The sequence below is a fragment of the Malania oleifera genome, chromosome 11, assembly GCF_029873635.1.
Source record: "Malania oleifera isolate guangnan ecotype guangnan chromosome 11, ASM2987363v1, whole genome shotgun sequence".
Lineage (NCBI taxonomy): Eukaryota > Viridiplantae > Streptophyta > Magnoliopsida > Santalales > Ximeniaceae > Malania > Malania oleifera.
The window spans coordinates 41471767-41615945 of record NC_080427.1 but is presented as its reverse complement, the minus strand read 5'-3'; the positions used below and the strand labels follow the sequence as shown (position 1 = coordinate 41615945).

The 144179-nt window shown below is 36.6% G+C and overlaps 4 protein-coding genes across 6 annotated transcripts; 1 reads left to right on the top strand and 3 right to left on the bottom strand.

The window, feature by feature from the left end:
- Positions 1–8941: 8941 nt before the first annotated feature.
- Positions 8942–16566, bottom strand: LOC131167974 (putative DNA (cytosine-5)-methyltransferase CMT1). Its single transcript, XM_058127085.1, has 21 exons — positions 15931–16566; positions 15774–15817; positions 15540–15642; positions 14807–14914; positions 14593–14715; positions 14399–14498; positions 14031–14248; positions 13848–13913; positions 13530–13757; positions 13105–13163; positions 12949–13015; positions 12459–12788; positions 11559–11627; positions 11401–11487; positions 11216–11303; positions 10959–11062; positions 10764–10868; positions 10598–10641; positions 10447–10516; positions 10256–10359; positions 8942–9319 (listed from the first exon to the last, which is right to left on the bottom strand). The coding sequence occupies exons 1-21, from the start codon at positions 16444–16446 to the stop codon at positions 9163–9165; spliced, it is 2790 nt and encodes a 929-aa protein (XP_057983068.1). The 5' UTR covers positions 16447–16566; the 3' UTR covers positions 8942–9162.
- A 13752-nt stretch (positions 16567–30318) lies between these two features.
- Positions 30319–31165, bottom strand: LOC131167973 (uncharacterized). Its single transcript, XM_058127083.1, has one exon. It carries the CDS (start codon positions 31039–31041, stop codon positions 30460–30462), a length of 582 nt encoding a protein of 193 aa, XP_057983066.1. The 5' UTR covers positions 31042–31165; the 3' UTR covers positions 30319–30459.
- Positions 31166–80716: 49551 nt separating this feature from the next.
- LOC131168017 (uncharacterized) lies at positions 80717–96752 on the top strand. Of its 2 annotated transcripts, none has more exons than XM_058127160.1 (8): positions 80717–81434; positions 82439–82807; positions 82890–83149; positions 90827–90968; positions 91184–91555; positions 92260–92391; positions 93859–93987; positions 94107–96752. In XM_058127160.1, exons 1-8 carry the CDS (start codon positions 81264–81266, stop codon positions 96432–96434), a joined length of 3903 nt encoding a protein of 1300 aa, XP_057983143.1. In that variant the 5' UTR covers positions 80717–81263; the 3' UTR covers positions 96435–96752. The 2 variants fall into 2 exon arrangements, with proteins under 2 accessions (XP_057983143.1, XP_057983144.1); XM_058127161.1 differs by having other exon boundaries at positions 80854–81434; positions 82346–82807.
- A 1847-nt stretch (positions 96753–98599) lies between these two features.
- On the bottom strand, positions 98600–119817 carry LOC131168576 (uncharacterized). Of its 2 annotated transcripts, XM_058128110.1 has the most exons (4): positions 119661–119788; positions 100483–100516; positions 99340–100098; positions 98600–98966 (listed from the first exon to the last, which is right to left on the bottom strand). In XM_058128110.1, exons 3-4 carry the CDS (start codon positions 99977–99979, stop codon positions 98749–98751), a joined length of 858 nt encoding a protein of 285 aa, XP_057984093.1. In that variant the 5' UTR covers positions 99980–100098; positions 100483–100516; positions 119661–119788; the 3' UTR covers positions 98600–98748. The 2 variants fall into 2 exon arrangements, with proteins under 2 accessions (XP_057984093.1, XP_057984092.1); XM_058128109.1 differs by lacking the exon at positions 100483–100516 and having other exon boundaries at positions 119661–119817.
- Positions 119818–144179: the final 24362 nt, after the last annotated feature.

The window sequence follows — 144179 nt, the reverse complement described above, 5'->3', positions numbered from 1 at the left end:
TAAGAAAGTGAAGGTTTTGGGTGAAGTAAAGAGATCTAGATAGGTTTGAAACCCCACACAAAAGAGTCAAAAGAAGAGCTTTGTCATTGGGGGTTCGGTTTAACGTGGGATAAATTGAATGCAACAGTCAACTTAAAAGGAATCACGTGCACTAGATAGATACGAGTGAGCATAGGTTCAAAGACTAGTTTTCTCGGTTTCACAAAAGATGAAACGGTTTAAGCCTTATTTAATATTTCTTTTTAAAAAATTAGTTTTTTAGAAAAGTATAAAATAAATGTTTTTATTTTGTGACATTCAAAGTGCACATAGAAAACGATGAAAAACATGGAAAAATATGTTTTTCAAGTTTTCTACATAAATGTTGCAAAATCAAAAATAACATGTATATATATATATATATATATATATATATATATATATATAGAAACACACATTTTGTCTTCATCTTTTTAAAGTATCACGAGAGAGAGAGAGAGAGAGAGAGAGAGAGAGAGAGAGAGAGAGAGAGAGAGAGAGAGAGAGAGAGAGAGAGAGATGAACAATTTCTTAAAAATGTACAAAACTAGTAAAAAAAAAATGTATAGTTTGGGAGTTATTGGTCATAGTAGTGAAGAATGAGTGCTGTTTGGTTAAGACAGATTAGAAGTCATTCAAATTAAAGCCCCATGACTTATTTGTGACATGTGTCAAGATTTCAAGTTGGTCGGTGCAATCTTTTTTTATTTGCTAACGTTATGCATAGTGATGTCACTTCTACCTTACAAAAAGTAAACATTTAAAAGATGCAAATGTTCATGTCATTAATTCTCCCATCAATTTCCATAATAAATTTTTTTTTACCATATATTTGAATAGCTTTTTTTTTCCATTTTTTAAGTTTAAAATAAATTATTAAAAAAAATACCACTCACCTAAATTTTATCAAAAATTTGCAAACCTCTTATAACATTCCCAAAATAGCACCGACTTTTCTTGATATTTAGATATTACTTAACATTATTCCTATTAATTGATCATTTTTTCTACCTACAAACATCAATTGATGTGTTGAAATTCATTATAACATAGTCTAAATATTCAAAAAAAAATCAAATAAATACATTATCAAGTGCTTGGTATATCTTTTCACAAATATGCAATATTTTCTTTCCTATGATTTTCCGTCAAGATCATATTTGTATTGACCAAGCTCAATTTTCTCATTGGAACTCATAAAAAGTATAGTAGATGAGTTTTTTTATAATTATTTTTTGACAATATAGTTTTTTAAATAATTGGTTATTATGACGTGTATATGATGACGTTTAAAGGCCAATTAAAACATACATATTTAGAAGTCAGAAGTCGTCTCTAGATTTTATCCTCATAATCATTATCGAAAATTGACAAACATCGTTAAAATAACTCTTTCGATTTATGTACACACTCACAAACAAGACGTATGTTCTATAACGACTTCAATAATCATTGCTTCACCAGGAATATGTTGTAAAAATAAACTTTATATATTCTGATTTATATTAGACGACATCTTACAATTTGCTTTTTTTTAAATGATATCATTAATTCTTGTTCTATTGTGGATTTTTCAGATAACATATTATCGGTATGAGTTTAAAATTTTTTGACTGTAAAATTACTTTTTGCATTAAATTTTAAGATGAATGACAACAAAACAAAATACTCTTAAAAAAGTTTGATCACTTTGATTTTACACAAGCTAATTCTCATTAGCATTTAAAGAGAAATGCAACCGTGTTGAGTCTATTCCACTTGGCCTAGAGTGCGAACAAATTATAAGATCTTTAATGTATTTGTAGGATAATAGCACATACCCATGTATTGTATATGTTGAGTAGAAATAATTTTAAGTCTAAGCATGAATGTTGTTCAAATCCATTTAAAAATGTTTGGTAGCCTAGATTTTAGGATTAAGATTTCGATTTGTGTGAATTTAAAAGAAATTTAATGTAATTATTTATTATATTTCTTTCAAATCTATACAAATTCAAATTCAATTCACGAAATTCATGATCTCAAATGCAAACTTTGATTATTTGATAGTAGGTAGGGCTACAAATGAACCAAGTCAAGCCGAGCCGAGCCGAGCTGAGCCAAGCTTTAGCATGCTTAGGCTCGGCTTGGTAGAGTCAGAGCTTAGCTTGGGCTCGACTCGGGCCAAGCTCAAAAAGTTGGGCTCGAGCTCGGTTCAAGATTTAAAATATTGGCTCAGGCTTAGGCTTGGGCTGAAAATTTTATAAATGACATAATAATAATAGTTTTGTCCACCTATTTTGTTTGGGTCAAAATTTGTGTATTTCTTCTTTGGTGATTAGGCTATTGAATTTTTGAGATTGAGTCAACTTAACGAGCCTATTAACAAGCTTATTATCGAGCTACTCAATGAGCCCATTCGAGCCATTTATCGAGCTATTTATGAGTCAAAACAAGCCGAGCTATGCTCATGCTTAACTTGTTTACAAATCGATCCTAAAAATTGGACATTGGACTCGCTCATTTAGATAATAAATGAGTATGAACGAGCCCTTACTGAGTTGAGCAGCTTGGTTCATTTGCAACCCTAATGCTAGGTATGTGTCCGACGACAATTAAACCTTTTTGTAAATAGATATTACATACAAATAACATAAATAAATTGGGGGTGTATATTTATTTCGGATGGTGTTGTTTTCTCTAAAAAAGTTCAAAAAGTAGACCTTTGTATTGACATCAACTAAGGATGAATTTATCACCCTTTAAAAAATAGGATAACAAGGTGGACTGGTTGGGGAATATATTTTCAAACATCTCATTGTGGTTAAAATTTGATATCACCTATTTTTACATGTGGTAATTGCTTAGCTAGTGTAACTCAAGCAAATGTAAAACAAATTATTTCGCATAGAATAATAACTCAAAATTGTGATAGTTCTATTAAGTTATGACTTATATTTAGAGGAATTATTTATTTGAAATCTATTACAAGTACAGGTCCTCTCGCCCTCCATGTGCAAAACCTTCCGTTCTACTAAATCTAAGTCTAATGGGGGTGCGTTGGGAGGATGCAGGGGCAAACACCCCCCATCTCTAGGCTATATGGTACAGTATGTTTGAGTCAAGTGTAATATAATTATAATATCATATGAAGGTATTTTTAGATTTTCAAATGGGGTCATAAATACATATTGTAACCAAGGGTTAAAATCTTAAGGTAGTTTTCACTTGATAATATAATAAAAATTGCATTAGGATTTCATAATCATAGACACACTATCAAATCATATAAATTCATTATTCTTCATCTCTTTTTTAATTTTCTTTATTTTTATGTATTTCTTATGTATGTCTGTTGGAGATGTGGTTCATATTCTAAGCGGATCACAAGTACCGAAGAAAGTTACGTGAAGCAAGGGACAAATTGCATGAGAAGAGTATGCAACACTGGTGCAAACCGTCGACTGATTGGGCCAAGTTGTCGACAGTTTCAAGCAATACACAGGATTATTTTCTCAATACCAATCAGTCGGCACAGATTATGAATTTTGAATTCGGGGGCATGTAAATTGGGGTTATCTGGAGGATTTTCCTCTGGAAGATCACTATAGATGTAGTTTAGTTTTACTAGAACTCTTCTATAGGCATTGGGTTCATACTTGAACACTATTGTAACCCAAAGATGTAAGCTTTGACATTGTTCATAATGAAAATTGAAGTGCTACTCCCATGGACGTAGGCTATTGCCAAACCACATATATCTTGTGCAATCTAATTGTGTTTTGCTTGTTCTTACTATTGTTTGATTGCTTCTTTAGTATATTTCATCATTGAGTGTTTGCATTAGTGATTGTTTAGTGATTTGTGATTAGTTGTGTGCTTCCGCTACACGTGTTTTGATCAGACAAAACACCTACAAGTGGTATCAAAGCTATTGGTTCTACAATGGTTGGGGTCTCTTCGATGAAGTTCGATGTGAACAAGTTTGATGGAACAAAGTAATTTCAGGCTATGGCAACGAAGAGTGAAAGATCTTCTAGTGCAACAAGGGATGGTGAAGGCTTTGTACGGAAAGAATTCGGACGACATGAATGAGGCAAGTTGGAAGGAGCTTGAAGTAAAGGCGGTTTCCATAATTTGACATTGTCAGACCAATGACGTTATGTACAACGTCATGGATGAGGAATCGTCGGCGGCGATATGGTTGAAGCTTGAAAGTCGGTACATGTCCAAGTCACTAACGAACAAGTTGTTTCTTAAGCAAAAGCTTTATGGACTTAATATGGCGGAGGGTTCGAATCTTTCTCAGTACATCAACACTTTCAATCAGATTATTAGCGATCTAAAGTGCATCGATGTGAGGTTCGAGGAAGAAGATAAGTCATTGATGTTACTAAATTCCCTATCAACGTCTCTGACGTACGAAAACCTAGTTACGACTCTAACTTAGGGAAAAGAAACTCTGGAGTTGGAGGATATCATGAGTGCGTTACTGCGGTTCCACCAAAGGAAGAAGGCCAGCAACAAGGGTTCACATGCTGAAAGGCTCATAGTAAAGGAGAATTAGGATCGTGGGAGAAGCGGTTCCCGAAGTGGATCGAGCGGCCATAGGGCTTGTCCAAGTCTAGGAAGAAGAAGTACATGCGGTGTTTTAAGTGCGGCAAAAGAGGGCATATAAAACTCAAGTTTCCGAAAAGAAGAAAGGGAGGTGCTAAAAATAAAGAAGGTTCATCAACAACGACAAATGTAGTTGAAGAAGGAGATTTTGGGTGCAGTGACAGTGATATGCTCTCGATTTCATCGCGGTTGGATGAGTTTATGGATTCTTGGATTTTGGACTATGCATGTTCGTATCATATGGTGCCAAATAAGGACTGGTTCACTACGTGCAAACTGTTCAATTCTGATCCCGTTCTGATGGGGAACGATGCTGCGTGCAAATTGATTAGGATGGGGAATATCAGAATCTGGATGTATGACGGTGTAGTGCAGATGTTGTGTGATGTGATGCACATAGGAGGAAGAATCTGGTTTCATTAGGCAACTTGGATTGTAACAGGTTCAGTTACAAGTTTGAAGGTGGGGTAATGAAGGTGAGCAAGGGAGTTCTGACCGTGATGAAGGGGAAGAGAGTGCGGGTAATATTTTCACACTACTGGGTACCACAATTGTAGGTAGAGTTGTAGTTGTAGAGTATGTGTCTAATAGTACTCATCTGTGGCATATGTGTCTAGGGCATATGGGAGAGCGTGGGATGCAAAAACCTTACAAGAGAGATCTTAAGGGGGTAAAATCATGCAAGCTGGAGTTCTGCAAGTACTGTGTACTTGGGAAGTAGAACCAAGTTCAGTTCATGACAGCCACGCACAAGACGGAGAGAGTGCTGAACTACATTCATTCTGATGTTTGGGGACCGGTGAGAGTGGCATCACAAGGGGGACTCCCATATGTCAAGGATCCTCTATGCTAGTGCAGTGAAGTGTCTAATGTATGTCATGGTGTGTACGAGGTCGGATCTGGCATATGTTGTCAACGTGGTGAGCAAATTCTTCTCGAATCTAGGTCGAAGGCACTGGGATGCTTTGAAGTGGATTCTCAGGTACTTGAGGGGTACAACCAAGAATGGCTTAGAGTTCAAAACACAATAGAGTGATCTGGCAGTGGTGGGTTACGTGGATGCTGACTACGCAGGAGACTTGAATGATAAGAGGTCTACCACGTGGTACGTATTAACCCTTGTGAAGGGACCTATTTTTTGGAGGTCTATGGTACATTCGCTCGTGGCATTGTCTACTATCGAGTTGGAGTATATGGCAGTGGCTAAGGCTACCAAGGAAGTGTTGTGGCTTACGGGGCTGGTCAGAGAGATGGGTGTTCAACAAGTTGGAGTTTGACTGCATTGTGATAGTAAGAGTATCATTTACTTGGCGAAGAATCAGGTGTACCATGCGAGGACAAAGCACATTGATGTATGGTATCACAACGTCAGGGAACTGATTGCTTCAGGATAACTTCTTCTTAAGAAAGTCCCTACATCTAATAATGCGGCTGATATGCTGACGAAGTCGGTCACGACAGACAAGTTGAAGCATTACTTGAACTTGATCAACATCTTCAAGTGCTAGAAGGGAGATGAACCCAATTTATAGGCCTAGGAAGAGCAACAGTTGTGCTTTTAAATTTCCAAGGTGGAGATTGTTGGAGATGTGGCTCATATTCTGAGTGGATCGCATGTACCGGAGAAAGCTACGTGAAACGAGGGACAAATTGTATAAGAAAAGTATGCAGCACTGGAGCAAACCGTAGACTAATTAGGCCAAATCGTTGACGGTTTCAAGCAGTATGCAAGATTATTTTCTCAACACCAATCAATAGAGTGTTTGGCCTAAACAGTCAAATGATTCAGTCAGCATAGATTACAAAATTTGAATTCAGGAGCGTGTAGATGGGATTTATTTGGAGGATTTTCCTCTGAGGGATCACTATAGATGTAGTTTAGTTTTACTAGAACTCTTCTATAGGCATTGGGTTCATACTTAAACACTATTGTAACCCAAAGATGTAAGCTTTGACATTGTTCATAGTGAAAATTGAAGTGCTGCTCCCGCGAACGTAGGCTATTATCGAACCACATATATCTTGTGTGTTCTAGTTGTGTTTTTCTTGTTCTTATTATTATTTGATTGCCTCTTTAGTATATATTTCATCATTGAGTGTTTGCATTAGTGATTATTGAGTAATTCGTGATTGGTTGTGTGCTTCTGCTGCGTATGTTCTGATCGGACGAAATACCAACAATGTTTGTGCATAACCTTATATGATTTTTTTTATAACAAGGTCAAATAGAAGTATAGAAATACTTTAACAAAGAGACGATAATAGAAAAGGCTAGTTGGAGAAATATTAACTCAAGTTTTTTCCATTGGCTAGTAATAAGATAATCCAACTTATGTGATAACAAGTTAGTGATAATTGAACACTATTAGCTTGCTCATCCATATCTTATATAAAACAGTATAATTGCTACTTTTGTAAAGTTGGATTTATCTTTTAATAACTTTATGGTGCGTTTTAAGTAGTGTGTTTAGTTAAAGTTAGGTTCACACAACATTGTGCCACTTGCTAATGTAGTATGTTGTCTTTTCGTCTCCCCCAAATCAATGGTTTCCATTCTTAGTGGAGGTTCTCTCCATCTAATCCCTTAAAGTACTTCACTCACCTTCGAAGAGTGAAATGATCGTGCAAAGCATACTAAAGGCATAGGGCAAAGGAGCTTTATATTTTGTTGCATTTGGGAGCATAGACTTCAAATCTTAAATTTGGATTTGGATGAATTTGTACAAAATTTAATATAATTTTGTACTACATATTTTTATAATTCATACAAATACAAATCCAAAACCTCTCTTAACATAGGATTAATGGATTTTCTCTATACAAGTGAGAAAGTGACTCCCTCTTCTCATGAAAATTTTTCATAACTCAAACAAATTTAAATATTGTGAATGACCTATTTGTACTAACTCATAGGAACTTATTATTCAAAAATTATTTTATAAATAGTTTGTTTAAAGATTTCTTTTAAAAATGTGTAGCCAAAATTTTAATACTCACCAAGTTTCTTATAAATCATAACATGTGTTCTAAGTGCAATTCAAACCGAAAGATATTATCACCAACTAAAGAACATCGATCTCATGGTTAATGATATATTATTTATTTATCTTACTATACTCAATTTGAATCATGTTGGGGTTGTTCGACTTGGATTTCATAGTCCCATTTTAATTCAATATCAAATCTTTCCTTGCCCACACCGGAAGATAGGAAAATATTTGTCAAACTTATTTGGATTTTCAAACTAGACATTTAAGAGATCGTTTGGTACTGTCAAAAATTAGAAAAATCGAATCAAAAATCAAGTACAAAAACTGAAAAATTAGAAATTAGCAATCTATTTCATTAACAATTATAAAACTAATGCAAAAAAAAAAACTTAATAAAAAGATGTTCATTTTCATTTTTAAATCAAATAGTGTTATAAAAATACAATTGAAATAATAAAATTAAAAATAAGACACATTAAAAAAATATCACAATAAAAATAAAAATAAAACTTATTATAATTATTTTACTTAATTGTTATACTTTTAAATTTTACTTAAAAATAAAAATTTTATTCAACATGATGATTGGAAAATAGTGAAAATATATAGTAATTGGCTTTAATATTATTTTTTGAAATTAATATTTTTCTTTTCAATTATATTTAAATTCACGACTATTTTATTTTTTATTTAAAAAAAATTATTTTTGGATATTAAAATTTCTAAAAAATTGCCAAGACAACTACAAATCATGAAATTTGATTTTCAATTTTTTTTCAAATTGTTGAAAAGTTGCCGCAAAAATAGAAGATTGACAACATACATATATTTTTATAATCTATTTCTTTATTATGCAAAAACAAAAAACAAAAAGCATCGTCAATAGCAAACAAACCCTAAGTTACACAAAAAGTTTATTCTTAGTAATAGTGTACAATAAGTTAGACATGTAATAAGAATCATAAGTACAAAAAATTAGAAAACCACTTCAGCATAAGTTTGAATTATTCCATTCAAAATGAAAGTGGATAGCAATAAAATTCTCACTATGAACTTAGAAAATGTGCAGCTACACATTGAATGATATCATATACTCATTAGGATAATATTTGTCAAGATTATCATGAACATAAACAAATGCATTTTCATAATCTATTTCTTCACTGTATAAAAACAAATTTTCCAATATGAGACATTCATAAATAGAATTCTCAACAATGAGATGAAAGTCAGCCATATGATGCTAATTATGGAATCAGCAAAAATGAAATAAAATTTATTACTCAATTTAAGTCGCTCCTTTTAAATTTTCATTCTATTGTTTTCTACACATATCATTCCAAATGCTAAATATGTCATTAAAAGAATCAAATATCTCAATCCAAGTTATCAAAGGTAGACCCAAAATTTGAGGAAAGGGAATTTGAGCACTAGGTGATAAATAACATTGTAGTTAAGATGAACAGCAATTAAAAGTGGGGGGAAAAGGCTTCTAAGCCAAAGCAAGAAGCAAACAATGGAAATTCAAGATTTTCTCCGTTCAGAGTCATAAAATCAACTACTCGGTCTCTACTTGATCATCAAGGCAATTGGGGAACTTGAAGGGAAGCATTGTCAAGGGCTCATCATCACACATTCCTTGAAATGCCATTCCAAAAGAGTATCCCAACGCAAGAGCCACAGGAATCGCAACTGCATTTCCTACCTGTATGTACCTGAGGACAATATTGATAAAAGTCAATAGGGAATGCAAGAAGCTAGCATTATCTATATTACTAACAAACCAAAGCACAATTGAGATCAGAACAAAAACAAAATTATGAAACGTACAAGAAATGGTAATTCTCTTGTGCTAGCATTACCATGAAGAATGACATAAGAATGCTAATATTTATTTTAATTTTATGCTAAAGCCTGCAATTGAAGAGCACAATCATCCACAAGCTTTTGTGTTTGGGAAGACCTGCACCTGGATCCTACAGTTTAAACTACTAGAAGGTTGCCAATATTTAAGAATCAAGACAAATAATAAACTTCAGTAGGAGTATAAATGAGTCAAGCTGGCTCTCTAGCCTCTCAGGCTCAGCTCATTACATATAGGTCAAATCATCTCCATCCTAATTGCATTTCGAGTTGAGATGGAGCAGCTCAAGCAGCTTCACAAGCCAAGTTCAAGCTCCCCTATGCTTTATGAAAGACAAATGCAGCTCAATCAAGTTTCTGTGATTTTATTATTTTCATCTCAAAAATTTCAAGGCTGTTCAAGAGTTTTTTTTTAATAATAAAAATGCATTAAGAAAGAAAAATATGAGAATATAACCTAGGCAAGAAACTATCCTCAAAAAAGGGAGAATCAACACAGGAAAGATGAAAAAAGAAACAAAACCTACAATTACAGAACCCATTGATTGATCCAGGAAGATATTAATTACTCCATCTTTAATATTTTGTCCCTCTTTGCATCTCTAGAGAGTTTTGTCTCAATGTTCCCAAAAGAGATGTGCAGCCTAAAGCTCCTTCTAGCACAAAAAGGACTATAAACATGCATATCAAACCCAGCCTAGTGCAAGAGGGGCAAGTACTGCTCAGACCAAAAAAAAAAAAACACCTATAACTTCAAATAGAAGAGGGCAAATTCAAATCTTGTATACCTCTCCTTCACAGGCCCATCAAGCTTGTAGTAGTCTGGAAAACCCTGTAGTCTTGCATTCTCACGAACAGAGAGTACCCGATCCTGCTCTGGATGAAGAATAGCCTACCAAAATAATGCAAATTTGAACTTGATCAGTACAATCAATGATGAATCACATTATGATAAAAAAACATAAAGCAACCATGATACCTGATTGTGGGGCTCTGCCCTTGTCACAACAGTTGCAACAATTTCATCCCACCACAAACGAGCAAAAGGCCTGCATTTTCAATTGTATTCAAGATCATGAGATGAAATAATAACATGGAAGCTAGACCTTACATGAACAAATTGCACTTACTTCGTTGACCTTCCATCCACAAATGTCATTGCATAATCAGGGACCTACAATAGTGGTAAGAACAATAGAACATTTATACTAGGCTTGCACAAAAGAAAGAAACCAAAGGAGCACTAAATATATTTAAGAATGATCTTCAGCATGACATAATAATTAATACAAGTACCAGAGGTTTCCCTGAGGGAAGCAAGACTCTTTCGATGGATTCATCCCATTCTACTCTATTATTTTGATTGACTTTAACACCAGGTAGGTTTCTAAAATTAGCTCCCTAAATAAAAAACAAATAGCCGTCAAAAACAACAAAATAAGAAAGACATACAGTAAACACAGATTTTATAATTTTAAATAACAAAGAAACCTTCTCCTTTGGAATATGACAAACTCTTCCATAATCATCATCATTTAGCTGTAGGGGCCGATGGTCATATAGCTTTATGCACTTATTTTGTCCACCAAGAGAATCTGCAAAGAAAGAAAAGTTCCTTGAACCTATCATGCCATTCTATGCTCTATATTGATATTCACGCAAGTACATGCTAAAATTAAATACTATAATCAACAAGGACAATTTAATGTCAAGTCATTTTTAATATAAAAAAAATTCTAAGTTCACACCTTGCTTTCTCAGGCGAATATATTTCTGAAATTCTGTTCGTGCAGTCTTCCCATAGGGCATTTCATCTTGATTTTCATGATTTGTTATCTAGAATAGTACATTCAAAAACACAATGCACATGTTATAGGCTAAGTTTCCATGCCAACATGTACAATCAAAAATGAGTTGTGAGAAATGAACATACAGGTGGCAAATCAAAAAAAGCATCAGCAAGAGTGAGAGCCTTTTCGAGCTTACAAGGCTTACTTTTATCATGTGCGACAACAATTTCCTGCATTATTAACACTTGATCAAAATTTTAATTCAACTAAAGAAAATTATAAATATGAACACAAGTTATACCTCAAATTCAGTTGGAACTACACCTCTTCCAATAGTCTCATGGGTTGGCAACGGATATTGAGGCAATTTCTGCATCACGTAACAACCTTTTTAAACATAAAAAATGCATAGATTTCAGAGTTGAACTACCATTTCTTAAAATTCTAGGAACTTACAAATTAAAAATATCACAATTTTTTGATAGATTTGATGCATTGCTATCAAGAATTATGAAAATGAAAAGTAAAAATAAAACCAAAAACAAAGCAACTTCTTTGATTAACATTTTTAAAACTAAGCCAAATTACTTATTTTCTTCTTCCCTACAGCATCATTTGGTATTTATGCCAATGCTATGTTCCTGGTCAACTTAATCCTCTTCCAATGGCAAAAAGAGACAGGTCAACATGACAATCAAATGATGGCTGATGCAAGAGATAGCACATGACAAAATCCAAATGCTTTGAAGATAAATATAACTTATCATAATATCATGCATCTTGAATGGCAACAATTCAAAGTGAGCATCATTTGAGCCATAATTGATGCTTCAGATAAGAAAATGTAAGAGATGTATTTTTGTTTGGCAGATATCATTTGAATTGAATTATATCTCCCTAATTTTCATGGTCATACAAAAATAGTCTTCTGAATGACTTCTTGAAATTGAAAACTAATGACTTCTTGAAATTGAAAACTAAGTCATGCAAAAGCAAAGGAGTCATTCAAATGCCCTTGAAAACACAACTAGTCCTACAACAACCCACATAAAATATTAATTATAACAAATTCTTGCATGTAACTATAACAAATTATTTGCACTGCTATTTGGGTTCTAATGTTTCTATTTTCCATTAAATTTGGTTTGAGGGCATCCTTCCATAGAAACTGTAATGTTATGATAATAATCAACAAACTTACCCCCATGGGATGAGCACCCCACAAAAAAACACGCATTCGATATTGTGGGAGACCATAAGATCCTGCTGCCATCATTCCCATTCGCACTTGATAATTCATTGAAACAAGACGCCCCATAGCATAACGGCCCAAAAAGCCTTCAGCAAACTTCAAAATATCAACTACATTTTCCATCAAAACATACTTTGGGTTTAAAAAGTTCACAATGTCCATGAAGACCACCAACTGGTGGTTCTTTTGGTCCTCTAAAGGATTTTCTCTATTTCTAAAACGATTAAATCCACTAATCCCTTGGCAAGGTGGCCCTCCACATATGAAGTCAACATCACCCTGTGCAAACAAGGAACAAAATACAAACAATAACTAAAAAGGAATTCATTCAAGAAAATAAACAAAATAAAATAAGAAAAACACATGGAAAAAATAACCATAAAAATAAACATACAAAATGGCAAAAAGAACACCAAATTATTTTAGGAGGGGAACCTACTGGAAGAGGCAATATCCTTGAGTTGTACCCTCTTGTAACAAAATCCTTCAAACTTTCCATGCATTTACTGATTGGAAATGAAACACAGCAAAATATGCTTCAATTATGAGTACCAAACACAGAAGCATCAAAAAAATTGCAACTCCGATAGAATACCTTAAACCTTCAATGGGTTCCCAAGTGTCCTCACTGGGACCATAACCCTTCCAACGAACCTATCCAACAAACATTTTTTTAAAATTTGTTGACAAAGTTACACAAACATAAATTGTGAGACATTCAATTCACATTCACAAACAAGAGACCTTGAAATAGGAGACAACTCATCCATATTATTTGGAAATAACATGTAAAAGCATAGTTACTGTTGCATTGAGTCATTGACAAAACAGCACAGATTGCATTTCAAAAAGCAGTGTGTTTACACACACAACCCACTCTAATTTTTTTACAAAAAACTTGCATGTCACCAAAATGCAAGAAAACTTTCAATGCATCTGATATATGAAAATATTCAAGAAAATAAGGAATCAAAAAACAGGAAGAACATCAGCACAACTCACTTATCAAATCTTAAGTACCTTAAAATGTAAACCACGTTTCTGGACATTGTTGGGGTCACCAAAACAAACATCTAGGAGCCTCCCAACTTCAAATTCTCCAGGAGGAACAGTAGAGACTTCATCAGAATCTTCATCATTATCCATCTCTATACTGCTGGGCTCTGAACCCAACAAAGAGAATTTCTGGCAGAGTTTCAACCATTCCTTTAACAATGACAAAAAATCTTCAGCCGCTTCATTTCTCACCTGAAAACCCACTTGTTAGCAACAAATATTTCTCCATCAAAGTGAAGAGCCATGCAGGTAAAGACAAGAGATGAAAGCCAGCCATATTACCTGGGTTTCAGGATGGTTAAACCTAAGACTTTGACAGGCATAAGAATTGATGTCCACAGCCCACCTCTGTATTATCAAATATAAACAGCATAAACTTCTTCAGTAGAAAAAAAAAATGAATCACTGAATACATTTTTATGAATAATTTTATGAAAATGGCATCAAAATCACCTAGTTCCTTACAGTGGTAAGCTTTAAACCAGCCTTGCATGCTCCAAGGCAGAGGCCTGTGGACATGGCACCACAACCAGCATATAAATCCAATAAAGTCATTTCAGATTTTTTAGATCTGCAAACTTGAGAGGATATCCCTTTCTCAACACTAACACCATCTACTCCACTGCACGAGCTATCATCACTAGAAATTGTTGAGGATGTATCACCACTGATTCCAGAGTTATCTGAAAGAAATGAAACCAACAGAATTAATCACAAAGCCAACTCAAGTCTTAAAGCTAACTCATTAAAATAGTAATTATAAAATCATTTTGCAATTTCTTTTTTTTGGGGGGGGGGGGGGGGGGAATATTTAAAAAAGAAAAGGAGACTACCTGAGAATATGCTTGAAAAAGTCAAAAATGGCAATGAGAATTTCTTATTATAATACAAATCACATGAGGAAATGATTCTCTCCTTTGCAGAGAAGCCCACCTATTCACAAAATGAACTGGTTATTAACTACTCATAATTACAATGTGTATGAAAATATGTGCGCATATCTCAGTGGCATAAAGAAAAATGGTACATTTGGGTCTACTTGAACAATTTTCACTCTTGAAACAATTGAATCCAATGGATTATCATCAGTTTTATCCGAATAGAAGACTTGTCTTTTATCAATTAAATTCGCATGGACTTCCTTGATGGCCTAAAAACATTTGAAAAAACTTTCAGAGTCAGTGAGAAAAATAAATAAGAGATATACTAAGCATGATCAAGCAAATGGGCAGCTCTCTTACAGTATCTTCAGCTCTAAAAAACCACTGGGCTGTAAAATATGCTTCTCCATCAGTGGTTTCAAACAACTCCACAATCTTGCCAATGTAATCGGGCATTCCATCCTCAGCCTAAGAATATAAAATGGGATAAGCATAATAGATAAAATAAGGCAAGTAGAGAGAGAGAGAAGGGGGGGGGGAGAGACTTGGCTCGTTGTTCAGAGAGTATTCTACTTGAATTCTCTACACTTCAGAGAGGAGTGGAAACGAGGGATTATCCATACTTCCCTTCGGCAGTTTATTTCTTTAAGAGAGAAGGGGAAAGAGTGGCTCATTCCTTCCCCTTCCAAAACCCCTAAAACATAAACCCTATAATTGGAGGGTTTTAGGGGGAATGTGAAAGTGAAATTAACAATTACTCCCCTGCTTCCTCACTTAAATTAATAAAACATCCCAAATGAGAGGAAGGTAACCATTTCACCCCTCTACTTTTCCCTTTAAAAACCATTTCATTCTCTCCCCTTCAAACTCCCAACCAATTCATTTCCAACAGACATTGTGGATGTCAGCACACTAAAGTACCCCATAAATTGCTCTTCTTCTCTATTCCTTTCCCTTCTGTTTTTTCTTCTTTTGTTTTCTATTTGCTGTGTGTGGGCATGTACTAACAGGTTGGGTTTCCCGACACAATCAGTGGAAACGATTTAACACATTTACCGTCAAAGCTCAGAGAGAGAGGGAGAGAAAGACATACTTTGATGTAAGCATCATCATTGAGGTTATAACAGCAACCGTCCACCACAGCTTTAGTGTAATGGCACTTTGCTTGCAAAACCTCCTCCTCCTCGTCAGATCCACTAAACCAATAACAGCATCACTCGCAGTAAAGTACAAAAAATAAACGGAAGTAGTTCTCCCCTAATACAATAAAAGCAAAAGCAAAAAAGAAATAATAATAATAATAATATGAAGCGCGTTCAGTACTTACTCTTTTATGCTCTCCAACGTTGCGACGCCCTTCTTCACCATGTTCTGAAAGAGAAAAAGGCGAAAAAAAAAGGTCAAAACAAACACCAGAATCTAATCAAAAACGGATTTTGTTTCATAAAAGGCGGAAAACGAGCTACGTTTGTTCCGTTTCCAACCTTGGATCGGTATCTTTTGGGCCACTTTGCTCTAGCTTCCTCCATTGACATTGGCTCTCCCTCGAATCTCACGTCTTCCTCGTCTGCAGACTCCTTCTTGGCGTTAGTCTTCGTGCTGATCTCAGTCGAACACGGAGACATTGGCACTGGCTCCTCAGCGAATCTACCTTCTCCCACCAAAGAAGAAGACTTCTTCGTCCTCTTACTCGAGCGCAGTGGCATAGAAGGAGTAGAGCCTTCCCCCTTGTTGCCGCGTTTGGCGGATTTCGGCATTTTCTTCGGCTCTCCTTCGCATCTCACAACCTCATCGTCCGAAGACTCCTTCTGAGCTTTAGTCCTCGTGTTCTCGGTCGATCGCGGAGGCGTTGACACTGGTTCCTCTGCGAATCTGTCTTCGCCATTGGAAAAAGAAGAAGAAGAAGAAGAAGAAGACTTCCTCGTCCTCCTGCTCGAACGCAAAGGCACGGAAGGAGCAGAGTCCTCCTCCTTGCTGCCGCGTTTGGCGGATTTCGACATTTTCCGGCGGAAAATGAAATCTAGAGGGAAAAGTTTCAGAGAGAGAGAGAGAGGGGAAAGAGTGAGAGGCGGCGAGATAGAGTGGGAAGTGACGAACAGATAAAGGCCGCGTCGGTCTACAAGGGATGGGCGCTAAAAGGGAAAGTGAAATTTTTTTGAAAGTTCGGAGCGGGGTAACGGGGTTCAATGGGCGGGAAACCGGCGCTTCTCGGTTTCCGGTTTCCATATTTTGAGGAGTGATTTGGGATTGGCGGCGGTGATCTAGGAGGATGAACGTCCAATGGATTCCACCTGTTAATATATAGTCGTCTTGTCGGGGACCTCGGGGACTGCGGGAGTGCGGGTGAGGAGTGGAAACCGGCAAGTACGGGAGAGGGCAGGGTGGGGCCTACGTCATGTGAACGGTTCAAACTCCATCTCAGGCAACGAGGTGTGGCGCAAATTCGTCCTCCGCGTTTTCTGTTTGTTTCCCAAGAAAAATCCAAGAAAAAACAAATTTCAGCATACATTGAAGGTTGGACAACCATTAATGGAGACACTCACGAGTTGCTTAGACTCATTTATTTCAATTTTTGAATTTAACATAATTATAAGGGTATTTGGGATGAGTAGTTGAAAAGTATTTTGAAAATAATCATTAGAAATAAATTTGATATTTTTCAAAAGATAATGTCAAAGGTATAATTTCCGTAGCATTAGAGATTTTACTCCAAGTCTAAAATGAACATTTGTTAATCCAATTTTTTTTTTTTAAATATTAATTAAACAGATTATTGGTTTCTATTTTTTATTTATGTTTCTAATTTGTAGTTCTTACTTTTTTTTCATAATATTTGATAATAATATCAAACAGCTCATTGATAAACGATTTAACCTTAAACATGAATAAACTTAACTCATTTTAACTTATGAAAGTTTGATTATAGATTATGGATTCTATAGAGTGACCTTATTTAGCTCAATTAATAACTTGAATTTAGTGTAGAGTCAACAGGTCCACTTTGTCGAGACCCAAAAAAAAATATGTAGTAATAAGCGCTCATTTTCACCTTTTGTCTATCTCTCCGTCGAGTACCTTGAAAATTAATTTTGATAAGGATTTGTGAGCCCATTTATTTGCATTAATAAGCAAGCATGAGTTGTATATACAAGTTTCATTTGAGTTCAATTTGAAAATTAGAGACAATGTATATGAATCAAGAAGAAGTTGATTCATCTATATGTAAAATCTCTAATCTCTAATACTAGAATTCTCTTTATAGTATTAGAGATTAGAGATTATATGTGCAAGGGTCTAAGGATCTTTGTGGCTTATAAAACCCTAATTCTAATTTATCATGATTTTGAATTAAAAATAAAATAAATTTATAAGAATTGAACAAGATTTTTTTTAACAATCAAATATACAAACAATAACTAAAATTTATAACCCCCACAGGAATGGTTCGGTGGAAAGACAGCAACAAATAAGAAGGAGCATCAGGGGTTCAATTCCAGGTAAATATACTCACGGAACCAGCGATACCTGTAGATTGTGAGATTTTGCTCTATAAGTCAGTAGGGACCGTGAATTGTGAAAGTTCGCTCTATGAGCCAATAGGGACCGTCGATGGTGAGAGTTTTCTGTGAACCAGCAGAGATCGTAGATGGTAATGGAGATATGTCCCGGGGGTCGAGTTGGCCGAACATCCAACTGATGCACGAAAGTCGTGTTCGCATTTCGGATTTTACCTGATCAGCGAGACATAGGGAGAGGACGTTGATTCATAGGTTTGGTATCGCACTAGGGGGTTTAAAGGGTTTGTTGGTGGTTGAAATTCCTATGTAATAAAAAAAAAAACCAAAAATTTATTATAATGTCCTCAAAATACTTATTACACTTATTTCTTGTACATCATAAATATATTTATTGATCTTTTAAAAAAGGAATATATTCATCAAAATCACTTAAAATCATAAATAAAATATTAATTAATTCATTAATTCAATAGCACATGCATTGGATATACTAATTAACAAAACGATGATAATAATGGCACTACAGCATCAAGACAATTTTATAATCGTCTGAAATTTGTCATAATTTTGGGTTTCACATTACGATTGCATAGAACCCAAAAGGGCATCGTGTCAGATATCTGACACAATGCTTACAAAGTTTCAAAAAAACTAGCATTTTTTTTGTCATTTATTTAAATATTAATTTGATTAAATTGAATAAATAAATTAAATAAAGAACAACAAAAACAAATTACATCTTCAATTTTTTTTATTATGTTTCAATTATTATATGTGCATGCATTGCACAATACTCGACAAAACAAAAAAATATGAATAGAAACTAAAAATCAGAAACCAATTTGGTTAATATTTATAAAATTAAAATAAATTAAAAAATGCTCATTATCATCTTTAAATAAAATAATATTATGAAAATATTATTAAAATAATAAATTTGCAAAATAATGCATAATAAAAAATATTATAATAAATATAAAATTTACTATAAATTTATAATTATTTTATATATAACTGAAATAAAATTTATCATAATTATTTACTTAATTACGACATTTTAAAACTCACTTTTTAGTTTATTGTAGGTGACAATTGAAAAATATTTAAAATATTCTTGAATTACTTTTTTTTAAAATTAGAAATTTTATAAATATTTTATTTTAAATATAATTTTCACATTGGCATTTTTATTTTAATTATAATTAAAAATTATACAAAAAATAAATTTTACAAGCAAAAATTTAATTATAGGAACTAAAATATTATAACAATTATCAAAACAATTGAGTAATTATTAAATTGACAAACTCAAATTTCATACTCATTCAACCACAGTTTAACTTGCATCTCAAATTTTTTACCAAGAAGAATTAACAATCATCTAGTCTTTCTCAAAAAAATCACACCCACTTTAGGACAAAAGTCCGCCCAAAAGTCAAAAAGAATACTCTCGAACCTAAAAGAGGGAGAAAAAAAACAAAAAAAAAATCCTCAATTTGACCATTAGGATTGAATTGAATTGGGCCATCTTTTTTTTAAATAAATTTCTCATTTTAAAAGTATAATTCGCATAAAAAAGCGTTTGGTAAATGATTTTTTTTTAATATTTCAAAAACATTTAATAACATTCATTTGCAAAAATAATTTTCCTTTTCATTTATAGATATGAAAAATTATAGGGGTGAAAAGATGAAAAAGGAAACATTTTTGTAATTATTTTAAAATTTATATATATATTTTTTGCAGCTGAACAGGGTCTAAACTCTAAAGGCCTATTTAATTGTGAAAAAATATATATATTTTTAATTTTTTATATCTAAATAATTACAAAAATATCACATTAATTTTTATTTTTTTAGTATTTATATAAGAAAACTACAAAATAATAAAAATATTTTTTAAAATTGTGCAACAATTTAAGAAACTAAAAATTAAAGTAACATTTGTTAATAATTTAAAAATAAAAAATAAAATTATTTTCGACAAGTAAACAAAGCCTAAATAATTTTTACAACAACCTAAATTAACTGTCTTTTAAAGTTTACTTTCTTCGATTATAAGGGTTCGGTTAATCCTGAAGTGATAAATATTTGAAGTAATTGTTCTAATAACAGTATACGATACGTCCGCCCGCTCTTCCAGTTCGAAAAAGATTTCATTTAACAATAATCAATCAGTCTTGGACAAGAATATCCTATAAGGAAAAGTAAAACATTTCCAGTGCATAACTAAATGATTATCATCTAAAGTTAGAAAATAAAATGCTGACCTCATACATAGAAAAGATCTATTAAATATTCTTCTTTTGAAAAACTTTCCATGAGGTTTGAAAAGAGAAGTCATTATAAATATTCATTGTATTTAACTCAAAAGATATTTTTGGAATATGAGAATTTAAATTCAAAAAAAAAATTCATTTAAAGAGGTCAAAAAATTACCTATTAAATAAAGATATTATTAGGTTAAATGGTCACACCATATTTTAAACAACAAATCATATCTTTAAATTTTGAATAATGTTAAGAGATTTTAGGAAAGTTTAAATTAGACAATTAACCTTTTTTTTTTAAATCATTCAAAATTTAAGAATCTAATTGATTGTTTAAAATATAATATTGTTAGTCCATCTAAACTACTAATTTTCTCAAAGTCTAAGACAATCAATTTTTTTTTTTATTACATAGGAACTCCATTCAACCCAATTCTAAGACCAATTCCAAAGAATAGGGTCAAGAGTTTTGTGGATCCTAAGTTTGTTTAGTTAATTGATAATTATCATGCATATTTAGTTTAATTTGTATTAACTTTATTGTGTTTGATGTTTGATGTTTCTTGGGGTTTTATTTGTCATATCATTTATTTTAATTTTTTCCCTAATTTAGCACGTGGATGTATAATAATCTTGTGACCAACTTCGATGAGTTATTGTTCGTTTTAACACACTAGTCTTATGGATTTATCCTATAAAAGACATTTCACAGTTGGAACCCAAACCATCCTCACAAGTCCAAAATCTCTCTGACACACTTTTGATATAGGACTATGATATACTATCATGTCTAATCTCTAATACCCTCGGTAGAGTGACTTACACCTCTGTATGAATTTATTCACATAATAGTACCCTCAAAGATGACTTTGATACCGAATATAACGATCTTGAATCCAACTCTGGTGAGATATCGTTTACTTCTGCCCAAAGACCTTACGAATTTGTTTTATAAAAAGCGTCTCACATCGACGCATTATATTTGTTTATTTGATACGAGGGTTAAACATGAAAGCTTATAAAAACTCGTGAACTCCCTATGAACAAGAAGAGGTGTGAGTTTATAGCAGGTCAAGCTCTTCTATAACAAAATTAAAGTGCACTATTGATTCCTTTAAGAGACGTACAAAATTTCTCGAAAAACCAAATATTGAACCGAACTAAGTTTCAATTAATGGGTGTTATTTATCATGTGTAATCTCTCCAATACCGACATCTTGTACGTGTAAGGGAGTGTTAAAGCTTGATATACATTATTGACTCACAACTTTACACCTTAAGCTTTTAGGTAAAGTGGTAATCTAGACAAACTAATGGAGAATTCAAAAGGCAACTAAAGCATGTGATGATTTCTATGAGTTTTTGAGTGCGCTATCATTATCATTCACAAAATAAGCTTTAGCACAAGGCACTTGATTCATCTATCACCAGAGTATCTAAAAGAACCCAAAACCACATTGATAGAGTGTACAAATGTGGATAAAGGATGGGGCTGGAAGAAATTGCAGGTAAAGTGCATTTTACTTGATACTCGATGGATGAAAAAAGTAGGATAAAGAAAAAGACCGGGGAAAAGAAGTACCAAAAGCAAAGGAGACCATCATTTTCTGCCTAGGTCAGAAAAACTAATCATCCTATTTTGGATGGACTGTGAAAGAGAAAATGAGATATAAATAGGTGATGCAATTTTACCTAATGCCCACAGCAAATTATATGCCTCACTATTTTCCATTATTTTTGTACCAAACAAAAGAAAGAAGCATTTGCATTCTTTCCAATAGTTTTTTCTCTCCCCTACCAAACTTAAAAAGAAATTTTTTTATGACAATCTTACTCCACTTTCCTTTCCTGCTATGAAGCAAATCCAGTAGCAAACTAGCATCATGCTGCACATAAATCTTCCTCCTCACAAAACTTACAGGGATCAGAGGGCGACCTTTGATATTCAAGACTAATATTTGAAGGCTTTTTTCTCTATACCAGTAGGCCTAACCATGAACTTGATATCATTGAGCACGTGCTTGATTTTGGTTCCTAAGTAGAGGCCAGAACTCGGGAAGATTTCTGTAAAATTCAAAACAAAACAGAGCAACATCAGACATTCAGAAACAAGTTCTGCCAATTCTAGCATACCACTCAGCATTTTTTTCAAGAAGGTTATCAGACAACAGCAGCTGCAAGGAATTAACAGGGAAACACATGGAGTGAGAGAATGAGAGAGGATCCTGTTGTTTCCAACTTCCTAGTCCAATGGGATGAAAAATCATTTTTTCTCTTGTAATAGCATTATCCAATGAGATGATTTAAATCCAAAAGATTTAGTTGCAGCAAGTTCCAAGCAAAGTCTGTACAGAAAATGTAGAAGGGATAAATGTATGAATTAGTCAAAGCAATAAAATGCAGAATGCACTCCCTAAATGTTATAAGTTCCCAATAAGGTCTGCAAAGAAAATGTATGAAGGAAAAATGGAAGAGTCCTCAATTCTCAAGTTAAATGTGTCAAACCATTGCATAAACTGGCAATACAAACTGAGAACTCACTTTACATGCTCTTCATAGGAAGAACAAAAACAAGCCATGGGCAAAATAAACAATAAAATCAAAAACAAAATACATAAAGAATATAACATGAAGCTAAGGGCTAGCTCACTCATAAGAGCAATCCTTGCTATGGCTAAGGTCACAGGTCCAAGCTTCATCCTTCTTCTGGTCCAATGTACCAATATATATATACATATCACATAAATAACTGCATCTGTGTGCAAAGTAACACAAAATGATCTAACAGAGTGATCTGGCTCATGAAGATAATGAAATTATCGGCAAGGTTGTCAAATGGAATCCTGAACTAGCTGCTCTTTGATTTCGAGGCGATATATACTATGGCAAAGGTTGAAGATAACAAGAACAAACACCTGCTTTGCCAGCAAACAACAAAACTCAAGCGAAAGTACTGTAACACACTATTATTCCTGAAGAAATAATCAGTTCATTGATCCACATCAAGAAGCATTTATTTTGGGCGACTTCATAAACAGAAAATGTCTAGTCTTCTTGCCTTTTCACTTCTGAGAACCAAGTCTAGACACTGGGTTGGACATTTAGACCCATTAAAATCACATGCACCTTCAAAATGAAGATTTGAATGAAATATATGCTGTTCATGCATGCAAATAAAAGATGAATAACTAGAGAAAAATCTTGTAGTTGTTATTGACACATCCGCCACAGTTTCATGGCTGCGGCTGTTGTAAGAGTGAATGTGTCAAACATGAATTACAGAATTTTTTATGAGCTAAAATATTAGAACTCGTCCATCTGTGTATTTATTTTCAACAACATTTATCATTTCAATAAGGCAATATAAAACAAAGAGTATGCCACAGTATCAAAATAGTTTCGCCTGATGAGGCATAGAAAGACCAAATCAACCTTGGAAACCTAGATGAAAATCTCCAAATAAAGACAGAAATCAATATTTTCAAAGGTCACATTAACAGCAGAACTCAACTCAGCAATTAAAGTTTGCACCAAATGTACTGTTAGTGCAATTGATAGAAAATGGTTTTAAGATGATGAACTTTGAGGGTAAGGTAAAAGGTGCTTCAGCCACAGAAATTTGGGCAACATAAAGAGTTATAGCATTAAATTACAATATGGCATTCGTACAATATAAACAGACACACATATACATATGATTATAAAAGTCCTCATGGTATGACTAACAGCATCTCATCTATTATGATATGATCTCATATAATTACTGGTGGCGACTTTCTGGTAATGAAATTTGGAGCGAAAGGAGATAAGGGAATGGAGATTGCAATGGTGGTGGTGGGGTGATGAGAGAAGTGCAAAAAGTTAGGGATTTTGAAGGACTGTCATCTGGGAGATGTTTCACCGGTGCATGGGGCTTCACCAGTGACCAGCTGATGATGCAAGAGGAAAGGATTTCAGGGTGTTCTGTTTTCAACCGTATGGGTGGTGCTGCAAAAATCTTACAGGAAAGGGGTGTTCAAAAACTGAGGGCATGACTATTAATTTCTTAAAATTACATATGACCAGTGCTTTGGGTTTCTGGGATTTTCCTGCAATTTCTGAACTTAATTGTTGGAATTAACTAGTTCAAAGCAAGATTGGCAATAACTGGAAGTGATTTGGATTGGTTTACGTAGGGCAGCAACTGGAATTCAAGAATCAGAGAGAAATTTGAAAGAATTATGGGAGAGTATTAGAAGAAGAGGGGAAAAAAGAGAATAGGAGAAGAAGAAGAAGAAGATAAAGAAGAGGGCAGATGCTGCTGGGCAGCAGAGGATTAGGAACAGAACAGAGAGAAAAAAGAGTTAGATATAGGACAGAAAAAAACAGAGAGAGAAGAAAGAAAGAAGAGAAGAGGAGACGAGCGAGCGGGGAATATGGGGGATTGGGAATGGAAGAATGGCGTGATCATAGTTAGGTTCTAATACCAAATGCTGAGGGACAGCATCAAGGATCTGCAGCCACGAGAGATTGTGGGAGAGGAGAACGGAAGAAGAAAGAACAAAGAAGGAAGAAGAGAGGAGATACAAGGGAGAAATCACACGTTCATTTCTTGATCCAAATTCGTCAACAATGATCTTCAACATGGCTTTCACACAGTATTTATAAGAAAGCATCTACACATGAAATTACACATGTACCCCTAAAACTATATGAAATTAAAAATATGCCCCCTAAAATACACAAATGTTACAAACAAGCCTCCAACTATTAGCCAAATCAAACAATCCCTTGACCAAATTCTTCTAAATTATTCTCCAACTACGATCTTCCCATGGTCTTGCTTCTTGTCCTACATAAACATGTCCTAAGAACAGCAGCAATGACCCCATAAAAAAGAGTCAGGTACCAAGGAACCTCTTCCCCTTGTATTAAGAATATAAAAGTTTCACATAGAACTCATAAAATAGAAAAGTAATACAATAACTGTCTAGAACTTGCAAAACAGAATCAATATATAAATAACAGAACCATTAACATATCTTCCAACTTATGAACATCAGCAGTTCAACAATTATGAAGGCCAAAAGGGGCAACAAATCTGTAAATGACATCAGAATAATTAAAATAAAAAATTCAAACACATATACATCTAACCATCTAATAATTAATAATCACTGCATATATATATATATATATATATATATATATATATATACTAAAATTGATTTGTTTTCAGTAACTCATCTCTCAGGATTGGGTCGTGCATGTGTAACACACAGTGGCAAAGCAACACCTGTGCTGATTGGCTTGCAAATCATGCGTTCAATTGCCAGCTTGGAGTGAATTATCTTCCAGAACTGCCACCGGGCACTTTCAATCTTCAATGCAATTACCCAGTGCTACCTAGATCTTGTGTTGAGTAATTTGGACCCCATTTTACCGCCCAAAAAAAATATGCTTTCATCATGACATTCATCAATACACCCCACATATATTACATACATATGGTGTGTGGGTTGCCACATCAATTAATTGCATAGATTCATAATATAATATATGTGTGAACTAAATAGTACAATAAGGGGAGAACAAGATGCCCTCCAAAGAACAAAATGAAAAACAACCAGAAAAATTATACTACAGCTGCTGCCAGTCCAAGCCCAGAGAGGCAGAGTGAGGTTAAGAAGACTGCTCCATCCCACAACAAACAAGGGAGGTTATACAATCAAAGGTTCTCACATTCCTTTCGATCCTTAAGGTCTGCAAAATAGAAAACACTAGGCTACACCACAGCACTTCTACCTTCATCAACACACACACACACACTCCTTAATGTCTCCCTGCAAATGATTCTTAAATGGAAGAAATTAACGACATAGTTTGAAGTACTTATTAATCATTTCACATTAAAATGCATACTTTGTCCACCTCAACGTATATAAAATTACCTCTATTATTTTAATGGAGTGAATAAGCCATATCATATCTTAGTTGGGGAAAAAAATCACTGTTCAACTCTTTTATAAATGCATAAGATTATAGTGTCATTTTAATCACCTCTTTACAAATCTAGTTTCATTCGTCACTTGAGACATTAATTTTTTTTGTCACTAATAATTTTCAATATATGTGCATATTTTTGTTCTAACATTTAAATATGCAGGAGAATTTTTCTAAAAATAAATAATTATTAATCATTTACAGTCAAATAAAGTACCTAAAAAATATTTCTATGCTACAGTTGCTACTAGAATGGGGATTTCTCGTTTTGCAATTACTTTTTGGCCTAGTTTTTGTAACTTCAACAGCAAGGTGGCAACCACTAATTTGTAATGTTCTTCTTTCAGTAGATAATCATACTCTAGCTGTGTAGCACTAAATACTCTAAATAGCTCTACACATAGCCGGCCCCAAGCCCGAATAAAAAGGAGGATTGCGTAAGGTAACTAACCGCCAATGCAAAATTTGTTAGATCTATATGATATGAATCCTCATCAAACATTTACTAGTGTGTCCTCTATGAGCAATGCATTGCACTTATACCACCTAAGTGTAGCAAAAAATGAACAAGGGTGGCTAGGCCGAGCCATTCTAGATGAGAACAGGTCAAGAAGGTAGTCAAAGAAACTAGGGTTAGATTAGCAACTTGGAACATAGGGACACTTATAAGAAAAAGTTGGAGTTAATTGATACAATGATTATAAGAAAAATTAATGTAATATGTCTCCAAAAGACTAAGGGCAGAGGGGAGAAAGCTAGGGAAATAAAAAATTAGGACTTAAACTTTGGTACACTGAAAAAAGAAAACATAAAAATGGGATCAAAATCATATAGACAAAGACCTAAAAGATAATCCAATAGATATTAAAAAATAAGAGATAGGATCATAAAAATCAAGATAGTTGTAGGCCAAGAGATGAAAAATGCCATTAGTGCATAGAACTAATAGAAAACCTTAAAAGGCAATTTGATTTTAGGAAACTATGGATAGTATTATACAAGGGATACACAAGGGTCTGAATAAACATTCATAGGAGTTGATTTGAATGGACACATTAGAAAGGATAATAGAGGTTATGAGAAGGTACACGGAGGTCATGGATATGAAGATAAAAATGAACCCGAGGATATGATTTAAGATTTCATCATTTCATACGATCTTGTAATAGTGAACACTTATTTTAAGAAATGAGAAGAAAACTTAATAACCTTCAAGAGTAGACAAAATAAAAGTCAAATAGATTTTTTCTTAACTAGGAGGGAAGATCATTTATCTGTTAAGAATTGTAAAGTTATCCCAAGGGAAAGTCTGACTTCACAAAATAGAATTTTAGTATTAGATATTTTTACAAAGAAAGGGAAGAAAAATAGCAACATAAATTAATGCAAAAGGATTCGTTGGTGGAGTCTGAAGGGAGAAAATAGTAAAATTTGAAGATAAAATTATTAAAGGGGGTGATTGGACAATTGGGGATAAAATAGATTCAAACACTTTGTAAAATAAAATGGCTAACTCTATTAAGAAGATAGCAAAAGAAATTTCAGGTGAATCCAAAGGAAGAGTCTCTGAGAACAAAAAAGGCTAGTGGTGGGATCAAGATGTCCAAAGAGGTAAATACAAAAAGAATTTAGTACAAAACATGGCAAATATGTAGAAATATAGAAAACTTTGAAAAGTATAAATAGGAAAAAAAGAATATATGTGAAGCTAAGCATAAGGCCTATGATAATTTTATATGCTAAACTAGACACAAAAGAAGGGGAAAGAGACATATATAAACTAGTTAGAGCTAGAGAAAGAAAGTACAAAGATTTAGGGAATGTAAAATGTATAAAAGATGAGCATGATAATATCTTGGTAGAAGAAGAAGAAGACATAAAAAAGAGGTGGTGAAGATACTTTAATAAGTTGTTTAATGAAAACCAAATTGACAGCTTAAACCTATAAGTATCAAACGAGAAAAGACAAAAAATTCAAGATTTATTGTAACATTAGAGTCGCTAAAGTTAAGATGGCTTTAAAAAGGATGAAAAGTGGGAAATCTAAAGGACCAGATAACATCTCAATTGAAGTTTGGGAATGTCTAGGGGATAAATGAAGTATATGGTCAACTACTCTACTCAATATTGTTATAAAAACCAAGAAAATGTTGCAGGAACAGTGGAAAAGTACGTCAGTACCTATTTACAAAAACAAAGGTGATACTCAAAATTACAATAACTATTGCAGAATTAAACTTCATACAATGAAGTTGTTGGAAAGGATAGTTGAACAAAGAATAAGAATAGAAACGGAAGTCTCCGAGAATCAATTTGACTTTATGCTTGGGAGATCGACAACAGAAGCAATTTACCTACTAAGAAGATTAACGTAAAAGTTCAGGAAAAAGAAGGGAGACTTGCATATGATTTTTATTGACTTGCAGAAAGCATATGATAGAATACCTATATAAGTTCTATGGTGGGTTTTAGAAAAGAAGAGAGTACGCAACATATATACTGATGTCATTAAGGATATGTATGATAAGAGTAATGACTAGCATTAGGGTCGTAGGCGTAGAGTCTAAATTCCTAATTGCAATGGGTGTGCATCAAGGTTACAAAAAATCCCCATTTGTTTGCTTTAGTGATTGATGAACTTATTAGGAATATCCACAGCAAGATCTCATGTTGTATGTTGTTTGCAAACGATATTATTTCGATTGATGAAACTGAAAGTAAGAGTGAGAAAAAATCTGCTACAACTTTGAAGAGCAGCATTGGTGTCTACTGCTTAGAGATTTTAGGATAAGTAAAAATAAGGCAAAATATATGACTTGTAATTTCAGTTATGTAAGGAAGAATATTGAAGACAAGATGATGTAGAATAGGTATTAAAGTTGATATATATAGATAGAATTGAGAGAATTAGAAGGAGAAGAAGAAGAAGAAGCAGCAAGAGCAGTAGGGGAACAGAAAAAAGAGAAGAACAAAGAAGAGGAAGAACAAAACAAATGTGAGAGGCAAAAGAAGAGAAGAAGAAGCAGAAAAAGGAAGAATATTAAACTTGATCATCAAAAAATCAACAGTACTGATAGATTTCAATACCTTGGTTATATTATGCAAGTGGAAGGATAAATTGAACATGATGTAATACGCAGAGTCAAAGCAGGTTTGGTAAAATGAAGGAATGCGTCGAGTATGTTATGCGATCGTAGAATACCATTAATAAAAGAAAAGTTCTATAGGATGGATCTAAAAAACAACATATTCAAAAAGTAAAAATGGTCGAAATATGCAAGCTAAGGTGAATGAGTGGTGAAACATTAAAGGATAAAAAAAGAATGAAAATATTCGCAATAAGTTAGGCACAACACCGATAGAAGATATGATAGGGGCGACTTAGATAGTTTAGGCATTTGAAACGTAGGTCAATTAGTGTACCAGTTGGGAGGAACGACCTAGTCATTTAAATGGTACTAGAAGAGGAAGGGGTAGGGTTCAAATAACTTGGAATGAGGTAGTAAGGAAAGATTTAGTAGCTCTTTAGTTAATCGAAGAAAATGTCCCTAATCGAGTGTATTGGCACAAGAGGATTCATTAGCCAACCCCACAATGGGATGTTATTGTTGTATGATCAAACATTACATTCCAATTCTCATTAGGGAATAAAAAAGTTAAAAAAAAATTAAAAAAACATATTCGAACAAATTCATTCCCTGGGATATTAAAATTTTAAACCAAATAAACAATTATAAATTAACCAATCAAATCAACCAATCCCTGAAACAGCACAACACAATTACAGCAATAATTATAGAAATCAATGATGATCAGAGGAATCCATAAATCAAGCTTTGCCAAGTCAAACAAATCAAAGTTCTAATTAAGAAACCATACAATTATGCCAAAAGAAATAGAGGTTAATTCAGTCTTTCTGGGATGGCATTCAAGATAAAAAATAAAATAAAAAAACTAAAAAAACCAACAATTATAACGTTAAAACTAAAACAAAAAGCCAACTAAACAATCAACCAACTGGGCTCACTGAAACTGAAAAAGGAAAAAAGAGAAAATAACTGCAATGAGTATAGAAACCAGCGATGATGAGATGAACCCATGAATTAAATAAATCACAGTTCTCATTAAGAAACTAGACAATTATGCCTAGGTCAATTCAGTCTTTATGGGAATGCATCAATCGATCCATTCAAAAACCTAACAATAATAACACGCTCGTAAATAATAACAAAATTACGAATCAATCAGTTCGTTTTTGGATCCGGCATGGGGAAGAGCCCGGCTCCAGCGGTCCCTCTCGGCGGCGCGAACCCCAGGAACTTCTGCAGATTCGTGCGTATACTGATGGAGCAGAGGAAATACAAGAACGCCATTGAGCAGTCGGTGTAATCACCCCCCTGCAGCCCCCGGTGGCTCATTTTGCGGACGATCGCCGCCGGAACGAAGGGCAATTTAGCAACGGCCTTCCCCTCGAAAAGCGAATTGAGGAGGCCGAAGACGGCGAATAGGACGAGGGCGACGACGGCGCCGGACTTGAACTTGAAGAGGGAGAGATCTCGAGTGGACTCCTTGAGACTGCTCTCCACACGGTCGATCTTTTTGGTCTTCGAGGACTTCTTCGCGGCCTTGGAGGTCTCGGAAGTCTTCATGGTCTCGAGTTTTTTCGAAGCTTTGTCGATGGAAGATCGCAGGGATTTGTAGGAAGTGGTGCGATAGATGAGAAGCCACGAGATAGCCTCGCATATCACCGCCGTGACCATTGAAATGCCGACCACGGCAAGGCTGTCGGAGTACTTGAGGCCGGAAAACGGCGTCGGCGTCGACATCGGCGGTGGCGTCGCGACCTGGGAGTCTTGGGACCGTACCACCGGGGGGGGGGGGGAAGAGAGAGAGAGAGAGTTGTTCCTGTTTGGTTTTGGATCCTTTTTGAATGTTTGGTTATCCTTCGAATGTGAGAGGGGGTGTTTGGATTAGTGACTAAGTAAACCTTTTCCCTTCTTGTTTCCTATTCCAACTAGATTTCATTTTTAAATCTAAATCTAATATATGGTTATTGATTAAGGAATTTAAGTTGAATCTATAGATTATCATTGTTGGAATAATGTTTAGTATATCTTTTGTTGATTAAGAAGAAATTCTAGTATTTATTTTTTAGAATTAAATTAATTTAAATATCAATATATCCTATAAATTCGAATAGACCTAAATAACTCAATTATTAACTCTTGAATTTTGTTTAATTCGCTAAAAATCCTCCACTAAAATTTGTCTTTACCTAAATTACTCAGTATTGAAGTGATGAACTAATATATAGTTCACCGAAGGAAAGTGTGCCCCATAAAACTTTATTATTTATACATTTCTTGTTGCCACCGAAAATTTTATTGAGTTTGTCACTATGGATCAAGATTTCTGTAAAATAGCATTTCAATTTTATTTTTTAAGATGACAATATAATTTTATCGAGTTGTTGAATGATCTCCAACTAGGCCTGGCAAAACGGGTCATAACTCGTTGGTTCACTCGGACCCGTCCGTTTAAAACGGGTCCGGATTTAAGAAAGCTAACCCATTTAATAATTGGGCGGGTCACGGGTCAATCCGTTTATAAACAGGTTAAGTGGGTTTGGGCGGATCACCCGCTAATTCGCTATGCTTGTGCTTCTCTTCATGGCTTCAGCTTCACTGCTTCAGCCCCCCTTCGCTTCAGCTTCACTGCTTCAGCCCCCCTTCACTTCAACTTCAAGCCTTCACGCGCTCACACCTCACAGAGTCACGGTTCACTCTTCACAAACACAATCACACACTTAAAAAAAAAAAACCTGAACCCTAACCCGCGCCACGCCTCTGCACTCCAGTCTCCTCGTCTAGCCGTCTGGGTCATCTCTAACCTCTTGCCTCTCAGCTCTCGGCTCTCGGCTCTCAGTCTCAGCTCTCAGCTCTCACTCTCTGTCTCTCAGATCCTCTCCAGCTCTCCTCTCCAGTCCGGCAGTCTCTCCTCTCCTCTCTAGTCCGGCAGTCTTTCCTCTCCTTTGGCGTGCCGGATCTGCTAGGCTTCCAGTCGTCTCCTGCCACCAGTCGTCTCCTGCAAAGGTCATTTTTTATGACCACAAAACCAGATAATGAAACATAAACCCAAAACCAGATCTCACTTTACCTGTTTAAAAATATTTTATTTTTGGGTGGAAGACTTTTGGGTGATGGGACTTGGGAGTGAGGAGTGTGAATTTTTTCCTATTTAATCTCTCCTCAAATTCAAACTCGTAAAATGTATTGTTTTTTACATTTTATGTTCTTTTTATTTATAAATTAATAAATAAAATGCATTTTTTTTTTAAAAAAAATATCATTTTATATGAGATTATAAAAATTTTTAAAATAAAAAATTATATATTTTTAAACGGGTGACCCATTACCCGCCCGTTTATTAAACAGGTGGGTTAGGATTGGCATGTGTGTGATCCATTTAACATCGACCCGTTAATGACCCGGCTCGTTAGTGACCCGCCTAAACCTGACCCGCCCGCCCGTTTTGCCAGGCCTATCTCCAACCATCTCTCTCACCCTCAAAAGTGGCATTGTAGGTAAATCAACTTTCACCCCCAAGATGTCTAACATTATTTTGTTTACTTGAGTTTTTGTACTCATAGTGACAAATAGTTATTTGACCCTGTGTGGCTGCATCGCCTCCACGACAAACCAATGAGGGTAGTGTTTATGAATCCAAATCTTTTTGTCACTTGTATTTATTTTTTGAAAGCATGGCAAACTAACATGTTGATGAAGTTGTCATTATCTATTATGATACTTATAACCATTTTGACCATCATTGAAGTGAGTACCAATGCATCATTATGTGGAACGAAAATGCGTTTGGGGATAGAATCCAAAAAGGTTATTAATACATCATTTAGACTTAGTGTTTGACGATGTCACGCTTTCACCATTTGTAGAGTCATTCACAATTATGTATGGAATCTCGACTATAATTAAATTTCTATTATTTTGGCAAGCCTTCAACTTAACACATTGGTTGTATATGGTAGGAAACACATCTTTTGTACCATGCATCCTATATGAGGTGTTTGATCTCATTCTCAAGGTCTCACCAAAAGTCAATAGCATGATTGTGATCTTGATGGAATTGGCAATATTTGATCATATATTTTCTAGTAGCCCTAGCCTTTAACTTCCCACACGAAGGAATTCAATTGTAATTTTAATTATGCAACATCATCTCCCACGCAGATGTAGCCAAATGTACACATCAGTTTAACATGATTTGAAATTCCATTTTCTTCTTCTAAGTTAGTAATTTTACGTTGAAAATGAAACACATTTATTTAAGTTATGTTTTTTCTTTTTGGTCTCACTTTGTTTAATCGCCTTATAGATCTTTCTGTCTTTTTAGAATTTAAGGTTGTGTTTTGGAGCATTGATGTCCTACCCTATACCTAAGGTAAGCATATTTGGCTATCTCAAGCAAGTAGGTTGGCACAATCCTTAAGGTCAATTTTTGAGAGGGACAACAAAACTTTGTGTTCCCTATTCAACCATGAATACAATGGTCTATGCATCTTAACTAAGACTGGGATATGTAACGATTCTATATCGAACCTTCGCATATAACTATGCAAAGTCTCATACTATCTCAATGTTCCAATATTAAATTGAAATTTGTTTTTCTCAGCATATTGTTGTTGATAAAGTCAGTCTTCAAAAAACTCAAAGAGTTGGTCAAAAAACTTAATTAAATTTGGTTGCAAAGCCTAAACATTGCTCTTACTATTTTGGGACATTTGAGTATGGCAACTGTAATAACCCGGAAAAAAAAAATAAAAATAATAATTAAAATTATTAATTAATTAATTGGTTAAACAATATTAAATTAATGTATTAAATAAACAAATAAAAATAAATAGTATGAAAAAAAATTATTAATTAATTAATGAACTAATTAAATGTTATTAAATTAAATAAATAAAGGAATAGTAAAAAAAAAATGGAATAAAGATATATATATATATATATATAAAACTTAAGTTAAAGTAAGTAAGTATAAAAAAAAAAAGGTAAAAGAAGAAAAAGAAGTCTACAAAAAGAAAAATTCTGCGCCAGCCTCTCTCTGCATCTCTCTGTACTCTCTCTTGCGCCTCTCCACTCCTCCGTCTCCGCCTCTCTCTCTCCCCTCATTTCTTGATAAATATTCGACCAATCGAAAAATGGAAGGTGTCGTTGGGTTCCTGGCTCCGCCACCGACAATTCCACTGGAGCAGATTTGTCGTGGGAACGGCTTAAGTACTGCTCCTAGGGAAAGGTAATTTTTTCCTAATTTCTCAATTTCTAGTTAAATCTACTGTTGAATCGACGATCAGGAACCACCACGGGGTCCTAATCGTCGTTGTCGTCATTTTGACGTAGGTAATTTTTTAATTGGGGTTTTCTAGGCCCTACTCCAAAGCAAGAGTGAGATTTGAAAATTTTGACAATTTGGCTAAATTTAAGGGTATTATTATTTATTTAGGAATTATGACCTTAGAAAATATTTAAATAATATTTTATTCAAGAATAATTTATTGGAACTAGGAATTTAATTTCAGGGTCCGGGTGAGCGCAGCAGGTATTTTTCGGAGTCCCTGTTGGCGTAGTTCAAGAAATCAGGTAAGGGGAAAAATATATATTAAATCAGAATTTTTATGAATTTAATGGAAAAATAAATTGTGTTATATGTACGTGTATATGTTTCAGTATGGGTAAAATGCCAACTATTTAAATTATATTTTTTTCGAGTTTAGGGCTGTTTATTAGATACGTATATGCAAAAATGAACTGATGAAAGTGAAAAATATTTTCAGGATAATTAAGTAAGAAATGAAAGGTATTTTTAGTATATAAACATTAAATGTTGGTTGGCTTATTTTACAAGCAGTGTATGAATTTTATTACTAAATTGTGTGGCATGAGAATCTGTGCAAATTATATGTTAAATGTATGAGATGCATGCTAAGTAAGTAAAATAATGAGAATAAAATATGATATGGACAATGTTGCCTGTGTATGTTAAATGCAACCATGTAAATGTAAGATAGTTGAAAGAGAACCATGTTAGTAGATCTAGCACACTTCTGTGTAAACTAACTGATGACAGCTAAAAGGAGCTGTGTTAGCAGATTTCGCACATTTCTATATAGACTAACTGATGATGGCTAAAGACCAACTGTAGTACGAAGTAATGAAATGAAATGTTATTCAATGAAATTATGATAAAATGGCAATGAAATAAAATGACAAATGTAAATGATGTAAATGGAAAAGAGCCACTTAAAGTGAAACGAAACGTAAAGTTAAGTTATGAACAGGAATGAATGTGCATGAATGTATAATGACAGAAAAGAATGATGTATTATGATAATAGAAGTATGTATGTACGTAGAACATGTTACGATTGGGCGAGGCATACCTTTCGCCTGAGGGCTTGCTGAGTAAGGCGAGTGCACTAGTAGCTTCAGATGTGGCATTAGCTGCATAATGCACTAGGGCAGAGGAAATCTACTTGTATAGGTGGGTAGAATTCCCTATCCTTGGGGCCTTTGCCGATAAACTATTGTTGAATACGTGAGTACGAGATTAATTTAACACTTGAGGGCTTACTGAGTAAGGTGAGTGCCCTGGTATGCTTTAGCTGCACCCTTCGGGTTGCTTAGGTATCAGAGCAGAGGGGTACTACTTGTATAGGTGGGTAATCACCACTATCATCAAGTAATCTCATGGGTTAAACATTTGCATGTGTTTGATTAGGTTCAGGGAATGATTTCAGAATTTATGTTAACGATTTTCAAATGTTAAATAATATGTCATATATAAACTCATGTTGGCCACACACTGTTTTAATATATTATTTCTTCCCTTACTGAGATGTGTCTCTCCCGAATATGAATTCATTTTTTCAAGATTTCTTAGGATCGAGCTTTGAGAGCTCGAGATTTTATAACATTTTTGGAAGATATAAGAAAAAAAAGGGTATATTTTTATGTTAACTTTGATAAGTATATTTTATGTTTTAAGTTTTATAAGATATGGATGGTTGTGAAACATACTGGTATTAGTGGATAATGTTTTGGAGACATGTATATATTTGAATACTGGTGGATGATTAATTTATTATGGTTGGTAGTTAGAATTAGTAAACTCTAGTATTATGTTATATATGGAATATGATTTATGAGGATATGATCAGGTATAACGCATCGAATCCGGGTTTAAGGGTTCGGGGCGCTACAGCAACAATAGCTTACCATGTTATAATGTTTGTGCACTCTTGCAATATTGTATGATGATTACAAAGTTTTCTACATTATTAGTCGAATACTTGCTCCATTATGGCTTTCAATCAAGGTTACCTAACATTTATAGGCAAAATGTCTTGAGTGAAGTAGAGTTAGCATCGACAATTGACTCCTCTAATTTGATTGGGCTTTCAATTGCTTATTTTTTTAGATAGCTTTTTATCTTCCAATTGCCAACCATCCTCAATGTATAATCCAAGGATCTAATTTGGCTAAGGAAATTTTCTTCATGGGAATATCTTCATATTCGATGGTTAGTCTCATCGTAATGGGAATATTGGACATGACATCACAATTCAAAATGGCTCATTCAGTATGGTTTGTCTTACTTCATTAAGACTATTTTCCACCATGTCATTGCTTTTCTTAGGGAGTTGATATAAATGAAGAGAGACTAAACAACTATAAAACACTTCGTGTGCTATTTGCTCCTACTTATCTCAAGAGTATTCACAAAGACTGTCACTACTAACTCTAAATGAGGCCCTACTGTTGGATGATTAAAATTCCATCAAAAAGTATTCACAAAGACTGTCACTCTTAACTCTAAAAAAGAGGCCTTGGATTATTGAAATTCCATAAAAAAAAAAAAAACTATCACTAATCTAAAGCAAATTAAAGTTGTTTTTGATTGTTTAATTTTGAAATTGCTCAAACATTTTGTGTGACTTTAACCATATACCAAGTAAAATTGCTTCTTAGAATCCATAACATATATTAGAATTGATTGGTGGGTGTTGATATTAATTGGTGCCTTTTGTAATTCTTTGTTTTTCCTAGCCATAGTGGTTTCTGGTTAACATGATCAATTGACAGTTAGGTATTTGTGCGGATCCTAGTTTGAAGGATATAGGTTTGATATCTCAAACTTGGGTCAATGGACGGGTTTTGAATTGATGAGGGATTGATTTGACCCTTTGATAGCCTAATGCAAAGTGCAAATCTTTACTAATTTAGATTTGAGATCACTCGACTTTTTTAGGTATCGTAAGCATTCACTCATCTATATAGACTCTAAAAAAGTTTTGATACTTGTATATCCAATACAAACACTTTTGAATATGGAATGAACTATAAAATGAGTTATACTAAGATAATTTGTTTCTCTTTGATAAATTTCAAAATTATTTGACCTTTTTATGTGTGTTTTACACATCCACTTGGACATTATTGAAGTGCTAGAACTCATACTACACCTTTCGAATGTAATCTACCCAAACTGGGCACTCTTGCTCTAAAACAAGTAATCATTGAAGAATACAAAGTCAATTTGCTTTTTATAACTAGTTTTGAAAATGCTTGACCTTGTTCGATGTTGTAAGCCCCCATATGCATGTCGTAAGAACCCGACCTGAAATAGGTGTATTAAATAAATAAGAAAAGAGAATGGAAATTTAAAAGGTAAAAATTAGTAGGGCTCGTCGACGAGGCTTCCTTTCTCGTCGACAAGGCCTTCTGTTTAGCTCGGTGACGAGATTCAATAACTCGTCGACGAGGAGATGCCAAGAGATTTTGGGAAATCTTGAAATCTCAGGCTTGTTGATGAGGCCATTAACGAACTTCCTTCTGTGGCTCGTTGACGAGGCTAATTGGGCCAAAGGGTTATAAATATCTTTTTCACTTGCTTAATGGTTAAGAAACCAAAAACCTATCTCTCTCTCTTTAGAACTCGAATCCTCTCTCTCTCTCTCTCTCTCTCTCTCTCTCTCTCTCTCTCTCTCTCTCTCTCTCTCTCTCTAGGATTCCAGGCCGTCAGTTTCCAAAATCAACGACCCAACGTTACCACATGGATCAAGAGGAGAATCTCTACGTTTATAGCGGATCAAAAATTCATTTTGAGGATTTTCGAGTTTTGACCCAAAACCAACGTAATGGTCCGATTTCAATTTCGTTTCGGTATATATATATATATATAGTAGTAAGAATTATAGTGAAGTATAGTTCTTGAATGTTTAGGTTTTGAGAACTCGGTTCGTAGTTTTAGAGACACAGAGTTCGTGTTTTGGTATTCGAGAAAAGGTAAGAGGATTCTGTTTATATCAATTATTTTTGAAATCGGAATCTGTAAACATATAGTTTATGATTGTATGTATGTTTTGGTTACTTATTTGGGAAAATCTATCAAGTAAAAAATGCCGAATTTTCGGGTTACAGTTTTTAGGAAAATTAGGGGTTTCGGGTATCATCTCTATTTCGATTGGAAAATCATATTGTTGACCTTATTGGTCATGCCCGGTTTTGATTATGACAAATACTCGTTGTATCTAATGAATGTTTGAGACTTTATGTATGAACTAAACTTATCAAGATCGAGATGGGCACAAAGCAAGTAAAGATTGAAGACCATTGTGTTGTAATTTATATAGTTCATTCATGTAAATGGTCCGTAATAGTAAATAGGTATTTGATTGTAATAAGCTTACACACATCACATGCATGATATAATATGTAAGCTCAAACCAAAAATACAACCCAAAGTGACCTTAAAAAGACCTTAAGGGTTTCGGCCGACCGACACCGAATTTTTTCGATGTCTTCGAAATGACCCATAAATGACCCTAGGACACTCACCATTGCACCTATGAATGTTAGGCACTTGATTAGGGTTTGAGTGGATCATAACAGGACCAAAATGCACACATTGTGCACTTTCTGTAAACGACATACTTAATTAACATGATTTTTTTTTTCCACTGTAGTAATTAACATACTCTGATACCATAGTATTAAACTAAGTAGCAGGAAGCAGAATCATACAAACATAACCATTATATATAATACAAAACCAATATCACTCAATACTAGAGTACTACAAGTTTTTCCCATATACACATTTATATGAATTTCCCAAAATACCCTCTACTAGCTAGGGTAATACAAAACTGCTCCCAAAAATGATACTCACTCTCTGACAGGGCACTACAGACGCCCCTCTATTTGCGAGCCTGATCTGCTCGCCTACCTGGATCACCTGAAAAATATTTCAATACTGGGATGAGCCAACGCTCAGTAAGAAGAAATATGCTATTACTAGTATGTGGCAAATGAGCTACTATATATATATATATATATATATATATATATATATATCATGAAATCTGTTTCATATAAACATGAATAACTAAGTACAAAAGTACAACACAAATAATAAAGTACACCACCCCTTTTCCCTATTGCTTGACATATCAATATTATGGTTATAATTCAAAATACTTCTAGTGTACATAGTAAGATCCCCGTTTTTGTAAATCAATACGTAAGTAATAGTAAATGAAACGGTTCCCTGTGGCTATCTGTATCATGACATGCCCCTCATTACGAGGTTGTGCGGCCTATAGGCTGAATTTACCCTGGCTGGCCAACCAGGAATAAATCACTGAGCTCCATCAGTCGACCTGCCCACCTCAACCCATATCTGGATGGGGAGCCTAACCTCTTCAAGGGCCTAGGTGGTCGACCGTACCACGTATTATCTAAATAGGTGGTTGCACTCATAAAGTAACATAGTATCTGTAGCAACGATACCATGCTCTATAGCTGCAAGTCCAACAGGCTCTGATATCGTATAGTATATTTCTATATACATGTCTATCTGATTTACCATCATTCTGAAGTACTGAAATAACCATGATGCTGCATAACGTACTGAAATCTGAATAATCATAACATGGAACTGCATCTTCATAATACTGGAATTCGTTAAATCACGGTACTGAGATTCGTATAATCATGGTACTAAAATCCGTAAAATCATGGTATTGAAGTTCACATAATCATAGTACGTAAATCTGTGAAATCATGGTACTAAAGTTCATAAAAATCATGAAACTAGCATTCATAAAACATATCCCCGTACTACATACATATTCAAAAGCCACACCATACTTTAATACATAATTTTCGTAAATAAATAAACTATATAATATTAAGAAATATCCTAGCATAGCATATTTCCACTCCACCAGAAAGAATCCCGTAAATCCCTACACATTTTCGTATTGCCATGATGAACAGTGTATAGGGACCTGTGTGCCTCCTCTAAAATCGTCCTCATAATGCTATCATCTACAGGCACACATAATCTGGTGCAAAATCTCAGAGCCCCATCATTAGAAATATTGAACTCCTCCCCCTGACCATCCTGAACTCTGGCTATAACCTCCACTAACTCTGGATCATCCCTCTGAGCAGCTTTAATCTTCTCATACAACGTGGGCTGTATAACCAAACTAACCATAAGTGCTTGAGGATCATCTTCCACTAGCTCCAAACTGAGTCTCTCTAAGTCCATCTAATTCTGATGCTAAACTATCACTGCTAACTGTGCTGTGTCTCCTGATTTAGGGCTCAGTGCATCAGCTACCACATTTGTTTTACCCGGGTGGTAACTAATGGTGCAGTCGTAATCTTTGATGAACTCCAACCACCTCATCTACCGCATATTCAATTCTTTTTGTGTAAAAATGTATTTCAGGCTTTTATGACTAGAAAATATTTCACACCTCTCACCATATAAATAATGCCTCCAGATCTTCAATGTATGTACCACCGCAGTCAATTCTAGATCGTGAGTAGGGTAGTTCTTCTCATATTCTTTCAACTGTCGGGACGCATATGCTACCACCCTACCATGCTGCATCAGCATACAATCGAGCCCTTTCAAGGACGCGTCACTGTAGATAACATAACCATCGCCACCTGATGGAATCGTAAGAACTGGTGCAGTGACGAGCCGCTGCTTTAATTCCTGGAAGCTCTGCTTGCACTCTTCATCCCACATAAATTTGGCATTTTTCCTAGTCAACCGCGTAAGAGGGTCTGACAAGGCTGAAAAACCCTCAACAAAACGACGGTAATAATCTGCCAATCCTAAGAAACTCCTGACTTCCTGCACGTTCCTCGGCCTAGCCCAATTTACCAGTGCGTCAAACTTGCTAGGATCCACTGCAATACCGTCCCCTGAGATCACGTGGCCTAAAAATGCCACCTTCTCCAGCTAGAACTCACACTTGCTAAATTTTGCATAAAGCTTCTCCTCCCTGAGAGTCTGCAATACCTGTCTCAAATGCACCTCGTGCTCCTCAAAACTCCGTGAGTAAACCAGTATATCATCAATAAAAACTATTACAAACTGATCTAGATACTGGTGAAAAACTCTGTTTATCAAGTCCATGAACACAGCTGGGGCATTCGTCAAACTAAAAGGCATAACGAGAAATTCATAGTACCCGTACCTGGTCCTGAAAGCTGTCTTAGCGACATCCTCCTTTTACTCTCACTTGATGATACCCGGATTTGAGGTCTATCTTGGAATATACCCGCGTACCCTGGAGCTGATCAAACAAATCGTCTATACGGGGTAGAGGATATTTATTCTTGATAGTAACTTTGTTTATCTCCCTGTAATCCATGCACATCCTCATAGACCCGTTTTTCTTCTTTACGAACAACACTAGAGCTCCCCATGGCGATACACTGGGTCGTATAAACCCCTTGTTCAACAAATTCTGCAACTGCTCCTTCAATTCTCCCAATTCGGCTAGAGCCATACGATACGGGACCTTAGAGATCGGCGCCGTAATTGGAGGTAAATCTATAGAAAAATCTACCTCGCGCACAGGAGGTAACCCTGGTAGCTCTTCCAAAAAAACATCCAGAAATTCTTGTACCACTAGAGTGCTATCAATCTTCAGTTCATTTTCAGATGCTTCTTTCACAAAGGCTATAAACCCCTGACCTCCGTCCCAGAGTAATCTGCTCGCCTGCACGGCGGACACCAACTACATTGGGGAATGTACCCTTGAACCAACAAATCTGAATTCCTGCTCTCTAGGAGGTCTGAAAATGACTTCTCTCTGAAAACAATCAATGCTGGAGTGATTGACAGGCAACCATTCCATACCCAGTATTATGTCGAACCCACACATATCAAACACAATCAGATCTGCCGGTAGCACTTTCCCCTGAATTTCTATCGGATAACCCCTAAGTATCTTCTGACATCTGATCACTGACCCTGATGGCGTAGCTACCGACAGTGCTATATCTAATGACTGGGTCTCACTCTCACATAATTTAACATAAGATGCAGAAATAAAAGAGTATGTAGCACCCGAGTCAAAAAGAACAATAACTGGATGTGATAAAACAGTAAATGTACTTGTCACCACATCCGTAGTAGCCTCTGCATCACCTGGCGTCAGGGCATAAACTCGCACTAGAGCTACATTCCTCTGCTGGCCACCCCGAGGCGCCTGGTATCCTCCCTTAGCTGCCTGATATCCTCCCTGATGAGGCTTGGGTACTGGGACTTGATCCTGCTGACCTGGGCAATCACGTATCACCTGACCTAGCCTCCCACAACGATAACATACGCCTCTGCCTGCCCGGCACTCTCCCAAATGATGTCTTCCACATGTCTAACAAACTGGGTAAGTTTGTGCACCCTGGTTCCCACGAGGTCCTGCCATCTGCCTCTGGTCACCCCTATCACGACCATCTCTCCATGGACCCCTACTAGTGCCAGCCTGGAAACCCTGAGGCGTAGGCCTCTTCCTCTAACTCTGAGCTACTACACCCCTCTGAATACCACTCTCAATGATCGCAGCTCTGTTTACAACCTCTGTAAATGTCTGAGCCCTGAAACCAATCACCTGCTCAAACAAATTCTGTCTCAGCCTTTCTTCAAACTTTCTCGCATTCTTCTCTTCATCGGGCGTTAAATGCAGAGCGAAACGCAACAACTCGACAAATCGAGCCGCGTACTGAGATACAATCATCTGCCCCTGTACCAAATGTAGAAACTCTGCAGCTTTCGCACTCCGAACGATAGTAGGGAAATACCACTTGAAGAACATATCCTTGAATCGGTCCCACGTCACTGGAACTGGAACCGGTCTCTGCTCCTCTATCAGACGCGCTGCTCTCCACTAGCGCTTTGCCTCCCCTGTCAGCTTAAATGTGGCAAATGTTACCTTCTGCTTATCTGTACATGGAAGCATTGCCAACGTCTCCTCGATATCTTGGACCCAATTCTCAGCTACGATCGGGTCATCACCTCTAGCAAAGGATGGGGGCTTCATACGCGTAAACTGCTCTATCGAACACCCCAGAGCTCCTAGCCATCTCAGCCATCACCTATTGAGTGACACTACGCAGTACAGCATCTGAGTCTCCTCCACCCATGCTGGAAGGACCTGCTCCATCCCTCCCAGCGTTCGTACCGCTACTTCCTGGATCCATCCTGAAAACATGAAACACACTTAAGCATCTTAACCCCTATAAGAACCTATCCTACACCAACTCACAATTAACTATCTTCCTTGTCTCTACCCAATATTTAGTTTTGTCACCTAGACACATGACCCGACAATAGTTTACTATGGTTTTCCTAAAATCGTCACCCTAGGAAAAGCACAGAAACCACTACGGTAATCCTGTACCCAGACACAGAACAAACCTCAAATCCTTTTTCCTATACTCTAGTATGGCTTCTGCTGCATTCTAAAGTCTACATAACCTAGCAAACCTAAGCTCTGATACCAAACTGTACGACCTACTTAATTAACATGATTTTTTTTTCCACTGTAGTAATTAACATACTCTGATACCATAGTATTAAACTAAGCAGCAGGAAGTAGAATCATACAAACATAACCATTATATATAATACAAAACCAATATCACTCAATACTAGAGTACTACAAGTTTTTCCCATATACACATTTATCTGAATTTCCCAAAATACCCTCTACTAGCTAGGGTAATACAAAAATGCTCCCAAAAATGATACTCACTCTCTGACAGGGCACTACAGACGCCCCTCTATTTGCGAGCCTGATCTGCTCGCCTACCTGGATCACCTGAAAAATATTTCAACACTGGGATGAGCCAACGCTCAATAAGAAGAAATATGCTATTACTAGTGTGTGGCAAATGAGCTACTATATATATATATATATCATGAAATTTGTTTCATATAAACATGAATAATTAAGTACAAAAGTACAACACAAATAATAAAGTACACCACCCCTTTTCCCTATTGCTTGACATATCAGTATTATGACTATAATTCAAAATACTTCTAGTGTACATAGTAGGATCCCCATTTCTGTAAATCAATACGTAAGTAATAGTAAATGAAACGGTTCCCTGTGGCTATCTGTATCATGACATGCCCCTCATGACGAGGTTGTGCGGCCCATAGGCTGAATTTACCCTGGCTGGCCAACCAGGAATAAATCACTGAACTCCATCAGTCGACCTGCCCACCTCAACCCATATCTAGATGAGGAGCCTAACATCTTCAAGGGCCTAGGTGGTCGACCGTACCACATATTATCTGAATAGGTGGTTGCACTCATAAAGTAACATAGTATCTGTAGCAATGATACCGTGCTCTGTAGCTGCAAGTCCAACAGGGTTTGATATCGTATAGTATATTTCTATATACATGTCTATCTGATTTACCATCATTCTGAAGTACTGAAATAACCATGATGCTGCTTAACGTACTGAAATCTGAATAATCATAACGTGGAACTGCATATTCATAATACTGGAATTCATTAAATCATGGTACTGAGATTCGTATAATCATGGTACTAAAATCCGTAAAATCATGGTACTGAAGTTCACATAATCATAGTACGTAAATCTATGAAATCATGGTACTAAAATTCATAAAAATCATGAAACTAGCATTCATAAAACATATCCCCGTACTACATACATATTCACAAGCAACACCATACTTTAATACATAATTTTCGTAAATAAATAAACTATATAATATTAAGAAATATCCTAACATAGCATATTTCTCTTACCTTATCTTTGAAAAACCCCTACTGTATTCTAGCCTGATACCCGCAGGGCCTCCTACAAAAGCACCCTGAAACCAATATTTGTCAGAACTAAATATCAGTATTTTTCCGCCTGTATCATTTCCTATAACTACCATAAGGCCAAAAGGAGACTAAAAGGTCTTACCCTGAATTTGGGATGATTTCCAACTCCGATTTCTCGATGATCCGCTTCGATAGATGCATAGAAAACTCCACTAGGAGCGTCGTGGTAGCTTCAGATCGTCGATCTGGCAACTAGTGGGGCTGGAAACGAAGAGAGAAGGGAGAGAGAGTCGTAGGGGAGAGTGAGGAGAGAGAGAGAGCGATGAGAGAATGACAAAAATCCTGAGTTTCCACTATTTATAGGACCGGGTTCGTCGACGAACACAGGGCTTCGTCAACGAATCCTTCAGTAAATTCGTTGACGAAGCCCTGTGTTCGTTGACGAAATTCAGAGAAACTCGAACCGTCTCTCAGTATTTTCTCGCCGATGAAGCCCTGTATTCGTCGACAAAATTCTAAAGATCTTCGTCGACAAAACCCTATGTTCATCGACGAAGCCTGGCAAAATTCTGAAATTTTAATTATTTAATATTATCTTCAAAATGTAATGTCATTGACGAATTCCTTCTGTTTCTGTGCCTATTTTCTCTCCCCCTTATTATTAAAATGCTATTATTCTTTGGGTCACTACACTTTCGGTCGACTGACCTTAGCAGTTCATTATGTCTCGTTCGACCAAAACAGGCCTGGGTCAACAGTTGACCAAGGTCTCGGTCGACTGAACTAGAATAGGTCAAACCCCCTAGTCGACCGAAACCCCCTGAGGTTAACAAATTGACCATTTGGTCGACCGTGCCAAAATTGAATACCAACTACCTGATTGACCAAGGGTCCTCGGAAGAAGTCCCAACGGTTTGGTTGACTGAACCATTCAGTTCAAAATGGCCTGGTCGACTGAACCTCGGTAAAATGGAAAATTGCCCTTCGGATAGGCACTTTCGGTCGACCGAGTCTCCAGCTCAAAAGTGTCCTGGTCGACTGAACCATATGAACTTCGGTCGACCGAAAAAGTTTTGGTCGACCGGACCTCTCGGGTTGTCCTGATTTTTACCGCGGTTAAACATTTTTAAATAGGGTTAATTAGGGTTAAAATGATCTTAAACAATATTATAATACCCTACATGTCCTAACAGCTATAATTCTTCCAATGTCTATATATAACCTATCATTTGCTAAGATTAGTATAAGATTAGCATATTTGATTAGGGAAAATTCTTTGAAAATCCAAAAACCTATAATACTCATCTTTGAGCCTCCTACACTCATACTTACCTTCTCATACTGATTAAACCCTCTGTAAGTTGATTGAGTGTTAGTCTAAATAAGTTTGCTTTCCCACTCTTGATTGGTTGATTCGATTTTTACGAGAGCTAAACCGGAGAATTCTTAGGGGGTTTTGTTCATAAGCCTATCCTAAGAAGACTCGCCTAAGCTTCTGAGTATTGCATTTGTGTTGCAATTTCTTAAGAAGCTTGTATTTGTCTTTGGGTTGCAAAATTATTTTCAAAACATACTCAAATATCTTGTGTTTCATATTTGATATACTTGTGAGAAGATATTTGTATTTGTGATATTAATCTTTGTGCAAAAGTCATTCACTCACATATTATTTACTTAATACAAAGATTACACATCTTTTGCAAACCAAGCATATACATTATCTGATCTACGTGACTGAGATATCATACTAATTAATCTACTTGAGACTTGCTTGATATCTTTGTGTGAACATGATTGATTGAATATCTTGAGAAACAAAGATTGCTTGATTGACACTCTCATGCACTCATTACACTGATAGTAAATATATATATCTGAAAGTTGAAATATTGGACGACACTGAACTTACATATTAAATCATATCGTGGTGTATGTAATTGCGCGTATTTGGGTACATATCTGCTTTCCACGAAAGCATAATCACTGTACCGACATCATTTGATTGCAAAATCTGTTGTATTTCCATGCACGGGCCTAAAGAGGGAGACTAGCCCTGAAATAGTCTCGGATTGGCTTAGACCCGGTTAGGAAAGCTAGGTGTGCCATCCTGTTAAGGTGTGTAGGTTGAGGTCAGCCCCACTAATTGACCTGGTTAAGGTTGAGATTAGCCCTGTGCTAATTGACCTAGTTGTAATTGGTGCTACTCCACCCTTAAGTGAGTTATTAGTGGAATCCTCGGGCTTGCGAGCTAGAGGTGGGGACGTAGGCACAGTTGGCCGTACCCCGATAACATATCGTGTGTTTGTTCATATTTCCGCACTTTATATTTACCGCACGTGTATGTTATTATGTGAATGATGCGCTTGATTTAAATCTCCGTATATTATATTTATTGGCGTACTTGGAACTACATAGAAAGACCTTAGGTTGTAATATTCTTCTAACATCTAGTTCAACTTTAGAGAAAAGTTTAAAATTCCAATTTACCCCCCTCTTGGGAATACACAAATTCTAACATATATGTTGTATAAAACTGTAGTAATGAGATGACCGTACCTGTATTTGTATTAAACTGTATTTCTCGAACTGAAAACCATATGATTATTATATACTCAAATAAGTGTGGAATAAACTGTTGTATATAAAATGTTCCGAGTTTTGTAAAATAGCTAAGGTCAGCTAATTACCATATGTTGATGAGTGTAGGAACATAAGTTTCAAAATTGTTCAAGGTTTTGTAAAACAGCTAGAGGCGGCTAATTACCGTACATTGACGCCATGTCTCAGCTAATTACCGTAGGCGAGAGTATCCGACTCTATATCCGATGGTGTGAAATATCATCTGTTTGTTCCGACTAGTCACCGATGGGTGTGAGTGGACACCGTATTAGCATGATATCGCTGCGAGGCTTCGGTTATTACAGGATATCGAGTGCTTGAGTGTGACGACACTAACCGTATGTTTGGTATCGTATGTACTAGAACTAGATTGTGAAAATACTATAACTGCATTGTGTTATGTTTTATGTTGAAATAACACTTGTATGTCACACACTGATATCATATGTTTTCTTCCTTATTGAGAGGTGTCTTACCTTGAATATGCAAATGTTTTTCAAGTCATTCGGGTAACTGAAACTAGCATCCTAGCATTCGGGAGCGTGGGTATCGATTAGCTACGTAGAGTACTTGTGTAAGTACGGATTTTGTAACCGGGTTGTCATTGTTGGGTTTTTGTAGACACCCATGGTATGTACTGTATTTTGGAGCATAGACTCTAGTCATGTATAGATTCTGGTATGGTACGTTGTATGGTATGTTGTATGTATTAGAAAGAATATTTCTGCTGCGTAATTGATGTGTATGGATATGTATGTGATTGTGTATAGGGTTTACGTGTACCCCATAGGGTCAAACCCTCATCCAGTGTAGTATCATGTATATTTTAAATGATACAGAGATAGGTTAGGTTACTAAAATCACACCTGGGGCCCATTTGCGGGTTCAGGGCGTGACACATGTCCATTTAGCCTTCATAGAGGTGTTGGATTTCCTTCCATATCATTTGGATTTCATATACTACCCCATTTGAACATTTTATTTTCTTTGAAATAAACATTGACTGGAAAAATATAATTCGCTTCTAGGCATCAAATTTTAAATAGCTTGACCTTTCATCATTTCATTGCCTAACACACAATCATTTAGACTCCGTAGAGGTGTTTGAACTCGTCCCATGCCATTTGGAGGTCATATGTCTGATTTGGACATTTTGATTTAGAAACAATGAATTTGTTAAACTATACAAAGTCAATTTAGTTTAAGTCTATACGCAGTTTGGACATTTATTTGTTTATAACATACTCACCAAATCAAGTTTTGAGCGACATCTGATATATATTTTTTGGAAATATTACAATACAAACAAAGTGAAAAACATTTACATGAGAAAAATCAACAGCAGTGTCATTTCTTGAAAATATCCTTTTGCACATCAAATGACATCTTAAGAAATTTAAAAAAAAAAACCTGAAACGAAGAAGAATAAATAGACTATTATGCCTAAAAATGACAAAAAAAGTATTTCTCTACTATAATTACAATAAAAATTAAACATACAATATGTTATAATGGTTTCTATTTATGTACAATAATCGAGCTTATCCTATGTTTGTAAGGTTAGCTTTCTGGTCTTAGATTTGAATTGTGCTAATATGAATAAAATGTAACACAAAATTATATTAACTTTTATCAAATCTACACAAATTTAAATTGAAAACTTGAAATTCATGCTCTCAAATTCAGTTATAAACGGATTCAAAATTAAAATAAACAAATCTTCACCTTTTATAAGATCTTGCCCTTAAAATTTTGCCTAAATTTACACATATTCATGCCTAAAATTAGAACCTTTCTTCCCGAATAAAATCACGAAACTAATTAAAAACCCATTTAGACAATTACCTTGAACAAAAAAAAAAGAGTAGATAAGGAAAATCTAGTTATATTTTTTAAATTTACCTTTAATAATTTAAATTTTAGATCTTAAATTTAAATTCATATAGATATAAATAAATTATAATATGAAATTATAATAAATTATACTCTATATATATTTGTTTCCTTTTCTAATATTTGTGGAGGTATGTAATAGTCACAATGGGTGATTGATTTGGGCCCTTAAAAATTTTACTGGTGGATCAGTCTAGAAAATGAGGCCAGTGGCAATTCATAAATATTGACAACGCACGAATACCATTTTTGTCATTTCCCATAATGAGTACATTCAGAAGACCCTCACCTATCGACAAAATGACAACATTTTGTTCTTCCCTAAGAAAATGAAAATTAAAAATGACAACACCATCCCCACAAAAACTTTTTGTGCAAGCTCATTGCATTAATTCCTATCATGGGCATAATTTAGGTTGTAGAAATATTTTTTTTTTAATTTTAAAAAATTATAAAATAATTTAATTTATTTTTTAAATCTTCAAGATTCGTTTTAAAAAGGTAGAAAATAAATATTTTTTTCAATAAGTAAAATAAATTTTTATTTCTTTTTTTTTTTAGATTTCAAAATAATTATAAAAATTTAACTTGATTATAACTTTTAAATTTTTTTACAAGGTAATATTTAAAATTATGAAATTTGGATTTAAAATTAAGAAACTTTATATATGATTTGCACAAATCAAAGTTCAAAATCTAAATTTTGTGCTTTTCTATATAAATTTGAAAAATTGAAAAACAAAGTAACATATTTGTATTATCTGAAAAAATAAAACTATTTTTACTAGACGAACCCTTAGTTCATCTCGAACTACTAACATAAATCTAGTAGCAAGTTTAATGTAATAACTCCAAAAAGGGTCATAAAAGATTAGTGGAGTGATTCTCAAAATAATAATAATAATAATATTAATTAATTAATTAATTAATCGGATTTAAAAAAAAGAGAAAAAAAGAAAATAAAAGAATAATAATAATTAAAATTTATTTTTATTTTTATTAATTAAATATATTATTAATATTAAAGAATTATATTATTATTAATATATTAATATATTAATAATAATATATTTAGTTTATATATATATATATATATATTATATATATATCTAACATTTTGAAGCTTCAAGAAGCTTCAGGATGAAACATTTATTTAAAAAAAAATTTCTTCTTCTCCTACTGCCGCCGCCCCTATCTTCTTCTTCTTCTTTCTTTTCTTTTCTTTATTCCTGCAATGTAGGACTCTCTCTCTCTCTCTCTCTCTCTCTCCTCAATTTCGTGATAGATTTTCGCTCGATCGAAAATTCAAATATACCACTGGACTCCATTTACCGCTGTCGTCATTTCTACTAGAGCGTATCAGTGGTAGGAGTGACGTAGGTGTATTCCTTGGGGTAAGTCATTTATCATTTTTTCTTTAATTTCTTGTAAAATATAAGTCCAATTGACGAACGGACACCACAACGAGAATCTAGGGATAATTCTCTACAAGTCTAGTAGGATGGAATTCTCGTGGAGGTGTTGGGCCAAAATCTCAAATTTAGGGTACGTGGATTATTAAGGGGCTTATTTTTAATTAATTAGCATTAATTTAGAAATGCTAAAATATTGAGCATCTGGGGTTGAAGTAGAATTTCTGGAATTTAGGGACTGGGTGAGCGCCGCCGCGGGTGTAATTTTGGGACCCGCAAATAAAATTTAGAAAATTAAGTAGGGGTGTTAAATAATAGTTTAAATATTAATTTGAGGTATATGAAGCCTAGGGAAGGTTAGATGAGTATTATTTTGGAGAAATAGATTAATTAATCTTGAAAAAATATAAATTGCAGGAGTTAAATTTCAGGCGCCAATGGCGTAGGAGTTGGGGTGTTAACGAGACTTTCAGTAAGCCAGGTAAGGGGAATAAATTATAACAGTGTTTTTAGAATTACTATTTGAATTAATACGTGAAAATGAACATATGATATTTTGTCTGAAAATTATTATGATATAAATATCAGATGAATTGTGTGGCATTTGAGTAATTTTAAATTGTGTTATTTTGGAATGTGAAATTAATATTTTATGAATAATAGATGAAAACTGTGTGGCATACAAGGTATGTTGAAAAATGTGAAATATAATGATGTGTATTTTCTGAGAAAATAGTGAATGAGAACGATTGATGTGATATTTATATGTAAGTAGAAAGTATTTGCATGAAAAATGAGTTTGTACAAATTACTGACATGAGTATTTTGAGAAATGTGGAAATACGTGAAATATATTATATATTATTATGAGATAATGAAAGTGCACAGAAAATGATGAGAATATTTATAATGAACTAAATTAAGATATACTGAAATATGATTGATGATATGCCAATACCGCACAATAATTGCGGGTGGGTGATATTTCTTTCCTACTGATGCCGTTGGGGAGGTATGCTCAGTACGGAAATTATGTTGTGAAGCTCCTACTGATGTCGTTGGGGAGGCATGCTCAGTATGAAAATTGTGTTATGAGATTCCCACTGATGTCGTTGGGGAGATATGCTCAGTATGGAAATTGTGTTATGAAGTTCCTACTGATGTCGTTGGGAAGGTATGCTCAGTATGGAAATTGTGTGTGAAGTTCCTACTAATGTTGTTGGGGAGGTATGCTCAGTATGGAAATTGTGTGTGAAGTCCCTACTGATGCCGTTGGGGAGGTATGCTCAGTATGGAAACTGTGTGTGTATGTGAAGTCCCTACTGATGCCGTTGGGGATGTATGCTCAGTATGGAGATTGTGTGTGTGTGTGTATGTGAAGTCCTTACTAATCCCGTTGGGGAGGTATGCTCAGTATGGAGATTGTGTGTGTGTGTGTGAAGTCCCTACTGATGTCGTTGGGGAGGTATGCTCAGTATGGAGATTGTGTGTGTGTGTGTGTGTGTGTGAAGTCCCTACTAATACCATTGGGGAGGTATGCTCAGTATGGAGACTGTGTGTGTGTGTGTGTGAAGTTCCTACTGATACCGTTTGAGAGGTATGCTCAGTATGGAGACTGTGTGTGTGTGTGTGTGTGTTAAAGATTCTTATTGATTCCGTTGGGGAGGTATGCTCAGTAAGGAAATCGGGAATATGTTGAAAATGGGAATTATGTGATCTAATGTATTATGTAAAGTACATAAATGTGAACTTATGTATACATAAATATGTATGAGCTAAAATAAGAAATGATTGTGAGAAATGAAAGAGTGTGTGTTTTATAAAATAAATAATTGAGGCGAAGTGAAACTCTCCGCCTGAGGGCTTACTGAGTAAGGTGAGTGCCCTGATAGGTATCAGATGTGGCTATTCCCAGCTGCATAATGTGTTAAGGCAGATGGAAGCTACATGTATGGGCGGGTAATCTTTCCTATTCTCAAGAACTTCGTAAGTAAATATGTGTTGAAAATCATTGAATTTGATAAATGATTTTAAAGCTTATAAAAGTTTGTGTTGTATATCTGTATGATCATGAGAATGTGTATATCAGTGTATTTTCTCAGATGAAATGATGATTTGAAAAGTAAAGTGTATTATAATTGTACTCATATGGCCATACACTGTAAATAATTTATTCCTTCTTACTGAGATGTGTCTCACCCAAATTATCTAAATTTTTCATGGGATAGAGATAGGCTAGGTGGTAGAGCTTCGTGATCATAGGGAGTTGGGACCCTAATATCCAGGGTGAGTTTGGACTAGGGAGGTGTGATTCCCTAGGGTTGTATTATTTTTGGATATGAGATAGTATTGTGTATTATGTACGTTGATACTCTGGGTATTGTATTCTGACTGATGTGTATATACTGTCTTCCGCTGTTATGTTGTATAATAAAATACTTTTTACCAGATACCTAATGCGGGTTGGGTCGTATGAATGATAGTAGGATTGTTGAAGTGGCCAATTTGTGGGTGTTGTGGATGACGTGTAATTATTATTATGGGAAAAAAAATTTACGAAAATCGGGGCATCACATTTAATTTGCAGAAGAGTTGTCAAATAGTCAATCGGGCTCACATTTTAATTTGTCACTAGAAAAATAAATGGGAACCCGATAACAAAACGTGAGTGTTGTTTAGCAACAATTCTAAGGGTCTGTTTATTTGAGTAAAATAATTTTTATTTTTCAACGATACATTTTAAACTTTGAATTTGAATTTGTGTGAATTCAAAAAAGATTCTACATAATTTTATATCATCTTTTATTTAAATCTGCACAAATCTAAATCTAGTACTCGAAATAAGTATCACAGATGCATGGTAAAAAGTTTTGACATATTTGCTTGTCGAGATAGTTTTATTTTTAGTTCTACGTTTTCAAATAATTACAAAAGTGTTACATTGTTTTATGATTTCTAAATTTATATGGGTAAGTTAAAAAAAATATATTTTTTAATTATTTCTAAATTTATAACTCTTTTCTTTGTGTATGAGAGCATGAAATTCATATATTGTGTCTTGATTTGTGAAATATAATGTATCATGTTCCTTTTAAATTCACATAAATCCAAATCAAAGCCCCCAAACCCATAATCCCAAATATTACCTTATATAATTTTAGAAAAATTAAAATATAGCTAAGCTGCTTTTTTGTAAATATTTTGAATTCTGCAAATAAAAAAAAAAATTGCACAACTAAATAGATCTCTTTATTTATTTTTATTTTTATTTACTTTTGAATACAAATTTTGAAAAAAAGCTAAAATTTTAATTATTTTTGGGGGGGGGGGGGGTATGTGTTCCTCAACTGCATGAACCCTATGATTTTCTCATTACATCACCTCAAAAAGGCATATAAAAAATCGTTCCTCTTCCTAAGATTTGAACACATATCACAAGATAACTTGATAATATTTGAACCTATACAAGTAAAATATACAACTTAGATTCATTTTCCAATAATAAGGATCTTGCATCATTTTAGTAAGTCCATATATTAATACCTAGAAAAATTCATGTGAATTTTGACATATTAATTTTAAGAGTTCGAGTCTAATTTGTATGTCTCGTAACCATTATCACCCTTAGATCTATTTATAAATTATAATTTACCTATTCTGAAATTGATTTAAACATGCGAGGTCATTGAATAGTTTTAAGTTGGTAATCCCATCATCAATAGTCCAAGTTTTTGTGCGAATTAAGAATAAATTTAATTTTTTTTATTAAAGGTATGGTAAAAACAATTCTCTCTATTTTTTTTAAATGTGTTCGGACACTGTAAAAATTATAGTTAATTAGATAAATGTTTTTTTTTTATATTAATACTCTTTGACGAATATGTTAGTCCTTTCTTTTTCAACGGTAAGATGCGTACTATTTGGGTTTAACTCCTTATTCACAAAAAGGGAAGTAGGCAACGTGGAGTTTGATCTCAATAGCAAATCCATGACTAGCATGTTCATCGTTCATTTTTCTTTTGGTTTTCAGTTCTTGTTTAATTTTTAGCATGTGGGTTGAGACTAGCTCGATGTTGATTGTTCAATCTTTTTTTGGTTTTTAGTTTTATTTTGTTTTCAACATGTGGGTTGAGACTAGCTCGATGATGGAGCATGTGACAAAGGTAGATAAGGCATTTTATTTTACAATTTAAGTTTATTTGTATGTTTTAAGGAATAATATGTTTGGGTCAATGACAATTTTGGAAATGATGGATGCTTATGATCAATTTGATTTTCAATTATATGGAATAAACTACCTATATCAATGTTCTTATTCTTCTTATTTTGCAAATAATTAAATAACAATTTTCCATGAAAAAAACTAAAAAGGGTATATTACAATGTTCAATGAGATTTTTTTTTTCAAAGTTTGTTAATATTCTTTATGTGTAAATTAATCCCTAAATCACGGGCTTTCAAATATGTCAACTTTCTAATGACAAGTTTGCCCCTCCCCTCTCCCTTTTTTTTTTTTTTTGTGAATATAAGGACAAGGCTATAACGACTATAATTTTCTGCTATATGTATATATATTCCATATACTATTAGTACTCTAATACCATAACACACAGTCAAAGTCCACCCGGACTCGTAGGTACTAGGAATTTACCTATTTATACATACATGTCATGTAAGCAGTTGAATTAAAATACACTTAACATATATATAATACTAGAGTTTCACTGTTTTTACATATACACACATATATCCCAAAAATCCATTATGCGTCTGACTCGACTACTTACCCTGCAACTGGGTAAAACTAACGAATTCCTCTATCACGAAGCTCGCTCCACTCGTCTGTCGGGATTTCCTGAAATATTTGCAATGCTGGGGTGAAACACCTCTCAGTAAGGGAAATAGACTAATATCAGTGTGACAACGTGAGATTTTCATATTATTGTTATATACTCCAAATAATATAATTGTAGTATAATTTAAATTGTGACTGATAATACATAAAAATATGTACTTATAAACATAAACTTACTATATCATAGTAAATTATCGTATCATTGAAATCATCTGTAAATTTGCATATTACTGAAATTATACCCTAAATGTAAATCTATATATCATGATTTCACCCCACGTGATTCGAGTTGTGCGGCCCTTAGGCTAGACTTAATGCTAGCTGGCCTATCAGGTTAAGTCAAACATGACATAAATACGCACGATTGCCCACCTATCCTGGCCTGACCATCCTACTACACTGTCAAACCTCTAATGGGTCAGTAACACAGTGGGTATCCTACTACACTGTCTACACTTCTGGGCCAATCGACCTCTGACCCACACTTTCCTGATTAGTGTGGTTGCATTGTTGGCTATACACTAATCTGGTCCGCCCAACCTACTCACTGACAACCTCTGGGGATCGGCACACAGTGGGTATCCTACTACACCGATTTGATTAGTTAGCTACGATACCGTTCTTTTAACATATGTAACCATCCGGGTTCTATTACTATATAATACATTTCACACAATATATATTTCTATTTGTAAATAATATTTTCATATCTATGTAATAAAATTTGGCTTTTACATACTACTGAATAAAAGTTGTCATTTCATAATTTATGAATCATATTATCATAATAAAACTAATCACGACATCTGCCCCGGCGGTCATATCACGGCATCTGCGCTGGCTATACAATCACGACATCTGCGCTGACTATCATATTATAATATATTGAAAAATATCTTAATTCCTATACTGATTATCATCTTTCTAAAATTACTGTGAAATCATACTTATTATATGAAATAATAACATATTCTAACATACTGTTATTACATTAAATTTATTCTCATGTCACATGAGTGAGTTTTACTGTGTATTATAGTATAACATGGTATAAAGTCTATTTTCTCTAATCAATGCCAGCATTCATAAAAATACATAAATTCACAAATAAATTTCTGAAAATACCTGACTAAATTTATTCCCTTACCTGATTCATGTTAAGCCTACTGACACTCTAAATCTACGCCCCACGACGTTCGAGGTTCAAAACCCTGAAATTATATTTTTCTCAAATTAATCAACTTAATCTTCATAATAATGACATCTAATATATTTTTTGGGTTTAGAAATCCCACATAATCACATTAACCCTAAAATTACTTTCTTACCCTGATTTTGGGATATTGCCCAAGAACTCCAAATATACAATTCGCTCCGACTAAGTTATAGAGAATATCCCCAGGATCATCGTAGCAACTTCTAATCGTCAAAACGGGGAGAAACGGAGCTGAATCAGAGGAGAGAAGGAGGGAGGGCCGAATTTTAGAGAGAGAAACAGGTAAGAAGACTGAAACTCTCGCTGAAATGTGATTTTTGCATATATATATATATATATAGAGAAACAGGTAAGAAGACTGAAACTCTCGCTGAAATGTGATTTTTGCATATATATATAGACGGCTGGCCACGTGGCTTCATCGATGAGACACATGTACTTGTCAACGAACCGCAGAAGGGTGTTTGTCGACGAAGATAATGAGTTCATCGACGAACCCTTAATAACCTAAATTTCCTGCTTTCGGTATCTTCTCATCAACGAGACACGTGTGCTTTGACAACGAGATCTAGAAGGACGTTCGTCGACAAGGACCTTAGGTTCGTCAACGAATTCTCGCTAAAGCCCTTTTTATAGTTCCTTTTTCCTTATTTTCTTTTCCTTTATTCTCCCCTATTTTCCTTCATTGTTTTATTGTTATTATTTTTTTGGGTCTCTACAACGACTGTGACATACCATAGCAAATAAATCCTTTCTCGCCCCCTACCCCAAAATCCCCCCTCCCATTTTTAAACTTGGGAGGATCCTCACCAAGGGAATTCGAACCCTAAACCTCCCCAAAGAGGGTCAAATGACGAACCACTAGACCAAAGTTCGAGTTCATTTGATTCCCCTTTTTGAATATAGATCTCCTTTTTTAGAAAGTGAAAGTTATGCAACATGTGTTTGGCCATTGTAGCTTTAAATATATATATTTAAAAAATATAAGAGTTGATTAAGATTATTGTCAATAAATAAATATTATGTGTCCCTTATGATAAATAAACTATTAGAAGGAAAAAGTTAATTCTAAGTGTTGGCAAATAAATTGTAAAGTACTTGAAAAATATTTGAAATGTCTAAAATAAGCATGTTCATTGGGGTAATTTTTTTTTCTTTTTTTCCTTTTAACGGAACCCCAATATTATTGATAGTCCTTTCTTATGGCATAGGAAAATCGTGGTGTAGTAACCCGGACAATTATGAGAATTAAATAATAAAGAAATGAGAGGAAAAAGGAAATTTTAAAGGGAACGCAGCAGGGCCTCGTCGACGAACACAAAGCATTCATCGACGAAGAGTCTTCTTGTAAGAACCCGACCTGATATAGGTGTATTAAATAAATAAGAAAAGAGAAGGAAAAATTAGAGGTAAAAATCAGAAGAGCTCGTCGATGAGGCTTTCTTTCTCGTCGACGAAGTCTCTTGTGCAGCTCAGCGACGAGATTCAGTAGTTCATCAACGAAGAGATACCGAGGGATTTTTGGAAATTCTGAAATCTCAAACTTGTCGACGAGTCCACCTTGATGTCAACGAACTTCCTTCTGCGATTCGTAGACGAGTCTGGTCGGGTCAAAGGTCTATAAGTTGAATTTTTCATTGCCTCATGGTTAAGAAATCTAAATCCTCTCTCTCTCTCTCTCTATAGAACTTGAGCTCTCTCTCTCTCCCTCTCCAAGATTTCAGGCCGTTCGTTACCCTACCCTTATTGGAAGGGTAGATGTTTCTTTGGTGTCAGTGTTTTGGGGTAGTTTCCAGATTTTGGTGATATCACTGGGTATTTTTGTATTGTAAATATACTTCAGAATATTATAATTTTCTAGTATTGTATATAGCAGTTCCCAGTTTTTGTATATTGCTGCTTAGGTGTGTATGACATTCAGAGTTTTCTCAGTGCTCCTTTGAGTTTGAGATATTTTTAGTAGTATTCTAGGCAAATGATATTTATGATATACATATAGAAAAAAAATCTTATAGAAGTATCAGGTCGTTACACTCCCAATCAGTTAGGTAAGGGAAATATGCTATGCTAGGAATGTTAGAATATTTATTAATAAATTATATGTTTTTCAAATTATTATTTAGTTCATAAATTATTTGTATATCAGAAAATATAATGTCAGTATATGAGATATTTATTTATGTAGTTGTGTGACATGAGACAATATTATATCAGTATATAAAATATACAATTTCCAGATTATTATGTTTTATGGTATCTAAACAGAAATATGTTTATGAGGTCTTATCAGATTAGTATGGAAACAATACAGTTTTCAGATTGGTACGATTTATATTATTGTGCAGGGATATATTTTAATAGATTTTACAATAGTACGTATGAATTACAATGCTTATACATATAGATATTTTACCGCATATGTAGATTACCATGATTTTCCAAAATACTAAAGCCATAACACTATATTATTACAGTTTATACAGCTCAGACAATACAATATTTTTATATCAGTTTCCAGTGTTATAGTTATTTTCCATAACACTATGGTATTACAGTTTACACAGTGCAGATATTACAGTATATTGAGGACTAACTTTCGGTGTTATGTTTATTTTGTAATCATGATGAAACGGCAAGATAATTATGTATATTAGTACTATATAGTATTAGACCTTGATGAATCAGTTTAGTAAATATTCACTTATCAGAGTACGGTACCGTTTCGATTACAAGATCAGAGTACAACGACACATCTTAAATAGTGTATGGAAGGTTTCCGTCAACCGTGCCTGGAGGGTTTGTAGGCTTTCCAGAAGACTGGGTTGAGGTGGCTGGTTTGACGAGGTAGTTATCAGTTTCGTGTCTAGGAGAGGTTGTAGTTTGACCGAACTAAGGATTGGTAGAGTTACAGTTGACTTACTTGGTAGGCCAACTAGGGTTAAATCCCGCCTACGGGCCGCACAACCCTGTCACCAGGGGTTAAATCATGACGTACAGTTTTCCGTGATGAAATATCACAATTATGTATATGTAATGACCTGCTTAATTAACTGATTTTTTTTTTTAACACTGTAACAACTAACATATTCTGATACCACAATATTAACCTAAGCAGCGAGAAGCAGAATCATATAAACATAACCATAACTATTATATACAATATAGAACCAATACCACTCAATACCAGAGTTCTACATGTTTTCCCCATATACACATATATCTGAATTTCCCAAAATACCCTCAACTAGCTAGGGTAATACAAAAATCCTCCCAAAACATACTCACTTTGTTGACAAGGCACTACAGACACCCCTCTATTTGCGAGCCTGATCTGCTCGCCTACCTGGATCACCTAAAAAATGTTTCAACACTGGGATGAGCCAACGCTCAGTAAGAAGAAATATGTTATTACTAATTTGTGGCAAATGAGCTAATATATATCATGAAATATGTTTCATATAAACATGAATGATTGAGTACAAAAGTACATCACAAATAATAAAGTACACCGCCCCTTTTCCCTATGGCTTGACATATCAGTATTATGGTTATAATTCAAAATACTTCTAGTGTATATAGTAGGATCCCCGTTTCTATAAATCAATACGTAAGTAATAGTAACTGAAACTGTTCCCTGTGGCTATCTGTGTCATGACATGCCCCTCATGACAAGGTTGTGCGACCCGTAGGCTGGATTTACCCTAACTGGCCAATCAGGAATAAATCACTGAACTCCGTCAGTCGACCTGCCCACTTCAACCCATATCTGGATGGGGAACCTAACCTCTTCAAGGGCCTAGGTGGTCGACTGTATCACGTATTATCTGAATAGGTGGTTGCACTCATAAAGTAACATAGTATCTGTAGCAACGGTATCGTGCTCTGTAGCTACAAGTCCAACAGGGTCTGATATCGTATAATATATTTCTATATACATGTCTATCTAATTTACCATCATTCTAAAGTATTGAAATAACCATGATGCTGCATAACGTACTGAAATCTGAATAATCATAACATGGAACTGTATATTCGTACTATTGGAATTCGTATAATCATGGTACTGAGATTCATATAATCATGGTACTGAAATATCGTAAAATCATGGTACTAAAATCCATAAAATCATGATACTGAAGTTCGTATAACCATAATACTGAAATTCGTAAAATCATGAAATTAAACTCATAAACATATCCGCGTACCATATACATAATCACAAGCCACACCATACTAAAATACATAATTTTCGTAAATAAATAAACTGCATAATATTTAGAAATATCCTAGCATAGCATATTTCCTTTACCTGACTACTGAAAAGCCCATAGGGAATACAAGCCTAACAGCCGCAGGGTTTCCTATACAACACCCTGAAAATGGTATTTTCCAGAACTAAACATCAGTATTTTTCTACCTACATCATTTCCTATAACTGTCAGGAAGTCAAAAACTGAATAAAATTCCTTATCCTAAATTTAGGATGAAATCCAACTTTGATTTCCTGATGATCCGCTCTAGCAGTCTTGCAGAGAACTCCGCCAGGAGTGTCGTAGTAGCTTCGAATCGTCGATCCGACGACTGGTGGGGCCAAAAATGAATAGACAAAGGAGAGAGAGTCGTAAGAGAGAGAGAGGCGCGATGAAAATGAAAATATCCCTGTTTTTCCTCTTTATATATTGCCGGATTCGTCGATGAGACACGTCACCTCATCGATGAGTCCTTCAAAAAATTCATCGACAAAGCCTTGTATTCGTCAGTGAAATTCAAACTGCCCCAGAACCTCTCTCAGTATTTTCTCGTCGACGAAGCCCTATGTTCGTCGACGAAATTCTGAAGGCCTTCATCGACGAAACCCTGTGTTCGTCGACGAAGTTTGGCGATTTCCTGAATTTTTTGATTATTTAATATTATTCTTCTTCTGTTTCTGTTTCTATTTTCTCTCCCTCTTAATATTTAAAAATGCTATTATTCTTCGGGTCACTACATTCTCCCCTCTTTATAAAATTTTATCCTCGAAATTTACTATCTATACTTCCAGCATTCTGTAAAGAAAAGGGTCTACTTATTTTATTACCTACCCTCACTTATGGCGGAGGAATACCGTGGTTTCATGGGTGGTTCTGGGAGATTACATACACCAAAAGAAAATTTCTCCCAGAACAAAATACTATCTACTAACCATAATCAATACATGTACCTGTAAAAAAAAACTTATCTAATGCGTAAAGTCTGAACCTTTCGGTCCAAAATCTGTACTAGTATTTCTTCATATGCTAAAGAATCCTTAAGCTCAATCTCTACATAACTAATAATGTGGGATGGGTCTAGGACATATTTCCGTAACATGGCAACATGAAACACGTCATGAATACGAGCCAAAGCTGCTGGCAAAGCTAGCCTATAGGCAACTGACCCAATTCTCTCAAGTATCTCAAAAGGGCCAATATACCTAGGGCTCAACTTGCCCTTCTTTCTAAACCTCATAACTCCTTTCAGAGGAGCTATCTTCAATAACACTTGATCTCCCACATCAAATTCTAACTTTCGGCGGCGAGAATCTGCATAACTTTTCTGCCGACTCTGTGCTGCACTGATTCTATCTCGAATAAGTTGAACTTTATCACATGCTTGCTGAATTATTTCTGGACCCAAAACTCGCCTTTCGCCAACTTCTTCCCAGAAATGAGGAGATGTACATCTCCTACCATATAATGCCTTGTAAGGCGCCATGCCGATGCTAGCCTGATAACTGTTATTATAAGCAAATTCAACTAGTAGCAAAAACTAAATCCAGCTACCTCCAAAATCTAGTACACAAGCACGAAACATATCTTCCAATACCTGGATGGTTCTCTCAGTCTGACCATTGGTCTGAGGGTGAAAAGCTGTGCTGAATGCTAGCTGAGTCCCTAGTGCCTCCTGCAAACTCCTCTAGAACCGTGATGTAAAATGTGGATCACGGTCCGAGACAATGGATACTGGCACTCCATGGGATCGTACAATCTCCTGTATATATATCTCTGCTAACCGATTCATAGGGTAGCTGACTTTAATAGGCAGAAAATGTGTTGTCTTTGTCAATCTATCAACTATCACCCATATGACATTTTGACCATGCAACGCTGGCGGCAACCCAGTAACAAAATCCATGGATACGTGGTCCCACTTCCACTAGGGAATGAAAATTGGTTACAACCGACCAGCTGGCCTCTGGTACTCAGCTTTAACTTGCTGGCACGTCAAACACTGCCGCACAAACTCTGCTATTTCCTTTTCCATGCCACTCCACCAAAAAGAATCTGGAAAATCCCTATACATTTTCGTACTGCCAGGATGAATAATGTATAGAGATCTGTGCGCTTCCTCTAAAATCGTTCTTCTGATGTTATCATCTGCAGGCACACACAATCTGGTACGGAATCTCAAAGCTCCATCATCAGAAATACTGAACTCCTCCCCCTGACCATCCTGAACTCTGGTTATCACCTCCATTAACTCTGGATCATCTCTCTGAGCAGCTTTAATCTTCTTATACAACGTGGGCTGTACAACCAAACTGGCCATAAATGCCTGAGGATCATCCTCCACCAATTCCACACCAAGTCTCTTTAAGTCCATCTGAATCGGATGCTGAACTATCGCTGCTAACTGTGCTGTGTCCCCTGATTTACGGCTCAGTGCATCAGCTACCACATTTGCTTTACCTGAGTGGTAACTGATGGTGCAGTCGTAATCTTTGATGAGCTCCAACCACCTCCTTTGCCGCATATTCAATTCTTTCTGTGTAAAAATGTATTTTAGACTTTTATGATTAGAAAATATTTCACATCTCTCACCATATAAATAATGCCTCCAGATCTTCAATGCATGTACCACTGCAGCCAATTTTAGATCGTGAGTAGGGTAGTTATTCTCATATTCTTTCAACTGTCGGGATGCATATGCTACCACCCTACCATACTGCATCAACACACAACCGAGCCCTTTCAAGGACGCGTCACTGTAGATAACATAACCATTGCCACCTGATGGAATCGTAAGAATTGATGCAGTGACGAGCCGCTGCTTTAATTCCTGGAAGCTCTGTTCGCACTCTTCATCCCACACAAATCTGACATTTTTCCTAGTCAACCGCATAAGGGGACCTGACAAGGCTGAAAAACCCTCAACAAAATGACGGTAATAACTTACCAGTCCTAAGAAACTCCTGACTTACTACACATTTCTCGGCCTAGCCCAATTTACCACTGCATCAATCTTACTAGGATCCACTGCTATACCGTCCTCTGAAATCACATGGCCTAAAAATGCCACCTTTTCTAGCCAAAATTCACACTTGCTAAACTTAGCATAAAACTTCTCCTCCCTGAGATTCTGTAACACCTATCTCAAATGTACCTCATGCTCCTTGAAACTCTTTGAGTACACTAGTATATCATCAATGAAAACTACTACAAACTGATCTAGATACTGATGAAAAACTCTGTTAATCAAATCCATGAACACGGCCGGGGCATTCGTCAAACTAAAAGGCATAACGAGAAATTCATAGTGCCCGTACCTGGTCCTAAAGGCAGTCTTCGCGACGTCCTCCGCTTTTACTCTCACTTGATGATACCCGGATCTGAGGTCAATCTTGAAATATACCCGTGTCCCCTGGAGCTGATCAAACAAATCGTCTATACGGGGTAGAGGATATTTATTCTTGATAGTAACTTTGTTTATCTTCCTGTAATCAATGCACATTCTCATGGACCCATCTTTCTTCCTTACGAACAACACTGGAGCTCCCCATGGTGATACGTTGGGTCGTATAAACCCCTTGTTCAACAAATCCTACAACTGCTCCTTAAATTCTCCTAATTCTGCTGGAACCATACGATACGGGACCTTAGAGATCGGCGCAGTCCCTGGAGGTAAATCTATAGGAAAATCTACCTCGCGTACAGAAGGCAACCCTGGTAGCTCATCTGGAAAAACATCTAGAAATTCCCATACCACTGGGGTGTTGTCAATCTTCAATTCATTTTCAGATGTTTCTTTCAAAAATGCAATAAACCCCTGACCTCCATCCAGGAGTAATTTGCCTGCCTGCACGGCGGACACCAGCTGTGTTGGAGCACGTACCCGTGAACCAACGAATCTGAATTCCTGTTCTCCAGGGGGTCTAAAAATTACGTCTCTTTGAAAACAATCAATACTAACATGATTGGCAGCCAACCAGTCCATACCCAGTATTATGTCGAAACCACACATATCAAACACAATCAGATCTGCCAGTAGCACTTTCCCTTGAATTTCTATTCGATAACCCCTAAGTATCCTTTGACATTTGATCACTGACCCTGATGACGTAGTTAACGACAGTGCTATATCTAATGACTGGGTCTCACTCTCATATAATTTAACATAAGATGCGGAAATAAAAGAATGAGTAGCACCCGAGTTAAAGAGAACAATAACTGGATATGATGAAACAGTAAATGTACCTGTCACCACATCCGTAGCAGCCTCTGCATCTCCTGGCATCAGAGCATATATTCGCGCTGGGGCCACGTTCCTCTGGTGACCTCCCCGGGGCGCTTGATATCCTCCCTAAGCGGCCTGATGTCCTCCCCGATAAGGCCTGGGTGCTGGGACCTGGTCCTGATGACCTGGGCAATCATGCATCACGTGACCTGGTCTCCCACAATGATAATATACACCCTTGCCTGCCCGGAACTCACCCAAATGATGTCTCCCGCATGTCTGACATACTGGGTAAGTTTGTGCACCCTAGTTCAAACAAGGTCCTGCCATCTGCCTCTAGTCTCCCCTATCACGACCACCTCTCCATGGACCTCTACTGGAGCCAGCCTGGAAACCTTGAGGTGCAGGCCTCTTCCTCTGACTCTGAGCTGCTACACCCCTCTAAATGCCACTCTCAATAATCGCAGCTCTGTCTACAACCTCTTTGAATGTCTGAGCCCTAAAACCAATCACCTGCTCAAATGGATTCTGCCTTAACCCTTCTTCAAACTTCCTAGCCTTCTTCTCTTCATCAGGTGCAAGATGTGGAGCAAAACGCGACAACTCGACAAACCGAGCCGCATACTGAGATACAGTCATCTGCCCCTGTACCAAATGTAGGAACTTTGCTGCCTTCGCACTTCGAATGATAGCATGGAAATACCGCTCAAAGAACATATCCTTGAATCAATCCCACATCACTCGAACTGGAACCGGACTCTGCTCCTCTATCAGGCGCTCTGCTCTCCACCAGCGCTTCGCCTCCCCTGTCAGTTTAAAAGTGGCAAATGCTACCTTTTGCTCATCCGTACATGGAAGCACCACCAACATCTCCTTGATATCCTGGAACCAATTCTCAGCTACAGTAGGGTCATCTCCTCAAACAAAGGATGGGGGCTTCATACGTGTAAACTGCTCAATTGAACAGCCACGTTCCCCAGAACTTTTGGCCATCTCAGCCATCACCTGCTGAGTGACACTGCGCAGTACAGCATCTGTGTCTCCTCCACCTATGCTAGAAGGTCCTGGCTTGTCTTCCCCAGCATTCGTGCCACTACTTCTTGGGTCCATCTTGAAAACAAGAAAACATACTTAAGCAACTTATCCCCTATAAGGACCTATCCTGTATTAACTCAAAATTAACTACCTTCCCTGACCTTACCCAATATCCAGTTCTGTCACCTAGTCATACGACTCGACAATAGTTTACTATGGTTTTCCTGAAATCGTCACCCCAGGAAAAACACAGAAACCACTACGGAAATCCTGTATCCAGACACATAACAAACCTCGAATCCTTTTCCTATACTCTGGTATTGCTTCTGCTGCACTCTAAAGTCTACAAAACCTAGCAAACCTAGGCTCTGATACCAAACTGTAATGACCTGCTTAATTAACTGATTTTTTTTTAACACTGTAACAATTAATATATTCTAATACCATAATATTAACCTAAGCAGCGAGAAGCAGAATCATATAAACATAACCATAACTATTATATACAATATAGAACCAATACCACTCAATACCAGAGTTCTACATGTTTTCCCCATATACACATATATCTGAATTTCCCAAAATACCCTCAACTAGCTAGGGTAATACAAAAATCCTCCCAAAACATACTCACTTTGTTGACAAGGCACTACAGACACCCCTCTATTTGCGAGCCTGATCTGCTCGCCTACCTGGATCACCTAAAAAATGTTTCAACACTGGGATGAGCCAACGCTCAGTAAGAAGAAATATGTTATTACTAATTTGTGGCAAATGAGCTAATATATATCATGAAATATGTTTCATATAAACATGAATGATTGAGTACAAAAGTACATCACAAATAATAAAGTACACCACCCCTTTTCCCTATGGCTTGACATATCAGTATTATGGTTATAATTCAAAATACTTCTAGTGTATATAGTAGGATCCCCGTTTCTATAAATCAATACGTAAGTAATAGTAACTGAAATTGTTCTTTGTGGCTATCTGTGTCATGACATGCCCCTCATGATGAGGTTGTGCGGGCCGTAGGCTGGATTTACCCTAACTGGCCAATCAGGAATAAATCACTGAACTCCGTCAGTCGACCTGCCCACTTCAACCCATATCTGGATGGGGAGCCTAACCTCTTCAAGGGCCTAGGTGGTCGACTGTATCACGTATTATCTGAATAGGTGGTTGCACTCATAAAGTAACATAGTATCTGTAGCAACGGTACCGTGTTCTGTAGCTACAAGTCCAATAGGGTCTGATATCGTATAATATATTTCTATATACATGTCTATCTAATTTACCATCGTACTGAAATCCATAAAATCATGATACTGAAGTTCGTATAATCATAATACTGAAATTCGCAAAATCATGAAACTAAATTCATAAACATATCCCCATACCATATACATAATCACAAGCCACACCATACTAAAATACATAATTTTCGTAAATAAATAAACTGCATAATATTTAGAAATATCCTAGCATAGCATATTTCCCTTACCTGACTACTGAAAAGCCTCCAGGGAATACAAGCCTAACACCCGCAGGGTTTCCTATACAACACCCTGAAAATGATATTTTTCAGAACTAAACATAAGTATTTTTCTGCCTACATTATTTCTTATAACTGTCAGGAAGTCAAAAACTGGATAATCCTAAATTTGGGATGAAATCCAACTTTGATTTTCTAACGATCCGCTCTGGCAGTCTTGTAGAGAACTCCGCCAGGAGCGTCGTAGTAGCTTCGGATCGTCGATCCGGCGACTGGTGGGGCCGAAAATGAAGAGAGAAGGGAGAGAGAGTCATAAGAGAGAGAGAGAGGCGCGGTGAAAATTAAAATATCCCTGTTTCCCTCCTTATATACTGCCGGATTCATCGACGAGACACGTCACCTCGTCGACGAGTCCTTCACAAAATTCGTCGACGAAACCCTGTATTCGTCGACAAAATTCAGACCGCCCCAGAACCTCTCTCTATATTTTCTCGTCGACGAAGCCCTGTGTTTGTTGACGAAGCTTGGCGATTTCCTGAATTTTTTGATTATTTAATATTATCTCCCAAATGCAATGTCGTCAACGAAGTCTACGGCCTTATTTTGTTTCTGTTTCTATTTTCTCTCCCTCTTAATATTTAAAAATGCTATTATTCTTTGGGTCACTACAGTATATGTATACATTTTTATAGAATATCATCAGATATAGTATGATACTAGAAGTATGAAAAAGTAGAAAACTCAAATATTGTAGTTATACTTTAAACTATGATAGATGCAAGTTATACTATATATTGTTTTACCAGCTTTTACAGTTTCAGATATTGTTAGTATAGTATTTATGAAACTCAGTCGCCACACACTAGTAATAGCATATTTCCTCTTACTATGCGTTGTTTCATCCCAATGATTTAATATTTTTCAAGTGATCTAGTTAGGCGAGTGGATCAGGCTCGTAGATAGAGAAGGCGAGTACACTACCCTGTTTGCTGGGTAAGTGTATACAGAAGATAGTATTTTTGAGTAGATGATACAAGGGTGATGTGTATATATATGCGTGTGTGGTTGGGATGAGTTACTAAAATTATGGTATTGTTAATATGGATGGAAAATTTTATGCTTTTCTGCTACATAGGTGTGTAATATAAGTAGGTTTGCTCAATGCTCACTTGGTGCCTGAGGTGTTATAGCAGATTATACAAGAGTGACATAATGTTATGTTTTGCAGTTTATTTTAAAAAGAAAAAAAGTATAGATTTTCAAGTCGTTACACATGGTAACAAGAAGGACACATGAGATTTGCATATAAACTATAAAAATCATCACAGGCCTCCAAACTAATAAAAAATACCAATACAATAATCCAAATAAACCAAACTAAACAAGCCTATATGAAATCAACGCCAAACAAATCAAATATTAACAAAAATCAGAGGAAAACTAGAGGAAAACCAAATGATGTCATTCAAAGGCAAAGACTTTGAATACTCAGCTTATCCATACGAATGAGATCTCACATTTTACCCGGCTGCACATCACCTATAAAATATCTCATTTTGTTGATTATATGTAAGAATAAAATGAGCATTCATGAAATAATAGTTTGTAGGAAAAAGGCTAAGTTTTAGCTTTTAAAATATACAATTTGTGAGTTTTAAAATTTTCCATAAAAAGCTAAAATCAATTTTTTTAAAGTTAAAAAAGTTATTTACCAGATATATTATATTGAATTTTTATTTTTTAAAAGGATAAGTTAAACCATAAATGGGGGTAAAGTCAACATTAGTAAATAATTTTATGAATTTTTTAGTTTTTCTAGGAAGCCTTAAAAAAAATAAAAACTTTTAAAAGTCATTTTTTTTCAAAACAAATTATTCTTATTTTTGGATGTCCTCAACTTTTGTAAGTATTAAAAAATTATTTGTGCATCAATTGTATTTTTTTTAAAATATCAAACCCATTTTGCTCATTATTGCAGCCAAAAATTGAACGACCTTCACGATCCCTGATCACGACCACTGAAAAAAGATAAATAAGCAAGGCTTGGAGGACCCGGGGTATACTCCGGGGGATCTTTTCGATGTCTAAGTCAGGGATTAATTTGAGAGGTTTTTTATACAACAGTAAAGTAGAATTTATAATGAGATACCTTAGCCTCTTCTCTGAATCCTCATTTATAGCGAAGAAGTTTGACCTAAGGGCGATATGCCATTTATTGGCGTATTATGGTGCGAGCGTGAATCATTCTGGTTATTACAGTGTTGGCATATATTACTCTGGTCATCATGGCCTTGGCGTCAATTGCTTTAGCCGAGCAGTTGACTTGAGTGGTAACTACCCTCATCAATGTTGGACTCTAGTCTCCTTTGAACTTATGGTAGGTGATATATTTGGGGTATATCAGTTGTCCCCCCTTTAGTTTCAAATTTTTGAAGCTTGTTCCAAAGTTCGAAAGTTATGATTGTTGTTGTTTTTTTTTTTTTTTTTTTCGAGCAGCTCTTCTCGAGACATTTTGGGCTACTTGTGGCTTAATGAGTTGTGCTCTTCTTTTTTGTCGTTTCTAGCCTAATGAGCTGTGCTCATATTTTGGGCCATTTCTGGGCCTCAAGCGTTGCTCGTCAATTGGGTCGATTCTTCTTTGCATAATGAGTTGTGCTCATTTTTTGGGCAGTCTTTTGGCCTCACCAACGTTGCTCGCCAGTTGGGCCAATTCTTCTTTGCCTAATGAGTTGTACTTATTTTTGGGCAGTCTTCTAGCCTCACAAGCGTTGCTTGTCAGTTGGGCCAATTCTTATTTGCCTAATGAGCTGTGCTCATTTTTTTAGCAGCCTTTTGGCCTTACGAGTGTTGCTCATCAATCGAGCCGATTCTTCTTTGCCTGATGAGTTGTGTTCATTTTCTGGGCAGTCTTCTGGCCTCACGAGCGTTGCTCATCAGTTCGACAGATTCTTCCTTGCCTAATGAGCTGTGCTCATTTTTTAGGCTATATTTTTAGTAACATTTTGGTAATTTATGATTCCGAGATAATTGTTCAATTTGACAGGTTTTTGCAGTTTTGATTTCATTGGGTTTAAAGATGTGAGTTCTGGTATTTTCAATATCAGTTAAGATTCGAAATAGGTTCGAGATGGATTTGTTTCAAAGGGTTTGGACATGTATGCTGTAACGACCCGAAGAATAATGATATTTAAATAATAAAGAGGAAGGAAAATGGAAACAGTAACAGAAGGTTTGCGTTTGTCAACGACATTGCATTTTGGAGGTGATAATTCCAAGAAATTTTCCGAGGCCTCGTCGACGACACAAGGGTTTCGTCGACGAGAGTTCTTCAGGATCTCGTCGACGAGGTCACGTTTTGTGGATGAGAGGATACTGAGATAGGATTTTTGGAAGTTTGAAATTCGTTGACGAGGGTGCAAGTTCGTCTATGAACTTTCTATAGGACTCGTCGACGAGGTGACATGGCTCGTCAACGAATCTCGCAGTATAAATAGTGCTAAACTCATTTTATTACGCAGAAATCTCACCAAAACCCTCTTCTCTCTCTCTATCCTACGGCTCCACCTCCATCTCTCTTCGATTTTGGCCTCGTCGTTCGCCGAATCAACGATCTGAGGCTACCACGACGCTCTTGGCCGAGTTCTCTTCAAGCCTGCTGGGGCAGATTGTCGGTGGGATTGAGTCAAATTTCTTTCCACAATCATGGTAAGACATTTTAGTCAATTTTTGGCCTTCTGGCAGTTGTAAGAAATGATGTAGGCAAAGAAATAATGATGTTTCATTCTGGGATATTTGATTTTTAGGGTGTTGAGTGGAGAACCCTGCGGGTGTTGGACCCGTTATAGTGGGGGACTTTTAGCAGGAAACAGGTAAAGAAAATATGCTATGCTAGGTTATTCGAGTATGATTTCAGTATAAAATTATATATATTCTACTAGAGTATTATTTATAATAGAGATTTATACAGTTTATCAAGTATGACTAATATGTTTTAAAATTATTGTGTGGCTTGAGAATATAGATATAGTGCAGAAACATGTTTTACAGTATTTTTCAGAGATGTGTTTTATAGAATATACAGACAGTGAATATATTTTACAGCAATTACAAGAATACCATGATTATACAGTTTTACAGTACCATGACATGTAGATTTGCAGTTAATTACAAAAACACAGTTGATATAAATACAATTTTCTACAGCGTCATGATTTACACAATTATTACAGAATCATGGTAAAACAGATAGTTGTATATAGAGATGTATTATATAGTATCAAACCCTGTTGGACCATTATAGTTTATAGAGTATGGTATTACATACAGTATATAGAGTGCAACTACCTATTCCGATAACACATGGTATAACAGTCGATTGTATAGAGCCCACGAGTGGACAGGCTCCCCATCAGATATGGGTTGAGGAGTGCTGATCAGACTGATGGAGTATAGTGATTTATTCCTGGTTGGCCAGTCAGGGTAGATCCCGCCTAAGGGCCGCACAACCTTGTCATGAGGGGTTAAATCATGACACACAATTATCCATAGGGAAAGTTTCAGTTATTATTATGTACATACAGATTTATAGAGATAAAAAATATACTTATATACATATTAGAAGTATTTTGAGTAGAAACATAAAGTACAGATATGTTAAGCAACATGGAAAAGATGGTGGTGATATTACTTGTATTGTATTTACAGATTCAGTTATACATGATTATATAGTAATAGATTTTCATAGTATTGTAACTCATTTGCCACACACTAGCAATAACATATTTCGTCTTACTGAGCGTTGGCTTATCCCATTACTTTAACATTTTTCAGGTGATCCAAGTAGGTGAGCAGACCAGGCTCGCAGATAGAGGAGTCTTAGTATTGCCCTGATAATTAAGTGGGTATTTTTGGGAGTATTTTTGTATAGCCCTGGCCCAGTTGAGGATATTTTTGGGAAGCAGTTATATATGTATATTTTGGGAAACCTTTTAGCACTCTGGTATTGTATATAATTACATATGGCTATGTTTATTTGATTTCCACTTCTCCCTGCTTAGGTTGATGGTTGGGTTTAATTCATTTTGGTATCAGAGCATTATAAATGTTGCAGTATATATAAAAAAAAAAAACCCAAGTTAAATAGCAGGTTGTTACATATGCACCAAGTGTTCGATCATTTGCGGCAAAGGGAACTATGGTGAGCGTGCAGTATTATAGATTTCACAGACTATTTTCGGGTCGTCTATGTCATCTTTGGGGTCTATAAACTTAGATTATTCGATTGTATCCCAGTTGATCCGTGAGTCCCATGTTGGATTTTTTGGACATGGGGTTGTGAGTGTAGTGACAGATTGAAGTTTGAGATTGAGATATGCGAGATGTCTACTATTGACGACGGTGATTTTGTTACTGTTTGTTTTGATTATGGCGTGGATTGTTTAGCTGATTGGGCTCCAGGTGCTCGACATAATGTCACTAAGGAGTTTGGTTTTGCTATTTGGGGTTTTGCCGATTGCAGTTGCTACAATTGTGCAATTTCAATGTGCGTTGCAATTTCAACTCAAATTTCCAATTGCAATTTCAAATTCACTGTTCAGTGCACATGAATGTGCAAGAGTCATTATTGCCGACCCCATGGTGCATTTGGTCAACCTATTGGAGTTTCAAAGCTTGACTTTGTTTATTTAGTTGGCAGTGCAACTTTCATGACCCCACTATGCATTTGGTGCATTGGTCATTGTTCAATCAATTAAATAACTTAAACATCTTATTAATTATTATTAGCCATTAAGGCGGAACTTTTCAAGATTTGAAATTGTGACATCTTTTTTTTTTTAGAATAATTATTGTATGATGGAGAAAAAAATCATACATTGAGAATAAGTATATTGGCTACACAAATCTTGTGCATAAAAACATCAATTGTAGTCGGATTTACATTAGATCCAGAATTTCCCAATATCGTAAGCTGAGTTCCGGTTATTCGTCCGTCAATTTTCTTACTTGGCTTCTTCAATGCGAGCAAAGCGCCATTGATGTGATTGAACGTAATAAACTCGTACCCTTTACTTTTCTCGATGACCTTGCTAAGGATTGCCACGGATTCTTCGAGGTCACCGTAGGTGGAGAAGACATTGCGGAGGTTCTTGATGGTAGTGTCCCATCCAAAGCCGCGAATGAAGAGTTAGCGCTTGGTAGGGTCCCGATCGGTGATGGATCGGACGGCGTCAAGTACATCTAGGTGTCAGACGACGGCATTTCGGATGATCTCAATCGAGCCAATGCATCGACCTTCAATTATTTGATGTAGTCATGATCAAGGATTAAAAGAGAATACCTTTCAAGAAGTTCCCACATACGACGCCAACTGTTGCAGCAAAAAATTGAACGACCTTCACAATCCCTGATCACGACCACCTGAAAAGAGATAAATATGCAAGGCTTGAGGACCCAGGGTGTACTCTAGGGGATCTCTTTGATGCCTAAGTCAGGGATTGGCTTGAGAGATTTTTTATGCAACAGTAAAGTAGAGTTTAGAATAAGATACCTTAGGCTCTTCTCTGAATCCCCATTTATAGCGATGAAGTTTAACCTAAAGGTGATATGTCATTTGTTGGCGAATTATGGTGCGAGCGTGAATCGCTCCGGTTATTACAACTTTGGCGTAGTTTACTTTGGTCATCATGGCGCTGGCATCAATTGCTCTAGCTGTGCAGCTGACTTGGGTTATAACTGCTCTCATAAATGTTGGGCTCTAGTCTCCTCTGAACTTATGGTAGGTGATATACTTGGGGTATATCAATTGCCCCCCCCCCTTCGTTTCGAATTTTTGAAGCTTGTTTCCAAAGTTCGAAAGTTGTTATTGTTGTTTTTTTTTTTTTTTTTGGTCGAGCAGCTCTTCTCGAGGCATTTCAGGCTTTTTGTGGCTCAATGAGTTGTACTCTTCTTTTTTGTTGTTTTTGGCCTAATGAGTTGTGCTCATATTTTAAGCCATTTCTGGGCCTCACGTGCTTTGCTCGACAGTTGGACCGATTTTTCTTTACATAATGAGTTGTGCCCATTTTTTGGGCAGTCTTCTAGCCTCACAAGCGTTGCTCGTCGGTTGGACCGATTCTTCTTTGCCTAATGAGGTGTGCTCATTTTTTGGGCAGTTTTCTGGCCTCACGAGTGTTGCTTGTTAATTGAGCCGATTCTTCCTTGCCTAATGAGCTGTGCTCATTTTTTGGGTAGTATTCTAGCCTCACGAGCGTTGCTCGTCAGTTGGGTTGATTTTTATTTGCCTAATGAGTTGTACTTAATTTTTTGGACAGTCTTTTGGCCTCACGAGCGTTGCTCGTCAGTTGGGCTGATTCTTCATTGCCTAATGAGCTGTGCTCATTTTTTGGGAAGTCTTTTGGCTTCACGAGTGTTGCTTGTCAATTGGGCCTATTCTTTTCTGCCTAATGAGTTGTGCTCATTTTTTGGGCAGTCTTCTGGTCTCACAAGCATTGCTCGTCAGTTGAGCCGATTCTTCTTTGCCTAATGAGTTGTGCTCATTTTTTAGGCAGTCTTCTGGATTAACGAGCGTTGCTCGTTAGTTGGACATATTATTTCTTGCCTAATGAGTTGTGCTCATTTTTTGGGCTATTCTTCAGTAACAGTTTGGTAATTTATGATGTCGGGATGGTTGTTCAATTCAACATCTTCTTGCAGTTTTGATTTCATTAGGGTTAAATATATGTGTTCTGGTGTAGTGACCTAGAGAATTTATAATATTCAAATAATAAACGGAAGGGAGAAAAGGAAATAAAAAGAGGGTAAACAGGTTTTCTGTCGACGAACGCCTCGCGTTCATCAACGACGTGACAATTCGGCTCGTCGACGAGGGTACTCTTTGTTGAAGAGAAAATATCGAGAGAGGATTTTTGGTGATTCTGAATTTCTTCAACAAGGAGAGAGTTCGTCGATGAGTCTTCTTCTTGGCCTCGTCGACGAGATGACGTGGCTCGTTGACGAAGGCCAGTGTATAAATAGTGGTTAAATGGGATTTTTCAGTCCGTTTGTGCGCAAGAATCTCTCTCTCTCTCTCTCATCCTTTGGTTTCCCTCTCTTCTCTCTTAATTTTTGGGCTAGATTTCCACCGGTTCGACGATCTGAAACCACCACGACGCTCCTAGAAGAGTTCTCTTCAAATCTGCTGGAGTGGATCGTCGGTGGGGTTGAGTTGGAAACCATCCCAAATCTACGATAAGACTTTCTACTCAGTATTTGCCTATTTAACAGTTGTAGAAAGCGTAGTACGCGTAGAAATATTGAACTTTAGTTCCGGAAAATGTTGTTTTCAGGGTATTGAACGGGGAACCCTGCAGGTGCGAGGCTGTTTGTTTTAGGGGCTTTTCAGGAATCAGGTAAGGGGATAAACTAAGTTAGATATTTTTATGAAACTTATAAGTATGATTCTATAGCATTTGATTTCAGATATATATATATATATATATATATATATATATATATGCATTATGTTAGAAAATACTGTTGAAAACGATACTATGTTCTGATTATACAAAATACCCATTTTGTGTGGCATGAGTAGATTTTATGATGAAATACTGTTTTCTGGGAATATGATAATGATATAGGTATGATTTGCCGGTGTACGGGTCGTGCTATGGATATGGTTTGTCGGCGTATATGTATATAATTTGCCGGCGTACGGACGAGCTATGGATATGATTTACCAGCGTACGGGCTGAGCTATGGATGTGATTTGCCAGTGTACGGGCTGAGCTATGGATATGATTTGTCGGCGTACGAGCTGAGTTATGGTAAAATGTGAAATACCGGCATACGGGCCGATGATTTTCATGATATACGTATATATGCAAAATGATATGATTGGTTTGATAATTAATGATATGAAATATCCATGTATCACAATTTCAGTATATGTTATATGTTATCAGAACTTGGTTGGCTTGGTTTAGGCTAGCACTTGCACAGTATCGATTGTTGGGGAATAAACCGACCTGGAGTAACAATCACACACGAAGAAAAATTCAAACACACACAATGAACACCGAATTTACGTGGTTCGGTCCAAACTGACCTACGTCCACGGGAGCACACCACTGCACTATAATCTGGGAGAAATAACACACGGAGGAGCCACTGCTCAACTCTCTCTCTTTCCACAACTCTCTGCTCTCTGCACTTCTCTCTGCACTCTCAGTACACAGCACACCTCTACTCATGCAGCTCACTAAATTCACACACATCTGCTTACATTTACTCACACACAGCTATACTGCTGCACACACAACTCAACACCCCTACGCACACACACACACACACATATATATATATATATATATATATATATATATATATACACACATGAGAGGGAGTAAAAATCAAATATGGTGGCTAGCAAATTCAACAAAGCCTGCAGAGCAGGTGGCCATCCATCTCCAGTGTCAAAGATGGTGGCTGGTTGTTGCGGCTGTCTGCGGCTCCATACCTGCAGAATTCAACATCGATGCTTTGTGTTCATGATTTATCATGATATTGTGTTAACACCGCTGTACGGAGTGGTGTGAGATTAGATGGTCGACGTGGTTTTAAGAAGTGTGTGAGCGCCCCTGGTGTATGGACCAGGTCTGGCAGACCCATCGGACTTACAGACTGTACTCTTGACTTGGCAGTGGTCAGCCAACCATTGTCAAGTCCCGCCTTCGGGCCACACAACCCAGTCATGTGGGGGTAATACATGACAACAGCCAGCTAACCTACCAGGGTTATTTTTGTATTATTATTTATATAAGATGTATTATGTTATGGAAACCATTATGTTCTGCCATGTTTTGATTATACATGTTTTTCCCAGAAATGATATATATACAGTTTTACTGGTTATGTTTATGATTATATGTATACCACATAAATGCTCATGTTGCCACACACTAATGTCAGTTTATTTCCCTTACTGAGAGCTGTCTCACCCCAAATTTCATAAACATTTCAGGAGCCCCTGATAGGAGAGCGGGTAAAGCTCCCCTGATATAGTACCGTTGATCTGTCCTCTCTGAATGGTAAGTTTTGGTGGGGATGGTTGGATTTGTGGGAAACGTCCATAGGTCTTTCTTATTTTGGATGTGCATATAATGGATGTAGTAACTCTGGTATTGTGATGGATGGTTTTGTATTTATGATATTATGATTGTATGTTTCCTGCTGCTTAGGCTTCCGTTATGTGTTTTTGATGCATCCTTGGTACCCACGGGTTCAGGTGGATTATGATCTGCTGGGTTTATTATATGGGTTTTATTGTATTATGGAAAAAAAAAAGTTATATGTGGAAATTAAGCAGGTCGTCAAATCTGGTATTTTCAATATCAGTTAAGATTCGAAAAAGGTTCGAGATGGATTTGTTTCGAAGGGTTTGGACGTGCATGCACTAAGTGTTCGATCATTTGCGGCAAAGGGAACTGCAGGTGAGCGTGCAGTGTTATAGATTTTGCAAACTATTTTTGTGTCGTTTGTGTCATCTTTGGGGTCTATAAACTCGGATTATTCAATTGTATCCCAATTGACCTGTGAGTCTCATGTTGGATTTTTTGGACATAGGGTTGTGAGTGTAGTGGCAAATTGAAGTTTGAGATTGAGATATGCGAGATGTCTACCATTGATGACGGTGATTTGTTATTGTATGTTTTGATTATGGTGTGGATTGTTCAACTAATTGGATTCCAGATACTCGACAGAATGTTACTAAGGAGCTAGGTTTTGCTATTTGGGGATTTGTCGATTGCAATTACTACAATTGTGCAATTTCAATATGCGTTGCAATTTCAACTCAAATTTCTAATTGCAATTTCAAATTCATTGTTTAGAGCACTGTTCAGCGCACAAGAATGTGCAAGAGTCATTATTGCCAACCCCATGGTGCATTTGGCTAACCCATTGGAATTTCAAAGCTTGGCTTTGTTTATTTGGTTGGCAGTGCAGTTGTCATGACCCCACTATGCATTTGGTGCATAGGTCATTGTTCAATCAATTAAATAACTTGAACATCCTATTAATTATTATTAGCCATTAAGGCAGACCTTTTCAAGAGCTTAACTAAGCTACGTGTGGAAACCTTAAACGAGGTCGGTTGAGTTCAATCAATTAATGTGTTGGTCGCATAAGGCACCTTAGAGGCAGGGCAGTGCTTGTGACTCTTATGGTTGGGTCCATCCATATTGATCTAGTCCCATTTCCAAAAAGTCATAATAATTTTTATTGCTTTATATTGCCAACTTAAAATATTAGACCATAACTAAGGTTTGTATTACATAGTCTATCTTAGTCCTTAGTAGTTTCAAAATATTTATATTATTCAAATTAAATAAGTCACAGTTAATGAATGTTGATAAGATGCACGCCACTCAAATTATTTTTATTTAGTAATTGTGATTATTGTTAACTCTTACGTACTTAAAAATAAATTTTAATTCTAAATTATACTTTTTTTCGACAAGTATTGATTTTCAGTGAAAGAAGGAAATAAAATAAAATAAAATAATTTATTATTATTTTTAAAATTAAAAATTAAATCTTACCCTCTCAAAAGTGTTAATTTTTTTTTTAAAATTACAATAATACAATTCAATATAATTTTCCTTTACTTATCATAAATGGAAAAGATAGATTATAAATTTTAATTGAAAAGAATTATGCTATAATATCTATTTCTTTGTATAAAATATATTTGTTTGTCAACATAAAATTTCAACAATTAAAAAACAATTTGAACCCAAACTAAGAATTATATCATAAAAATATTACTTTTAACTTACTAGTTTGCATAAAAAGTGCAAAACATATTAAATCATGAAAAAATATCCTAAAATATCTATCTAATATTTCCCGGCATGAATCTAATATTGCAAAATAATAAAATTCAGTTCTATTTTAAGCCTTTCTTGTTGTATAATTTGTAAAAATATACACGTCATACAACATTTAGAGGTTGAGATAAATCACAATTGAAGGGTTATTAATTTTGCAGCTAATCCAAAAATTTAGAGCAATTAAAGTATTCGAAGAAAGATATTGCATCCAATCAAACGGCACCACTTGGCTATCATGACACGTGGCATTCATGATTGGGGCTCATTTCCGAGTGACCTACGAGCTGAAGTACACTACTGTGTAATCCCTGAGGTCATTTTTGTCATTCGAAAATGACAAGACCATGTTGTCACCCTTGCGGTAGCTGTAATTACCAAAATGCCCTTTATTTTGGCAGGTGCTAAACGCCGCCCGTTCTCTCCTTGGCCTCGCTAATTTTGCTCCCATGGATTCATGGATATTTCGTTTTCCATTTCGGTGAATTTCGAATTTCACCCCTTTTACTTTTCGTATTTCTCTTTTCCGCTCCATATAAATTGTAATGTAACAGTACTTTCAGCTTTTAACCGTGTCGCCCCCCGTTGATAGAGTTTCTCTCTCCCCCCCCCCCCCTCTCTCTCTCCCTCTCCAGTTTTCTCTCTTTATCTCTCTCCTCTCTACAAATACAGCACCAAATCTCATAGCGAAAACCCCTACGTCCTCTCTCTCTCTCTACACATCTTTCTAAATTGTCGATACCTATCGATCATCGGATCATTTGATCAAACGTATCATTAGATTTCAATCGCAACGCAATCTTATTCACCCGCAAATCTGTTCTTTCGATCTGAAATTTATTGCTTCGTCGATCCGCGACAGACCGAATCAGTCAAGTTTCGATAGAATCAGACATTTTTTCTCGTACCGTATTCGAATCAGTGCCGGTTGTTCCATTGCTTTCGATCCGTATCGGACGGTGCGAGGGATGGAGGGATTGATGAATGAATCTACGAGATATTGAAACGATGCCTAGTTTAGCGCAGAGAAATGATCAATTCAGTAATGCGTCATCTTACTTGTCGTCGCCGTCGGCGTGCTCGAATGGATCAGTTTCATCCCACGGGTTCTGGTCAAAGCACGCCAACGATATTAGCTACAATCAGCTTCAGAAGGTAGTTGATTTGTTTAATTGTGTTAATATTATTGTTTTGACAATTAAAATTGTATTAGATTTTTGTGTTGCATTGGTGTCTGAATTTTGTGGCGTATTGGTGTCTCTTGATAGTTAAAACAATTCAACAGAAGGTGTTTACAAGGTTTTAGTTGTGTGATTGTTAACTGAAGGTCTTGTTTTCCACATCTGTTCTTTACACTATAGAGTATAGTTGAAAATTTTCATATATTCATGCAGGTGGAATACCCGAGGAGATAAAGAACTTGTGCTGTTATAGTTTAATTAGTAATTATAACACAAACTTCCAGTCGTTTTTTGGGGGATGGAGTTGGTAAATTGTGAGAATCAAATTATACTCAAAAAAGATTTTCTGGATCAGAACTGTCAATTTTTCTAGCAGCCATACATCTCAGCGTTCATTTTGGTTAGGGAGAAAGATGATGGAAAAGAAACGACAGGAAGCTGTTAAATCTTGTTTATGTGGGGCCTAGTAAGCAAAACCATCTAGTGTGTTGTGCCTAATTCAATTAGCAGCATCCGTCGGAGATTGGTTCATTTATTGAAATCCAAAGAACATGAAATGCAACATTAAAATAAGATAAAAAACATAACGCAATGACCGGCTGAGCCTAAGACACTAAAAAAATAGGAGGTAAGACGGCATACATGAAGCTCTCCCTTGGCTCCCCAATGGCCTTGTGCACTGTGTGTAGGTGTGTTTTATTGTACAATCTTATCTGTTTTATGTCTAAGAAAAGTAGTCATAAGCCTTATGACTGAATTCATCTTAATCTACATGCTTTTCCCTCTACAGTGATTCAAAGAATTTTCTGCTCGACAATGCAATTAGTATAGAAGTTATAAGTTTTTCGTGATTGATTTTTATTCATGTCCTGACTCATTGTACAGAGGTTGCTGTTCTGCCTGGTCTTTGAATTTAATTGGCAATTCACAGAGGAATGTGAAATTGTTGTAACAAATTTATATGTATTTGGTATGTAGTTCTGGAGTGAGCTGTCGCCACAGGCTCGACAAGAACTTCTGAGGGTTGATAAGCAAACCCTTTTTGAGCAAGCTCGGAAGAACATGTACTGCTCTAGATGCAACGGTCTGCTGCTCGAGGGGTTTTTGCAAATTGTTATGTATGGAAAGTCTTTGCAGCAAGAAGGAACAGTTGGGCACCTTCCCTGCAACAGATCAGTAGTACCAAAAAACCTATGTGATGGTGGATCAAGCATGACTAATGGGTGCCCAGATGAAACTCAAGATCCATCTGTACATCCTTGGGGAGGTCTGACTACAACTCGGGATGGGACATTGACGCTTTTGGACTGCTATCTATATTCAACGTCCCTCAAGGGGCTTCAAAATGTTAGTAATGAGACTGTTTTATCATTCAATTTAGCCTTTGTTTCATCTACTTCTTTGGTTGCTCACACTTTAATTGAATCAGGTATTTGACAGTGCACGCGCAAGGGAAAGGGAACGTGAATTGCTTTATCCTGACGCCTGTGGTGGGGGAGGTCGGGGTTGGATAAGTCAAGGCATAGCTAGTTATGGCCGAGGGCATGGAACACGGGAAACATGTGCCTTACACACTGCCAGACTTTCTTGCGACACATTGGTGGATTTCTGGTCAGCACTTGGAGAAGAGACTCGACAGTCTCTTCTAAGAATGAAAGAAGAAGATTTTATTGAAAGGCTCATGTACAGGTGTGTGATTAGCTATAATTTTTAGTTTTCTATTCAGCGTTTAGCTTTGAGTTAGTTGAGTAACAGTTATGGGAATGGATGGTGGCTCTAAGGTGTTTCTTAATGTTGGAGGTGGAGGTTGTCATCCTATTATCAGTGTGGAGAAGAGAAGGGTAGCATGATTCTGAAATACTAAAGATGCCCATTACTCATCTGTGTGTATTTCTGAAGATGTAGATATTCTCAATATAGAGAAATGTTGTATGTGGTGTCTTTAAGAATAAATGACACAGATTATATGAGTTGGAAGGTGACCTACTTCATGAGCTATTGATGCCTTTAGTGGCAATTATGCAGGTTAGTGTAGCATAGGTATTCCTAAAGCATAAATACAAGAGGCAACAGGTTTTGAAGTGGTGATGTGTATTTGGCCTGAAAAATGGAAAACAGCTTGGATTTTACAAGGCATCAGACTGCAGTCTTCTCTTTCCCTTTTGTGGGGTTGATGGGGGTGCGATGGGGAAGTAGTGTGAACCTGAGACCAAAATCTTGGTAAGGCTGCCCTTAGCATAGGCTGGCCCTTGGCTTCAGCAGACTGTAGTCGTAAAAGAAAATTGGTGGAAGCTGAGATCAATGACAAAGAATAAAGCGTAAGCTTACTTCTGCATTATTAAGGCATCCACACCCATTGGTTTGTCTTGGAAGGTGTTCTGAGAGAGTGTGCTGTGTATTGAAGGTGTTTTAAATCATATGCCTGCAAAGTCTTGTGCTTTGATGTTCTTAATAACACCGACAGTTCGGTTGAAAAATATGTCATATGGACATATCCAAATAGCTAATTTTGTTAAGGAACTGGTTAAAAAGCTGGTTATTGCATATTTTTAACTGGAGTGAGAATTGGAGAATGATCTGCCATTGATTTTAATGATGGAGGTGGTTTCATTTTGATGATATGATCATGTTGTCACAATCTACTGATTGTTTTGAGGAACAGATTATGGTTATATTGAAAAAACAACTTCGAGGGGGCATTTGTTAAAAAATAAATCTTTCCTTCCAAGTTCAAACTCATTCATATGAATAATTTTCTTGCTTCTTTCTTTTTCTTCTGCTTCTTTTTTTTTTTGGGTGTAGTTGAATAATATTACAAACCAAGGAAGGAAACTACAAAAATCTGATAAGGCAAAGAAAAGTTCAACCCAAAAGAGCTCAGCAATCACACCAGAAAAAAAGAGAAGCACAACCACTTGAAGCAAAAAGGCCACAAGGGAGCAACGAAAATAATTCCCTTGAGAAACTGTTGTGCAAGGAATGCCCTCAAAATATTGTGCATTGAAAATAATTCTCTTGAGAAACTGTTGTGCAAGGAATGCCCTCAAAATTTTGTGCATTTGTTTCCAGTCAAAAGCACTGAACAACAGTGAAATAGCACTTTTTCCATGAACTTTTGGTCTCCTTCCTTCTCCCAAAGCCCTAAATATAAGCAAGAAGGCTCTACATCTGACACAATTCTCAATGTTCATCAAAACCAGTTTCTAGCTACATTGGGTACCAATATGTTGGAAGATCTATGGGCTTTTGTGTATACAGGATGACCTAGAGCTGGATTCATTGCACTGGATAAACTGTTACAAGGGTTTAAGATTGTACTTACCTTCACTGCCATTCTCTAAAGGAAAGAGATTGTGTGACTTTACAGTTACCAGCATAATCCTTGACTTTATTAGAAATTTTATTTGCTGCACCTGGGTTTTATAGTCTAAATACTGATGATAGTCTCAGGCTGGTTTTGCTGCAGAATGATCATTGTTCAAATTTTAGCTTAATTTGTAAGGAGAGCCACTAAGACATAAAATAGAGATGATGCGATAGGACCTACAAAGGGTTGTTCTTTCTATGTTGAAGGAGTTTGTTAAGATGCACATATATCACATTCCCAGGGTGAATTCGAATGGATAGAATAATCTTGATTCTATGAATAAGCACAGGTTTTATCTTACTTGCTCATAAAATATTCATGATTCTGAAGGATACAGCAATCTTCACTGCCATTCTATAAAGGAAAGAGGTTGTGTGACTGTACATGCTCAAGGAATTTAATCCTAGAAAATTTTAGCTTTATTACAGAGAGCCACTAAGACATAAAAGTAGAGATGATGTGACAGGACCTGATGATGCTGTTGTGCTTTCTATTTTTAAAGAGTTTGCTAAGATGCAGCTATATCATATTTCCAGGGTGAATTCAAATGGATATACCTCTATGAATAAGTAGAGGTTTCACTTGATTTGCTCGTAAAGTATTCATGATTCTGAAATAATCATATCAACCTCTAAAGGTTGAAAAGTAAGCCACACTTTACCCTTTCCCACGGAAAATGGTGATTGAGCGTCACCTTGTTCTTTGTTAATATCTCAAAGATGTCTTCCATCAGAATTCTCATGCCTTTGGACCTTGAGTAGGATATGATTGATCCTGTTGTAGATGGAGGTGCAAGTGAGGGTATTAGGGGTTGTGTCTGAGGGTATCTTGCCTATAGTTTTTCAAATCTTGTTATTTTTATTTTTATCTGATGATGTGAGGTGTTTTTCTGATGTCTTCACTCTTTTGAAGTGTTTGAGAAAGTTTCTGGGCTTAAAATTAATGGTTCAAAGAGTGATCTGGTTGGTATTAATTTAGAGAAGGGAGCTTTGAATTGGTTTGCGGTTATGGTTGGGTGTGTCATTCATAGATGGCCTGTTCCTATTTACTTCCTCTTCTCGGAGGTAATCCTAAGGCCTTAGCTTTGTGGAATCTGATTTTGGAGAAGTTGCCTTGGAGATTGGATGCGTGTAGGGTGGGTTTCTTCACTTTAGGGGGTTGTACGACTTTGGTTCATGCCTTCTTCTCCTTTGATTCAGTTTTGTTTTTTGCCTTGTTAGGATTTATTTGCTCATAGGTTGGAGAAGTTGATGAGGGATCTTTTGTGGTCTGGGTGGGTGAAAATAAAAGAGGGATCATTTACTTAGTTGGGACAAAGGTCAGTGTAGGACTTGGTGTGAGGGTGGTTTGAGTTTAGAGAAGTCTGTATCTAGAAAATTGCCTTAGTGGATGGTTATGGCTCTTTCCTCTAGAACTTGAGTCCCTGAGGCACAAGGTGATCGACTGTAAATATGGGTTCTAGCAAAATGCTAGGGGTGTTATGGCAGCTATTAATGCCACTGATGTGAGCCTATGGAAATTTATCTCTCGGAGTTCCCATCTTCTTCTTCCCTGGACGAAGTTTCACATTGGCAATGGGGAGACTGTTTCACAAGACAATGGGTTGGGGAAGCTTTGTTATGTATTGTCTATCCTTGTATTTTTGGCCTTTTGAATTCTTGTATGCTCCTATTTCTCGTTTCTTTCTTGGATTTTCTTTTTCTTTTGAAGGAATTTAAATGAAAGGGAAACACTTAGATCTTGTTCAGGTGTTAAGGAGGCCTGATTCTTTTCACCTTTTCTCAAAGAGGATTGTAAGGTTTGTTCTCGATACTTTTAGGTTAACTCTCTTGCAGATCTTTCTTTATCATCTTATTTGTGATTCTAGCATTGTGCAGTTCCCTTTGCATTCTCTTATTTGGAAAGCAAAGATTCCTTCCAAAACTAGGGCTTTTTTCGCGGTCTGCAATTTATTATAGGACTAATACAAACAATTTGCTTCTGCTTAGAAGACCTTGTAAGGCATTTTCCGCAAACAATGTGGGTTCTTTGTTTCTAAGTAGTATGACAGATGCACATTTGCTTCTGCATTGCTCCTTCTTGGCACACTTGGTGTAGGCTATTTGGTGTTTTTGGGAGTATTAGCTGGGTGCAAATTTAGTATATAGGCTTTGATCGTTGGAAGGAGGGGAGGATGCTTTGGAGATCTGCTACTTTTTCTGTTTGGTGTATTGGTTGGAGCAGAATTCAAGAATTTTCAATGGGTGAAGGATGCCCTCTGATTTGGTTCAGAGTAGTGTTTTGGGCTTCTATTTGGTGTTTTTACTTTCAGGTTGTTTAGAGGAGAGTGTGGCTGGTGGATGTACGAAGAGATTGGAGGGCTTTGCTAAATTAGTTTTTTTCTTTAATTTTTTCCCCTCTTTTGTTTGCTGTAGGACGATACTTTGTCCTCCATATCTTGTGCTCTTCCTTTTTTCTTAATAATATATATATATATATTCTAAGATAATGATTTTTTAATGGTGATTGAACTGTGGAGGGAAAATTGGAAAACAAGGACTTAAAGAATGGCTTCATTATTTATTTATAAACTTGTGTGGAAAGGTTTTTACAACATCTTACTATTCAGCCCTAGTGGTTCAGCTAATCAGCTTCTAAGAATTCTACCTAACACGAACCTTCATTGTTAGTTTTGTGCCCTTCTTGAAATTCGTTGGTATAACTTTATAAGAAAAATGATGATTGAAATAGTTTTTTCCATTCAATCTTTAGTTTTTCCAAAACATGCTTATGCATGTGATATTTCATTCTATTACGAGCAATGGGATTTTTTAAAGAAAATTTTGTGGGTACTAAAATCATTTGATATTATATATCATATTCTGAAAAATGAACTTCTAGGATAGAATGGCAGCGTAAGTAGGTGGTGATCTATTTTTATTGGACATGTACTATGTATTGAATATAATATTTTTTTGAGACTGGTTGTGTGCAAGTTAGGGCTTCAAAAGGGGAGTGCATGGCGGATAAGCAGCACCGAGACTCTAAAATTTATAATAACCTTATTTAGTGGAACTGGAACACAACTTCTAGTAAATTAGAGTTGAAAGTATTCTTTGAACCCCCAAATATTTCGTAGAAGTGACAATCCATTGGGATTGAAATTAAATCTTCTCAATAAGATGCAGGAAGTTGCGAACATTATCAATCATTAATTTTTTTCATTCACAAATCGAGGGTCCTAGCATGCTAGTACTGACTAATGCTGTAATTCACAAAGAAGTGAAAGAATAGTGGTTACTATTTCAATCATTATGCAGTTCCTATTGTTTGGAATTGTAGCGGTACCATTAATGCTGCTGTAGGTACAGATTTAGGGGATTTCTATAGATCCATTTAGTTTTTGGTTGAGTATGTGTCTTGAATTAAGCTATAATTAAAGATTGAGATCTACTCTTGTTGGCTGTTATTTATATGGAAGTGATGAAGCATTCCAAGTCATAACAACAACAACAGGATAGTTTTAAAACCTATTATGTACGAATCATTTTTTATCCATTCTGTTTGGTCTATGACAACATACTCTGAAAGTTGGAGGACCCCAAGTCTTTTATTACCTCAGTCCAACATATTCTCTTTCTATCTTTCCTCTCCTACTGCCTCTAGTCTCCACTAGATCGTTTTTTTTTTATGACTGTCCAATCTGTATTGCAGTTGCTCAAGCATATAGAATGCCTTTCTCTTCTCTTATCTTCTGCAAGCTCTTCTCCTCTTTTACTATGTAAGAGTCTCGTTTCTTGATCATTTGGAACCGTAATGCTTGTCCATGTTAGTGTTTGCATTATAGATCCACTTTCTGTATACCATTTTTTATTTTTTATTTTTTATTTATATATATATCTAGTTTCCCAACAATCCATCTATGCAGCAATAGCCATCTAATGAAAGTTCCTTTCAATTTTGGAGTATTTGATGATTACATAGCACTCCAGATGCACTCATCTGTTATTACTGACCTGCCCTTTATTTCAGTAATGGCATCTTCTTTAATTCCCCCTGTTGCTTAATAATTGAACCAAAGTCACAAAATATACTTTTTTGAGAAATTTCATTACCATCAATTTCAACTTTTCTTTGTATTACTTGTGGAATTTCTAATATTGCACTTTATGTATTCTGCCTTAGCGCTACTTATATTGAAACTCTAAATCCGATGAACTCTCTCCATAATTTTGACTTAAATTCTATTTCTTATCTGATTCTACAATCAAGACTACTATCTTCATACATGTACCATGTAGCCACATCTTGAATATATCTTCGTAAGTTCATCAATGAGTAACACAAAAAGACAATAGTCTTAAAGCTGACTCTTGATGTAAGCCTATTGTGATTGGAAAATATCCTTGATGACATCACTTTATCTTGCATATCCTTGTATGACATCTAGGTACCTATTGCCTATCCTATCGTTTCTAGCACTCACCATACTACTCCCCTAGGTGCTCTTATCATAAGCCTTCTCCTCTGAGTCAATAAAAATATTTACAAAATCATGATATGGATCCGTATTGAATTGAAGACCCCCTTTTTTTTTTTCTCAAATTACAAGGTACTAATTTGAAAATTTGACTTTTTGGTTATTTTTGAATTTGAGTTGCCTATCCTATTGTTTCTAGTACTCACCTTACTGCTCCCCTAGGTGCTCTATCATAAGCCTTCTCCTCTGAGTCAATAGAAGTATTTACAAAATCATGATATGGATCCGTATTGAATTGAAAACCCCCCCCTTTTTTTTTTCTCAAATTAAAAGTAGTTGAATTTGAGTTGGCTATTATATTTGTTTGGGAAAATCCAAGGTTAACGGCTTAAACAACCTCCAAGAAACCCAGCTTAACACTCTCCTGCTTGTACAGTCTAATTGTTCATGGAGAGGTAAAAAAGAAATAATGTAATACTCGCTACTGAAATGAAATAATTTTTAACGAACAAAGGGTAAATGCAGGTTGCAATAATTGAACTCAGGACCTCCCTCACAACTGCTGGTTTGGTATCATATTAAATTATCACTTGATCTAAATGCTTAAGCTGCTAATTCTGGGCCAACAATGTATATCAAGCCTCAACAAAGCTCTTATCATTGAAATTTTGCTTTCTTTAGAACCTTACAAGGGGGATTTTCCTTTTCTAACAAACGTGGGCTTTCTGACCTCATGCTTCTGAATGTGTCAGTTCCATTTCGTTTTCAAAGAGGGTCCACCTGTTTTACTAATTGCCAATAGCTAGGATTTGTTCTGTGGAACTATGTGACAATTGGTCATTAGCTTATGGCTGTAGATCAACAATGCATCATGCTCTGCTCCTTGTCTAAAGCAGATATTCTGCTAAATGGTGCATTTTGTCCCTTGAAATTGTCTTAATTGATTGCTAATGTATGGTACAGGCACAGAAATTGCCGAATGCACGTTGCATGTGTGCATACATGCACCCTGTACTCAGTTTGTGGATTTTTCTGCAATTAAATTTATTTTGGAAATTTATCCTGGCTTATGGCTATAATCATGCTTGCACATGTGTCTACAAGCATGTGGGCTGTGTGCACAAGCCTGCACACACACTGCCTAAGTTGATGGTATGTGAATTTTTCTGCAGCTGACCAGTTTTTAGTTGTCTGAAACTTTGTGTCAATTTGTTATTAAATTATGGCTGTGGCCACCCTTGACACATGCTTGCATGCCTGTGCAGATGATCAGTTTGCTCGAGTTGATTGTAGATGCACATAAAACTATAAATTTTTTTATATGAAAATTTTTAGGGTGCAAATCTTTGTTCATTCTTGTATATCTGGCATGAAGGTACTTGTTAGGTTGGTTGCTTTCGAAAGGTGTAAAATAGAATCTTCAAGTTGTGGGAGTTATTCTTTATCTTTGGACATCTCTTATGTCAAAAATGCTTGTTTTAAAATGATTTCAGCTCAGATTGCTCTATTTTTTCTAAAGAATTTCATGTCTATTTGACAGGTTTGATAGTAAGAGGTTTTGTAGAGACTGCAGGAGGAATGTTATTCGTGAGTTCAAGGAGTTGAAGGAGCTGAAGCGCATGCGGAGAGAACCTCGTTGTTCCAGCTGGTTTTGTGTTGCTGACACAGCTTTCCAATATGAGGTGTATTTCCAACCTCTTTTATATATGCATCAGAAAAAAGTTATTTCTGAAATCTTTTGCATCTGAGGTTCCTTGTAATTTTCTAACATTTTAGAGTTTCCGACATGCCATTGAATTTACGGTTATGATAAACTGGTTGTTGAGTTACCTTTGGTGTAGATTTGGTATTGATAGTGCCGCCAATGTGACATTAGTTTTGTTTACTACTTCTCCAGGTATCTGATGACATGGTCCAAGCTGATTGGTGCCAAACCTTTGCAGATACTATTGGAACGTATCATCACTTTGAATGGGCTGTTGGAACAGGAGAAGGAAAGTCTGACATTTTAGAATTTGAAAATGTCGGCATGAATGGCAGTGTCCTAGTGAATGGCCTAGATCTTGGTGGTTTGAGTGCATGCTATATCACTCTGAGGGCTTGGAAATTAGATGGCCGCTGCAATGAATTTTCAGTAAAAGCTCATGCATTAAAGGGTCAACAATGTGTGCATTGTAGGCTTGTGGTTGGGGATGGTTTTGTTACAATAACAAGAGGAGAAAGTATCAGAAGGTTTTTTGAGCATGCAGAAGAGGCCGAGGAAGAAGAGGTAGTTCAAGATTTGTTATTTTTCGGTCTTAAGAAGCATCTGTTATTTTTATTGGTTAATTACACCAGTGGGGACTAAATCTTCAGTACTTAGTTTCTATTTTAGCAACTGGATACTGATTCTTTTTCCCCAATTGGAGGGATTAAACTTCAAAATTTTGCACTCCTGGGGACTGTCGTCCCACAAGCAGCTATCCAGCGGAGTCCGCAAATTTGTTGGGTGTCAGCAAGAAGCTATCCAATATGGATGTCACATAAGCAAAGAAGAAATTTTATTATAAGGGATAAAATTTTACCATTTTGTTTTAGGGAACCAAATATTTATCCCGTCTTCTTTTCTTTTCTTCCTTTTTTTTTTTTCATTGCCTGACCTTTTACTGGTGATCCGTGAGGGCAACTTGGTAAGAGGAAAGAAAAAGTTCAAGCCCCAAAAATAGGAATTGAGCAAAATTTTTTAGACCCTGCTGGTGTAATTGATACTTAAGCATGTGCATGTTGCTGATGTCATTCACTGATCCACATTAAATTTTTGTAACAAGAATCCCCAGGACTGCAACAATTTTGAGGTTCCTTCAATAGGAAAATTAAAAGACCAGTCTCCAGAATAGAGATTGGCTATAAGTTTGGTCCCCACTCATTTATTTTACCCTTCTGAGAATTTTAAATTTCTAAATTTTCATAATTTTATGCCTTGTACACTTGTAGGATGATGATTCCATGGACAAGGATGGGAATGAGCTGGATGGAGAATGCTCACGTCCCCAAAAGCATGCGAAGAGTCCTGAACTTGCTCGAGAATTTCTTCTAGATGCTGCGACTGTTATTTTTAAGGAACAGGCATGTTCAATCTGTCGATTCTGGTGTCTCTTTATTAATGTGTTACTATTCATTTTTAAACATTCTGATTTTGACCCAATGGTGTGTTTTTTTTTTTTTTCTTCTTCTTCTTCGTCTTCTTCTTCTTCTTTTTTTTGTACTAAGGACTTTGCACTGCATGCTTTGTTTAGAACCAGTCAAGAACCCTTGTGGCCTGTTTGGAACTTGGAAAATATTGGGGAGAGAAAAGACAATAAGAAGAATTCTGCTTTTTCATGTTTGGCTATCAAGGAAAAGTGAGAAAGAAAATAAAAAATATATCAAATCAATGAACAAAATTTTGATTTTACTCATCCTTAACATTTGGTTTTTCTTAATTTTTAATCATGTTAGAAAAATTTTTCATTTTAAAGGTATTTGATATAGAAAGACAATATGATGGAAAATGAATTTCCATCTTATTTTCCTTTCCTTTTCCCAAGCAAATCCTTGATCTGAACTAGCCCTTAATGAATCCACAAGATTTTCCTATACATTTTTTTCTACTCTCAGATCTTTTTTTACTAAGTTGATTTTTAAAATTGATCAAATCCTCTTGCGCATCTTTCACTTTCCAGGACCTTGCTTATGTAATTTGTCTCAATTTTCTGTAAATATATTTGTTTGGTGTCTCGGTTGTTAAAATCTGCTGATGCTTAGATGAACTTGAAATCAGTTAGGATGTGTGGACTGTGGACACCCTCACATGCCTGTAGATCAATCCTGTAATTTTGTAATTAGTATGCTATGTATGTTTCAGTTGTCTTCATTCTTTCTGCGAAAGTTAAAATATAATTTCCTGAGACAGTACAGTATTTTTTTTGTCAATGAACATCCTACTAATTCATTGCAAACCTTAACAGGATTCTGGTTCCAAGGATGAGATACTCAATTTCACGTCTCTAGGAAATAAATGTAGATAAGCACATGCACAAACAGTGTGAGTGGTAATTTTGTGGGTTGCATGTTATGCCAGACCAAAAGGGTGTTTACTATAGCTATCTAATTCATTATATTTTAAAAGCAATCTAGTTAACGGAGAAGTGGTGATCTCTAGTGCTGGTCCCATGAATTGGCATCTTCAGAGGGGTGAATTTGTGGTTTTAAGGGTGGCATCCTTACAGAATGTAACACTAGACAACCCATTTTTTGACACTGCATAGGGAAATAACCCATTCATCTATGAATTCATTGGTCAATAAATGCTTCCTTGTAATGCCTTTTAACATTGAATTGGAAAATAGTTCATTTGTTCATTACATGATGTCACATGAATGCTTTGTGTAAACTGTTGAGAAATAATTCTTGATGGTCTTGCTCTCTGAAAACCAAAGCACTATCAAATAAGATGTGCTGGCGCCCACTTTAATAATTTTTGTCCCTAACTGTGAGTTTTTGCTTTTGGATCTATAGGATTCTACAACTAATTTTGTGTGACAATCTTGTCAGGTTGAGAAGGCATTTAGAGAAGGAACAGCACGCCAAAATGCACACAGTATCTTTGTCTGTCTTGCATTAAAGCTGCTGGAAGAACGTGTTCACGTTGCATGCAAAGAAATTATTACATTAGAAAAGCAGGTACTGATGCCTGTGATGCTTAGTATGAATTTCCTTTACATTATCAAGAAAAACTGAGGAGTGCTTTCTCCTAATATTAGAAAAATAATTCTAATACCATGTACTATATGTGCATACAGATGAAGCTTCTTGAAGAAGAAGAGAAGGAAAAGCGTGAAGAAGAAGAACGCAAGGAGAGGAGAAGAACCAAAGAAAGAGAGAAAAAGCTCAGAAGAAAGGAGAGATTAAAAGGGAAAGAAAGGGATAGAGAAAAGAAATGTTCTGAATCAAGTCAGAGTCCCATTGTTCCTGATGTTGCAAAGGAAGCACCATCACCAAATATTAGTGACAACACTCTCAGCTGCAGGGATTCAGTTAGTGAGATGGGTGATATTATTCTATCCAGGCCTCCATCTCCAGGAGTTCTAAATGGGAGTGTCGCTTCAAACATGCAAAACCACTCTAATGATAGTCATGATGGGGAATATACCTACGAGAAAGATGGGAGTGGTTCATTTACAGTTGAGCAATCAAAATTTTCTCGTCGGAGATCAAAATTTCGAAAAGATTTTCAATTGGATCCAGCATTGAAATGGTCTGACAGACGCCGGTTTATGGTTATTTCAGAAAGTGGGACTATGGTTAATAAACCTGAGCCAAGATTTCATGGAGAAAATACCGAGTCTGCTTCCAGGGGCATTAATGGAGTGAATCGGCAATTAAGAATAAATTCTGTGAAATCCAATGCTAGAAATTGTGGTGTTAAGTTTGGTGAGAAGCTTCAGTGTCCCAACAGCAGCAGGATGAATGACAGATATGACTTGCATTATTGCAGCTGTAACCAACAGGGCGAGTACAGAGCAAAGGTTGAGCCACATATTCCTGGGACCAGATTAGGTCGGGAAGCCAGATCTGGGAGTAAGATGGAATCTGTGTTGGATATGTCCAAGCAGTTCTATCGGGGTAACAAGTATAATCAAATGGAACACATTCGTGAGAGTTGTGGGAGACCCAAAAACAAAATCAATACTGGGAACAATACTTCTAGCAGGGACTTGCTTCATACCAAGAAAGTTTGGGAGCCCATGGAATCACAGCGGAAGTACCCTAGGAGCAACTCGGATTCAGATGTTACCTTGAGGTCATCTATTTTTAATGTGGATGAACTGGAACCTGGTAATAATGTTCTAAAGCGATCCGGTGCCATTTGTCCTGGTGAAGTTATTGGGGATTTGAGTGAAATTGGTTGTGAAGATAATTATTTAAAGGAATCAAGAATCTCAACCCATGGTATGGACAAAGGTTGCCAGAATGGATTTGAGGAGGAAGTGAAGAATGCTTGCTACTCAACCGAAGTTGGTGATGAGGAAGTTGGATTATTCCCCATCAGAAACTCATCTATGAGTGTGACATCTGATCCCAACACAAGCAGCATTTCGAATTCTGATAACTGCTCATCATGCCATAGTGAAGGAGACAGCAATACAGCCTCTTCAAACCTCCCAAATATGGAATCCTCATCAACCTCGGATTCAGAAGACGCCAGCCAACAATCAGAAGGAAGAGAAACTACAGTATGCATTCAGAGTAGCTTCACTGAGAGTAGTAGTGAAGTTGGGGCAGAGAAACAACAAAACGCAAAGGGAGGGGAGGCTTTTAGAAGCAAGATATCATCCGAGTTTCCTGCAGATTGTGAGGGAAGTAAAATCTCAAGTAATTTACCCACAAAAATTGCAGATAACCCTGATAATGGGAAGCCCATTGTTAATATGGGATCTCAACAACCAGGCATGCTCCCACCGATGCATAACCAAAACATACACTTCCCAGTGTTTCAAGCTCCTTCAACAATGGGTTACTATCATCAAAATCCAGTTTCTTGGCCAGCAGCTCCTGCTAATGGATTAATGCCATTTCCCCATCCCAACCACTATCTATTTGCTGCTCCTCTTGGTTATGGATTGAATGGGAACTCCCGCTTCTGCATGCAGTATAGTGCCCTGCCTCATTTACCAACTCCCCTGTTTAATCCCAGCCAAGGTCCAGTTTACCATCCGGTGTCGAAACCCAATGGGGTGAACACGGAGGAGAAGACTAAGGTTCCCAAACCAGGAGAAGCTAAAGAAGTTCTAAATGTTGGAGCTGCTAATGCAGATGGTGTGGTTCCAATTGGATTGCATCCAGCAGAAGCCCCGCGAAATGGAGAAAGTGAGCAGAAGGGGAAACCTGCCAAAATGCATATGGGAAACAATGGCTTTTCCCTTTTCCATTTTGGAGGGCCTGTGGCTCTTTCGACAGGACACAAATCAGATTGTGTGCCTTCTAAAGAAGGGGCTGTTGGGGATTTTTCTTCGAAATTGTCGGCAGATCATGTTGAGGGTGATCGTGCATGTAATAAGAAAGACACCAGCATTGAAGAATACAACTTGTTTGCTGCAAGTAATGGAATAAGGTTTTCATTTTTCTGATATATTATAACTGAGAAGGCATGAGGTGGCTGTTGGAGAGTTCAGTCCCTATCCTCCTCCTCTTGTTGAGCATTGGAAGTTTGAGTACACTTTGTAATTTCAGTACACAATAATCTTCCTCTGAAAGGTCCAATTTTAGCATACATATTTTGCTTTAGTTGATTGCCATCTTTCTTATTTGTCCTATTTTTTCCAGTGTAGAGGAGGAGAGTTTGGTAAGAGTGTTATATGCTTGAGGGTTTTATGTACGAGGTCACTTTTTTTATCCTTCTTCTTCTTCTTCTTTTTTAATTAATGAAGCATTTGTTGGTTTTAGAATTCTCCTTCTCTCTCTCTCTCTCTCTCTCTCTCTCTCGATTAGCCATACGAAATCACTACAACAGGTTATCAACTTTATATTGTAGTAAAGATTTTTAATTTTTAGTTTGATAAATTTTCTAGTTATTTTAGAAGTTTAGCTAATTTAGGGCTGTTTTGTATATTTTAATCACTTTGGATTATCCTGTAACTATTGTATAGCTGTTGTAATGTTTGAAACATTTAGTAATCAGATTTGAATTCCCTACTCCAGCCTCTTACCCCCTCTTGCGCGTTGCAGCCTTTCCTCCTTTTTTCCTCCTCCCATTTTCCTTCTCCACCCTTCTTCTTCTTCTTCCTTTTACTTCCACCCTTCTTTTCTTTCCTTGTTCCGTTTAAATTCTTTTCTTTGTTTTGTTCATTCTAACTCTTGGCACCGTCACCACTTTCTGCATTGTTCCTCTAATTCTCCTCCCCTTCTTTTCATCTCTCTCTCTCTCTCTCTCTCTCTCCTGATTTTCTTCATCTCCCACTGTTGTAAAATCTTCCAAAAACCCATTCAACAACGATAGATAGCATCTTCATTGTTGCCATTATTGTTCCAACGATTAGGACGTACATGGTTGTCAATAACCTTACTCTTCAATCTTATTTTTCTATTCCTAGCCCAAATAATAAGGAACAAATTATTTCAGAGTTTGTTGAAAATTCTTTAATCATGGATCATAATATCATATTGTTGAAAATCCTCTTCAGATTATTTCTACTCGATCCATTAAATATGTGCCTCCATCGCTCGCAATTCTTCCTTAATATGTTCTTTAATCAAATCTAGTGAAACATTGTCCATTATTTGGACTAGATATATATATTTGTTTGAATTGCCAATACATTTGCATACTAAATTAGTTTCTCTTGTTTGAAAGACTTGTTATTTTCATTTGACGACATTGCAGCCTTCTATGCTACTTGTAGTTGGAAAAAATATTTTAGATACTCTAGTAATAATTGAGGATTCAATGAAATTGTTTTACTTTGTACCCTCTCATCGAGTTAAAGCTACTATAGTATTTCAAAACTCGAGGTCAAATTTTATCAAACTAGTGGAATTTGATGGAGAGCCAATAATGGAGAACTTAGGATGTTTATAATATAGCTAGAATTTTTATTTTAGAAGCTTAGTAATTTAGGATATTTTGTGTATTTAAAGTACTTCGAGGTTATTTTGTGATTTCTTATGTTGCTTGTGCCATTTGTACCCTTGCAATTTCTATGTTTTAAAAAAATTAAAGAAAACACGCCAATAGATTGATGCTATTTTCATCACAAGCCCTGATTATCATGAGTTGATGTAGTGAGAGGAGAGAGCAGAGCAAAAGATGGTACGTAATCTCTCCTCTTACCGCATCAATCCTCAATGCCCGTGATGAATATCATTTTCCTATAAATTATAAGACCTAAATAATTATAAGTAAGGATTCAAAGTTCATTATTTAGAAATTGTGGGAATTTTGAAATTCCTTATTCATGTAACTTCTACAAATGATAGAATTTTGCAAGTTATATTGTCTAGGATTTTACGAATCACACCTAAACTATTAGCATTTGACCAAACGTCATGGAAATTTTTCAAATTTTAATTTTTGTTACACTAAATTTTAAAAATCTCAAGTTTTATTCTCACCTTAAATTTTCTTATCCAAACAAGTTCTAAAGTGGCTTTTAGTTCAAGAAATCTTTTTGATCTTCAAGAATATTGAGGTTGGAAGTATTGAGTTCTAAGAATACAAAATTCCCACATTTGATCTCAAAAAGACCGACTTGAAAATATTCAAGAATATGAGATTCTCCCGTATGCATGTTAGGTATCAACGGAAATTGGGAAATCAATTTTCAGATAAAATGTTTTCCACCAACACAAACAGGCCTAGAATGACCCACAAAGATTGCCATACTGCACAAATAAAATGTTAATTGAATTCATATTAGACAAGGAAGCTTAGAGAGAAGCAAAAGGTTATTCCTCTGGGTTTTGTTTTGCCTTGCAATACTTCAAAACAGCAAGGTAAAACTCAGACTCATCGACAAATTCAGTAAGCTTGAAAGAAAAATCAGCCGCAACCTTCTGCAAAGTGGTTTTCTCAGGCAAATCGGAGATGATAACATCAGGATATTGCTGTCGCTGCTGCTTTAACACTTCTCTTCCTTGGGGATGGCTAATTATCACTCTTGCATCTATAGGAGCGACCAAAAAAACAACCGATATTTTATCTTTCAATCAACAACATGAGCAATTTCTTTTTTTATTTCGAAAAAAACAAGATAAATGCAAAGATCTTGGCTTGTGCAACGCTAACTTGCCAAAATCAAATATACGATGTAGAAGTTCTGGGTTTCTAAGAACTTCCAAATTATCAACTTAAGGTTCGTGTTAAGAGAATAAATTTGGATTTGGAATTCAAGTTGTTATTATTGTTATTGTTGTTGTCTCATTGGTTGGGGGTGGAGGAGTTATTCAACCGTTCAGAGTACATAGTTCAACAATTGGCATTTGTGATTGGACTATAAAAACGACCAACAAACATACACACAGGCACATATACATTACCTGGCAAACAATATTTGGAGAGTGCTTCAAAAACCTCACCAAGCTTGAAGGGCAGTGCAGGCAGGAAATAGAGAAACACAACATCAAACGGCGTCCAATTTTCTGGTACATATATTAGTTCTCCTTGCCAACACTTAATCTTGTCATATTTTTCTTTAATGAGGGCTAATACAAGAAGTGAGTCATGGATGACAACCAAAAAATCAAAAGGCGAGGAATCAACCATCCGATCAACAAACCCTTCGGAACCAATCGAAACCAAAACCCTAGAAGCCTCTCCAATCTCTCCGGCAGAGATGATCCGATCAATCTTTTGGTTACACTCTTCCTGGGAATGCGTGCCATCAGATTCTAAAAATGACCAATCTTTCTCCGTTATTTCCTCAAAGTCTATAACAGAGGTAGCTTCTTCATTTGAAGGAACTGCGGTACCATGTGATGATTGACAAGTGTAGGACAAACGGAGTGGAAAGAATGGAGATGAGAGTGAAGGAAAACATTTGTGATGATCTCGATCACAGTGATGATGATAGCAAAATGCATGAGGTTGGAATTGAAGACAAGTTCGAGATCGATGGGAAGGTGGAAGGGGGAAAAGAGAAGGAAATGAGATAGAACTCATAGAAGAAACTATTGGCATCTTTATACACCCTTCCAAGGGATAATATGTGTTTGAGAAGATAAAGTGCAGTGCAAGGGCTTTCCCCTGCTACCTTTTATTTGATCTCTCTGGTAATCTCCATGAATCCTCCTATGCCCCTGTCATCACAACAAAAGAATGGAACAAAAATGTCAATAAAATACATATATGCATTTCTCAACTATAGCCTTCCTATACAATAGATTTTTAGATTAAAGCTGTGTCTGGTTAGGTAGCAAGGAAAAGGGACAGGAAGGACGAGGTAAAAGGAAATCAAATGAGGAAGGAAAGAAATGTGGTTCCCTTTCCTTCTTAATGCTTGTTGAACAAAGGAAAATGGAAGAAAAGACAACAAATATCACTTAATTTATTGGGCAAGCCTCTTCCTGTCCATTTTCCTCACTTTTAGAGGGATTGATTTGGAAAAGGAGGAGAGTCCCATTTTCATCCATTCTTCAACTTTAGACTTTACCAAACAAAGGGAAAAGGAATTTTCCACTCACTTTTCCATTCTTTCAACCTTCTGCTTTTCCCCCACTACCAAACAGAATGTAAGTGTTAGAAATTAGAGTGCCAAGGCACAGATATGTATTAGTTCTTATGGAAAACAATACTTAAACGGCCATACCAATAGCAGTGGCTCCTCAAATCCTATTCCATATTAGGGCAGGGCATGGTTCAGTTAACCAAACCATATTCCATGAATTGTTAACCAAATCAAAGTTGCAGTTCGCCAGAAAATGCAAACCAAAAACCGAACCGTTTCAAACATTCGGCTGACCAGTTTTTGACCAATATCAAAGATTCAACAGTCAACTGATCTGAACAGTTATATCCAATTTAAAATTTAGAATCATTATAAATTCTTTCTTTTTTTTTCCTTCCAAAACCAGATGTCATTGTTTTGCACAACAAAATAGTCCCTAAATAGCATTTAGAAAACAAATCAAGAGGAATTGATCTAAAGGCAGAGCCAAAGATATTTGAACATTACCCATCACCAAGAATAAAACCTACAAGCAGTTGTATGCAGAATCAAAAAAACTTATAGCGACTTAAGTACATAAAAGGCACAGTAGGAAATAAACAGTCACAAGAAGAGAAACAAAGATTACGAAGGAAAGAATAAGACAACCCAGAAATGAACAAAGCATCAAGAGGCTCAGAAGACCAAGGAACCCTTGGGTTTTGAAGCAAAGCAGTCAGACTCAACCCCGTCAACCCTCCCACCTGCCATACCAGAATTTTATTCTTCAAACTACTGAAAAGCTATCAAAACCCCATGGCTAAGCCTCAAATATTCAACAGTTTCAAATTATATTTCCTCCCCACAATCTAGAGCTTGCGGTGGAAGAAGCTGGTGATGATGATCTCAGTGACGTGAGAAGCATGAGAACACTGGTTGTTCACACCACCAATCAGAAGAAAGAGGAAAAAAGTTACACGATTCAAAGGCATTGAAAGGAGAGGATTATTATGTATTGAATTTTTTTTAAATGATGATTGAAAATTTTAGGACATGGATTTAATTTGATACATATACTTATCAGGTTTTTGTGATGAAAATAAGAACTTTTTTTTTATTCATATATGTTTATGTCAAGAGTATAATGATAATCTTTCTAAAATGCCTTCCACGATACCCATGGTGAACCAAATAATGATGTGTCCAACTCTTATACATTCAAAAAAATGTCATAAAGTAAACCAAAAAAAACTATCCAGAAATGTCCATGGAAATATTTTTGACCCTGCGAACCAAATGAGACATAATTCTTTTTAAACACCAAAAATTTTCATCTTTGTGGAGCACTTTGAATATTTTAAACACCAAAAATTAAGGACCTTCTCCTTGCTAGAAGCACTACGACAAGCAGCATACTTTCTTACCTTCTGAATTATCTATATGTAGCATACTTGCTCTTATGAATTATTTGATATTCATTAGTTCACCATTTATTTGCTCAAACATTAGGAAAAAGGTCAGGTAAAGAGGTTTTGTTCATAGGGGGGAGAGATCTATAATTTTTTATGTAATCCCAAGAGGGGGGTGAATTGGAGATTTTAAAAATTCTAGGTCAAAAGTTCTACAACAGTATATCATAACCTAGGGTCTGTCTAGACAAGTACAAATTCAGCGGATATATGGACAATTGAATAATTTGCACAAATAGAATAGTTCAAGTATTTCCTAATCAAACACAATTTAATATTCAAATTTACAAACAATAATATCCACAGGTAAGATAAGCAAGCAAATACAAGAAAGAGTGTAAGGAAAGAGTGACACAAGAGATTTTATCGAGGTTTAGCCAATAGTGCCTACGTCCTCGCCTCAAGCTCACTAGCAAGAGAATTCACTAAATGCTCACTTAACGGGCGGAGTGACGTCGATTACAACCTCTCCTTACGGGGCAGTGACTCCCCAACTCAAATTTCGGGGCTGAGCCACAAGCAACAACTACACTTTACATGACGGTACTCCTAGTTCTCCTAACCAGGTCTGAACCAATCCGATGCACTTTACAGGACAGTGCAATCCTCCTCCGACCACACGTCTGGAATACAACAATGATAATAAAAGATTGTGTACAAATAGAATGCTTCTACAAAAAGTAGATGATGTACAACAATTAAGTACAATACACTCACAAATGATGGGAGATTAAGCTTAATAAAGATTTCGTAAAATATATGACACTCAAAAAAATGTGTGTGTATATAAATGTGTGAGAGTAAGATCTTTGATTCAAGATAAAATATTCTCTAAATGTATTATCAAAAGATCTTTAAGACTCTAAGCAAATATTTCAAAATATGTTCTTCAAAAATGAAGTGAAGGACATATTAGGTTTTAAGCTTGCCAAAATTTATATATCAAAAGCACAATGCAAGCCTTTGAATCTTGTAATAAGGATGCAAAGATTCACAAGCAAATGGAGAGTTTTTCCCAAGAAATATATATGAATAAAATACAATGGGAAGAACTCAAGCTTACTCTCTAAAAATCGATCTTCAACAATGCAAGAATGAGAGAGAGTATTTAGCTTTAAAATGAATGTAAGATTACCCACAAGATTGAGTATTCAATCAATCTTCAAGTAGCAATAACTTTGCAAATGAAGATGAAGAACACAATGCTCTTTTTCTAAGAAATATTTAACCAATAGAATGTTAGAAAGAGAATAAAAAATAAGCTTGTAGATGTGGGAGACTGAAAGCTATGGCATACAAAAATTTCAAAGAATTTTTTGCTAATCTAAGTTACTAAACCAGCTTTGGAATGGAGTATATATAGACTCCCCAAAAATTATAACCGTTAGGGACACAGTACAACAACAACAAAACCAAGCCTTAGTCCCACCAAGTGGGGTCGGCTACATGAATCATTTTCTGCCAATTTATGCGATCATCGACCATTTCTTTTGACAGATTCAAGAATATTAAATCCTTACTATCTCCTCCCAAGTTATTTTAGGTCTACTCCTACCACTTATACTGCCCCCCACAGTAACTAAGTCACTCTTCCTCACAGGTGCACTATAAGGCCTACATTGCAAGTGTCCATACCATCTGAGTCGTCATTCCTTTATCTTATCTTCTATAAGAGTTACACCTAACTTACCACGAATATGTTCATTTCTTAATTTATCTTTCAATATTATACCACTCATCCATCTAAGCATTCTCATCTCGGCAACTTTTACTTTTTGGATATTATGTTTCTTCGTCGCCCAACATTCCAATCCATATAGCATAGCTTGTCTTATAGCTGTCCTATAAAACTTCCCTTTCAATTTTAAGGGTATTCTACGATCAAATAGCACACTTGAAGCACTTCTCCATTTTACCCAACCTGCTTTAACTCTATGCATTACATCATCTTTAATTTCTTCTTCAGCTTGCATAATAGATCCAAAGTATCGAAATCTACAACTATTTATTTCTTCGTCATCAATTTTAACTTTATCTCCAATATTCCTCTTATCATTACTAAAATTACATTTCATATATTTTGTTTCATTTCTACTTATCCTAAAGCCTCTAGATTCCAAAACTTCTCTCCATAATTCTAACTCAACCTCTACTACATCCCTAGTTTCGTCAATTAATACAATATCATCTGCAAACAACATACACCATGGAACCTCCTTTTGAATACTCTTAGTCAATTGGTATTCACTAAAACAAAAAGATAAGGACTCAAAGCAGATCCTTGATGTACACCTATGGTAATTGGAAATTCTCTAGTTTCTCCATCTATAGTCCTTACACTAGTCATTACTCCATCGTACATATCCTTAATGACATCGGTATACCTACAACATACACCCTTTTTTTCTAAAACCCACCATAGAACTTACCTAGGTATCCTATCATATGTATTCTCAAGGTCAATAAATATCATATGCAAGTTTCTCTTCTTTTCCCTAAACTTTTCCATTAATCTTCTTAAAAGATAAATAGCTTCCGTGGTAGATCTCCCAGGCATAAAACCAAATTGATTTTCCGAGATCTTCGTTTCTAACCTCAATCTTTGTTTAACTATCCTTTCCCATAGTTTCATCGTATGACTTATAAGTTTAATTCCACGATAGTTATTACAATTTTGAATATCTCCTTTATTTTTGTATATAGGTATTAAAGTGTTTTTCCTCCATTCATCTAGCATTGTCTTAGTTTTTACAATTGTATTAAATAAATTAGTTAACCATATAATTCTGTTATCACCCAAGCATTTCCAAACTTCAATTGGGATGTTATCTGGTCCCATAGCTTTCCCATTATTCATCTTTTTTAGTACCAACTTAACTTCGTTAACTCTAATTTTGCGAATAAATCTTATATTTTTAGTCTTTTCCTCATTTGATAATTCTAAGTTTAAGCCTTCTATTTGGTTTTCGTTAAATAACTTACTAAAGTAACTTCGCCATCTTTCTTTAACATCTTCGTCCTTAACCAAGACAATATCATCCTCACTTTTTATACAATTTACATTTCCTAAGTCCTTGCTCTTCCTTTCTCTAGCTTTAGCAAGATTAAATATATCTCTTTCCCTTCTTTTGTACCTAATCTATCATACAAACTATTAAATGATCTATATTTAGCATCACTAACGGCCATTTTTGTATCTTTTCTTGCCTCCTTATATTTTTCAAAGTTATCTCAGTTTCTACATTTTTGCCACATTTTATACCAAATTTTTTTTGTCTTTATGATTTTTTATACATCTTTATCACACCACCAACTATATTTGCTATTCGAGAATCTTCCCCTTGATTCACCTAAAATCTCTTTTGTTATCTTTTTAATAAAGCTAGCGAATCTATTCCAAAAAGTATTTGTATCTATCCCATCCTCCAAGGTCCAATCCCCATCTTTGATCATTTTATTTTGAAATTTTATTATATTTTCTCCTTTTAGGTTCCACCATCTAGTTCTCCTACACTGGTTTATTTTATCCTTTTTCTTCCATTTTTTAATACATATATCTAACACTAAGACTGTATGTTGTGTGGTTAGGCTTTCACCTGGAATAACTTTACAATCCTTGCATGATAAACGATCTACCCTCCTAGTTAAAAAAAAATCTATTTGACTTCTATTTTGTCTACTTTTAAAGGTTATTCAGTGTTCTTCTCTCTTCTTAAAGCAAGTATTCATTATACTAAAATTATATGACATAGCAAAGTCTAAGATCATCTCCCCAGACTCATTTTTGTCTCCATATCCACATCCTCTATGTATTCTCTCATAATTTTTATTATCTCTTCCAACATGTTCATTCAAATCTCCTCCTATAAATATTTTCTCAGTCCCTAGTATGCCTTGTATAATATTATCCATATCTTCGAAAAATTGTCTCTTAAGATTTTCTACTAAACCAACTTGAGGAGCATAAGCACTAATGATAGTTATTATCTCTCGTCCTAATACCATCTTGATTTTTATAATTCTATCCCTTACTCTAATTACATCCACAATGCTATCTTTAAGTTTTTATCTATAATAATGCCTACTCCATTCTTATGTTTTTCTTTTCCAGTGTACCAAAGTTTAAATCCTGATTTATCGATTTCTCTAGTTTTCTCCCCCACCCACTTAATTTCTTGAAGGCAAATTATATTAATTCTTTTTCTAATCCTTGTATCCACAATTTCCATGCTTTTACCCGTGAGTGTCCCTATATTCCAAATAGCTAATATAATCCTAGTTTCCTGAACTAATGTCTTTACTTGCCTACGTCAGTGGGTTTAGAAAATGTTTAATTGAAAAATAACCCTGTTTAGAGCTTAAAAATTTGAGCAACCCGAAAGCCAGTCGGCTGACCATACAAAAATCAATGCCAACCCAAGAGGGTCGGTTGGCCAAGTATAATGCCGGTCGGCTGGCCTTTCTAAGTTTTTCAAAATAATACAAGGCTCGGTCGGCTGAGTATAGTGCCGAAAAGAATTTCCTAAGTTACGGAGGTTCGGTCGTGTTGTGATATGTGGATCGTATAATGAAATTGCACAGAAGAATAAACAACAAGAAACAAATAACACACACAATCAATAAGAACAACAACACGATTTACGTGGTTTGGCAAAACCTACATCTACGGAAGCAATGACACACAAATTTCACTAAGGAAATCAAAATGTACACAATACACTTCAATAATGATCATTCTAACACTCAAAATATGCCCAGATGACATATATAGAGGTTCCTCAGAAGTTTCCCTCCGTTTGCCCAACCACTCAACGTTAAAAAATTCAAAATTCAGAAAAACTGCCGCAGCCCGGGCGCCTCTCGTCGACGAACACAAGGCTTCGTTGACGAGCCCAAGAAGAACCTTCATTAATGAATACAGGGCTTTCGTTGACGATGCCAGAAGTCTGAAATTTCCTACTCTCGGTAATTATTCGTCGACAAGCTTCAGAGCTTTCATCGACGAACCTTTGTTGTTCCCTCGTCGACAAATACAGGGCTCTCATCAACGAGTCCTGCTGTGCTGCCCCTTTCATGTTCTTCTTCCTTCCTTTTTTGCTTACCAAAATAGAAGTATAAGAGCCACAACTAACAATCTCCACCTTGGCGATTATACGCCCCTTAGGAGAATCTCAAAAACATGAACCGCTCCGCTTTGAATTTGAAAATGCTAGGTTGGGTATGTCTCCCTTCTATCACTTGGAGACATGAAGTAAGTCCAAGCAATACTTGAACTTCTCTGAATTAACTGATTTGGTCAGTATATCTGCTACATTATCAGATGTGTGAACTTTATCCAACATAAGTTCACCTGAAGCAATCAATTCCTGTACTCTGTGGAACCTCACATCAATGTGCTTGGTCCTAGCATGGTATACCTGATTCTCCGCCAAGTAAATGACACTCTGACTATCACAATGCAATACCACACCATCTTGCTATAACCTTAGCTCTCTGACTAAACCAGTAAGCCATAAGGCTTTTTTTGCAGCTTCGGCAACTGCCATTTATTCCGCCTCAGTCGTGGATAATGCAACTAGAGACTTTACCATGGATATCCAACATATCCTGTTATAGACCTTCTGTCATCCATATCCTCAGCATAATCTGCATCAACAAACCCCATAACTGAAGGACAACCTTGTTGCTTGCCGAACATGATGCCATATCCCGTTGTACCCTGCAAGTATCTAAGTATCCATTTCACGGCTTCCCAATACCTCCTTCCTGGATTAGAGAGGAACTAGCTCACCACGCTTATCGCATGTGCCAAATCTGGCCTCGTACATACCATGGCATATATTAAACTCCCCACAACACTAGCATAAGGGACCTTTGACATGTTCCGGATTTCCTCATCCGAACTTGGGCAATCTATAGTAGACAATTTGAAATGATTCGCTAGAGGTGTACACATCGGTCTTGCATCAGCCATGCTAAACCTCTCTAACACCTTCTGCACATAACCACCCTGAGATAGCCATAATCTCCCTGCAGTCTTGTCTCGGCGAATCTCCATCCCAAGTATTTTCTTGACTGAACCAAGATCCTTCTTGTCAAATTCCTTATGCAACATGTCCTTTAACTGATTCACCTCAGTTAAATCCTTTGCAGCTATCAACATGTCATCAACATACAATAACAAGAAAACAAGAGAACCATCCTCAAGTTTATTCACATAAACGCAGCAATCATACTCACACCGTTTGTAGTCAATCTTCATCATGTACGAATCAAACCGTTTATACCATTGCCTTGAAGACTGTTTCAGCCCATAAAGAGATTTCTTCAACCTGCAAACAAAATTTTCTTTTCCTAGTTCAATGAATCCCTCCGGCTGTACCATGTAAATTTGTTCCTCCAAGTCACTGTGAAGAAATGTCGTCTTCACATCCATTTGTTCCAAATGAAGATCGTAATAAGCTACCAACCTCAACACAATTCTGATAGAAGTATATCAGACCACTAGAGAAAAGATCTCATCATAATCAATCCCCTTCTTTTGTGAGTATCCTTTTTCCACCAACTGTGCCTTGAATTTCTCTCCTTCCTTTTCTGAAATTGCCTCCTTCTTCCTATACACCCATATGCAGCCTATCGGTTTCTTCCCATTTGGAAGCTCCACCAATTCCCAAGTTTTGTTCTTATGCAGTGATTCCATTTCCTTAATCATTGCTCCCATCCACCTATCTTTCTCCTAGCCGTGCACTGCCTCTTAAAAAGAAGTTGGATTGTTGCAACAAGGAAAGCATAAGATACTAACTCATCAAAACCATACTTTGATGGAGGTCTGATAGTGCGTTCGGATCTCTGTATAGGAATATCGTCGACTTGCTGGTTTCTCGAGCTAGAGCTCCCTGCAACCACGAGACCATGATCATTTCTGTTGCCCTGAGCTTCCAACTCCACCAACACAACATGTTCATCACTGTCCCAACTTTCTGGCTCCTGTTTCTGTTCATCTAACTCTTGAGTACGCTTCACCATAGCCTTCTCATCAAAGATTACATCTCTACTAATCACCACCTTGTTTGTCACTGGATCCCACAACCTATACCCCTTCACACCCTCTGGATATCCCACGAAAATGCAACGATGAGACTTCGGGTCAACCTTGGACCTCTCCTCACTAGACACGTGGACATAGGCTGGACACTCGAATACCTTCAATTCAGAGTAGTCTACTGCATTTCCCGTCCAAACCTCTTTCGCCACTTTACCCGCTAGTGATGCCCTTGGTGATCGGTTAACCAAAAAATAAGTCATACTAACTGCCTTGGCCCAGAAATTCTTCGGTAGTCCTGCATTCAATCTAAGACACCAAGCCCAATCAGCAAGAGTCTGGTTCATTCGTTCTGCCACACCATTTTGCTGAGATGTCTGACGAACTGTAAAATGTCTCTTGATGCCCTGCTCCACACAAAACTCCATAAACCAAGAATCAGTGTACTCAGTCCCATTATCCGACCTTAAATATTTGATTATCCTTCCTGTTAGGTTTTCCACTTCAGTTTTCCAAATCTTAAATTTGGAAAACGTGCTAGATTTGCGACGCATGAAGTAAACCCAAACCTTCTGTGAGTAATCATCAATGAAACTCACATAGTACACGTGTCCACCCTTTGATGCAACTCTAACAGGACCCCAAACATTTAAATGTATATAGTCAAGAATTCCTTTCGTTTTGTGAGTAGCTGAACTAAATTTTGCCCTGTTCTGTTTTCCAAGAACACAAAATTTGCAGAATTCCAACTTATGTGATTTTAAACCTTTCAACAATTTTCTCTTGTATAGTTCTTTCATGCCATGTTCTCCCATATGCCCAAGACGCATATGCCACAAAACGGTCTCATCTGATTCAGCATCCACGGCTGCAACTCTACCTACAACAGTAGTTCCCTGTAACGCGTAAATATTTTCATCCAACTTCTACCCTTTCATCACAGTCAAATTACCTTTCCATACCGTCAAGACTCCAACTTTAGACTTGTAATTAAAGTCATTACAGTCCAAAGTGTCAAGAGATATCAAACTCTTTCTCAACTCAGGTATATATCTTACATTACACAATGTTGTTACAGCACCATCAAACATTTTTATCTTTACATTTCTTATGCCAACAATCTTGCAAGAAGCATCATTACCCATAAGAACTGTTCCAGAATTTACTAACATGTAAGTGCTGAACCACTCCTTGTTTGGAGTCATGTGATAAGAACATGCCGAGTCAAGTATCCAAGAGTCCATTAGATTTTCCAACTCCGCTGAAACTGATAGAACATCACCATCTGCTGAATCCTCTTCTTGAACAACATTCATAGATTTAGAAATCCCCTCATGCTTATTAGTATTTCCCTTCTTCCAATCCGGACATTCCGGTTTCACATGCCCCTTTTTACCGCATTTATAACACCGGATTTCCTTCTTCTTCTTGGATTCATTCCGGGATTTCTGATTAGACCCATTTTTAAACTTTCCTTTGCCTCGCTCATTACAACCCTTTACCACAAGTCCTTCCCCTTCATCACATATTTTCAACCTTTGATGAAAATTTAACAAAGCACTTGTTACCTCTTCCAAATCAAGTGTTTCTTTTCCACACGTAAGAGTGGTCACAAGATTTTCGTAGATATGAGTTGAGGGCAAAGAATTTAACAGCATCAAAGCCTTATCATCCTCATCAAACTTTACATCAACTCTCATAAGATCACTTATGATTTGATTAAAAGCATTGATGTGTTGATCTAGACTAGATCCGTCTACCATTTTAAGCCAATACAAACGTTACTTAAGAAAAAGTTTGTTATTGAGGGATTTAAACATGTACCGACTTTCTAACTTTCACCAAATAGCCACTGGAGAATCCTCCTCCATCACCCGATAGAGAACTTCGTCGGCCAAACACGAGCGAATTGTCGACGCTGTCTTTGCTTTCAAATCTAACCATGTTGCCTCATCCATTCCTTTTGGTTGAGTAGCAAGTAAGGCATTAGTCATTTCTTGTTACACAAGAATATCTTTCACTCTCCTCTGCCATAAACCAAAGTTTCCGGTTCCATCGAATTTAACAACGTCAAATCTTGTAGAAGACAATCCTAATGCCATAACAACAATCACTATGATACCAATTTGTTGTGATATGTGGATCGTATAATGAAATTGCACAGCGGAATAAACAACAAGAAACAAATAACACACACAACCAATAAGAACAACAACACGATTTATGTGGTTCGGCAAAGCCTACATCCACAGAAGCAATGACACACAAATTTCACTAAAGAAATCAAAATGTACACAATACACTTCAATAATGATCATTCTAACACTCAAAATATGCCCAGATGACATATATAGAGGTTCCTTGGAGGTTTCCCCCCATTTGCCCAACCACTCAATGTTCAAAAATTCCAAATTTAGAAAAACTGTTGCAGCCCAGGTGCCTCTCGTCAACGAACACAGGGCTTCATCAACGAGCCCAAGAAGAACCTTTGTCGACGAATATAGGGCTTTCGTCGACGATGCCAGAAGTTTGAAATTTCCTACTCTCGGTAATTATTCGTTGCCAAGCTTCAGAGCCTTCGTCGACGAACCTCTACTGTTCCCTTATTGACGAATACAGGGCTCTTGTCGATGAGTCCTGCTGTGCTGCCCCTTTCATGTTTTTCTTCCTTCCTTCTTTGCTTACCAAAATAGAAGTATAAAAGCCACAACTAACAGGTTGGCCGAGGCTTTCTTTAGGTCATTTAGACCAGTCGGCCGAGGACTGTCGGTCGGCTGACCTTTTCAATAGTAAAAGGATCGATAGGCCGAGGATTCAAAGAACCAGCCCACATGGCAAGGTCGGTCGACCGGGGCATTTTGTGTATGGAAGGTCGGTTGGCTGGGCTGAGTTAAAAACTAAATATTGGTCCTCTTCTTGGCCTTAGTTCAATTGAAAAACTTTGTAAGTGTTTATCAACTTAGGTAAAGGATTTCCATGAAAGCACTTGTTCCCTAAGGTCAGTCTATGGTCATAGTTGAACTGTCATTCCCATCATGCATGAATGCATTATTATAGACCCAAAATTAAATGCAATTACAATAGAAATGAAGTGTCTTCATCCTTTGCTCTTCATGTTGCCATGCCATATGCTAGATGAAGTGGTCTTTTTGCTCCTCATGGCTTTGATAGTACCTCGACTCTATGTGACATCTAAAAGGTTATCTGTTCAAGCACTAAATACACAAGTGAGATACCATAGATTTGTCATAATCAAAACGGGATAGGACTCATAAAGCCAACAAGATCCTGACTTAGTAGTCGATGGACTAGATCACTTTTTCAGCTGCAAGATGGGTGTGCAATTTGTCTACGGTTTTCTATAGAATGGAGCGTTTCACTCATTTAAAACATTAGTGAAACTCAATTTTGGGTAGCAATCAAATCAAATCACAAAGGTAAATTTTTGGGATTACCATTGAGCTAGCTCCAAATAAGTTCAATGGGCAGCCCATGTTTTCGGTCAAATTACTTTCTCCAAAGTAGGCCTAATATCCATCTCTAGCTTTGCAAGATGTTACAACCAAATTTAGATGTGTTAATGTACAAGAAGGTACAGTGCAGGCTCAAGAATCACATAATGATAGCATAAAGCCACGAAATTGTACTATTGCAGTTCTATAGTTATAGTTGGAGAAAGAGCAGCCAATTACTTCCCCTTACAGTAAAAGATATCAATCCATTGAGTCTTAGAAGGGCAAGACTCAATTTAAAAAACTCAAGGAGTCTGATTCATGTTTCAATACCTTCAGCAGGAGGAGAGGGGGGGGGGGCGGAGTTTTGTTTGGAATCTATTGGTTAGGGAATTAAATCTAATAAGTTTATAGTTTGGAAGGTTTATGCTCGTGGAAAGCAGTATAGATGAGTGTTGAAATAAGAAGAAGGCTTTAAGAAAAGCGAGATTTTTTCAAGTGGTATAACAACTGAAAAGAGAAATACAAAAGGAATTAAATTTATGTATTGTCGAAAATCGAAATGTTCATAAGGGAGTTACCAATGAGAGGGTGAGAAAACATAGGAGAAGAAGAAATGGGGTGGGATGTCTCAGATAATGACAATGAAGTATGTTGTGAGTTTGATTGTGATGAGGCATTGCTTTGGAAGAGATTTAGGGAGTTTTTTTTTTTGCTATGAAAAAATACTTGTCGTTATATTGTATGTACCACCATCTCCGATTGAACGATCGGAGGGGATTTATCTTTTGAGGATGATGGAATGGATAAAAATAAATTGTGTGAGGATGGACTTCTGCACCCCTCTGAAGAAGATTATTGGGAAGGATTTAGAAGCTCGGCAATTGATTGATAAGATGTGCTTGCGGTTGTCTGGTTTGGAGGAAACTAAGTTCGACTCATTGGTGGTAAAAGCAAGGTGAAGAAGGCCAAGGGAAACTAGCAAATTAATGTTATGACAGAACAGGTTTAAGGGGAGGCTTTCATGGTTGAATCTTCTTATATATTTTCTTCTTATTTTTTTAAAATTATTTGTTAATTTTTTTGAGGATCTTTTGTCCTCGTCTAAGTTGTAATCTCTTTTATTTCTTTCTTAATACATCTTCTTTTCATATAAAAAAACATTGACTTTCAAAGATTAATTTGAAGATTATGAAAATCCTCGTCGTCTATTGTATTTAAAAAAAAAAAAAAACAAATATAGTAGGCAATTGTCCTCTTTCATTGTATCTAAACCAGAGAGGGGGAAGAAAAGAGAATTCGCAGTGTCATAAATAATATCTAAGAAGCCACGTGTTCTCCATTAGCAATAGGGAATAAATATCTAAACAAAGATTCAACAAAACTTTTAGAAGTGTAGATGTAGTGGTAAATTATAGTTTTTTCTCTCTTTAGAAAGAAGAAAAAAGCAATAACCCAATATCTAAAAAATTGGACATTATCCATTTTCAAATAGAGTGAGTGTATAATAACATTACTACTGATATCAGCATTTTAAGCTCAAAAAGATTCATGCCCAAGTCATGAACTCCCAAATTAACCCTCCATCAAGAAAAACATAAGCTCCAAATGCGAGTTTTCAACCCAAAAAGGTAGAACCTATGAGGCTCATTACACATAAGAAAGAATTGCAAGGGACAATTCTTTCATGTAGGGTTTTGGAACCTAACAATTTCAAGATGCAACATTAGCACTTAAACCCATAAAAGTGAGCTAGAGTTATGGTTTGGGGTGGATCTTGGATCATTTTAATGGGTATAAACATCAATACAACACCTTGTGAGTTGTAGATTGCAAATTCTAGATGGGGGAACCATCTCTGCTAAGCATTTCTCAACTAGCATATCAAAGACATTGATTCAAAAAATCCAAAATAAAAAGGAGAGAGAGGGAGAGAGAGATGCAGACGAGGCCTAGACTGTACAAGAATAAAGCACGCATCAAAATAAAAATTTATGGAAAAAATGTTGCAAAAAACAACGATCACCAGAAGCACAATAACCAAATCTGATCAAATATCTAAGTCATTGAAATTGTCGACAAAACAATTAAGACCTAGAAATCATGTTGCAGAATCCATACTTGAATAGCAAGAAGAAGAAGAAGTGGGAGAATTTATCGGGTAGATAAATCAAAAGCAGCGAATTGCAAGGATTTAAAATACACATGTTAAGATTTAAATGTTTTATTTCATATTTATTAATATTTATTGGAAGCTCTAGTCATTGGTAGGAGTTGTGGTTAGTGCTAGGATGTGATCCTATTTTATAGGAGTTGTGGTTAGTGCTAGGATGTGATCCTATCTTATAGGAGTTGTGGTTAGTACTAGGATGTGATCCTATATTATAAGAGTTTGTGGTTAGTGTTAGGATGAAGTGTTCTGATGTAAAGCCTATTTATAGGCCCTTTTCTTATCAATTTTCATATTAGAGCTTTACCATTTTAACTCGTCTCTTTTGTTTACTTTTACCTTTGTATCAGTGGTCTCAGAGCGGAAAACATGTGAGAGAAAACAAAAGAGATGGAGTTCCCAAACAGAATCGATGGCTTTAGATTCAAATTTTGTGCAGGCGGTGATCCCACATTTTGATGGTCACTATGACCATTGGCGTATTGGAGTATGCTAATGGAGAATTTTCTACGGTCAAAAGAGTATTGGCCAATCGTTGAATCTGGAATTGAAGAACCAGCAACAAATACAGTCTTGACGGATGCCCAGAAAACAGCGTTGGAAGGGAGAAAGCTAAAAGATTTGAAGGCAAAAAATTACCTTTTTTAGGCAATTGATCGTCCCATTTTGGAAACGATTCTTAGCAAAGAAACTTCCAAAGATATTTGAGATTCCATGAAGAAAAAATATCAAGGCTCTGCTAGAGTGAAGCGTGCACAGCTTCAAGCTTTGAGAAGAGATTTTGGGACTCTACAAATGAAGGATGGGGAATCTGTCACTAGCTATTGTGCTAGGACAATAGAGATCAGCAACAAAATGCGATTTCATGGTGAGAAGATGGACGATGTCACCATTGTGGAGAAGATATTGCATTCCCTAACACCAACGTTTGATTATGTCGTGTGTTCAATTGAAGAATAGAAAGACATAGATGCATTCTCTCTTAATGAATTGTAGAGCTCCTTGCTGGTCCACAAACAGAAGATGAACTGAAGTTCAACTTCAGAGGAGCAAGCTTTGAAGGCTTCTACCTCTACTCATTTCTCAAACTCTAGAGGAAGGGATAGAGGTAGAGGTAGAGGAAGGGGAGATCGAGGAAATAGAAATGGCAGCAGGTATTTCAAAGCCAATGATGATCAATTTCAAGGCAAAGGCAGAGGACGAGATCAACATTTTGATCAGGGCAAAGGTAGAGGACGAGATCAACATTTTGACAAATCCAAGGTAGAGTGCTTTAGATGTCATAAATTTGGACATTATTGTTCTGAATGTTATACTAGTTTGCCTAATGACAAAGAAAATGAAGAGCAATCGAATTTTGCCGAAAAGAAGGAAGTGGAAACTTTGTTGATGGTTGTTCAAGCTAATCAGGAACCTGAATCTGATGTTTGGTACGTGGATACGGGCTGCAGTAACCACATGAGTGGAAGTAAGTCTTCTTTTTCTTATTTAAATGAAGGCTTTCATTCTACAGTAAGTTTTGGTGATAGTTCCACTGTGAGGGTAATGGGAAGGGGTGATATTGAGATAAGAACCAAGAATGGTTTTGTAGAAACAATTTCTAATGTCCTCTACGTTCCTGACTTGAAAAGCAATTTGTTAAGTGCTGGTCAATTGCAAGAAAAGGGATATGTAATCACTATTCAAAAGGGTGTTTGTGAGATTTATGATCCTACTAGAGGAGCTATTGCTGTTGTGCAAATGAGTTCAAACAGGTTGTTTCCATTGAAGATTGAAAGTATGCAATCTTGTTTGGTAGCTAAAGTAAACGATCCTTCTTGGTTGTGGCATTTTCGTTATGGCCACTTGAGTTTTGGTGGATTGAAGACCCTCCAACAGAAAAATATGGTGATTGGTCTTCCCTAGATTAGTATTCCTTCCCAAGTTTGTGAAGAATGTGTTGTGGGCAAACAACATCGTTCTCAATTTCCTCACGGGAAGTCATGGCGAGTAAAAGGTGTTTTGGAGATAATTCATTCCGATATTTGTGGCCCAATAACACCATTTTCTAATGGAGGTAAAAGATACTTAATTATCTTCATTGATGCTTATACTCAAAAAACCTGGGTTTATTTTTTACAAAAAAAATCAGAAGCTTTTTTTGCATTTAAAAGCTTCAAGGCTTGTGTGGAAAATGAAACAGGAAAGACCATTAAGACCCTCCGAACAAATCGTGGTGGAGAATATTGCTCAACTGAATTTGAAATTTTTTGTGAAGTTCATGGCATTCGAAGAGCACTAACAGCTGCTTATACACCACAACAAAATGGTGTATCAGAGAGGAAAAACAAAACCATCCTCAATATGGTGAGAAGCTTGTTGGCAAGAGGGAGAATTCCAAAACCGTTTTGGCCTGAAGTAGTAAATTGGAGTATTCACATCTTGAACAGAAGTCCTACATTTGCTGTTCAAAATATGACACCAGAGGAGGCTTGGAGTGGAAGGAAACTAGGTGTAGATTATTTTAAAATTTTTGGCTGCATCGCTCATGCACATATCCCGGATGAAAAAATGAAGAAACTTGATGATAAAGGGGAAAAGTGTGTCTTTCTTGGTGTTAGTGAAGCATCCAAAGCGTATAGATTGTTTAATCCACTAACCAAGAAGATTGTGACCAGCCGAGACGTTGTCTTTGATGAGGAAAACACTTGGGATTGGAATAGGCAGCAACCTACTCAAGTTCTTTTTGACAATGATTCTGAAAGAGAGCCAACTCCAGCAGCATTTATGCCTGAAAATTCATCAGAAGCAACTCCAACAGCTGCTAAAATTTTGCCAACAACAGCAGAAGCTATTGATACAGCAGCTCAATCTCTTCGTCGTATTCGAAAAAGGCCCGCATGGATGGAAGACTATGAGGTAACTGAAATTAAAGATCCAATCACTCATTTTGCTTTATTTTCATATTGTAATCCTACAACTTTTGAAAGTGCTGTCAAAGAAGCAAAATGACGGAAGGCAATGGATGATAAAATTGATGCCATTGAAAGAAATGATACTTGGGAGCTGACTGATCTTCCGAAAGGGCATAGAAACATTGGTGTAAAGTGGGTCTTCAAAACAAAACTAAAAGAAAATGGTGAAGTTGATAAGTATAAGGCGTGTTTGGTAGCTAAGGGATATAAGCAGGAATATGGGATCGATTATACAGAAGTTTTTGCTCTCGTTGCAAGACATGATATAATCAGATTAATGATCGCATTGGCAGCACAAAACTCGTGGCCTATTTTTCAGCTGGATGTCAAATCGGCATTCTTGCATGGAAACTTGGAGGAACAGGTATTTGTAGAACAACCCCTTGGTTATATTAAGATCGGAAATGAGCATAAAGTGTATAGATTAAATAAAGCTCTTTATGGATTAAAACAAGCTCCGCGAGCTTGGTATAATCGCATTGAGACTTATTTTTTGAAAGAAGACTTTCACAAATGTCCATGTGAGTACACACTTTTTGTTAAAATTGGAGATAAAGGGAAATTGCTCATTGTTTGCTATGTAGACAATCTTATATTTACTAGAAATGATGGTGTCATGTTTAAAGAATTCAAGAAATCTATGATGGTTGAATTTGAAATGTCTGATCTTGGTATGATGCATTACTTCCTTGGCATAGAAGTAATACAATCAGCTAATGGGATTTTATTTCTCAAAAGAAGTATGTGCAAGATATTTTGGACAGGTTTCGGATGAAGGATTGCAATCCTGTAAGCACTCCAACTGAGTTTGGTTTGAAGCTAAACAAAGATCATGAAGGGAAGAAGGTGGACAACACACTTTACAAGCAAATTGTTGGCAGTTTGATGTTTTAGCTACAACAAGACCAGACATAATGTATGATGTGAGTTTGATAAGTAGATATATGGAGAATCCAACAGAAATGCATTTGTTAGCTGCCAAGAGAATCCTTTGTTATTTGTAAGGAACTAGAGATTTTGGGTTGTTCTACAAGAAGGGTAAAAAGTTAGAGTTGTTCGAGTTTACTGACAGTGATTATGTAGGAGTTCAAGATGATAGAAGGAGCACTTCGGGCTATGCTTTTATGTTGGGTACAGGGGCTGTTTCATGGTCTTCAAAGAAGCAACCAATTGTCACCTTGTCAACTACAGAAGCTTAATTTATTATTGCAACCGCTTGTGCTTGTCAAGCTATCTGGTTGAAAAGAATTCTTGAAGAGCTACAGTTCAAGCAAGTTGAAGCTACGACAGTTTTTTGTGACAACAACTCAGCAATCAAACTCTCCAAGAATCCTTTGCTACACGGAAGAAGCAAACATATCGAGGTGAAATATTATTTTTTAAGAGATCTCAGCAATGATGGAACAATCAAATTGGTTTATTGTCAAAGTGAAGACCAAGTTGCAGATATACAGACCAAGCCTCTCAAGTTGGCTACATTTGTGAAGTTGCGTGGTCTACTTGGAGTTTGTTCACGTGCTGATATAAAGAAGGACTTTGCAGAGGGTTGATTTTCTTTTAAATTGATTTCTGCAGATTTCAGTTTAAAGAAGGGTGTTAAGATTTAAATATTTTATTTCATATTTATTAATATTTATTGGAAACTCTAGTCATTGGTAGGAGTTGTGGTTAGTGCTAGGATGTGATCCTATTTTATAAGAGTTGTGGTCAGTGTTAGGATGTGATCCTATTTTATAGGAGTTGTGGTTAGTACTAGGATGTGATCCTATCTTATAGGAGTTGTGGTTAGTGCTAGGATGTGATCCTATTTTACAGGAATTTGTGGTTAGTGTTAGGATGAAGTGTTCTAATATAAAGCCTATTTATAGACCCTTTTCTTATCAATTTTCAGATCAGAGCTTTACCATTTTAACTCGTCTCTTTTGTTTACTCTTACCTTTGTATCAACATATCTCAGCCATGCCCAAATAGAATGCACAAAAAATGAAACAAATTTAAGCAAATATTTGAGAAAAATAAACCTGGGTTCACCCATTTCGACTGAATCAATACCACTGCCCAAATGAACAGCGAAAATGAAGCAGCAACTAAAGCATAAACCCTAAAAGAGATAGAAAAAGAGGCTTACGCTTGAGGAAGGAGAAGACAACGATTCTAGAACGCCGGCACTGGCAGGAGCTATCGGACGCCGAAGAGAAGATTTTGTGGAGGAGGGTCTGAGTAGGAAGAAGAAATCCCAACGAACGATAAACCCAGGGTTTTGGCTGAGGGATGGCATTTGCGACATTTTGAAAAGTTTACAAGGGCAACTTCGTCAGCATGAGAAATGAGAATCCCGACGAACATTTAAATAAAATGACCATCATATCCTTTATATATATGTATAAGCATTATTTGTAATATGTAATTAATTAAATTCATGTCTTAATTTTACAAAATTTATAATTTTTTTTTTTTAAATTCAACACTTGATAATTTAATTAATCAAAATGTCTTGTGCATTCTATACTCCCTATACTCTTTAATTTATATCTTGTGTATGATTTACTTTTTATAGATTGTAATATAATTATTTATATTTTATCAAGGTTTCTTATTTTGTAGAAAAAAGTTAAAATAAGCAAAAGAATCTATTTACCCTTCTCTAAACTCGACTCTAGGACGAACACATTTGTAGATTTTAAAAAACTTTATGAGAGATTTATTACATTTTTGAAATCTCTGGAAAGGTCAATTAAATTTTTGAAATCTCAGCGTAAATCCTCGCCTTTCTGTTAAAGCTCAAGAAAAGTAAGTGTCTTTTAACCTAAATTTTTTTGTGAAAGCAATATTGTTAGGAAATAAATATTCTTATAGATTGAGCTCATTATTTTTAATTTGGACCCAAAATATTATCACAAAAATTATTATATTCAAAACAATAAGTTATTAATAAAAAACAAAACTAATATTATTATATCATAATAATATAATATTGTAGTAATCCAAAAAAATTAATTAATAATTATTAATGAAATAATACAATATAATATACAAATATATTAATATAACATAATATTATATATATATATATATATATATAGGTATCCTCAAGATTCAAATTGAACATTTCAATTTCAAGACCCCCCAAGTCCGTACATCAAGTCTCTCTCTCTCTTTCTCTTAAGTTCTCCTTCATCTCTCTGCCAAATTGAAAAACAAATATCATTCTTGGGTCCCAATTCTACTCTTCAACGTTTTAACTAGAGAGATTTCGTCATTTGGACGTCGTAAGCACCATTACAGCGTTAAGGTAAGGGGAATAAATTATGTCAGGCTTAATTTTAAAATATGTCTGATTTAAATTGATTATTTTTATTTTAATTATTTTCATATGCCTAAGTTAAATTAAACTGCGAAAATTTGATCAAATCGGGTGTTTGAAAATATATTTGAGTTAAATTAAACAACGGGAATTTGATAAAATCGGATTTTTAGGAATATATTTGTAATAACCCAAGAAATTAATTAGAGTTTGGTCGAAAAACACAGGGGTTTTATCGACAAAGGTTTATGAGAATCTCGTCGACGAGGGCACGTCTCGTCGACGAGAAGATACCGAGAGAGGGATTGTGGCAGTCTAAAACTTGTCGACGAGGGGTGCAGGTTTGTCGACAAACTTTCTACAGGACTCGTCGACGAGATGACGTGTCTCGTCGACAAATCTAGGGCTATAAGTAGTTAAAACCCGGATTTTTAACAGAATTTCAGCGCAGTAATCTCATTTTCTCTCTCTAAAACATTCCCCTCCTCTTCTATCTTCGATCTTGGCTCCGTTTCTTGCCGGATCGAAGATTTGAGGTCGCCACGACGCTCCTGGTGAAGTTCTCCACAAGTCAGCCAGAACTGATCGTTAGTGGAAGTGATTTGAATTTCATCCAAATCTCAGGGTAAGACATTTTATCTAGTATTAGCCATTTCCACAGTTATAAGAAATGTAGTATGCAAAGAAATATTGATGTTTGGTTCTACGAGATATTGTTTTTAGGGTGTTGAGCGAAGAACCCTGCGGGTATAAAACCAGGATATAGTAGGGCTTTCCAGAATCTAAGTAAGGGAAATATGCATGTTGGAGATTTTTAATATGTAGAACAGAAGATTATGAATGTGTATTTACAAGCATACAGATCAGATTATTTTTTCAGAATATCATGAATATTATTTTTACAGTAGAATTACAAAAATCGAGCATGAGATTTTGATTACTCAAATGTGTGGCATGAGTTTATTACAGTATAGTATGTTGATTTTACAACTTTACAGACAATCAGTTATACAGATTATTAGCAATGAATGAGACTTATAGTATTTCTCAAAATAACATGATTTCTAAACCATAACACTCAAACAAATATTAAAGACAGAGATTATAGATATTACAGACAAAGATTACAGATATTATAGACAGTGATTATAAATATTGCAGATAGAGATTACAGATATTACAGACAGAAATTACAGAAAATACAGATAGAAATTACAGATATTATTATTATAGATAGAAATTACAGATATCCAAATTTACAGTGTTATGGTTGTTTTGAAATCATGTTAAAAGCAGTAAGATAAATATATATTTACATATGTATACCGTATTACATGATATCAAAATCCTTGTGGAAATTTCAGACAGAGATAAACAGCAGAGCACGGTACCGTTGCTATTACAGATAGAGTGCAATCCCATTACTCAGCTAGTATGTGGATTCCGTCTAACCATTTTAGGAGAGATTGCAGTCTCCCTAGAGAGTTGGGTTGAGGTGGCCAGTTTGACTATGTTAGATATGGAGATTGCCTAGAGAAATTGCAGTGGGCCAGATTGGCGAATGTTACAGATATAGATTGACTTGCCTGATAGGCCAACTAGGGTAAGTCCAGCCTACGAGCCGCACAACCCTATCATGAGGGGTTATATCATGATATACGGAATCTCAGGGTACAACAAAAGTTCCTATGTACAGATATATCATATAGAAGCAATTTATATTATTATATTAGCAGTATGTTAAGATAGCTAACTTAGAGACATAAATATACTTTAAATTACATTACATATTTTCTGTACAGTTTATCAGCTTATTCATATTACAGTATCAGTATTTTAAATGTGTAACACTGCCGCCACACACTAGTAATAGCATATTTCCTCTTATTGAGCTTTGTCTTATCCCATTGACTTACTGTTTTTCAAGAGATCCAGTTAGGCAAACAGATCGGGCGCGCGAGTAGAAGTTGTCTTGTGCTGCCCTTGCTAAAAGGGTAAGTGTATTTTGGTGCCAGTGAGTTGGGGTAGATCCCAGAGTTTTGATGTTGTCATTGGGTATTTTGTATTGTAAATATACTTCAGAATATTATAATTTTCTAATATTGTATATATGACAGTATACAGTTTCTTGTTACCGCTGCTTAAGTGTGTATAACATATAGGATTTCCTCAGTGCTCCTTTGAGCTTGAGGTATTTTCAGTAGTATTTTAGACAGATGATATTCATGATATACAGAAAAAAAAAATGTTAAATAAATAGCAGGTCGTTACAATAATGGAATTAAATTAAATAAATGAAATTGATCATACCCGCATTTTTATTTAAATTTACTGCATATTTATATTTATAAGAATTTCCTATGAAATTATAATTATTAACATTCAAATTGTGTGGCATGAGAATAATTTACTTTTATTTTATAATTAAATTTGTTGGAATTTATATGGTTTCCTGAATAGTTGGGAATAATGTAGATATTGTGAATTTGACGGTTTTATACCGATCCTGGGGATTACAAGAAAATTGTGGGAAAGCTATTGCAAATCATATGTTGAAAAAAATGAAATCATTTTATCTGTTTTATTATATAAATTGCAATATATGGTTTAAGAATCTTGATGGACCAGGTGTGATGAAAGTTTGGTACTGTAACTAGTGAAATTGTTAGTGCAGTCACACTATTGTGAAAGTATAGGCAGTGGACAGTCGATTTGGCCTGAGGAGGGTGATGTACCCTCCTGAAGTCTAAATTAGGTTGCGATAGGCAAATCATACTACAGACATATTACTTTTGACTTAGCTTGGTGGTAGGCCAGCTAAGGCTAAGTCCAATTTTCAGACTGCACAACCCGATCATGGGGATTATTCATGATGTTAGTCCAATCAGGGAGATTCTTTTATGCATATTTGTGGATTTATGTAAATGGGGCTATTATTGAGCCAGAGTTATTATCTAAAGGAAAATGTGTATTTTTAATTATATAGGTGTGAGTTACAATTTTATAAATGCAGTTTTATTTAAAGTTAAATTAATGAAGGTTTTCTACTCACACTAAAACTCATGATAGGTACACACTCATAATAATTTATTCTTTCTTACTGAGAGGTGTTTCATCCCAATAAATATTTGAATTTTTTAGGACCTATAGGAAATGAAGCTTAGTGAGCTCTAGGAAGGGTTTAGATATTATTGTAACGTCCTGCTTCTCTTATCACATAATAAACATAAATAATAATAACATAAACCCGTACTCGTGGGTAGCGGGGATAGCCTGACATAAACAGTGGAAACCTAAGCAGTAGTAAAAATAAATTACATCCATCAAACCATTAATTACATAATACCAGAGTCTACTACATTCCCAAAATACAGTATTTGAATACAATCTTCAAAACATCAAAATAGATCTAGAATCTTACAACAAAAATCTCTTGATCATAGATCAAAACTTACCCTTCTAGTAGGGAAGCTCAACTCACTCAACAGCGGCCACGACCTACCAGTCTCTTAGGGTCTCCTGAAAAATTAATTAAGTTCGGGGGTGAGACACATCTCAGTAAGGGAAAATAAATTAAATACAGTTGTGTATATACAGTACATTTCATATATCTGTAAACATTCGTCATAACATACTGATTCTTTATATACTTTCATATTTTTCTAGTAACTCATATCATTCATAAATTGTCTGTTATATCTGATAATACTGAAAACATACCCAGGATGAATAGCTAGCTGATGTCATGTATTACCCCCCATGACGGGTTGTGCAGCTTGAAGGTGGGACCCGACAATGGCTGGCCGACCACTGCCAAGTCAAAAATGTCTGTAAGTACGATGAGCCCGCCACACCCTAGTCCAGACTACCAGGTGGATGTCCACACTCTACTGAAAGTCACATCGATTATCCATCACTCATCCCCTCGTGGGGTGGTTAGCACCAATCTGATTATAAATATCTTATCTATAAGCTACGGTACCATGCTCCTGAAATGAACTAAATTAACATCTGCGTTCTGATAACATATAATACATAATAATATAGCATCTTTCATAATTTCATAAATACGGCCTCGTGTCGAACATTTCATAAATACAGTCTCACGCTGAGCATTTCATAAATATGGCCTCACGCCGTACATTTCATAAATATATATATATCATTCTAAAAATAGATCAATTATCATTTATCTGTCAAGATCATCATAACGTACTGTATCTTTTCATAATACCAGAAAACATGCTTTACTCGTAAAATCTTCCATATCATAATACTTTTCATGAAAAATAACATTCATACCACACAAAGTTGGGTAAATCATACATTTCATTCTAAAATCATAATTCCCGTACAACAGCAGTATTCTCCCAAATATGCATTTAATCCATAATATTCAAATATCGTACATATTTTTCGAAAAATCAATTTGCTCATATATAATAGTAATTTGCGTGAAAAAGAATTGCTTTAGTTTATTCCCTTACATGACTACTGAGAAAAGCCCCTATAAACTCTGGTTTCACACCCGTAGGATTTCCTACTAAATACCCTGAAAATTAAAACTCTCAGTACTTAACTTCAGTATTTTCACGTGTATACCATTTCCAATAACTACCGTAAGACCAAATTTGGCTTAAAAAGCCTTACCTCAACTCAGGGATGATTTTCAACTCAGCTCCACTGATGATCCGCTCCAGTAGATATGGATAGAACTTCTCCAGGAGCGTCGTGGTGGCTTCAGATCATCGATCCGGCAAGCGATGAAGCCGGAATCGAAGATAGAAAAGAGAGAAACCGTAGGGGGAGAGAGAGTGTGAGATTTTTCTTTAATTTTGAAGTTTAATCCGGGTTTTTGATATTTATAGGACTGGATTCGTCGATAAGCCACGTCATCTCATCGACGAGTCCTTTAATAATTTCGTTGACGAAACCCACTCCTCGTCGACGAAATTTAGACTGCCCAAAACCTCTCTCGGTATTTCCTTGTCGACAAATCTTGCCTTCGTCAACGAGGTGCTCTTATACCCTCGTCGACGAATCCCTTGTGTTTATCGATGAGGTTCTGATAATTTCCCTCGGTTATTCCTTCCAAAGTGCAATGTCGTCGACGAACGCTTTGTCGACTTCCTCCTTCTGTTACTGTTTCCATTTCCCTTCCTCTTTATTATTTAAATCTCATTATTATTCGAGTTGTCACAATTATAGTTTAGAGTAAGTGTGTAACGACCCCGACCTGTCGTGTGGGCCCGGAGTGCTACTTTAGTGACGTCAGTGTACCTGATACCTTATTCATCAAATATAAAACACACATACAACAACGGAAATAAAATATAAAATCCTCAAATTACATTACCAGAGCTCTAACTATCTTTATACACAAATATATCCATTTTCACATAATTACATCTCATAAAACTAAACAAAAATAAAATCTCTATCTACACACTACCTACATAAAATTTACACTACTAGCCCGGCTCTTCTACCCTACTAGATCCGATCTCTAGGATTCCCTGAAAAGATAGTTTGTAAAGTAGGGGTGAGGCACAATTCAGTAAGGGAAATACTAAGTTAATGTTAGTGTGTGGCCAATATGCATTTAATGTACAAAAAAAAATCAGTTCACTAAATAGATAAACACATTTATGAAAACATTATTAATTTACACTCACACACACAATTTGTAACGACCTGCTATTTAACTGGGTTTTTATTTTTATTTTTTTACACTATGATATTTAACATGCTCTGATACCATACTGGATTGAACTCAATCATTAACCTAAGCAGGAAGAAGTGGAAATCAAATAAACATATCCATACATAATTATATACAATACCAGAGAGCCAAGAGGTTTCCCAAAATGCACATATTTAACTGTTTCCCCAATATCTTCAACCAGTGAGGGCTATACAAAAATACTCTCAAAAATATACTCACTCTCTCTAACAGGGCAGTACTGTGACCTCTCTATCTGCGAGCCTGGTCCGCTCACCCAACTAGCCCACCTAAAAAAAGTAATTCAACACTAGGATGAGCCAAAGCTCAGTAAGACGAAATATGTTATTACTAGTATGTGGCAAATGAGCTACAATATTATGCAAATTTGTTTTCATATAATCGTGTATCACTGAATCTGTAAAGCACAATACTAGAAATATAGTCTTCATCTTTTTCTGTTTGCTTAACATTTTTGTACTTTAGGTTTCTATTCAAAATGCTGCTAATATATGTATATATTTTCTGTTCTATAAAGCTGTATAAATATAGTAATAACTGTAAACTTTCCTGTGGATAACTGTGTGTCATGATTTAACCCCTCATGACAGGGTTGTGCGGCCCGTAGGCAGGATTTACCCCGGCTGGCCAAATAGGAATAAATCACTATACTCCATTGTCTAATCAGCCCTCCTCAACCCATATCTGATGGGGAGTCTGTCCACTCGTGGGCTCTATGCGATCAACCTTTATACCACGTATTATTTGAATAGGTGGTTGCACTCTATAAACTGTATGTAACTACGGTACCGTGCTTTGTAAACTATATGGTCCAACAGGGTATGATATTACATAATACACTTCTATATACAACTATTTGTTTTACCATGATTCTATAATAACTGTATAAACCATGATGCTGTGGAAAACTGTATCTATATCAACTGTGTTTCTGTAATTAACTATGAATCTGTATGTCATGGTACTGCAAAATTGTATAATCATGGTATTTCTGTAATTGCTGTAAAATACATTCACTGTCTATATATTCTGTAAAACACATCTCTGAAAATACTGTAAAGCATGTTTCTATACTATATCTATATTCTCAAGCCACATAGGAATTTTAAAACATATTAATCATATTTGATAAACTGTATAAATCTATGTTGTAAACAATACTTTGGTGAAACATTTATAATTTCATACTGAAAACATATTCATATAACCTAGCATAGCATATTTCATATACTTGTTTCCTGCAAAAAAAATCCCCTACTATAACGGGTCCAACACCCGCAAGGTTCTCCACTAAACACCCTAAAAATAACGTTTGCCTGAACAAAATATCAGTATTTCTTTGCCTACATCCTTTCCTATAACTGTTAGAATGCCAAAAATGGACTAAAAGGCTTTACCTTGAATTTGGGATGAAATCCAACTTCGTTTCACCAACGATCTGCTCCTGCAGACTTGCAAAGAACTTTGCTCGGAGCATCTTGGTGGCTTCGGATCGTCGATCCGGAGACTGGCGGGGCCAAAATCTAAGAGAGAAGGGAGAGAGACCGTAGGATAGAGAGAGGAAGAGAGAAAAGCCTAAAAATGTGATAAAAATCTAATTTTTCACTACTTATAGGGAAAGATTTGTCGACGAGACACGTCACCTCGTCGATGAGTTCTTTAGTAAATTCATCGACAAACCCTACCCTTCGTTGACGAAATTCAAAGTAGCCCAAATCCGTCTCTTGGTATTTTCTCATCAACAAAACGGGACCTCGTCGACGAGATCCTGAAGACATTCGTCGACGAATCCCTGTAGTCGTCAACGAATCCTGGAAATTCTTGAAATTATATTCTCCAAAACGTAATATCGTCGACGAAGTCTACTGCCTCCTTCTGTTACTGATTCCATTTCTCTCTCTCTTCATTATTTGAATATCATTATTTTTCGGGTCGTTACACAATTAGCCGAGGATAGGGAAGATTACCCGCCCATGCAAATAATTTTCCTCTACTCTAATACCATTACTGCTACTAGGGCACTCGCCTTTCTCAGCAAGCCCTCGAAATGATCTTATTAATTATTTGTATTCACATAAATTAACAGATATACATATAAGACACTATATGACAAACACGTCATTTACTTCCCCCATGGCATGGGTTGTGTGGCCCGAAGGTTGGACTAAGCCTGGGTGATCAGCCCAAACAAAGTAAAAAAAAAAACATCCTATGCAAACACATCTGCAAGCATCCATAGCAAAGTTGCAAGTCTGACACCCTTACTTCAACCTCACGCAGGCAGTCGGCTGGACCCCCTACACTTCTATCCAGAACAGTGTAGGTGCACATGGTTTAATTAGCAATGGTACCGTGCTCACAATACACTGGTCCCCACGGTTCCTAAAGCATATTATGTAATTTAGATAATAAAAATCACCATTTAAAACATCAATTCACATATATTTCCTGTTATTTCAAAAACCTGGCCCCTGACCACAAAATATAATCCGGCATATAGCCATCAATTAAAACTCAGCCTTCGGCCATCAAATAATAATCCTAGCCCTTGGCCAATCAAACAATACCCAACCACTGGCCGTTAGTTCAAACTCCTGCATTTCATAAACAGCTCCAGTATTTTCACAAACATTTCCAGTATTTCTAAGACAATTAAGTATTTCACAAACAATTCAGTATTTCAAAATCCAAAATCTAGATATACAATAATCCATATAAATTAAATCATCTGCCACACGATTTTTCACATTTTAATATATCCATATAAACAAACAAACGTTCCACCATTCATTTTATTCGAAAATACCATACCATATATCCTAAGTATGTAAAATTCATTTCGAACAGTTGGTTTTCAAAATAACCTTTAAATTCCCAAATGAATAAATAAATAAATAAATTTATATAAACATAACAATTAAATTGATTCAAATTTCATAAAATTATTGACTTAACTTAATCCCCTTAATTGATTCATGAAAAAAAAACCCACTAACACCTCGGCCTACGCCCCATGGCGTTCAAAATCCTTGAAACCCTGAAATTCAAATTTCACTACATTACTCATCACAATTCCTAGAGTAACTCTCCCTAAAATTATCCTAGGCTCCGAATACCCTAAATAGCCTAATAAAGCCTAAATTATTAAACTTACCCCCGATTTAGGATTGGTACCCCGGAACAACAATTCGAAAACCTGCTCTAGTTAGATTGTAGAGAATCTCCTTAAAATCTCCTGGCAATTTTCGATCGTTAATTTGGCTTATAGTTTCAGAGAAATTGAGGTAAGTTTGAGAATTTGCCTTATCCCAGGAGATATGCCTACGTTACTCCCACGACAGATTCGCTCCGGTAGAAGTTTCGATGGCAATGAACAGAGCCCAACAGTATTTTCAGAATTCTGATTGGCCGAATATCAGAGACGAGAATGAGGAGAGTGGGAGAGAGGAGACGAGGAGTGAACGGAGTGGGAGAGGTGGCGTGTCTGAGATTTCAATCTTAGTGTGATCTCAATCTTGAGATTTTTATATATTTTATATATATTATTATAATATTATATTATTGTTATATTATATTATTTAATTAATACAAATTATTATTTAAATTAAAAAATAATTAAATTAATTTTTTTAAAAATTTTTTACATTTCCATGCATACAATTTTTTGGGTCATTACATTCTCCCCTCCTTACAAAAATTTCATCCTCGAAATTTGTTAACTATTACTAATCACATTCTTAACTCACTATCCCTATTTACAGAAGAATCGGTAGCCACCCACATAGCGGCCTCATCCCACGTTTATTAACTACCCTCACTTATGGCAGAGGAATATCGCGGTTACAATACTGCCTTTGGAAAATTACAATAATCATAACAAAGTTTCCCAAAGACTATCCGTAATTAAAACTATGAACAACTAACCATAACACCTACTCTAATCCCTCGATATACAATCATACCCTTACCCGTCTGGCACTAGCCCTCGCTAAACAGTTGTGGGTACTTTTGGCGTATTTCTATTTCTAACTCCCAATAGGCCTTATCAACTGCATGATTTTGCCACAACACTTTCACTAACGGTATATCCTTAGCATGCAGCTCCTGTATTTTCAGATTCAGAATCTGAACTGGCACCTCCTCGTATACAAGAGTATCCCCGATCTCAAACGATTCATAACTGATCACATGTGAGGGGTCTAGAACGTACCTCCTCAACATGGACACATGGAACACGTCGTATATCCTGGATAGCGTTGGGGGTAATGCTATTCTGTACGCTGCCGAACCAATCCTCTCTAGAATCTCGAATGGCTTAATGTATCTAGGGTTCATCTTGCCCTTCTTTCCATACCTCATCACCCCCTTCATCGGAGCAATCCTCAAGTATATCATATCACCTACTTCGAATTCTAGCTCTCGTCGGCCAGTATTCGCATAACTCTTCTGCAGACTCTGGGCTGCCTTAATCCTTTCCTTAATAAGTTTGATCTTTGCAGAGGCCTACTGAACAAGTTCTAGTCCCAAAATTTGCCGCTCGCCTACTTCATCCCAATACAACGGAGATCGGAACCGATGACCATACAAGCCCTCATATGGTGCCATTCTGATGCTGGCCTGGTGACTGTTATTATATGCAAACTTAACTAGTGGCAGAAATCATATCCAACTGCCCCCAAAATCTAACACACATGCCCGTAGCATATCCTTAAGAATCTGAATGGTTCGTTCAGACTGTCCATCCATTTGAGGGTGAAATGCAGTACTAAAAGTGAGTTGAGAACCCAATGCTCCCTACAAACTCTTCCAGAAACGGGAAGTGAGCCGCAAATTTTGATATGAAACGATGGACACGGGCACGCCATGTATTCTGACTATCTCCTGAACATAGAGTTCTGCCAGCTTATCCATGGAATAACTAGTTCTAACTGGAATGAAATGGGCAATCTTCGTCAATCTATCAACCACTACCCATATGGCATTCTGTCCATGCAACGCTGAAGGCAATCCCGATACAAAGTCCATCGAGATATGCTCCCACTTCCACGTAAGGATGTTAAGTGGTTGAAGTGGTCCCACTGTCCTTTGGTGTTCTGCCTTCACCTGCTGACATATCAAGCACTAACCCACAAATTTAGCTATTTCCTTCTTTATGTTACTCCACTAAAATTTTTCATGCAAGTCTCCATACATCTTCGTGCTACCCGGGTTAACAGTATAGAGAGAGCGGTGAGCTTCCCCCAAAATCGTCCTCTTTATCTCTGCATCATCTGACATACACAATCAAGTATGAAATCTGAGAACTCCATCTTCAGCAACATTAAAGTCTGTGTGCTGCTTATCTTGTATCTTTTTTACTATCTCCATAAACTCTGCATCTTTCAACTGAGCTATTCTGATTCTCTCTTATAAAGTTAGTTGAACCACCATACTAGAAATGAATACCTGATGATTCCTTTCAACCAATTCTACACCCAACCTCTCCAGGTCCATCACAATTTGGTGCGAAGCCATAACTATAACGACCCAGAAAAATAATGATATTTAAATGTTAAAAAAGAGTAAAAGGGAAGCAAAAACAGAAGAAGCTCATAGTTGCACACAGGGCTTCGTCGACGAACACAGGGAGTTCGTCAACGAGGGCATAAAGGATTTCGTCGATGAACACAAGGCTTCATTGAAGAGAAAGTACCGAAAGGATTTCTGAGGGTAGCCTGAATTTCGTCGACAAACACAGGGCTTCGTCGACGAATTTAATGAAGGACTCGTCAATGAGGTGACGTGTCTCGTTGACGAATCTGGCAGTATAAATATTTGAAAATCAGGATTTTTATCTATTTACCAGCGCCCCTCTCTCTCTCCTCTCTCTCTCTACTAATCCTCTCCCTTCTCTCTTCGATTTCGGCCCCACCAGTCATCGGATCGACGATCCGAAGCTACCACGACGCTCCTAGCGAAATTCTCTACAATCTGCTGAAGTGGATCGTCAGGAAAACGAAGTTGAATTTCATCCCAAATTCAGGGTAAGGTCTTTTATCCAGATTTTGGCCTTATGGCAGTTATAGGAAATGATGTAAGCGGAAAAATACTAATATTTTGTTCTGAGATATTGTGTTTTTAGGATGTTGAATTAGGAATCCTGTGGGTATAGAGTCAGCATTATATAGGGGTTTTTCAAAGTTAAGGTAAGGGAAATATGTTATGCTAGGAGTTTTAATAAAGTTAACAGCGATTTTATAGATGTATATTTATGCCAGTTTATTATACAAGTTTTATCAAATATGAGCTTAAATGATTGTGTGGCCTAAGTGATTTTCATGAGATGAAGTAATCTATATAGCTAGTGATTTTCATGAGATGAAGTAATCTATATAGCTTTTATGATATATATCATACTATACGGAATGCATGGAAGTAGACTGTATGTACAGTTTATATGGTTCTTCTCAAAATGTGAAATTATATAGAATATACAGGTGTAGATATAGATATATATTCACAGAGACTTTACAGAGAGATTTACATGCATATATAGTATTCTTATGAACAATTTCATGAAACAGATAGATACATATATATGTATACACACATATAGTTTTATTCAGATTAGTATTCATATTACAGCTTTATACAGAACAGTACACACAGAGTTTTAGCATGCCATGTTCCTATTACCATAACATACAGAGTATACAAACAGAGTATATAGGCAGAATATACGGACAGAAATACAAAGGTAGCATCAAGATGCTACGGATGCAGTATACAGTTTTGCAATATATATACAGTACATAAAGATAGCATTATGGTAATTTTGGAACATGGCGAAAACAGTAAAAGAATATATATATATATATAAGTATATAGTATCAGATTCTTGTGGAAAAATTTTAGACAGACACAGTACAGAGACAGTTTACACAGCACAGTATCGTTGCTATATTCAGATAGAGTGCAACCACACATCTCAGATAGTGTGTGGGTACCATCTAACTGTGCTCGAAGAGGTTGCAGCTCCCCAGTACGTTGGGTAGAGGGGGCCAGTTAGACGAGGTAGCAGCCAGTTCCACGCCTAGGAGAGGATGCAGTTTGGCCGGGCTGAGGTAGTGTAGAGTATATTGACTTATCTGGAGGGCTGACCAGATAGAGTCCCGCCTATGGGCCGCACAACCCTGTCATGAGGGGTCAAATCATGACTTACAGAGTCCCAGGGAATAAGTACAGTTATATGTATATATACAGTTTTACCGTATATGATGAGTATAGTATGATATTATCAATATGAAAAGTATAAAATACAGACAATACAGTACACTTTAAATTGAGAAAGAAAGATATGTTTTTACAGATTATTTATTGCATTACGGTTTAGTTGCTATTTTTATGTATTCTTAACTTAGTTGTCACACACTAGTAATAGCATATTTCTACTTACTGAGCGTCGACTCACCCTATTACTCTAACATTTTTCAGGTGAACCAGATAGGCGAGTAGATCAGACTCGCAGATAAAGAGAGTGTTTGGTCGCCCTGGTTTAGGGTGAGTTTTTGACAGAATTGGGTATATTTTTGAGTAGATGATGATAGAAGGGCATTTTGTATGACTATAGTCTGTATATTCTATGGTATTGTATATTAAACATGTGAATGGTTGTATGATATATGTTTTCGCTGCTTAGGGATGGATGTGAATTCACAGATGTATATATATAAAAAATAAAATAAAATGCTATGAATTTTGAGGTCGTTATAATAACTGTTGAGGCTGAAGTACCCCCAGAAATTCTGGCTCAATGTATCGGCTACCACATTCGCCTTTCCTGCAGGACCTGAAACAAGACTTGTATATTGGGGTGAGACACGTCTCAGTAAGGTGGATGTAAGAACCCCAACCGTGATAGGTGAGTTTAAATATTAAGAGAGGGGCAAAATGGGTAATTTAACAGGCTTCTTTGACGAAGCCAGAGTTCGTCGACGAAGGCCATGCATTTCTCATCGACGAAATTCAGAGGCTCGTCAATGAGGAGAAGCCGAGAAGTTTCAAGAATCAGGAATATCAAGATTCATTGATGAATTCTCTGCCTCGTCAACGAGAAGACTATAGGGCCTCATCGACGAAGGCACCATTTCGTCGACGAGTTGGACCGGGTCAAGGGCCTATAAATAGAAATTTCCTTTACTTCTTCATTAAGAAACTTCAAATATCTCTCCCTCTCTCTCTAGAACTCTCTCTACACACACACTCTCTCTCTCTCTCTCTAGATTTCTTCGCTGATCGTTGCTAGAATAGGAAATCTGAAGTTACCACGAGGATCGTGGAAGGATTCTCTACAAGTTCTACAAATTGGAATCCCGTTTTGGAGTTTCAAGTTTTCGGCATAAAATCGAGGTAAGGCTCGATTTTCATTTTTGATCCGGTAGTTTTGTAGAGAATGGTCTTATGAGTATATTTTGTATTGTGCTTTGTAGGTTTTGGAACTCGGTTTGCTGTTTACCTTAGAGTTCGAGATTGGCTATTCGGGGAAAAGGTAAGGGGAATATTGTTTATATCGATTATTTTTTAAATCAGACTTGATGGAACTGTGGTTCACGGTCTTGTGTGTGTTTTGGCTACTCATTTGGGGGGATCTAACAGGGAAAACTATGAGTTTTTCATTATTACAGTTTTGGGAAAAGGGGGCGACGGGCGGTATCCCTAGTTTTGTTCAAAACTGTGTGTATATGGTGATTTATACTGTGTTATTGGGATGAACATGCATTGACTTGTTTAAACTGTATTTTTTTTAGAAAATCATGATTTAGATTACCAAATGGGTGTGGTTTGTTTGGTTATATGAGCATGCATATGTTGTATCTTGGTGAAATAAGAACGGGGTTTCGAATTGTTCCAGGTTTGAAAATCTGGCTTTTGCCGAAGAGTGCGCAATACCACTAGATTGGTCGGCTTTCGAGCTAAGGGTGTGCGAACACCATATTTGCACCAGTTCAATGTTGATGCTATGCCAGGTTACCGGGGGCACCAGCGTTTGCCGAAGGGTGTGAAATGTCACCAGACTGCCAGCGTTGGCCGAAGGGTGTGAAATATCACCAGATCACCGGTTTTTATTGAAGGATGTGAAATGCCACCAGACAGTCCGGCTTCGAGCCGAAGGCTGTGACGACACCAGATTGTATTGCTTATTTTTTGAAAATACTGGAACTGGTTTTGATTGTTTTGACTATTGAACTATACATGTTAGTATGTCATGATACACTTATATGCCACACACCGATATAACTTGTGTTCTTCCTTACTGAGAGGTGTCTCACCCCTGCTGTACGTACATTTTTACAGGTCCTTCGAGTAATCGGAAGTAGCTTCCTGGTGTAGGGAGCGTAGTGGCCGGTGTGCTGCGTTTAGCGCTGGGTAAGTGCTAGGACTGTATTTTGGTGGGTTGCCATTTTGAGATGTTTTGGGCACCCATTTGTACGTTTTGATAGAGCCTTGTGTCAGCTCTTGTATGGACTCTAGTATGGTACTGCATATGTGTATATAGATTGACCTTTTTTGTTGCGTATATGATTGTGTTTGGATATGTTTGGGGTGCCTGGGAACCCCATGGGGTTGGACCCTCATCCTTTGTACTATATCTGTGGATTATTTGTATGATACAGGGACAGGTTAGGTTACATTTTCACCCCTGGGTCCCATTTTAGGGTTCGGGGTGTGACAACTTGGTGTCAGAGCTAACCAGGTTACTAGATCTTATAGACTTGGTTAGACTTAGCTGTGAGTACATACTAGAGTATAGGATGTGGATACGGGTAGAGTTGGTTGAGGATTGTTCGGTTGCTAGATAGGGATTTGTCAACGGTATTTCGTGTTTTTCCTGGGATGACGATTCTAGTAAAAGTAGGGCAAATCATTGATGACTTTCGTGTCGGTGTCATAGGACAGACCTAGAGCTGGCAGGGAGTAGTTGACACGATTAGTGTAGATCATTGTGTTAACTGTATGTGTTGTAGGGATACTGATAGATTCCTATTATGCAGCAGAATGGAGCCCAAGGATAATAACCTAGGAAATGGCTCCGAGGAGACTGCGAGTGATGAGTCTCCTTCTGTGACTCGAGGTTTGACGAGGCAGGTATTACGGGAGATCGGGCGAAGTGTGAGGAGCGCTCTCCTGATGCTGCGGGGTGCACCATTGAGAGGTTCACAAGCATGCATCTTTTGACGTTCTTTGGAGGACCTGACCCAATGACAATAGAGGACTGGATGGAGAAAAGTGAGAGGATTCTGGGAGTCCTGCATTGCACGGATAGGCAGCGAGTCCTCTATGCTACTTTCTAGCTATCTAAGGAGGCGGGTCGATGGTGGACTGCGGTGAGTTTGCTGGAGAAGCAAAGAGTCAGTTTAGAGGAGATGACGTGGATCCGTTTCAAGGAGGTGTTCTTTGATAGATACTTTTCGGCTACAGTACGTAATGCGAAGGCAGATGAGTTTTTCGCTCTGACTCAAGGGAGTTTGACAGTGTAGGGATATGCGGCTCGGTATGTAAAGCTGTCCCGGTTTGCACCGTGTTTGATCTCAAGCGAGTACGAGAAGACTCAGAGGTTCGAGAAGGGTTTGAGGAAGGATATCAGCAGATTAGTGGGTATGCTTCAGATCCGCGAGTTCTCGGTGTTGGTGGATAAGGCCACGGTGATTGAGACCGATATCTGAGAGGACGAGGTGGATCAGGAATCGAGGAAGAGGACAGTACCTTCTGGTTCTTAGGAAGGATCTCGTCAGGGATCGTGGAAGAAGAGGAACAAGGGCTTGGGTTATCGCCAAAATACCGAGCGCCAGGATTCTCAGGGGAGCCAGACTCATGGATGTTGTGCCAGATGCCACAAATGGAATGAGGGTGAGTGCCAGTCATTTGAGGGTAACTGTTATAACTGTGGCTAGTCATGTAGTGACTCGAAGAATAATAGTATTTAAATAATAATGAGGGAGAGAAATGGAAACAGAAACAGAAGGAGGCAGTAGGCTTAGCGTTCGTCGACAACATTGTATTTTAGAGGTAATAACAATTTCAAGAATTTCCAGGCTTCATTGACGAAGGTCTTCAGGATCTCATCGACGAAGGTATTCAGGATCTCGTCGACGAGGTCCCATTTCATTGACAAGAAAATACTGAGCGAAGGATTTTGGGCTACCTTGAATTTCGTCGACGAAAGGTGAGGTTCGTCGATGAATTTACTTAAGGAATCGTCGACGAGGTGATGTGTCTCGTCGACGAATCTGGCCCTATAAATAGTGCAAACTCGGATTTTTTAACAAATTTCAGTGCTCTCTCTCTCTCTCTCCTTTCTCTCTTCTATGGTCCCTCTCCCTTCTCTCTTCGATTTCGGCCTCGTTAGTAGCCGGATCGACCATCCGAAGCCACCACGACGCTCCTGGTGAAGTTCTCTGCAAGTCTGCTGGAGCGGATCGTTGGTGAAACGAAGTTGGATTTCATCCCAAATTCAGGGTTAGACCTTTTAGTCCAATTTTGGCCTTCTGACAGTTATAGGAAGTGATGTAAGTGAAGAAATACTAATATTCTGTTCTGAAAAATGTTGTTTTCAGGGTGCTATGTAGGAGGCCCTACGGGTGTTAGGCTTGTATACCAGTAGTCAGGTAAAGGAAATATGCTATGCTAGGTAATTTTAAAATATTATACAGTTTATTAAATTATGAAAATTATGTATTAAAGTATGGTGTGACTTGAGAATTTGAATATAGTACGGAGATATATTTTACGAATTTTAGTACCATGATTTTACGAATTTCAGTAGTATGATTTTACGAATGCTAGTATCATGATTATACGAATCTCAGTACCATGATTGTACGAATTTCAACACTATGATTATGCAGTTATCAGCGTTATGATTATATAGTTCTCAGGACTATGACATATGGATTACAGTTACAGTTTATTCAGTATCATGGTTATTACGATTATTTCAAAATCATGGTAAAACAGATAGTTGTATATAGAGATATATTATATAGTATCAGACCTATTGGACCATACAGTTACAAAGCACGGTATTGTTGCTACAATTATTATGTTATGTTATGAGTGCAACCACCTATTTAGATAATACGTGGTAGTAGGTCGATCACCTAGGCCCTTGACGTGGACAGGCTCCCCATCAGATATGGGTTGAGGTGGACAGATTAGACCGATGGAGTATAGTGATATACCTTGGTCAGCTAGCCAGTGTAGATCCCACCTACGGGCCACACAACCCTGTCATGAGGGGTTAAATCATGACACACAGTTATCCACAAGGAAAGTTTTCAGTTACTATTACATATATATAGATTTACAGAAACAGGGAACATATTTATGTACACTAGAAGTATTTTGAATAGTACCCTACAATACTGTTATGTTAAGCAACATGGAAAGGGTGGTGGATTTTATCATTTGTACTGTATTTACATATTCAGTTATACATGATTATAAGAAAACATATTTTTATAATATTGTAGCTCATTTGCCACACACTAGTAAAAGCATATTTCGTCTTACTGAGCGTTGACTCATCCCAGTGTTGAATCATTTTTTAGGTGATCCAGGTAGGCGAGCAGACCAAGCTCGCAGATAGAGGGGCTTCAGTACTGCCTTGTTAGTAGATAGTGAGTATGTTTGTGGAGGATTTTTGTATATCCCAACATAGTTGAGGGTATTTTTGGAAATAGATATATGTGTATATTTTGGGAAACATGTTAGTACTCTAGTATTGTATATATATTTACATATGGTTATGTCTATGTGATTTCTTCTTCTCACTGCTTAGGTTGATAATTGGATTTAACTAGTATGGTATTAGAGCATGTTAAATATCATAGTATAAAAAAAAACATGGAAATTAAGCAGGTCGTTACAAGTCAGGTCACATGTTTCGTGATTGTCATGTGCCAAGGCGAGACATGTCTGCATCTAGTGTGAACCAAGGGAGCAATCAGATACCTCGGGGAACCGTTCAGACGAATACAATTCTGGCCAAAGTATATTCTCTTACTCCAGCGGACGCTGAGCATGCAGGTAACGTGGTGACAGGTACCTTATTATTGCTTTCAAATAAAGCTTTTGTTTTATTTGATTCGGGTGCAACCCATTCTTTTGTATCTGTAAATTTTGTGGGATGGTGTGGGGTTGAGACTCGAGACATGAGTGAGGTATTATCTGTTACTACGCTTGTTGGGAGTGTATCACTCTGTAGGAAGATGTTGGTAGACTGCCCAGTGGAAATTCAGGGGAAGCTGCTACCGGCAAATTTTGTGGTATACGACATGTTGGGGTTCGATACCATACAAGGGATGGATTGGTTATTCTCCAATTATGCTGTGATCAACTATCGTAGGAGGGTGGTAGTTTTCGGACCTCCTGGGGAGTAGGGGTATGAATTCGTGGGATCGTGTGTGCGTTCGACGCCACAGATTCTATCGGCTTTGCAGGAAAGGAGGTTACTCTTGGACGGATGTCAGGGGTACCTAACTTGTGTGCAGGAACCGACGCCGGATGAGTTGAGGCTCGAGGACATTCGGGTAGTCAGCGAGTTCCCGGATGTGTTTCCAGATGAATTACCCGGTTTACCTCCAGATCGTGAGGTGGAGTTTGTGATAGAGTTACTGCCTGGTAAGGCACCGATCTCTAAAGCTCCGTACTTGATAGCTCCAACAGAATTTCGGGAGTTGAAGGAGCAGTTGCAGGAATTACTGGACAAGGGATTCATTCGACCTAGTGTTTCGCCCTAGGGAGTTCCAGTATTGTTTGTGAAGAAGAAGGACGGGTCGTTGCGATATGCATTATTACCGTGAGATTAACAAGGGAACTATGAAGAATCGGTATCCTTTACCTCGTATAGTTGATCTCTTTGACCAATTGCAGGGGACGCGAGTCTTTTCGAAGAACTATTTGCAGTCAGGATATCATCAGGTGAGGGTTAGAGCGGATGATGTAGCGAAGACTGCTTTCCGAACCAGATATGGCCACTATGAGTTCTTGGTCATGCCTTTTGGGTTAATAAATGCTCCGGCGGTGTTCATGGATTTGATGAACAAGGTTTTCCATGAGTACCAGGACTGATTTGTGGTGGTGTTCATTGATGACATTCTGGTATACTCGAGGAGTACGGAAGAGCATGAGGATCATTTGAGGTGTTACAAATTCTGCGGGAGAAGAAGTTGTATGCTAAGCTGAAGAAATGTGAATTTTGGTTGAGTTAGATTGCGTTCTTAGGCTATGTGGTTACTAGGGATGGTATATCAGTTGATCCTAACAAGATCGAAGCTGTGGTCAACTGGGTGAGGCCAAAGAATATGCAGGAGGTTCAGAATTTTCTGGGATTGGCGGGTTACTATCGTTTGTTCGTAGAGGGTTTCTCTAAACTATCTGAACCTCTGACACGATTGAGTAGGAAAGGAGTACAGTTTAAGTGGATCAGTGATTGCAAGCAGTGCTTTCAGGAATTGAAGCACCGATTGGTTACTACTCTAGTGTTAACCATTCATTCGGGGGATGGTGGGTTTGTGATTTATAGCGACGCGTCTCTAAAAGGTTTGGGATGTGTGCTTATGCAACAGGGTAAGGTGGTAGCTTATGCTTCTCGACAACTTAAGGAGTATGAGAAGAACTACCCTACGCACGATTTGGAGTTGACTACTGTTGTGTATGCACTGAAGATCTGGCGACACTATTTGTATGGTGTGCAGTGTGAGATCTTCACAGACCATAAGAGTCTCAGGTATTTCTTCACACAGAAAGATTTGAACATGAGACAGAGGCGGTGGCTAGAGTTGATTAAGGACTACGATTGCACAATCAGTTATCACCCGGGGAAGGCTAATGTGGTGGCTGATGCGTTGAGTCGGAAGTCAGGACCTGCAGTTGTATCTATGGTTGTAGCTCAACATTATATTAGACGAGATCTGGAAAGCCTTGGCATGGAGTTAGTGACTGGTGATCATCAGGCCTTCTTTGCTAGTTTGGTGGTCCAACCGACTTTATTTGAGCATATAAAGGCCACACAAGCTAGTGATGCAGAGTTGACAGAGGTTAAAGAAAAGGTACAGCAGGGACTAGCTATGGAGTTTAACATCTCTGATGGAGGTGTGCGAGGTGTGCTAAGGTTTGGGACCAGGATATATGTTCCGAACGACGATGAGATTAGAAGGACGATCCTAGAGGAGGCGTATTGTTCTATGTATACGGTACATCTTGGTTGTACAAAGATGTATTGGGACTTGTGCAAGACCTTTTGGTGGTCTAGTATGAAGAGGCAGATTGCTCAGTTTGTGGAGCAGTGTCTAACGTATCAGCAGGTGAAAGGTGAACATCAGAGGCTGGTGGGGCCGTTGCAGCCTTTGCCTATTTCGGTGTTGAAATGGGAGCATATTTCCATGGATTTTTTGACTGGTTTGCCACCAGTACTTCACAAGCAGAATGTTATTTGGGTGATCGTGGATAGATTGACAAAATCTACTCATTTCGTACTGATGAAAGTTAGCTATCCTTTAAGTAGGCTGGCGGAGTTGTATGTGCATGAGGTTGTGAGAATGCATGGGATACCGGTGTCCATTATATCATATCGAGATCTGAGGTTTACTTCTCGATTCTGGATGAGCATGCACAAGGCATTGGGGACGAAGCTTACTTTCAGTACAGCGTTCCACCCCCAGATTGATGGACAGTCGGAGAGGGCGATACAGATCTTGGAGGATATGTTACGAGCTTGTGTATTAGACTTCGGTGGTAGTTGGATTCAGTTTTTGCCACTAATGGAGTTTGCCTATAACAATAGCTTCCAGGCCAGTATAGGGATGGCACCATTCGAGGCTTTGTATGGTCGAAGGTGTCGATCTCCTTTGTATTGGGATGAGGTCGGTGAACGTCAGGTTTTAGGACGTGAACTGGTGCAGCAGGTGTCTGAGAAGGTGGGTTTGATTCGGGAGAGTAAATCAGCTCAGAGTCGGCAGAAGAGTTACGTAAATGTTCGCCGCTATGAGTTAGAGTTAGAAGTGGGGGGTTAAGGTATTTTTGCGTATCGCTCTGATGAAAGGGGTGATGAGATTTGGGAGGAAGGGCAAGCTGTGCCCGAGGTATATTGGACCATTCGAGGTTCTTGAGCGAGTGGGTCCGGTAGCCTACAGGATTACATTATCTCCAGCACTTTCGAGGGTCCACAATGTGTTAAACGTATCCATGTTAAGGAGGTACTTGTTGGATCCTTCACATGTTATTAGTTATGATGAGTTGGAAATTGGGGATACTTTAGCGTATAAGGAGATACCTGTTCAGGTTCAGGATCGTAAAGTTCAGAAGCTTCGTACCAAAGAGATATCGTTAGTGAAGGTATTGTGGCGGAACCACGAGGTTGAGGAAGCTTCTTGGGAACTGGAAACGAAAATACACCGGAAGTATCCACAGTTGTTTTGAGCACTTGTACATGATCCTACTGTGGGTTGGGATAGGTGGTTAGTCGTCAGGAGTGTGTGTATTGTGAACTCCTAAGACAGTTGTATATGTAACCACGATATTCCTCTGCCATAAGTGAGGGTATGTATATGTGTGTGTATGATGGGACTATGCTATAGTAGTCGCCAGTTTCTTGTTGGTATTTCGTGTATTTGTATTCTATGTATGAGTTGTGAATGAGAGATGACAAATTTCAAGGATGAAATTTTTGTAAGGATGGGAGATTGTAAGAACCCGAACCGTGATAGGTGGGTTTAAATATTAAGAGAGGGGCAAAATGGAAAATTTAACAGGCTTTGTCGACGAAGCCAGAGTTCGTCGACGAAGGCCATGCATTTCTCGTTGATGAAATTCAGAGCTCGTCGACGAGGAGAAGCCGAGAAGTTTCGGGAATCGGGAATGTCAGGATTCGTTGATGAATTCTCTACCTTGTCGACGAGAAAACTATATGGCCTCATCGACGAAGGCACCATTTTGTCGACGAGTTGGACTGGGTCAAGGGCCTATAAATAGAAATTTCCTTTACTTCTTCATTAAGAAACTTCAAATATCTCTCCCTCTCTCTCTCTAGAACTCTCTCTACACTCTCTCTCTATAGATTTCTTCGCCGATTGTTGCTAGAATCGGAAATCTAAAGTTTCCACGAGGATCGTGGAAGGATTCTCTACAAGTTCTAAGGATTGGAATCCCGTTTTGGAGTTTCGGGTTTTCGGCGTAAAATCGAGGTAAGGCTCGGTTTTCATTTTTGATCTGGTAGTTTTATAGAGAATGGTTTTGTGAGTATATTCTATACTGTGCTTTGTAGGTTTTGGAACTCGGTTCGCTGTTTAAGGACCTTAGAGTTTAGGATTGTCTATTCGGGGAAAAGGTAAGGGGAATCTTGTTTATATCGGTTATTTTTGAAATCAGACTCGATGGAACTGTGGTTCACGGTCTTATGTGTGTTTTGGCTACTCATTTAGGGGGATCTAATAGGGAAAATTATGGGTTTTTCATTATTACAATTTTGGGAAAAGGGGGTGACGGGCTGCATCCCTGGTTTTTTTGAAAATCGTGTGTATATGGTGATTTATACTGTGTTATTGGGATGGTCGTGCCTTGAT

Coding starts and splice junctions, on each gene's coding strand:
- LOC131167974 (XM_058127085.1), bottom strand. CDS start 16,446: ATGTCGAAATCCGCCAAACGCGGCAGCAAGGAGGAGGACTCTGCTCCT. Junction 14,915..15,539: donor ATGATGATGCTTACATCAAA/GTATGTCTTTCT, acceptor TTATATTCTTAG/GCTGAGGATGGAATGCCCGA. Junction 14,249..14,398: donor TTTTTCAAGCATATTCTCAG/GTAGTCTCCTTT, acceptor CATTTCTTTCAG/ATAACTCTGGAATCAGTGGT.
- LOC131167973 (XM_058127083.1), bottom strand. CDS start 31,041: ATGTCGACGCCGACGCCGTTTTCCGGCCTCAAGTACTCCGACAGCCTT.
- LOC131168017 (XM_058127160.1), top strand. CDS start 81,264: ATGAATCTACGAGATATTGAAACGATGCCTAGTTTAGCGCAGAGAAAT. Junction 81,435..82,438: donor GCTACAATCAGCTTCAGAAG/GTAGTTGATTTG, acceptor TTTGGTATGTAG/TTCTGGAGTGAGCTGTCGCC. Junction 92,392..93,858: donor CTGTTATTTTTAAGGAACAG/GCATGTTCAATC, acceptor CAATCTTGTCAG/GTTGAGAAGGCATTTAGAGA.
- LOC131168576 (XM_058128109.1), bottom strand. CDS start 99,979: ATGCCAATAGTTTCTTCTATGAGTTCTATCTCATTTCCTTCTCTTTTC. Junction 98,967..99,339: donor CTCCAAATATTGTTTGCCAG/GTAATGTATATG, acceptor TCGCTCCTATAG/ATGCAAGAGTGATAATTAGC.